We start from the raw sequence: 144,179 nt of genomic DNA, 5'->3' as shown, positions 1-144,179 counted from the left end.
TTCGGGAGGTAATTGTCAGAAGACTTTCTCCAGAAAGACTTGTTTGTATAATTAAGTGCGTGTTATGCAAGCTGATCTGCTGATCGACTCCTGCTAGTTATGTAGCTCCTCCAAGGCCTCAGGACACAGAAACAATTAAAAAAAAAAAAAAAAAAAAGAAAAGCTAAGTAGTGAGTACATTTGTGACGGATAAAAAAATAAAGACCCAACTGCTTTGATAAAATAGAATGTACTGGAGTGAGAAATGTGATCCTTCACGACACAATAAAGGAATAAAACAACAAAGATAAAGTAGAAAACTTTTTATCAGTGATGTAAGAACAGAAAAAAAACTTAGAATGGCTGGATGTGGGGATGAGCGGAAATTTCTCTTTTGTGTATAAAATATCATTCAGTGGAAGAGATGTCCCAGCCTAAAAACATATGTGATGAGAAAGAGACAAATGGAAAATAGCAGCAAATGGCTACATAGACCATGGTTTTATTGTGGATTTATGACATAATTTCCAGAGGTGCCTACTTTAAAAGTTAGAGTCCAAAAGTTTGATAACATCATCCCTAATTTACACAGCCACGCATGCTTTTCCAGCCAAATAAACAACAAAGGCAAATTTACAGTTGTTGCCCTGAGCAATTTTTTTTAGGTAAGAACACCTGAAACATATATTTTAAAAAAAATTTCCATCTTATTTTTAATGACGAACTGACTATATTGTGACTGGACTAGAGAGGAAAAAATAAACTTTTCAAGCTATAAACTATTTTTGTGCCATAAAGAATCATTCAACTCTAAAAGGGAAAAACCCTAATTTAAAAAATATCATTATTATATTGAAAGGTGTTGGACTGGATTTAATTCTTTCCATTCCCAAATATTGGCCTCGGTTCAGTTTCCATTTCATTCAAAGCAATTAAAAATGTGGCAAATCCTTGATCAATTTTTTGCCCTTAAACAGGGTCAGTTCTGAAGTTGTTGTCACATTTTAATGGGTTCAGAGTCAGTTTATGCAAGAGACAATCACATGTTTGCTTTTAAAAGCCCTATAAAAAGTAAGAGCTTTTAACCTTTTGAATGCATTAATAAAATACTAATGACATCATGGCCAAGACCACATTTGGAGGTTCCCAAAAACTCCAAATGACCGTTGTGAAAAGAAAACAGAATTTTAATCAAATGATCTGTTATTTTAATGGCCACTTACAAAACAGGAGATTTATTGAGAAGCATAAAGTTTGTTTGCATGAGTGAAGGCAGAGCTTTTAAGAATTACCTTCTGCTGGGTTTTTTCACCCAGTTGCCTGCAACATAATACTACCAAATATTTGTGAATTGTGACTCAAGTCTGCAGTCTTATTTCTAGCAGAAAATAAAAGGAAAGCTGGAGAGGGGGAAAAAAAAAAAAAGCGGTGCCAATTTGTCTGCCCAGGCTCTGATTATTGAATGCAGAATTTTTTTTCTTTCAGGGGAGAAGGATTTGGTGGGAATGTTTCTCCCTTCAGGGTGAGATATCTGATATCCATCCCGAGACCAATCATAAGGCCAAACTTTCAAGCAAAACTACACAAGGGAAAAAAAATTAAGTCTTTGGGTAAAACTCTCATTTAAATTTGCAGCAGATCTCTAGTTTCCGCTGGGCAATTATAGGTCTTTTTACATTTCTGATTGCAAAACACATTGATTTTTTGAAAAGTTATTTCTGATAACTTGAGAACCTTCGATCCCTGGTCCCCTCCCCCACCTCTTCCTCCCCTTTGAATCTCTGTTCCTCATTTCTGGCTCTCCTGTCTAGAAGTGCTATCCAGTGACCCCTGGTGCTGATTAAAGTTTCTGGGGTGACCCCTGAATGCATTTTATTACACTGACTGGTCATAAAACCTGCTTAAACTGCTGGCTTATCCAAACTCCTGCCTCTTCTGTGGAAAACCCCACGGTTAGCCCAACTCAAGCTGGGAAAATACAAATAAGCAAAACCAAGGAAAGGCAAAGAGGTCTTGAACCCAGCTTTTGTCAATACCAGGGAGCTGCCTGGCAGAGGGGAAGGGACAGGTAAGAATGAAGACAGACACTGGCAGGGTTCTGGAGCAAGTAGCTTAATACTAATGTAAGTAGAACATGGAGTAGAAACATACGGAAAGAGAGGAAACATTAAAAGGCGTGAGTATTTTGCTCTTTTCCTAAAATGCAGTCACAGAACTGAAATAGCTTGCAAGGTGAAGCAAGATATAACAAACACAAGTGAGCTGAAAGCATCTTTGGAAAACAGCATAGTCCTAAAATCAATCCCGGGAAAGCATTTATTTGGCTTTGAAACACCCCCAGGTGGCTAGATGCTTTGTATATTTATGTATTTACTACAGCAGGGTGAAAATGTGTATTATTATGGCTATATGGCTCACGAGGAAGCAACTTACATCTAGGCTCAGTTTTTCTGGGCTGCCAGGTGCTGAAAGGAGACAAAATCTGTAACATTCACAGTCCCCTGTAGATGGAATTTCTAGTAGGGACAAGGTGAGGCAATGCTTGTAGGAGAGGCCAGAGTAGCCAGCATTTGAAAGGAGAATGGTACTGCCAAGTCCTGGGCTTTCCCTGGTACTAACAAATCAAATTTAGCTTTCAAAATAAAGTGTTTTAAGGTTCCTTCCCACTTGTGAAGTGTGAAAATAAATCAACAAGGTCAGTTCTGAGCTTTGTGCGAGTGCAGAAATCAGCCTGGAAGTTTGCTGAGAGATGCGCTGTCAGTGAAGGGCACTCTGTTGCCTTGGAGGCAACAGGATGAAGATCTGATGCTCTGTATTAGCCCCAGCAGCTGTCCCTCCAAGCAGTGGCAATCCACAGAGGCTGGAGAAGGACACACCTCTCCCATCTCCCCCTGGTCAGGTCCCCATTTCAGTGGCACTAGAGCTGGATCTGGCTCAGAGACTTTGCATGGAGCCTTGGACATTCCCAATCTCTAAAGGACAGGTTGCAAAAAAAGTTATACAGTTTTTTAAAGACTATGGTCCACAGCTTCTGTCACTCTCGCACTAGCTTGAATCCTTAGTAAAATAAAATCAGGGCCCAAAAGTGAATCACTAATGACTAATTGACATCTGATGATTAAAAAGTGATTTGTAAATAGTTACTCTTGGACTCATTGCCTTTGTTTCTGTTTTTTTAAAACCTTAGAAAATTTGCTGCATTATTTTCCTTTTGTTTGAAGAAATATGAAATAGCCATGAATTCAACTCCACTATAGACTAGGAATGACCCCCTTTATGTGTTTATCCTTCTCATGTAGTCACTAAGTGAAAGTTAGGCATTCTCTGAATGATGCTGTGACTTTTCAGTATCTAGAATGAACTGGTGGGTTGTTTCATTTATTTTAGTCGACCTAATTTCATTCATTCTGAGATGCTTCAGAGTGGATAATGAATCAGATAATCAATGATATTCCACAGCGTTTTAAAAAATTGCACAGGTAGCTATTTATTATGTTTAGAGCAGAGTTTTCAGATCGGGATGTTTAGAAGAGAACATGAAAAACACAAAACCTGAAGAAGCTCGCATTACTCTCAGAGAATTCTCTGCTGTCCTTGCAGTAGCTTTCACTAGGAAGAATTTACTAGAACTGGGTGATGCACTTATAGTTACTCCTAGTTTAAAGATAAGGAAACCAAGGCTTAGAAAAGAAAGACAATTGCCTAATATCCCACAACTAATAAGTGATAGAGCCAGGACAATCCAACCAGCTGCACTGCCTTTGGGTTCCAATTCATGCTTAACCACCAGCTCTTAAACAGCTTTGCCAAGTCCCAAACAGAGCACTCAGAAAGGAAACATCTCAGCAATAGACAAATACACACCTGATTGTTTACTTATGTTTCTGCATGAAGGGCAGAAAGTATAGTGTCACAACTCAAGATTATTTCCTCTATGAAGATTTCCTGGCAAATTAGCTTGCTCTGCACTTGATAAACCTTTTCTCACCCCTCCACTTTTTTTTTTTTTAGTGGAATCTACATTTATTTTAAATTCTATGTATTTTTGTTGGTTACATAATGTGACTTATTAAAGGAAGCCATTTGCTTTTAAATGGTAGAGAGTTTAGTAGTTGTTAGTAATAGTAACACTAATAATAAAGACACGCTTGTTCCATGTCTTTAGGCAGAAGGCCTAAGATAGGAAAGTGAAGACCAGATGTGCCAAAACACTCAGCAGGTCAGGGTTCAAGTTGAAGCAGGAAGACAGAGAGGGTGGATAGGTCAAAAGCAGTAGTCAGCCTTCATGCATTTGGTCAAGAAAAAAATGATGAGTAGATAAAGTGACAGAGTCAGGGAAGTTAAGATATAAAATAACCCAATGAACACATTTCTTATAATGTAACCTACAAAATAATATTTTATAAGGGAAAAGTCATATGAGGCAAGATATTCACAATATTAAAATTTCAAAAACATTGAAATTATCCATAATTGGGAAAATGAATAATTAAATGCTGACATACAGCTGAGAAAAATTATTACAACTATAAAAAGTGGCAATATAATATGAACTGGAATAACTTTGAAGTGTCTTTACACTATTAGTACTGTAAGTGAAATGTACATGCAGGGGAAAAGAAAACAGAAACTTGCAAAATTACTTCAAGAAGAGTGTTGGTTTAGGAATTCTTTTCTCAAGTATCCAAAGTTTCTATAGCATTACTATAGAGTAGTCATTATACAATGCACTATATACAATATATTTGCTAACATACACAGTGACAAATTACATGATGTAAAAAAGTTTGGGATTTTTATTTCTATGGCCCATTATTTTTTAAATTATATTTAGTTTATGCAAATATATATTTTTAACAACTAGAAATTAAGTATATTTAGAAAATTTTTAAGAGGTCTTAATTATTTTCTCCATTTTCTTGACTTACCCTGCCATTCCTCTGACCTCTCTCCTTTGCCCCAATTATTTAACTAGTGCTCCATCATTGAAATCCTAGTGACTTAACACAATAAAAATTCTTCAATTATTTCATTATATGGTGATGCTAAGGTAGTCATCCTCTAACTCACAGCTATACCATCTGGAACAAATGACTTTCAACAGCACTATACCAGAAGAGAATTTTAAACTATTTCGGCATGAAAGTGACGCTCAAATTCTACTCACAGACTATTAGCAGAACTAGTCACACAGCCCCAACCAAATTTGTAAAAGAAGCTGGGAAATTAAAGGCAACTCTTGAAATATGTGGTGAGTACTAACTGTCCTTGTGACAATAGTCCTCTCCCTTCCCACACATTTGACGTGTTCTAGAAAGAGACAACCCAAAGTCCATCCAGGTGCTGCTTCTAACTCAGAGCCAGGAAGCAGTATAGAGTTTCCATCAAGTCTGGAGATTTTGAACTAAATAGACAAGTCTTTTTCACACTTCCACCTCCCCTGACCAAGACATCAATCAATAATAGTGGCAATTTTTGGCAACATGGATGGAGCTTGGACAGATCATGCTAAATAACTAAGTTAGAAGGAGAAAGATAAATATTGGATCGTGTCACTTTTTTAAAAGAGATTTATTTATTTATGCATACACAAACTGCGGTATAGGCCAGAGGGGCAGGGGGTGAGAGGATTCACCAGAGACAGAGTGAGGAACAGAACAGGCAGATTGACTGAAGTACACTGCTGAGGGTAGCAGCGGGAGAGACAGGAGAGGCCTGCCACGCCATGTGGATCGAATCCATGCTGCAGAGGCTGCAGACAGCTTCACAATGCTGCGCTCAACCGCCTGTGCCATCAGAGGAGACCCAGATCATGTCACCTTTATGTGGAAAACAGAGAAACCAAACAAAATGTCAGATAAAGACAAATTTAAAAACTATTCCTTAAAAGCTGACTACAGAACTGAAGCACACAGAGGGGTGCTTCTCTCAGAAAACTTCCAGGGTGGGAGGGAAAATAAAAACAAACTGGAGAGAACATCTTCAAATGCGATGGTGGACCCTTAGGTGGTGGACCATGAGTGGGAGTGATATGGTAACTATACCTGAAGGGAGAGCCTATACTTCCAAAATACCAATAACATTGTAAACCAACGTTACCTCAAAAAAAAAAAAAATAGTGGCACAATGAACACCCACGTTCTGAAAGGGAAGAATGGAAGAGACAATGCTGTCACTGGTTTTTAGCAATGTTGAAGTCCTCTGGGCAGGAATAGTGAAGGTCTCCTAGCTGGTAGGGATGTATATGTGTGAAAGCTGCTTGATGAGTCCCTGTTTCCTCTCCTTGAAAGAAACTTCACTTTTTGCTGTCATCAATAATCTTTGGGTTTGCAACTAGAAGTTCTTTTTTGATCATCCTCCTTGTCCACATCTGAAAAAGACATGTAGGAGAATATACTGTCCATGTAACTACACAAACCTCTTACTTCCCTTTCTGCTTGCAGATGTTTGAGGACTCAAGTTCCTCAAACAGATTTATTGATACATAATAGACATGTTGTCTTTTTCTCTTCAATGTATAATATGTCATTAATCCAAAATCCAGTGGATTTTCATGTTTAACACTGCAGTTTCCATTTTTAGAATTTCAAATTGGTTCTCTTTTATAACTTCACTTTATCTTAACTTGGTCAATGTCTCCGCCAGCTTCTTGAACATATAGAATGCAATTATAACTGTTTTCATGTTCTTACTTATTAAGTCTATCTGTGTCATTTAATATTTGCTTTGAATTGATTTTTCCATAGTGTCAAATGTCTAACTTGTGTGCTTGATTATTTCTGATTGGATGCCAGACTGAGACATTGTAAATTTTACTTTGTTGGTGGCTGGGGAGTCTTTTGTTTGTTTGTAATTCTTTAAATATTCTTGATCTTTATTCTGGGATATTGGTAAATTATCTGGGAACAGTTTGATCTTGATCTTAAACTTTGTCAGGCTGGAACATAGCAGTGTGGGGTCAGGGACAAATTTCCTTTTCTTGAGACAAAATCCTTATCAAAGTCCCATGCATTAGGAGGTTTTCTACACTGGCTAGTGGTGTTGTTTCTTCCAGTCCTTTCTAGTGTTTTTCCTCTGTCTTGGATATTTCATTTTATGCATGTGATGATAAGTATTCAGCTGTACATGAGTATTCAGAGTACATATCTAGAATTTTCTCTATGTGCAACTCTCTCTGCTCTGGTTCTTTACCTGCAAAATCTAGTCCTGCTGTATTCTGCAAGCTCACAGTTCCACCTGAATTCCCCCTTCTGTACCCTGGTAGGAAACTTTTTCTGAGTTGTTACCAGGAACAATTGTTGGGTTCACTCTGTTCATCTTTCATCTTTCAATGATCATCTTCCTTCATTGCTTCATGCCTGATGTCTTCAAAAGCAAATTTTCATTCTTTTGTTCTGGTTTCTTAATTGGTTTCTATGGGGTGATAAACCATTTTGATGGGAAGCAGGAGTCTCTATATCTTGAACAAAGTCGCAGTAGTTCAAGCTACTAATCTCTTTGCAATATAGTTCCTTAAAATTTGGGTAGGTTTAACACTTTAAAAAATGTACTAGGCCTGGGCCTCCCCGGTGGCACAGTGGTTGAATGCTGGGCTTCGAAGCTGAGCACTGGGCTGCAAAGCTGCCCGCAGCCTCTGCAGCGCTGGTTCAATCCCCAGCCACTGGTGAGGGTCCCATATGCTGCTCCCCTCAGCAATGTACTTTGTCAGTCTGCCTGTTCTGCTCCCTGCTTTGGCTCTGGTGAATTCTCTCACCTTCCCACGCTCTGTCTGTACCCAGTGCTTGTATATAAATAAATAAATCTTTAAAAAAAAATGTACTAGGCTTCTCATCTATACTTGCTGGGTCTATCTGCTGATAACTGCACCCTATATCTTTTTGAAGCATAGTTCTCAGATTTACTTGATGTCAGATTTACTTATGTGTTCTTATCTGTAACTTGTCTTTCTAAATTTTATAGTAGCCACCTGGAAGTTTCAGACTTGAAGATGAGAAATCTGAATGTGACTGCTTTTGTCTCCAAAGAAATTTTTATGAGACATTTTTCTTTTTTAGCTATTATTTTATACCCTTTGAGTTTGATAATCAGCATTTCCAGCCCAGAATGATGCCAAATTTCTCTTCTATGTGTAATCCTTTCAATTTCTGCTCACAAACCAGCTACTTATTTTTCTTATTTCATCACTTTCTTACACTATTTTGACAAAGGCAATCAACAAAACATCTAATTGTTATCTTTTGTTAATCTCCTCTACTATGTGTGTGGTCTGGCTTGTGCCTAAATCACCACAAATGATGGTTTTACTGTTCCTTCTTTTGAGAATTGAAAAATATTAATATTTATCTTTCCTCTGATGTAAATGTTCTTACTGCCTATTTCACTCTAATGCAAGACATATTTTACATTTTTTAATTTGAAAAATACTTCATTTCAAAATATTAATCTCTGGATTAGAATAATTCATATAGCTGGCATAACAAAAAAATGCAAGAATCTCAGATTTAACAAAATGCATTCAATTTTCCTCATGCAAAGTTTATTTTTTGATTTATTTATTTTTAAAGATTTATTTATTTATTTTATTCAAGAACCGGGGTACAGGCCCAATGTGCAGGAGGTGAGAGGCTTCACCAGAGACAGAGCGGGGAACAGAACAGGCAGACCAATGAAACACACTGCTGAGGGGAGCAGCGTTCGAGACAGGAGAGGTCTGTCATGCCATGTGGGACCCTCACTGGTGGGCGGGGATTGAACCGGCGCTGCAGAGGCTGCGGGCAAAGTTTAATGAAGATTGGCAGTCTTCCTCAAATTTGTAGCTATGCCATATGGAACATGTGGCCTCCAAAATTTCTAAGGAAAAAGCAGGAGACATATCATTTCTTAACTGCCTCATTTTTACTCAGAGTTCATTGGCCAGAACTTGTCACCTGTTCTCAATCTAACTGCAAAGAGAATTTGGGAAACGTGGGAAGACATATGTAATATGTCTTCATAATATTCTACAGTTTACTTGTACCATAATTTACATTTCTATACTAGGATATGCTGTATTTACTTCATTATTTTATTTTTGTCAGGATCTACTATACCACAATAGATAGCCAATCACATAAAATCCATGTTTTCAAATGAATGACATTTTGTCTATATGAGATATGTGTCCAGGAATGGGATATACTCGGTTAAAGTGTATATGTTTTGTTAAATTTAATATTTTTCCAGATTGGTATCCATAGTGACTGAAACTATTCAAATTTTGACAACTATGTATAAAAGAACTCATATCTCCATGAACCTGACTACCATATGTTTCAACACTTTTCAATTTTGTCAATTTAATGGGGAAATGAAAATTAGCATAAGATAACTCCATATATTGCTAAGAATACCTTCATATATATCAAATTAAAGTACAGATATCTTCATATATTGGTTGGCTGTTAGGTTGCCTCTTCTATCTTTTGTTACCGGGTTTCACATCTCATTTTCATCAGTTAGTAAAAACTTTTTATTATCATAGTTTGCAAACATCTAATAATCTTCAAAATTGCAAATGTTTTTACCAAGTCAATTTTATAATTGTATTGGATACATTTATACATAATATAATATAGTTAATGCTCTCATATATGAGATTTTATTTTTTAAATAGTTAATTTTGGTATCATCAAGATGTCGTTTTTCAGAAAAATACCAGATGGTCTCACTCATAGCAGGAATCTAGAAAACTTAAATAAGGGACCAGGAAAAAGAATAACTATAAGAAAGTAAAAATCAAAATCAATAAACAACTATGAACCAGAGACACTCTATGGGGGGTGGGGGGTGGGGAGGGGAGGCATTGGGGTCAAAATAAGGGGGTCGCAATTGTATGGGGAATATAAAAATAAAATTTATAATAAAAAAAGATAGATAGCTATTAAATGGTGTTTAAAAACCTTAAAAAAAAAATGTCTTTTTTTCTGATGAGTCTTTTTTTGCCCATGAGTTGTATGTATGGTGTACTAGATTTTATGGCCATATTGATTAATTTTTATTGAAGGCTATGATCGTATGGAATTAATTAATTTTTTATAAAGTTGGGCTCAATTTCTTTTTTCTCAGATGGATAGTGCTTTGTGCCAGTACTATGTATTAAATGATCAATTATTTTTCCCTCTTTTTGTATATCAAATAATGATATTTGCTGGGATTCTCTATTCAGTTCTACTGATCTATTTGTTTCTTCCTATGCCTATAAATATATTTATCTGAACTGTTTAATAGTATAGTCTGAGTAGTAAAGAACGTCTGTAGGTAAAGAAAAATAATGAAATCACTGTCCTAAATTTTACAAACATGGAGGCTGAATATTATAATGCTGAAGAAATGCTTGTCTGAGATGAGAACTCAAACATAATTTCAAAATTTGAGGGAGAACGGCCCAAAATTCAAGTTTTGAATTGCAAACCTACTTAATCCTTGATTGGGCTCTGATGGTCTGTTCACCATAATGCTGCCTTTCTTAACCTGAGTTCTTTTTGTAATTACAATCTATTTTTGTTGTTCCTAGATGACATCAAGATGTGTGGGATTAATATATGGTACCAGCACAATCCATAACAATTGTGGCAAAACGTCATGTTCCCTCAAGAGCATGGAGTGAGAGTGATATCTTGGGTCAAAACACTAATGTCTAGACTTTCAAGACTGCAGTTATTATTCTGGAGGGGAAAAAAAAAACAACCACATCCTTCTGTTGAATCAATAGACTGCCCTGGGCTTATCATTGAAGCTGTCTCATTTTACTCTTTAATTTTAAATTTCTTTATTAAATTTCTCTCTCAGAGAGTTTGAAATATGAATCTCAAAACAGGCTATTATTAACCTCAAAGAGTGTTGGGTCCCCTATACATGATAGGATACAGAGTTTATGATGATACTACACTTTATTTATAATTAGTCTATTTTGAAAGACAGGATTTGAAATGAGCTCTTCAGAATAAGAAGAGATTCAATCATCTCTTTCTGTACAGGAATTCGAGAATGTGAGTGCACTCCAGATATGCCAAACATGGCAATTTTCTCCAAAATGGTCACATTGCTCTACTTCCAAAGGATATGACACCCAAAGAGTTCACAGCTGTGCTGTCATCACAAGTTTAAATTTGACACTGGTGATATCATAACCACAGAATTTTTTTTTTAAATATCACAGCTGAGCTTTTAGAATACACAAGTTGCCAAGAGGTGAGCTCCATGGACTCTGATAGAGACTACTGATATGAAAGGATACAAAATAAAAGGAATTTACTTTATTAAAGAATCAACTGTGTCAAATATTGTGCTATTTCATATCCATTATATCACTTATCCTCTTGATAACCCCATTAACTAAGTATTATTGGTCTTACTCAATACATGTGTAACTTGAGCTTGAAGAGGTAAAATGCCTTGTACAAGATCACACAGCTGGTAAGTGACAGAGGAAAAATATTGTCTATGTTTACTTCATTCCAAAGCCTGTGCACTTTCCCTTACAACTAGCATGGTAGGAATTCAGATTCATTTCCACTCAGGCCTGGATTAAAACCCTGCTCCATGGCAGCATTCAGGATTGCTAATGAAAAAGAGGCTAATGAAAATAGCTGATTCACTCCTAACAAAACATAACACATCACAGCAGCAAGAGAGAGGGTCGCATCATTGGAAGAAAAGTCATTTTAAGACTCAAAGTCCTCTTCTAAACCGTGATATCTAAAAGCCTGCTACAGGCATCCCTTCTTTCTGCCCTCTTTTTACAAAAAAGTATTTCCTAGAAGACAGGAAAGGGTTATGCAGATGGGATTTATTATTATTAGCTAATCTAATATGCCTATGTATTCTAGACACAGTACTTGAGGGGAAAAAATGATGAAATAAGACTTTGATGTATATTTCTTTGGATAATCTAGAAGATTGCTATTGGTCTGAAATTTTTAGCCATGTTTTGGATTTGAAGGCAGTCTACTGATACTAATCACAATTTTTCATTCTCTTCTTATGGTCAAAGATGATACAAATCATTGTCTGAAATTTTTAGCCATGTTTTGGATTTGAAGGCAGTCTACTGATACTAATCACAATTTTTCATTCTCTTCTTATGGTCAACAATGATTTGTATCATCTTAAAGATCAAGCAGAAATATTAAGGTTTTTTTTGAATTTTTTGCTTTTATAATTTTCATAATACTATACATGAAAGGTACATTTAATATCTTAGGAGATATCTTTCTCTCATTCTTGTGAATTTGATCTTTGAGCTATCATTAAGTTCAAAGTATAAATTTATGGATTTGACCAAACCATGATTAGACAGCAAATTGTGCAAATCCATGGAGGGGGAAATGCCTAGTGAAACATTCTGTCTCACCAACTTTCCTGGTCAACTGAATATGGGAAAGTATAATGTAACTAAATATAGACCTTAAGGGTTAAAACACAAGAGCCAAATTCCAAGCACTGTCCATATACTTGGAAAAATACAAAGTTCCATTTTTAAAGAACGTTTTTCAAAGCTTCTAAAATATTACCCTGCTCTTCAGGAAGCACTGCTGAGCCCTGTCACAATGAGACAAGCCTATGGACTTGGCAGCCATCTTGTGCAATGAAAGACAAAATGTCTGGCTCTGCGCCAAGGAAAGCCAAAGTGATCAATATTACATTCTGAAAGCACCAATGGACCCTTTGTCCTAAGACTAACGCTTCTGGGAGATGTGCCAGAAGATTCACGTGTGCACATATGTGCATACACACACACACACACAGTAACATGATGATTCAGGAAATCTAGTCATATGGGAAGATCAAAAGCACAGCAGGATATTCCTGTGACTCTGGCATTGGTCAGCAATACTTCAATGTCCACATCCAAATATGAAGGCAGCATAAAGAGTCTACAGATGGAACATAAACAGAAACGGGAAGAAATGTACTAAGGCAGCTTATTTTTCTCTTGTCCTTCCACCTACCATGAGCAACCCCGGTGTATTGTCAATCACTCCTTCGCACGCCTTTGAAGTAGGACTCTGTCCCTGAATCCTGCAGTGTGAGTGCCAGGCTGGCCTGATCTCACCTCTTTGAGCCTTCTGCCCTCCGATGTTAATATCACTTGCTCACAAGTGTTTGGAACATATATTGGCGATGGAAGAGAATATGATACCAGACCCAAGTCCAGACAGCTACTAGAACATGTCATGTGTCTGGCACTGAACAAAAGTGCATTACCAATTTAAAATCAGCTAAATGACCTCAGTTTTCTTGGGAAAGAAAAAAGAAGGACCATGTGGCTAATGAGAGAACAATGAAAACATATCACACACACACACACACACACGATTTATCTGAACATTTAGGCCATATTTGGCGTCAGAAAAATATATATTTAGTGGATAGCATTAAACAGAAAGGACTAATGAGACATTTTTGCCACCGCTGTCCTTACAAATAAATTTTAAGGGTACATCAAGCCAAGGAGGAAATGGATATTTGAGTTAGACTTTTTTTTATACATTTAATATCTGCCTCTCTCATCATGTTTGCAATTTTTACAGTCTTTGTTATGATAGCTTCTCATCACATTTCTAGGAGGGAGATCATCATAATCAAAACCTTATGCTATGGGAGAGCAGAAAGAAGTGACTTGGCAAAGGTCATGTGGCAATGCAATGTCCTAGACAGGAAGGGAACTGATATATCTGGAAACCATTGTGAGCTGTGCATTCCAGTGTGCCTGGCAGAAAGCAAGGCTCAGGTTGCCCCGGCCAAAGCTTAGCATTTATTCAGAAACATGAAAGTGCTTGATATAGGTGTGATGTCACCATGAAGAGAAACCAAATTTTAGTAGTATTAACTTAAGCAAAATCTTATTGGAAGGAGTTTCCAAAATTAGAATTAGGCATAAGACAGGGAAAGGATGAACTGCCCTCTAATATTGGAGCATTTGATTAGGCACTTAAATAGCTAAGAAATCTACTCTTAGCAAACAACTTACCCTTTGCAAGTGTCATAGTGGCTCAAGTAAGGTTGATACCCCCTTCGTGAGACTCTCCAAAAGACTACATTCCTGTGTTCTTGTACAGCCCATATGGCTATAGGGTTAACCAATGCCTAGCAGTAGATACTAGAGGTTAAATAGTTAAAGACAAAAAAAATCCATCCCCATCACAATATACATGAGAGTAAGATTGAAAACTCGAAGAGGGAAACATAAAGAGCTTTATGTTTAATATTTTTCAGAAAGGACCTGTCACTAGGCAAATAAATCTCCTTAGAGAGTTGATTTTTAAAAAATCTGCATTCACTGTATGAGCTTTAAGATATTTAAAGGTGAGAAGCTAAGAATTTTTGTAATTAGTATTAAAATTCTGATGTATGGAAGTAAACATTGAAATTATTAGGTCTCGAAGGAAAAAAAATCCATTGGATACAGAAAAAAGTCTACAGCAGGAGAACATGTCCCAAACTGGACAAGGACAGACACATCTCCCTCACCTAGATCTGAACAACTGGCTTTCTGCAATTGTCCCACCAAAAGCAATTAAATATTAATATTACTTATTGTTTGCTTTCTTGTATTTAAAAAATGGATTATTAAATATTTCAAACAGTATATAGAAAATATTGTAAATATCACCAGCGACATTTTACAGACCTTAGCATCTCACCGCATTTACTTCTAATTTTTTATAAAGAAAATACAACAAATACATTTGAAGCCTACACTAGAACACCCCTCCCCCATCCTCACTTCTATTTCTTCTTAGCAATCACCTGAAATTGGTGTGCATTTTTTGTTGTTGTTTTCATACTTCGTTATAAATGAATATATCAAAAATCATTATATTGTACTGCTTGCACACTTTTAATACCACGTAGTATGTTTTTTACATTCTTATTTGTTTTTACCCCTTATAGGGGCAGAATGGGCCACTGAGCAGGTTTCTAGGATCCGAGCAGACCGGTGGGGTAAAGGAAGAGTCCTGGAGCCCTCGGTGGCTTTAACAGGCTTTTACTGAGGTCTTACATGTAGTGTGGCAAACAGGTACAAGGCAGGCAGGGGTGCCCAGGGGCCAGGAGGCCAGGAGGCTAATAGGCCTCCAAGCCCCCAGAAAGTCCTGGCTCTGGGCTTCTCTGGCCTCTTTCTCCCCTTCTCTCTCCTGCTTCTGCTTCTCCCAGTGACTTATCTCAATACTCCTCCCATGACCCACAGAAGTAAACAAGACAACTTACAACAATGTATTAACCGCAGGTGCCCCATCAGGCAGGGCAATCCTAATGGTGGGAGGGTAGAAAAGCCTGAAAAACATTTTACCCTACACCCCTCCACATTGTTTTCAACATTTGTGAGTTGGTATGTGATCTAGATTAATCATTACTGACACTAAAACTGATCCTCATGTGGGCAGAAATAGCATTTCATCTTTGACAAGGCTGTCAGAGAGATAGTTCCAAACAACTTTTCACATCCTTATTCCAATCTGCCACTGAACTACATGATGTTGGGCAAGTTAACCATGCTGTCCCTTCCAGAGGGTTCTTATGAGACTTAAAGGAAGCAAAATATGTAAAACATTTTAAAAAGAACTTAAGACATGGTAACTGTCATTATATTTAAAGTTACCTATATTTTTGTTGACTCAGGATTCTTTAGTGACCTTTCATTGCCTATAGAAAAACAAAAACATCAACACAAAACACCCTTTTGCCAGTCAGGCAAGGTCATTCCTCTTTGGCAACGTAATTTCTCTTTGACTCTGCCCATGAGTCTACTGTCATTTTCTACTCTTCTCCTCACTCTAAATTCTAGTACTACCAAATCACCTTGCTTCTTTATAACTTTACACACACTGCTGTCATCCCTTTGAAAACTCTTAGCACCTATGTCTCAGTCTTAACGCTGTGTCCTCTGATGAACCTTGCCTGATCAAGTCAGGTGTTTCCCTGAGAGTGTCATTTAACTTGGTGTGTATGCCCTTCTAGCTATTATTTCACCATAGTGTTAAATTTTCTCTATTTTCATTTAATTTTATACTTCTTTGGGGGGGCAGAAATGGTTTCTTTTATCTTCTTCTTCCTTTTCCCTACTCGTAGGGTCTGGCATTTAGTATATATTCAATAATTATTTGTTGAGAATATATATAAGCCACCATGAATGACCTATAATATTGATAGGGGCATAATATCTTAAAAAGAGAAAAATCCCACCACTATTATATATGGCATCCTGCTGAGAAAAACTCCAATTTGGCACATTTAGTAATTTAAGTCAAATAATCTCATGCTTTGAAGATTTTCATGTTTTGTAATATATTTTTACCTTCACTTTTTCCTTTTCTGAAATTATTTTTTTATAAGATCCAACTCTACAACCTATGTCATTTTCCTTCTTTCTAAAGAGTTTCTTCTAATATGTCTTGCAAGGAGGACTCCAGGCAACAAATTTTCCCTCAATTCTGGTTTGTCTGAGGAAATTTTTATTTATCTTTCACTTTTGAAGGATAATTCAACAGGACAAAGAATTACAACTTTTTGGGTTTTCTTCAAGCATATTAGATATTTCACTTCACTCTATTCTTGTTTGCATGACTTCTGAAGAGAAGTCTGATGTAATTTTTATCCTTGATTTTCTGTAGGTACCATATTATTTGCTTCTAATTTATTTCAAGATTTATTTTTGTCTTTGATTTTCTGCAGTTAGATTTTATTCACTTCTGCCCTAGTAAGTTTTGATTCTCTATATTCACCTGTGTTTCTATAGATCTAAAAATAGTTGCTATTATTTCAGTATATTCAGCTTTCTTCTTGGAAGTGATGATTTCCACGCTCCTTACACAATGGACCAGAACTGGATATCTAATTTGTGATAGATAACATTATAAATATGTTCTTTTTGCAGTTGACTAATTGCTTGGCCCCTAAGAAAATAGTGAGCCCTTATTTGTCCATCTGTGCCAAAATGACATTGTTGCTGATAGGCGAATAAATTACATTTCAATGTTATCTATAATTGCATGTTTATTTTCAGTTTCACCAACATAGATGTTAGAAATAGTACTATATTGGGCCTCACAGGGAGTGCAGGGGTTAAGATGCAGCCTATGAAGCTGTCCACAGCCACTGTAGCATGAGTTCAATCCCCGGGAGGCCAGGGAGCTACCCACATGGCATAGCAGACCTCTCCTGATTAGCCTGCTGCTCCCTTCAGCAGTGTATTTCAGTCAATCTGCCTGTTCTGTTCCTCACTTTGTCTCTGGTGAATCCTCTCACCCCCCCCCCACCTCTGGCCTGTACCCCAGTTCTTGTATGCGTAAATAAATAAATTTTAAAAAAAGAAAGAGTACTATATTCATTGGAATATCAGGACAAAGATTATAAGGCCAGTAGTGCTTAACAATCATAAAAGTGTTCTCATTCTGGTCAAAAGGGATGGTATTACTTTTACCTGATAGATAATGAAGCAGTTCCGGGATGTCTGCATTTTGTGAAAGAGTGGAAGGCTGACATACTTTCTTAAAAGTTTTCTTTTGGGGGTCCGTCTGGTGGCCTAGGGGTTAAGTCTCAGCACATCACCAAAAGGCCTTTGTTCAATCCCCACCCAGGGAGCTAACCCACATGGCCCAGCAGACCTCTCCTGTCTCCCCTGTTGCTCCTCTTAGCAGTGTATTTCAGTAGATCCTCCTGTTCTGCTTCCCACTCTGTCTCTGGTGGATCCTCTCGCCCCTGCACCTCTGGCCTATACCCCAATTCTATGCAAAAATAAATAAAATTTTAGAAAAAGCTTTCTTTTTGAAGGCAGCTCTCCTGCCCACCTGTGACTATGCCGGTGCCTCTCTTTTTCTTCTTTTCCTAATTAACCTATCCTTTTTAAAATGTAAAAAAAAAAAAAGTTTTCTTTTTGAACAAACACATCTTTTAAAGAAGTCCTATAGCACAGCTAGGGACTATGCAGACTTAGATGTGCAGGTACCTGAAAGCAAGTGCAATTTCCAGTTTTCTTTTCCTCTTTTTATCAGTAAACCTGATGTTTTGACATAATGCAGAATCTTCCATTGGTTCATCCTTTGCTAATGCTATGACCAGGCTCTCAGGGATATACAAGTCATATACAGATTTTAGAAAGCAGGATCTCAGTGAAGTACTGGGAAACTGGAGGCACCAGATTCTAAACTGAAAGAGTTTGGTTCACACTAGTCTCAGCAGATAAAACTAGCTGCTTATCAGTTTTAATTAGGTCAGATTTCACCAAGTTTTGCCACCAGCAAGATGATGACGAAGTTATTTGCTAAAGCAGGAAGTCGTCTCTCTGTAGCTGTGGTGCTAGTCCTGGTTATCACTCCATGTATATGACAATGTAATTTGTTTGTGTGCCTGCAGTAATATTTGTCATATTAACTAACACTTTTCTTTTTCTATATTCTGTCTTCCCTTTTCCACCTTCGGGTGGAGAACAGGTTGCTAGTCCTATTCTTATTATCTCAGGATAGACAAGGGAAAGAAGGAAACAAAAATGTACCAAAAATCATTTTGCTTGTTGTTTTCTAAAGGTGAAATTAGGAGAATTGTTGGCTGTGGATTTTTCTGAGACAAAAAGGAGAAAGTACTATAGTAAGGAAAATTATATCTATCAGATTGAAAATCATCTTTCCCTCTCTCTACCAAGTTAAGTGGTAGAAAGGGAAGATAGAAATTTGTGAGTCCTTGGAGAAGAGTGATTCCCTGTGTCTCAGTAGTGTCCCAGGGAATATGTGGAGACCTACAAGAGAAAATGACTGAACAGTGCTCAGACAGATGAAAACAGGCAGTCTCACCAAGAAGGAGTCCTATGCCCCGAATTTGTATGGAAGCAGAAGAAACTCAGAAACTGTTGGTACTGAGAGGGTCTTGGGGCAGCACTTTTCAAGAGCCATCAATGTCACAGAAAGACTAAAAAGCAGACACCTCTCCCCAATTTCTTGACCCTCTATAAAATCTAAGATTTGTAATATAACCCAGGAAGAAATCTAGGAAGCACAAATGTAAGTTTACATTTTCTGCAGCATGGTGTGAAGGCTTAAAATATGAATTGATTTACAATGGGGCAAAAGGAAGTTGCAACATTTCTTTCTGACCTGAATTTGTAAACGTATTTAAAGTTTTATTGGATCTCTATGCTCTTCTTTAAAACAAAGGGCACGTCATTGACCACTCATGTTATTTCAGAGAGTTGTTTCTCCAACTTTTTTAATAGGATTCACCATCTTTGGGAAATGAATAAATATGAAATGAGTCTTCAGCAAAATAGACTATATTGCTGCAAAAGCAAGTTTGGATTAAACCCAAACTCAATTAATTCAGGATAAAACTAAAGGAGTTCAAAAGGAACAAGAAAAAAAGTTGCAACTAATATGGAACTCAGAAGGGTCAAACATGCTAATATTCAACAGTATTATCAGATCCTGGTTATTAATGGTGTCACAACTTGACCTTGTTTTACATTATTACTATTGCCCTTCTGCCTCCTGTCTCATGTTTCTGTTTCTTCCAGGGGTCTTCACCCAAACTTTACAAATGTTGTGGATATCATATAAAGCGTTGTTGCGATCATTGACATTTCAGCTCAAGGATTATTCTGCTTTTTTTTTAATCATTCTGGACCCTCAACTCCCTCACATATTAGTTCTCTTAAAGTTAGTTTCTCTTGCCTTTGGATCTTGCATTTCCCCAGTGTTGTTGACCCAACCTCAGACCACCCTAATGGTTATGGGTTGGATTGTGATTTCTAGCGTCTCTATCGCCCACCTTCAAAAAGTTACCTCTTTATAGAGGTAATCAGGTCAAATTGAATTGTATTAAATATGACTGGTGTCCCTATAAATTGTGGAAAATTTGGACATAGAATCAGAAACATACAGAGGGAAGGTGATGTGGAGAGACAGGGTAAAATATTCTTATCTATAAGGATAAATACCTAGAACAGATCCTTACTGGGCAAATCCCAGAAGAAATCAATCCTGACAACATCTTGATTTCAGACTGCTAGCCTCCAGAACTTGAAGATGATTAATTTCTACTAAGTGCCTCCTCCCAATCATATCCATACCAAGTTGGTATTCTGATACTGATCTGGCATCACAATAGAATGCTACTTCTGATCATTGTTTCTTGGCTCCAGGCACAGAAACCATATACAGGATGTTCCCACCTCATGAAACATAATAGCAAAATAATATTCCTTCTGCTCCCACTTACCATGAGAGGTAAACTGGATAACCACACTTTGGGCTTCAAAATCATTTTTGCTTTATGGCCGTTTACTAGTGATAATTGTGATTCATCTCTTTCAAGACACATAATTCCATACCGCATTTACTAGCAAATGTTAAGGATATGGATCTCTACATCACTCATTTCTCTACATAAACATCCCTGTGAGAAACTTCTGAAATCCAGTGTTTCACAATTTGACAATATCTATACAAATTTAAACTGTGGCAGTTACCTATTACCAAGCAAGTCACATAGTTCTGAGGTAAATACAAGCTTTGGGTTTTTGAAGATCAGAAAAAAGAGCACTCTTAGTTTTCAGGTACTTCCAGGTATAGATCTTTCTGAAACAGTGTGCTCTTCCCCTTTGTGAACAATCAAAAGTAGGTTAGAGTGGACTATAGTTTCTGCTTGACTACTTTTGGATTCTTGAAATTTAGAAAGTTTAGAAAAGGTTTCAATTCAACATAGACCTTACCTATACCATGCAGCTGTGAATCTTCACTTCGTAGATCCTCTAACAGGGGAGTGAGGATGATGGTGGTGATATGGAGCAGCTGTCCAGAGGAGAGGGACCAATTAAGTGCATCTTTTAAAGAAGTCCTATAGCACAGCTAGGATACCACTCAAATTATAACAGTAATGTCTGTCTGCTTCTAAGTTATTAACAAGAAAACTCAGAAGTCTTATCAGGCACCCAGAAGAAACAAACACTGTCCACCTGCTTCTATAATTCTTATGTAAGTAAAGAGCTGTGAGTTTGACTGTTTCATGGTTTCTTTGGCCTCTATCTGTCCCCCCCCCCAAAAAAAAAAACCAATCACATACACAGCTGTTATAGCACTTCTTCCTCCTTCAGAAAAGGGTAAGTATGGAATAGAAATCTTAGGTGCCTGCAGACATTGCCTAATAGCTAAAAAGTGACAAACACAGCAGGTCTCTCCTGGTTCCCAGTAAGGAGGCAGCAATTTAATATAAAAGGATCTCTGCACCTGCATCAAAGTCCATTTTATGCTCATCTGTGCACCAGAGGCTGTCCTTGCATAACTGTGTGAGTGTGAAGCTGAAGAAGTAACATTATTACTATGGACCTTGATGTAAAAAATGCAATAATGATTCCAAAATCAAAAAAAATGTAATTGTTCAGTCCCCTCGGGATAGAGTCAATTTCCCAATGCTTGGTTCTGTCAAGACCAAAAGTTACTCCAGTTCAGAGGTGATAAGCAGAGAGATTGAACTAGTGCAGGTTTTTTTTTTTTTTTTTGAATGGTAAAGCAAAGATTTGAGAATTCCAGATCATGCCCCATTAAAATCCTTTAACCAAAGAAGGCATACAGATGGCCTACAGACACATGAAGAAAATGGTTTACATTGTTTATTATAGCGAAAAGCAAATCAAAAACCACAATGAGATTTCACCTCACACAGATTAGAATGGCTATTGTCAAAATGTCAGAAACCAAAGAATATTGGTAAGGACCTAGAGAAAAAGGAGCCCTTTGTACTATTGTGGGACTAAAACTGAAGCAACCAGGTGAGGAAAGGGGGAGATGAAATTGGGGAAATAGCAAAGGACTATGGTGGAAGACTATGGGTAGAGGACTATGTGGCATGGTGACATACATCTGAAAGGTGTGGTCTTACACCTCTAAATTACATACAGTGTCATAAACAAATGTTACCTCAATTAAAAAAAAATTAAAATAGAACTACCATGTGATCCAATAATCTCACTTCTTGGTATTTACCCCAAAATATGAAAACACAAATTAAAAAAAACACTTATATTGATATGTTCATTGCAGCACTATTTAACAATAGTTATGACAATAACCCATCCCTCAAAATAATAGATGAATAAAGATGTAGTATACATGCACAATACTTCTCATCCCTAAAAATAATGAAATCTTGCTACTTACAATAACATGGATGTACTTTGAGGAAATTATGCTAAGTGAAATAAGTCATGAAGAAAAAGACAAATACCCTATGATTCCACTCATTGTAGACTATAAAGAAACAAAACAAATAGACAAACAAAACAAAAATAAATCTTTAGACCATGACACAGAAGTTGTCTATCAGAGGGGAGGGAGTAGGAATAGACAGAGGGGTTCTCATTTCTATGGAGACAAATACATACTTTATAAATAGCTTGCCTATTTTTTTTGCCTAACAGCTACATTAAATATCTTTCCAAATTAGTGTACTCCAATGGCTTCATTATTTTGATTCCTGCATAGTTTTTAATGATATTTATAATTTATTTCATTAGTATCCTGTTACTTGGTTATTTCCATACTTTTGCACTATAAAATGTTGTAAAAATTTATTTCAAAAGCAATACATGTAACAGGGTCTGGCACAAAATATATAGTCAATAAATACTCTTAAACTGAAAGAATGTTATTACATTCTTGTATAAAGATTATTGTGCCACCACTGCTTGTGTTATGTTTTAGGACATATTCCTAAATGCTGAATTATTAGGCCAGAGTATTCAAATTGTTTTAGTGTTTTTGATACAATTTACCAGACTATTCAGAAAATTGGACTTCATTTCTTCTAGCTGCACTCAAACAATTTTGGCAAGTTATAAAAAAAAGAGGTAACTTTTGTTGAAACTGTATTACATTTACTGATTAATTTGGAGCTAATTGATAATTTTAATATGAGATTATGTTCCTCTGGGGTTGTGCTATGTCTGTCTACTTCAAAGCAAGTCTTCAATATCCTTCATAGTGCTTTGTAGTTTGTCTTTTTAAAAACCTAACACATTTCTTTTTCATTTTATTCTCAGCTATTTGACATTTTATTATCACTATGACTGGCATATTTTAGTAAACATATACTTTCACTGACAATATTTATAATATAGGAAAACTGTGGAACTTTTAATATTGAATATGTAGCTGACTACATTATTGAACTCATTAATTGTAAGGTCTTTTTTCTCCTGATTTTCATAGACTATTAAACTGGGCAATCATAGAATTTTATAACATTTGATAAATTTGTTTCCTCTTTCCAATATTATTAAATCATCACAGTTATGCCATGGTTTATTTTTTCTTATGGAATTGTGTTAGCTGGCATTTCCTGAATTTATACAATCTTTGCAATCACAGCTTCCTTTCAATGTCCTTGACTAAAAAGGGAACTTCTGTAGGGTTACATCATGAGACATATTGTTCAATTATTTTAAGCTATACATCTTATCACGTTAAAAAGTTACTCTCTAATCCTATTTTTAGATTTTTTTGGCAATAGATGTTAATCCCTCATCAGTATCTCTTCTGATCCTTTTCCTTTGATGAATAATGGTAATACATATCCTAACATCAAACCACTTATTTCTAGAGTAAGTCCTACTTTGTCATTGTAAATTAGTCCTATAATAAATATTTTAGGGTGTTTAGTTACCACTTTGAGTAACTGGTAAGTCCTTTGGTTTTCATGCTATCTCTATAAGATCTTGATATCAGCATTGTTACATACATACATATAGGTATATATACAAATAAAATTGACCATATACATGTATATATAACATATACTTATGTAAAAAGTTGGAAATTTTCTCTATGTTCTAGGAAAATTTAAGTAGCCCAGAATTATCTGTTCCCTAAATGTTTGAGTAAATGCATCTGTAAAATTACTTGACTCCAGTGTCTTTTGAAGGGATATTATTTAATAAATTCTTTCATTGCTTCCATAAATTTTGATGTAGCAAATATTTTTGTCTCTTCTAAGGTCAATATATTTTATTTTTTCTGAAACATTCAATGTTTATTTTCTAGTTATTAAAATCAAATTGTAGGATATATTCTTTTATAATTTCTTTCATAGCAATGATTATAACTCCTTTCTATTCTCTTTTTTCTTAAATAAAGCTAGTTTGTATTTTATCTCTTTTTTATTCTTCAAAGACACTGACTCTTGGATTTATTAATTCTCTCTTCCAATTTATTAGATTCTGTTTTGATTTTTATAGTTATTTCTTTTTTTAAATTCAGGTAACATTGGTTTACCACATTATATATTCTTTAGGGGAAAAGGTTCACCTTCCCTCTGATGTATGTCATTACCCCATCCACCACCAATGAAGCCTTTTTCCTGTACATAGACCACTGGGTACCTTCCCCTTTTGTTCTTCTGTATCCCCCTTAACTATGTTTGGTTTTGCTTTATAAATATATGCTTGCTAACAAATGCATTTAAAGTTATAGATTTGGGGACCTCCCTGGTGGCACAAGGGGTTAAATCACATCACTGTGTGGTTATCCGCAACCACTGCAGAACGAGTCTGAACCTCGTGCTGGCCAGAGAGATACCCACATGGCACAGCAGACCTCTCCTGACTCACCTGCCTCTCCCCTCAGCAGTGTATTTCAGTCAATCTGCCTGTTCTGCTCCTCACTCTGTCTCTGGTGAATCCTCTCACCGCCCCCCTCCCCACACTTCTGGCCTGTACCTCAGTTCTTGTATGCATGAATAAATAAATAAATATTTAAAAAAATAAAGTTATAGATTTGTTCTGAATACAATTTGGTTGCATCACCAGGTTGAGATAAATACGTGACATGTGGCATGTGATGATTAAGTGTACTTACCATTATTGCTTTTTAAAATACTGTGGTTATCATTTTATTAGGTTTCCTTCTTTTTGGCAAAAAAAAAATTCATAAATTTGAAATTAATCTTTCTCCTTCCTTCCATAGAAACAACCACTATCATGAATTTGGTGTGAATCTGTTAATTCTATGTTTTTAAATTTTATAAATCCACAAATTCATAAATAATATGCACTACTGCTTTTTATTTTAAAGCACATAAATATAACCATGCTGACATAGATTAATACTTCTACATCTTTTGTATTTCGAAAATTATGCTGTTAATGGAGAAATAGATTCATCTATATAGATATGTATAATTATTGCTAGGGAGAGATTGTTTCCAGTTGTACAGTATTTTGTCATGTGTCTAAGCCAATTTCTTCAATCATTTTAAATAGTTTAACTCAATCCTATTTTATTCGAGTTTATTTGATTATTTATTAATATTTTCATCCTATTCTTTATCAGTATTTAATATAATTTACTTTTTAAATTGTGATATAATTAATATATAATACTATAGTAGTTGTAGGTATACAACATAATGACTTGGTATATATCTATATATTGTAAATGATTACTACAGTAAGTTTAGTTAATATCCATCACCACATTTAGCCACACATTTTGTTTTTGTGATAAAAACTTTTAAGATCTATTCTCTTAGAAACTTTCAAATGTACAATATAGTATTGTTAACTATAGTCCCCATACTATACATTACAACTCCAGGATTTATTTATCTTGTTTATATAATTTACTTTGTGTATATATTTGTTGTTATCATATCACAGAATATTTTCTTAAACATTGCCTGACCAACCATGACATTTAATGAAATATCACTAATACTTGGTTTGTGTTTTATACTTACCATGGTTTTCTATATGCTCTTGTTTTGCTTTCTATTGACTTTATTGAATTTTCTTAATTCTTTATTTTCCCTTAGTGATTTTCAAATTATGCATCGTATTTCTATTCTTTTAGTGGTTAACCTCAAATTTGTAACATGCAAACTTAATTTAACTTAATTTAGCAAAGTCTAAAATTAATCATTATCTACATTTTCCTCCAGAACAATGCAAAACACTTAGATTTACCTCCACACTCTTACTTTCTATGCAATTTTTATCTAGATGTTTGATAAAAATTTGTTTTTAAATACACATAATTTTATATTATACTTACAAAAATCACAAATGTCACAAATGAATAAGCCAAGTTGAGGGGAAAATCAGTGGATGCATAAATAAGAAAATTTTTTCTTTAAAAAATATAATAAGGCAATCTGAAAGAAACTACATAAGTAGGTTCAAAATATTTTTCAAGAAGTTATAGAAATCATCAGGCAAGAGCAGGAGAGGAAAAAGAATCAATTAAGGTATATAACCATTGAAATAAAATAACTCAATGGATGGTTGAACAATAGAGTTCAGGTCCTACTGAAGAGAGAACTAATCAATTGGAAGATAGATTTGAGGAAGTCATTCAAAACACATGCAGTTTGCAGCAACATGGATGGAGCTGAAAGGGATCATGCTCAGGGAAATAAGCCAGAAAGAAAAAGAAAAATACCTGATGGTCTCGCTCATAGAAGGAATTTAGAAAACCTAAATAAGGGACCAGGAAAAAGACTAATTGTAATAAAGTAAAAATCAAAATCAACAAGCAACTATAAACCAGAGACACACTTGGGGCGGGGGGAGGGAAGGAGGGATTAGGGTCAAAATAAGGGGGGGGGGCGGGAATTGTATGGGGACTATAACCAAGATGGAAATGGAAAAATAACCAAATGGAAAAATAAAAAATGATGTAAAAATATATAAAATAAAATAAAAAAGAATACATTTAAAAAAGAAAAAAATATATAAGTAGAAGAGTGTTTAAATCTTTACAATCTAAATAATAAACTTTCCTTCCATACCAAATTTACAAAAAAAAAAACAAAAACACAACATGGAGAGACAAAGACAAAATATGTGATAGTGAAGTCAGTAAACATGAAGGGTACAGTTACCAATTTCAAGGTAAGTTTAAGAGAAATTTCAGACTGAGAAGACAGAGAGAATAAGAGAAAGGCAATTATAGTAATAAATTAGCGTTGGAGACCCCTAAGGCATGCAGGGCTGAGACAAGGAAGACATCAAGGTCGTGGCTGTACAGCTAGGCATGTTCTTTCTTTTTCTTTTCTTTTTTTTTTTAAGATTTATTTATTTATTTATACAAGCATTGGGTATAGCCGGAAGCGCGGGAGGGTGAGAGAATTCACCAGAGCCAGAGGGGAGAGCAGAGCAGGCAGAAGGACCGAAGTACACTGCTGAGGGGAGCAGCGGGCGGCAGGAGAGGTCTGCGCGCCATGTGGGACCATCGCTCGGTGGCCGGGAATCGAACCGGCGCTGCAGAGGTTGCGGGCAGCTTCGCAACCCAGCGCTCAACCGCTGCGCCACGCCACCGGGGAGGCCCAGGATGTTCTTCCTTTTGTCTGCGAAACTATGTCTGGGGGACAAACTAGATTAGAAAAAGAAACAGAATAACCTGATGGTGCAGACCCTTGTCCCTGAATGTGTGCCTGGACAGGGCCAAATGCTAAGAGAATGCTTCTTTGTCTAGTAACTAATCTGAGGGAGGGGGGCTGCTTGTATCGGTTTGAGTTGCAGGGCCTCCCCTGGTGGCGCAGGCGGTTGAGCGCAGCACAGTGAAGCTGCCTGCAGCCTCTGCAGCCGGGATTTGATCCCTGCCAACCCTTGAGAATCACACAGGGCGTGGCAGACCTCTCCTGTGGTGCTGGCTGCTCCCCTCAGCGTTGTGTTTCATCAGTCTGCCTTTTGTGCTCCCCACTCTATCTCTGGTGGATCCTGACCCTCCTGCGAGTCTGGCCTGTACCCCGTTCTTGTATAAATAAATAAATAAATCTTTAAAAAAAAGAACAATTTGTACCGGGCACTCAGGACGCTTGAGCACTAGTGAGAGGCCAAACGTCCCCTGGGTCCTGCTTCTCTTAAACTCTATTTTGTGTCTGTCCTTTCTTGATAATTTCCTCGGTTCAATCGGATTCGCCTCTCAACCCTGTTCACGGGAGCGGACTCCAGCAACTAAGAATTTCCCAGAACTGGAAAAAACACATATCAAGTCCTTAATAGGTACATTTAATAAGCCCACATTTATTTGACTATCAGTAAAATTAACAAAAATTTAAGGTAAAGAGAATATTAAAAAACAGTGGAAAACTTGTTGGAAATTATTTCTATGGGACTCCTTTAGGGCCTTCTTTTTGACTCAATATTCCTTCTATTTGATTGTGGGTTTGTCTGGGCAGGCCTGCTATGTTTATCAGAAGTCTATCGTAATTTTCTAAATATTTTTAATTCTAGTCTTAATTATATTGATGTTTGCATATTTTTAGAATTTTAAATTTTCTGTTAGATGTAGATTATTGTTCATGCTTTTTTTTTTAAAAAAAAAGGTAATTTCTGACTTTATTGTCTTATCAGAAAAGAATTGTTTTATTTCTGCTTTTGGTTGCTACTCAGTTGCTTTCCTTTTGTCATAAGCTAGTAATAAATGGCACCTGCTTGTGAATTCTTCTTTGTTCAACCAATCACTGAAGGCAGTATGAGATTCTTTAATTGTACCAAGACTTATCTGTCTTCTCTTAACAGAATACTGCACACTCATTAACAAGTTACTTCACTCCTGCCAATGTTATAGAAGAAATAAACTCAAAAGTTACAACATCTGGCAAAATCATGTCTTCCTACATAGTGTTTACATTGTCTATATTTTGGATACTCAAAATTTTATCACCAGCATCAAGAAATTGAGAATTGTAACCTGATTCTACTCATTCAACCATCCACTCTTCTTTCAGTCTAGTATAGTTGAGTTGCTACTCAGATGAGAAAAAGGAGAAACTGTCAGCTAGACATATGTGAGATATATAGGATATCTATGATTTAGTGGATCACTAAATCCTACCTGGATTACCAACTGTTTTTCTTCTTTCCTAATGTGTGTGTGTGTGTGTTAATTTATATCATATACCTTCAAATATATTCTAGACTATCCAATAATAGTAATACCATTAGATACATATTGGCTTTAAAGATGACACAACTTTGTCTTATAGCCACAGTAAAGAGTTTTTATTAATTAATAAATTGCATTATATTTCTCTAGCAGATGGCTTATTGGAATAAACTCTACACTTTAGACATTGTCCTTGGAAAATCTGTGCTTTATCAGTGAAAATCCTGCTCCCTATAAATGTTTGTAACTGATATACATTTTTGTTATATTGAATTTCTATTAATATACTGTGTTTTTCTCCAACTTTTGAAGTCTATTTTCATTTAAAGTTTATTTTTTCTGAAATTAGTATAACTACCCTTGCTCTCTTTGGTTACTATTAGCATGGAATGTCATTTTTTATCTTTTCACTTTCAATTTATTTAGGTCTTTGCATCAAAAATGGGTCTCTCTTAGAAAACATATAGTTGGATGATTTTGAATTTTTTTAGCTACTTCCTTCCTGGCCTCCAACATTTCTGATAGTATCTACTGATCACTTTATTGAAGATTCTGCCTACATGAGGAGTTACTTCTCTTTAGCTGCTTTCGATTGACTCCCTTTACCTTTGGCTTTTGAAAGCTTGATTAAAATATGTATTGATGTAGGGCTTTGTGAGTTCATCATGCTTGGATTTGTTGAGCCTCTCGAATGTTTATATTCATGTCTTCCATGAAATTTTGGAATATTATGCCACTGTTTCTTCAAGTATTCTCTTTGCCCCTTTATCTTTCTCTTATCCTAAGACTCTCAAATTGCATATAAGGTCACTTGATAGTGTCCCATACGCTACTTACTTTCTGTCTACTTTAATCATTGCGTGTGTGTGTGTGTATTCCTCATACTTAAAAATTTATATTCTCTCATTTTCAAATTCACTAATTCTTTTTTCTGCCTGCTGTATTCTACCTTTGAATCCCTCTAGTGGATTTTTTCATTTCTGTTATTGTACTCTTCAGTTCCAGAATTTCTTTTTGGTTTCATACTTTCTATCTTTTTATTAATGTTTCCATTTTGTTCATACATCATTTTGTTGTTTTTCCCCATTTCTTCCCTTAACTATTTGAGCATCTTTCAGAAAGTTGTTTTAATGCTTTGTCTAATATATCTTCCATCAAGGATTTTACAGGAACATTTTCTGTTTACTTAATTTTTTTTACTTTTTAATAGACTATACTTTCTTTTTTTATGACTTGTGATTTCTTGTTGAAAACTGGACATTTGAATCTAATAATGTGCTAATTCTGGAAAACAGATGCTTCCCGATCCCCAGGGTCTGCTGGATTGTGTTGCTATTTTAGCATATCGTTTTGGTTTTGTGATTGTTGTGGGCTGTCTCTGTACCAAGGATCAGCCTGAGGTATAAACTCAAGATACTGTCAGGTCTTTTCTGATCCTGCACCTTTCTCTGGGCATACATAACTTTCTAATTTCCCCCACATATACAGCTGTTTTTGAATACCAATCTTTAATGTCTCCCAAAAGAGAAAAAAGAGAAAAATGAAGGGAGGAGATAGGACACAGATCACTTAAATCCTTTTTAAATCACTTCAGCCTGAGGGGAGGGTCTTGCAACAATGGGAGAAGTGTAATAGTAACCACCACCCTTAACTTTTTCTGTACCTCTGTTATCAGTAGCAGCAATCAGCCATTAGAGAACAGATTTCTGATATTTGGAGGATAGGTTTCTTTTGCTCACCCTGGATCCTGCAAACTGTGTGTAGCTGTTCCAGCTGACTGCCATGGGGCTGAGGGTGGAATATGGGTAGTTGCTACTGTGCAAAGATCTAAAATTGACTGAAATTAATCTCAATTTATCATGCAAGTCTTCTCCTGGAAGTTGAAAGCCTTTAATCCACTCCAGAGTTGTAAGTTACCTATACTAGAATGATCCTGCTATTGTTTAGGTAGGGGGAAAGTTTTCTGGAGTTTCCTACTCCTCCATCTTTTCAGAAACCCACTTACATTATTTTCCCATTATTTTTTTTAAAGATTTATTTATTTACACATATAAGAGCTGTGGTATAGGCCAGAGGTGCAGGGCTGAGAGGATTCACCAGAGACAGAATGGGGAACAGAACAGGCAGACTGACCAAAGTACACTGCTGAGGGGAGCAGCGGGTGAGTCAGGGAGAGTCTGCTGCGCCATGTGAGTTGCTCCCTGGCTGGCCGGGGATTCGAACTCATGCTGCAGAGGCTGCGGACAGCTTCATAGGTTGCATCTTAATCCCTTGTGCCACCAGAGAGGCCCCATTATTTTCCCATTATGGTTCCATCCGTATATTTTATTTCCCTTCTACTTATAGCCCTCTCTCTCTCTCTCTCTCTCTCTCTCTCTCTCTCTCTCTCTCTCTCTCTCTCTCTCTCTCAATTTAACACTGGTTTGCAACAAGGAATGTTTCAGAGACATCATATCACACCTCTTCAGATGCATGTACCATCCATCTATTTTCCATTTCACTAACTCTCTTTTGAGCTGTTTCACACATCCAGTTAAACCCAATCTAATGGGTTCTTAAGTTTAGTTGTAATTTTTAGTTCCAGGAATTCTGATTCTTCTATTTTGATCAGTGAATGTTTCAGCATTTATTACTTTGATTATATTAGACATCTTATTTTAAAGCCCAGGTCTGCTACCTATAATATCTGGGCCACTCGTTTCTGTTGTGTACTATTTATCTTGATTTTGTTTCTTAAACTGTCTGTTTTTTAAATGAAATGCTGGATATTTTGTATGAAAATTATAGTGACTCTGGTTAATATATTTCTTCAGCAAGGATTCAACCTATCTTAAAAGACAATAGAGGTCAATTCAATTCAATCAAAAACTGAACTCAATCTTGGTTAGGTTCAACTATATCTAATCCACTCACCTTCTTAGGATATAACTTTCAAGATCATCAAAAGAGAACTGGAAGTGCTTCTTGTGGACTCTCCTCATTGGACTCTCTTCAATTTTGACCTTCCTGGCCTTGCCAGGTTGTCTACATCTTTAACCTAATTTCTATTCACATTATATTATGCTTATTAGTCTTTTGCCTGGTGCAACTCCATTGGCAAGTGCTTTGATGAAGAAAACTTGTGTGAATGTTGATCTGAGTTGTCTCAGTCTTCCTTCAATATGAAATCTCGCAATCCCAGATTCTAATTTGTCTTCCTCCAATACAATTGCATAAAGCTTTGCTGATTCTCTGTTTGTTAGCAGGCACTTTCTTCTTTTTCAGTTTCCTGCTTCAGCCTAAAGGGAGGGGCTGCAAATGTGGTAGTTAATCCAAGGATAAGTAGGGAATGAAGAAAGTTTGGTTTACTTCAAAGAGCATCCTTCTCTGAAACATGGTTGTTCAAGTCTTGGTTGATTTAGAAGCTCACCATGAGAAGGATATAAAGGATTTTCTAGTTGCTCTTAGAGGGAGCACTGCTGGTCTGCTACAAGGTTCTATAGCATAGTCAAAAGTAGAAATTTGGAACTATCTTTTATGAAGTATTTACTATTGCCCAGATGCTTTGAGATTCCTGTATATGTTTTCTTACATTTTTCAACAGTACTTTGAGATAGGGTGACTCAGATAGTGAGGTTCAGAGGAATTAAGGAAATTGCTCAAGGATTTTAAGAGGCAGAATCAAGGAATATATCTTCATGATCTCTAAAATATTTATTCTTTGTACTAGGCTTAAAGTGGTACATAATAGACTATCTAGTAATTGTTACAGATTAATGGTGAACTCCTACTCTATGAAGTTTGACCTAAAATAACATAAAATTTAAAATCTGAAATAGTGTATGGTAATTTTCATGAAGAAATTGAGACACACTCAGTAATAAAAAGTAGATCACTAAATTTCATCCTAAAAATTTTAAAGAAAATAATTTAGACTTCTGGCTAGAAGGAGTAGAAGATGCTCAAAAGAAAAAAAAATCAAGAAAAGAGTAAAAAGGTGAACAACAAAAGGAAGTTTTCTTTTACAGTAAGTATTTTGGGAAGAGTTAGTTTTAGTGCTTTAAATGCATAGCTGGATACCAGGTCTGTGAACGACAAAGGTATATATTGTACAAAAGTGGTGAATAGAGACTTAAAGTGTTGAAATAATAACTTCATGATCTCAATGTGTTGAAACAATACATTATTTCCGGCTTTAAAAAAAATCAGGTTCCTAAATTCTAGTATGTAAATTTTTCCCTTATCTGTAGTGATGAAAAGCAAGAAAAGAATGGCAGGAAAATGTGACAACTGAAGGTAATGGTAACTGCAACTGGTCTTATATACAGTTGTGCTTTTTATACTAACTTCATCACATACATGCTATCTCGCAGGATCTTGCTGAGGCAGGAAACAAAAAATCTATTACTGAAATATATTTATTGTGAAAAAACTTGAAATAAGACAGATTGAGTTGTACTTAACATGACAAAAGCAAAATAAAATAGGGTAGTGTGTGTGTGTGTATAAAGTAGGGTAATACACATACACACACACATATACCCCAATACAAGTGTAAACACACAGTAGAAGATACAACCAACTTTGTGGTTTTCCTATGAGCTAGTATTAGAGGAAAGGTGGAGCACTGAGAGAAGAGTAGAGACAGGTCTGTTTAGCAATTAGATTTTTATGGAAGGACTCAGGAAAGCAGGTGGAGAATAGATTGTGCTTGGCTCCAGATTTATGAAAGCAGCAAGCAAAGGAAGGTCATGCAAAGTGGCACACCCACTGTATATGCTATAAATAAGCACTAAAGTCAGCTGAAGGACCTGATGGGTTTCAAATTGGCCAAACCCACCCAGGCCCAAAGCACTTGTACCTATCCTATATGATTCCACTATACTTTGGCTTGGCCTAGAAACAATGCTCTGGGGCTACAAGGTTGGGGATCTTGAAGCAGCAGCCCCCTAGGTGTACCCCTGCCAGGGACCTCAGCTCTGATGACTTATGCAGGGCCTAGAATCTAGTGAGTATGCAGGTTTTCTGATTCTCAGAGTGTGGTACAAAATCTACCAACCCTTCCAGCAGGTTGAATGGTCAGCAGTGGTTTCCCTGGCAGCTCTGTGTGCTGCTGCTTGAATAGAACCTATTTCCAGTGTTAAGCATCTTAATCACCTGTACGTCCCCATCCTTGAGGGATTTTTCTTTTTGTTTCTTTTTTTATATATCTCGATTTTCATTTTTTTATTATTAAATATTTTTATTTTCTTATATCATTGTTCTTTTTGATTCCCCCCCTCAGGTGTGGTCCCCATAAATCTCCTACCACCACAGCAGCCGTGATCCATCACCAAAGTCCCTTGTGCTCTTCCCTCCCTTGTTTTGACCCCCTCCCTCCTCCTTCCCTGCTGTATAGGCCTCAGATCTATATTGCCTGCAAGTTTTGTCTTTTTTTCCTTGACCCTTTGTTCCATTTCCCTATATTCCTCCTATAAGTGAAACCATGCAATATTTGTCTTTTTCCTTCTGACTTATTTCACTGATCATAATCCCTGAAGGGATTTTTCTAAAATAGGAAGATAGCAAGAATTTAGCCTTATTCTTCTGTGGATCCCAGAGGAAGCTGTAACCTGGGCTGAGTATATATGGAAAAGAGCAGGAGCATATATGAAACAGAGCAGAAGAGGGGAATTAACATGTGTTGAATAACAGCTATGGTAAGGCATTTCTTCTTTTTTCTTGTTTTCTTAATCCTCCCAACAGACATTTGTGCTACACCTGAATCTGCCTGGTGAGTGAGGCTGGAGTGCCTCAGGACAGAGAAAATATGGCACCTATACATTCTTGTTTCCTCTGAGAACATTTGGCAAGGCTTCCTGACCACTAATTGTTATTATATTTATATAGTGTCAACACATTATAATATCATAGATATACACTCACATGTAACACATATGCCTCCTCATTTGCGCCAGTATTACTTAAACCTCAGTTCCAGTTGAAAAGTACTTTTCAGCTATTTAGCAGCAGAATTGATGATACCTAGATAAAAGAGGCAGCTCTTTGTGATTACCAGGATGAGCTGGAGGTGGTATCAAAGAAAGGGTAATTTGGGGTGATGCTCAGGTGTCCTACTAGAGAGAGAGACAGGGAGGAGTAATGGGGAGATTAAGTGAGTTCAATTTTGAACATATTTAGTTGAGGTTTCCTTAATAAATGTGTATGTCCAGAAAGAAGATAGTTCCCCCTCCCACCCCGAGGGATGATTGTATGCTAGCATGGGCTTAAATGGCTGGCTTGCATTCTCATTGAATTCTCACAAACATATGCAGTAGGTGCAGGATTAGCCTTATGAAGTAGAAACTGAGGCTTAGAGGAGTATGTAACTAACACATTTTGCCCAAGGTGACAGTGAGTAGGTGATAAAACTTACAGTTCAGATTTTAGACTTACTGACAAACAGATGGTCATTAACCCACCCAAATATCTAAGATCTAATAACCTATTTGTTGGAAAGGACAGTGAAGATGAAGGATAGAACTGGAGAGAATGTCAACATCTAAGGAGTGAGACGGGGAAAAGGAATACTCTGTGAAGACCAAGAAGTAATAGCCAGAGTAATAGAGGCCCATTGGCAGAAATTTCAAAAAGAGAATGCTCAGTACAGCCAATTACAGCAGAAACATTTAGCAAAGTAAGGTCTGAGTATTCAGCACATATGCCACTATGCAGGTCATTGGTGTCTTTTGCTCAAGCTGGTTCAGTGATGTATGCAAAGTCAGTTTCCGGTGGTTTGAGGAGCAGCTAGTTCCAGTAAAACTGTGCTAACCCCAACTGAATGTGTTCTGTAGCAGAATGGACCTGTTACCAGCTCACTAGTTGGAAATGTGTTTTTAGTCCTACTTCCTCTGATTATTGTAAAATTTCAAAATAATTCAATGGGGCTATTGGATGGAAGCAGGGGTGGGTGAAAAGCATTCACCCATGCATAGGAGGAATGTTCCTGAAATGCCACTTATGATTACAAGAATCAGAAGGGCAAAGGAGTATTTCTTTCAAGTCTGGCATAAAATCTCCTTCAGAAATATTAAAATATGGGAACCCTGCAGAATCCATCTTGCATTTCACTCTTTTCCTGTTTGCTTGTTAATGAATATATATACTAGATTGTCAACCATGAGCAGAAAAATATTTCCACTCGTAGCATGCTATTTGCATGAGGGTGGTATTGTTTGTGTCATGGAACCTGTGACCTGTCACATGTGATTAGCATGTCAGCTTATTAACATGTCAGGGAGTACAACTCCTGGCTTCCACCTCACAGGGGAAACTTCTTAGGATGGGGGACATTCTGCTAGCCAGATGAGGCAGAGTTCTGCCAGCTTCTAGTGCCAGGGAAACTCTGGACAGTAATCAATACCAAACCTAACTATGAATAGGACCACCCAAGGGCACCTGGCTGGGAACCAAACCTCCTTCCTACCTTGGTCTGATATCTTGGCAGGTTTTCTTGCCAGTCCCAACTGTATTCTTACTTACTTGGGGAAGAATCCAAAGACAGGCATTATTTTAAAGGGGATGGGGCAGAAAGAAGGGTTGGGAAAGAATTCTTGGCTGCTGGAAGGTCATGAGGAAAAGATTCTGGTTTGTCACATCATCCAGGGCTTCAAATTTTTAATAAATATTGATTGATGGATTGGAGTCAAAGCAAAATTTTGCCATGAAAAGACAGACCTACGCATATGCAGAGATTTTGAATTAGAAATGCTCTCCTTCCAACTCTTCACAAAAGGAAATCACATGGGGAAAGCAAAGTAGTGATTAAGGAACTAAACAGGCCACCACAGGGCTTTCTCTGAGGCCTTCTAAGTCCCCAGGCCAGGCCTGCTGCCTACTTGGGAGATGAGCTGATGAGCACGTGCTCTTCGCCACAGTTTCTCCTCTCCTGACATCTTTCTGCCAGATGGTCTTTTGCAAATTCTGGAGGTCCTTGCCCTCCTGTTTCCCGTGACCTGAGCCAAGAGAAGTTTGGCCCACCAATTTTCCCTTTACTGCACCCCTCTAGTGAGCAGGGCCTGGCGCCTGGCTGGTAAAAAGAAACCAGGTTTGAAGACCTCTGGTGCACTGAGAAGGAGCTCCCTGGAAGGGCTTGGAGCTGCCAGAGATGAGCATCACACTGACTCCCAAGGTCCAGAGAAGGCCTTCTCAGGCCCTGCCAGCTGGTCTCAGGAACTGCCTTTGGCCCTTTACCACCCTTTACCCGAGAAATGTGCTCTGTGCCAGTCTTGAATTTCCCTGTAGGATTAGCCCAATGGTTTTTAATTACAATCCAAAATCTTAACAAATTACAAATGTTGTGTGTAAACATAATCAGTGTGAATCCAACCCACTAGTAATTGTTAATAGGAAAAAAAAGGAAGAAAAAAACACAAAGACCTAAACACGCACACACACACAAATTTTGCAGGGTCTATGCCTGAATTTTTGCTTCCTTGGGGTCTCTCCCAGAGTGTCTCTTCAGCCCACCACTTGCCCTGACTCCCTGAGGTGATATACAGAGCAGGGAGTGGGGTGGGTAGGAGTCAGGCTGAAGGGCTTTGGGGCTTGGATGCTGCAGCTAAGGTCTTCCTAACATCCTAGGAAGGAGTCAGGCTGAAGGGCTTTGGGGCTTGGATGCTGCAGCTGTCTTCCTAACACCCTAGGAAGGAGCCACCTTTCTAAAGAAAGAGCCCCGGTGGCCTCCATAGATTTGGGGAGGAGGGGGGAATCACCCCTGAATGTCAAGAAGCTACCCTGCACCTGCTTTGAAACCCTGTCCTTACACCAGCCAACATCCCCTGGGCTCCTTGGGAGTCTCTGAGTTCCAGCTTCTTGCTAAGGAAGACATTTCTACCACTCCTCACCCCACCCCTGAAGTCCTCCAAGGCTACCCTGTATCCTGGGTCCTGGAGCTGGCCCCTGGACCTCAAGCTCCTAGAGCCACAGAAGGAGATTTGCTGCCTGCAGGGACCAGCTGGGCACCAGCACCTGGTATTTGGGCTCTCAACCTGGAATACATTTTAGAAAATATCGTGCACAGAAATTCACTTAACATTATATGAATGCATACATACACACATCCATACCTACAAACACACACACATATTTGATCGACAAGTGCCAGGAGAGTGTGTCTGATGTTTTTGTTTAACCGTTAGAGTTAGAATCCTACTTGGTCTTGGTATGACTGGTTGCTGTTATATGAATGACAAATGGATGATAAAAGCGCGCCCGGGTCTCTGGAGAACATGGAGGACTATAAGTGGAGATTTCCAATTATATTTCCCACTACCCTCTCTGACCTGTCTTCCCAGTGGTTACCCCTCGATCTCCAACAAGGCTGGCTGCACAACCTTACAAGGCAGTTACCTCCGAAGTGAGATGGCTGAGTCTCCAGGAAAAGCCACTTGTCCCTGCTGTCAGAAGCCCCTGATTGCTTACTCAGACCTTAGCCACGAAGGGCAGTTTGGCCCGGGTCAGAGAAGAAAAGAAAGGTTAAATTGTGACTGTGTAAATGAAGTAGGAGAAAGGGGAGCGCTTGGGCCTGCTCTCTTGGAGAGATTGGGGAGGCTGATCCTGCTTGGGAACAAACCCAGCAGAGCCTGGCGCTGCGCTGAGCGAGGGGAACAACAGCCCCTGGGTCCTTTCACCTTAGCGCATCCAGCAGGACGCGGGGAGAAAACCTCTTTGCGCGATTAAGTCGTGTCGGTGGAGACGGTGGGGCCGACACGTGAGGCGCTCAGCTTTGCCTCCCCGAAGCAGCGGTGTTGGAAACCCCCGCGGAAGGCACCCCAGTTATCAGTGCTCCCCCTGGGAGCGGGGCCCACCGGTTGCGCGCCGGCCTCCCACCAGCATCCTGCTCGCGTGCACGCCGCTCGCACCCACCCAGACGCCGTCAAGATGTTTACTGCTCCGAGCCGGGCCCGCTGGGGAGACGCTGCGAGGGTGCGGCGCACCGCTCGGCGCTGGCGGGGCTCTGGGCTCCCGGCCGGGGGTGCGAGCGAGCGGGGAGGGGGGCGCAAGGGCGAGGGGATGGAAGAGGAGGGGGGAGTGGGTGGACTAATGATGAAAAAGTCTCCTCCAACCCGGCTCCTTAATTAAATGCATGGAAAGAACCGAGGCGAGCACATCTGGTTTCAATCTGCAGCCCTTTGATGGCATCAAATGTTCTTTTCCCAGATCAGGGCTGGAAGTGCTGGGCTAACTATGGCCGTTTGGAGCCCAGAAACCATTCACACACACTCGGACCCTTCTTCCTCTCCTGTCGAGTCACTCCGTTGTAGGAGAGAGGAAAAAAGAAAAGGGAAAAAAGTCTAGTAATCAAGGGCGTGTGTGTGTGTGTGTGTGTGTGTGTGTGTGAAGAACATAAAACGCCACAAATAAGCACTTAATATATTACTTACTCGTCATATAGTAACTCATTTCTAATGAGACTATTAAAGTTGTTACTAAATTCCAACAGGTCATGAAAAAAATCGCTCAGCACCTCTCTGTCCTCTGTCAAATTAGGGCTCAGCAGACAGACGACAGAGCATTATCCATAGACATGGGAGTGAGTGTGTGTGTGTGTGTTGGTGGGGTGTTCCTCCACCCCCCCTCCTTAGTCACCCAGTCTGGACCCTGAACTTCGGAGAAATGTCACCCCGCCGCTCACTCTGGGAGTGCCCCAGCTTCCTGGGCATCTGGTTAGCATGACCCTTTTGGCTTAGCGCGGTCACCTGGGAAGCGACCTTGGCTGCACCAAAGAGGCTAAGAAATTGGCCAGGGTGAAGGGAGAGGGGAGCAATTACGACAGACTCCTTGAGTTCTTTCCTGCAGCTAAATAGATATGTAAATGTCTACCTGCCCTGGCCAGGGGCACCTTAGCAGTGCCCTAACCCTGGAATCCACTCGGTGCCTTCTAGATCTCCCCCAATCTGCCTTCAGTCCGCCGAAGAGGCGTGGGAGAGCCTCCCATTATTATCGCTCCTGTTATTTTATTACATTATTTAATAGGCTGTCTCTACGGAGCCAAATATAACCTTAATACGTTCGCTTTCTCCCTGGTTCTCTCTCAGACGCTCCTCCACCCCCAGCCCCCAAAACCGTTAGAACAGCAGGAAACATTGAAAAAAAAAAAAAAGAAAGAAAGAAAGAAAAGGGAGAAGAAAATTTTTGATTGAGATAGTTGTGGATTTTTTCCAACAAGTTTCCCTGCAGCTGTTATCAAAACATGCAAATGAGATTTTCCAACAGGATCTTAAACAAATCTGGAGGAGTTAATGCCGAAGCAAAATAATCAGCCCCGTTTGAAGTGACTGCGGGTTTCAGTTTGTCTTTTCTCAGCGAGATACTATAGCAGGGAAATGATAATTAGACCTTTACTTTAAAAATCCGAAGGGGCTCTCTGGCTTTCCCTTCCCTCCCGTTGCTCTCCCTCCTCCCTCCCTCCCTCCCTCCCTCTCTCTCTCTCCCTCTCTCTCTCTCTGGCTCAGATGTTGGCAAAGGGGGTTTTCTTAATCAGACTGTTTTTTGGTCCGAGGGAAAGGAGGAAGAAGGAGATTGTGTTGGAGAAAGGGGTCTGTAAAACGTCAGGCACGGCACAAAGGCTTTGCCACGTAATTACAGGCTCCTATTAAGTCGAGATCTGCCCTCCCAGGGGTCTCCAATTTTCTTGTATTCCCTACAAAGCCTCCTCTGCATGCCAGTTTGTGCCTTTTGAAGTGCCAGAGAGCTTCTTGATCCAACTGAGAAGGAAAAAGGAGCTCAGCAAGAAGAGGGGGAGAGAGAGAAGGAAAAGGGGGGAGACCCACCACCACCCTCCTTCGGACTCTTGAAGCCCTTTTTTTTTTTTTTTTTTTAACTCCTTAGGAAAAGTAAAGTGAGAATCCTGCTCTCCAATACATCTGCAAGACATCACCCTCTCCTCCTGAAACTTTAGTCACTCCTGAGAATCCACAGGAGTGCAGAGAGGGGGAACACTTTTCTTGAAGATGTTTTAAAGCTGGAACAAGCCTTCTTCTGTTGGTGCTTGAACTCTTGCCTGGGAATAACTTTTTTAACCTTAAAAAACCACTTTGATTCTTCTCTCCCACCCCTTCTGCTCTCTTCTTCTGTTTGCCTAACTCCCCCGCCCTGCTGGCCTCCCCTCTCCTCCTCTCCCCCTTATTATTATTTTTAGCGTGTGCGTGTGGACGCTTTTGGAGAGCTGGAGGGGATTTTTTTCCCTCCTGATTTGAACATAGGGTGATTTTTTTAATTTTATTTTTTTGGTGTGGATTATCTCTTTGGACGGAGCCGGGCTTGGCCTCGGGAAAGCAACCTAGGCTGAGGAAGGCTGCTGGTACAGGACTCTGTGCTCTGCAGAAGGGGGTCCCCCCCCTTTCCACTTTTTTTTTTTTGTCCATCCCCTTCTCTCTCTCTCTCTCTCTCTCCACTCCCCCCTCTCTCTTCCCCACTCGGCTCCTCTCCCCCCCTCGCGCCCACAGCGTTTGGTGTTGATTCGAGCGGGAAGAGGGGGGTGGGTGGGATCGGAGGGGGAGACCATGACCTCCAGCTACGGGCACGTTCTGGAGCGGCAACCGGCGCTGGGCGGCCGCTTGGACAGCCCGGGCAACCTCGACACCCTGCAGGCGAAAAAGAACTTCTCCGTCAGTCACCTGCTAGACCTGGAGGAGGCCGGGGACATGGTGGCGGCGCAGGCGGACGAGAGTGTGGGCGAGGCGGGCCGGAGTCTACTGGAGTCGCCGGGACTCACCAGCGGCAGCGACACCCCGCAGCAGGACAGTGAGTTAGGGGCGTCAGCCCGCGGGGGTGTGTGTCGCAGACCCAGGGCGGAGGTCCGAGCTGGGCGGCTGGAGGCCGTCCGTGGCCGGGGAGAGAAAGTCGGGACGTGGAGAGGCGGCAGCAGTGGCAGGCGCCAGGGCCGGTCCCGGACTGGGGGTGAGGGCGAGAAAAGAGCGCTCGGCAGAGCTCGTACCCCGGGGCAGATTCGGGAGGGGAGCGCCAGGGTCCCGCCGGCAGAGTGAGGGACTCGTCCCGCCGTGGACCTTCGCTGAAGTCCGCGGGGCTGCCCCTTCTTCCCGGGCGAGCAAGGCAGAAGGAGCTTCCCGAAAGCGAGACTACGGGGCTGGGAAAAGGGTGCAAACTCGGGGAGCCCTGACCAATTTGTTAAAGAAAGCGGGTTAAAGATGCTGAATCGGGTCGGGAGGAGTTCTCCTGAATCGCAGTTTGGGAGCAGACCAGACCGAGGTGCAGAGGGCACCGCTCACGGGGAGCCAGATCCGCGCCTCTTTGGCCGGGCGCTGCGCCTGGCATCCGAAGCCTGGAGCGTAGGGTCCGCGCGCTGGGGCTCCTGGCGTGAGCGGCCAGGGTAGCTCTAGGCTCCCCGCTGTTGCCTCCACCTGCAAGTGGTAGGAGACCCCCGACAGAATCAAAGGTCTGAATAACTCAGGAAGACTCCGCCAGAGCTAAGGGAGTGCCATTAAGGGTGAAATCCGAGCTTCCATAGGGCAAGATCCCACACAAGAGAGAGGTGTGGGCCTCTTGGTCTCCCAACGCTGAACCCGGTGTCACTCACTACTGGCCCCGAGACCTCCAGAAAAGTCCATGCACCATCTCCCTTCCCCAACGGATTTGCCCTGCAAGGAAATCTCGCCTTGCTTGTCAACCTAGGCAGCCGTAAAGCATGACACAGAAACCTCCCAAATCTGTAACAGACCTGTCACCTGACTCATCCCAGGTAACATGGGTTGGATACTTCCTCCTTGAGGCTGCAAGAATCTGAACTCGGCTGGAAGTTCTAGAATATGGCAGCTCTCTTCCCTTGGCATTATTTGCTGACTGTTATTTTGTACAAGTTTGAAATCTGTAGCACCCTCCGGCACTCTGTTTTTTAAAAAAAGTTTGCCAATCTCAGACACTCAGAAAATAGATAGAAAAAGCAAACTAAACCTAGAACAATTGGAAGCAAGACCTGGGCAAAGGGGTGGGAGATCAGCCAGCTTGGCTGAAGCGGGCCACAGGGAGAGCTCCTCTCTGGGATAGGGCTACAGTCCTACTCCCTGCTTCTTTGGTTGAGACCTGGGCCCCCCCTCAGTGTTTTTTAGCCATCAGTAAACTGGGGCTGATCGGCCTTAGCTCTAGGGTGGTGATGAGGGCTCTGACTTGAGGAATCTGGCCTTGCCTGTCACTAGGGAAAGACCCCGGCTGGAAGGAATAAAGACCCAGCTTCCCCAAGTCTAAGTAATGGCTCGGCACAGTGAAGAGACAACCCGGGCTGTGGAGGGTATTGGTGTTTGCATAGACACTCTTACCTCCAAGAAAATACACAAGTTAATATGACCAATTTATTGCAATACTAGGGAAAACTAAAATATACAAAGACTAGGGAGAAGAGTACAATGAATCTCCATGCCCCTATCATCTATCTTCATTAATTCTGCACATTTGCCATTCCTGTTTTTACTAGTAATTATTAGCCACAGGATATCAATATTCAGAGAGCTGAAGGTTGGACTCACAAAGAGCATTTGCTATTTAGGGTTATCAAGAAACTGCTGCATAGAAGACCAGGGTGGGGCCAGAGAGTCTAGACAGTGCCACTTTGCCCCAAAAGGAGCAGAAGGATGTGAAAACAGGCCCAAGGTCAGAAGCTACGGCAATCCCAGGCCCAGGCTGGCAGGGGCAGATACCAATTCAGGCAGGACTGGAGGGATGCTGATTGTTCCTGTTGTTTGGTGAATGGATGCCAGGAGAAGGAAGCTCAGGTTAGTGGTCCCTGAGCCTGGTAGGGGATGAGAGTGGGGCTGGAAATTGCCCCAAGTTGAGGCTGAGGTGACATGCCATGGCAGAGAAGTGGCCTAGGATGGCTCCCATGTGACCTGGGCCTGCCATAGCCCAGGGAGCATGGAGCATGTGGAATCCACCAGGCAAAGGGCAGCAGCAGCAGGTGAAGTTGGAAACTGTGTCCCAGGAAAAAGGAAAAGATCTCCAGCAACTGCTGGCTTGATCTAGGGCACTTCTCTGAGTTATACGGAGTAGCAAGGCCTAGTGGGAAGTGGACCGCCCAGAGGAAACTGAAGTTTGGAGCCCAGTCAGGGAGAGAATGTTTGAGGAATGATAGTTGCATGACACAGTGAAGTGACAGCGACAAAGTGACCTCCATCTGGGACTGGGGAAGGAGAGCGTGTGTAGACACACACACACACACATACACAACCAGGTCTCACTTTCCTTAGAAGGCCCTGGTCTATTCTTCTAAGAGACAGTTGCTACTTTTAAAAGTGATATTTCTTCATCCTCCTACCCCATTTCTGGGATGAGAATAAGAGAGTTTGGTAAGTTGGGCAGTAGTAGTGTCCAGGAAAACCATTTTCCCTTAGTTCTTGGGCCTGTGTAAGGGACTGCTGGGGAGGCTGTTATGAACTACTTGGAAGTCAAGACCAGAGGAGCCTCTTTGAAACTCCAAGCCCATGAGGGACAGAGTCTATTCCAGTACAGGAACTGATCACCTCTGTTGGAGCATTGGGAAACGTTTAAAAGATGTTTATTTTTCCAGCTATAGGGAAACAGATCCTTCCGAAAATTTCCTTTTGGCTGAAATTAGTAAAATAGAATCCATTTGCACCTGCAGTGTTAGTTCATTAATATTGCACATTTTCAAATTACAGCCTGGCAGGAACTGAGCAAAGAGGAGTTAAGTATTGTGCAAAGGGAGGACTCCTGGCTTGCTGGTCTCCTGTAGTCCCCACTGAAATTTTGCTTCTCCTTGTTTGATATTCAACCCACTTTCTTCTCTGTGGAATGATTTCTTTCCTCTCTTACTCTTTCTCTTAGCCTAGGAAATCTCTCAAGCCTCTGGGTTCGAATACCTAGGTAGTATTTAAAGAAATGGTTTTTAGGCACTGTTAGGAATCCAGTGGCTAATGGAGGACTGTGGAGTGTGAAGGGGGATGGTAGAAGGGGGTATCAGGGAAAGGAAAGAGGAACAGGTTATAAAAATAGGTAGACCTATTCCTAGGAGGACGGCGCATCCCGCTGTCATTTCTTAATCTGTACTTCTGCAAACTCTTAAAAAAAAAAAAAAAAAGCGCCTGCTTTCCACGTTCCCAACCTCGAAATTAGTGAAACCAGATTGTCCTAATAAGACCTTTTGTTGGAAACACATGTAGTCATAAAAAGGTAGACGGAAAGTCAATTAGACACGCGCGCACACACGCACACACTCACTAGCCGGTGCTAAGTGTGCACCGGGCGCAGCTGGGCCCCGGGGCTGCGCTGGCCGCAGATGCAGAAGAGCGGCGCGGGAAATCCATTGGCCACAAAGAGAGAAGTGTCAATGCGGCGCCTTGGAATCGGCCTTTACACTCCTCCCCGCCCAGCTCCGCTGATTCCGCGTTCCCAGAGAAACGCCCGGAGCAGTGGGAACATTCTCGAGGGCTCTCCCCAGTTGAAATTCTCATCGGAATACCATTCCCTCGAAGTCCCAGAGTGCAATAGCTGGAAGTCAGTTGCCAGTCATTTTCTTAAGCGGCACCATGCTGGGACCCCAAAGCCGGAGCTTGGGCAAGCTCTCTGAATTCGAATTTCAGTTATCTTTATTTAAGGGGAATCGGTGCAATATATCGTTTTAAGACTAGACTGGAACTATTTTCCGTTTAGAGAAGGCAGTGAAAACCAGGATCTAGGGGGTGGGTGGTGGTGTTGGGGGGGGGTCACTCAATTCCCAAGGGCGAGTACTAAGACCAGAGAAAAGGTGGCAAATCCTGTTTATCTTACTTGGAGAGGGCAGGGGCCTGTATGACCTCTTAGTATTCTGAAGAAATTGTCAGTCTTGTGATCCCCATACGCTTTGAATTGAAAGCTTGGAGATGGCAGTGTCGGGAAGGTGGATTTGTAAAGTCCAAAGCCCCTGTCGATCAGTACTCCCTGGGGCTCCAGATCCCCCAACTCTAGAAAACAGTGAGTCAGTGCCTCCACCCTTCGGTTCTTGGAGGAGCCGCTTTGCAGACTCCGGGGCACCGCACTTTAGGCGTCAGGCAGCTCTGCATATGGGCTAGGCGACCTCTACCTTCAGGTCAGAGCTCCGGGCATTAGGCGGCAGCGGTGGGTCATAGGGGCCTCTGTAGTTCCTTCCTCTTGCCAGAGGCTTCATTTTAGATTTTACAATTCCAGTAAATAAATCATTTCCAAGCCGCACGATGTCACTCCCCTCCAGCCCCTTGCAAAACCCCACCTAGCAGGTTCAGAACCGAAGACATCTTCCAAATCTACTGATCCAGATCCACTTAGGTCCAAGCTTTGAATGTTTCTTTGGCCCGCGGCTACCTCCGGCTCCCCTTTTCACTTTTAAATAGTATCTGCAGATTTTCAACCTGGAGGACCTTCCAGATCAATTTGATTTTTTATCTTAAAAGATTTGTTTCTTTTATAACTCCTTTCCTATACCTTGTACCTGCTCCCTCCTTCAGCAGGCCGACCACCAAAACAGCTAGTAAAATACCCATTTCTTTCACGAAGGCGCCAGGGCTTGGCGCAGGTTTGTTTCAAATCCGTGCGCACTAGTCCTTGCGCAGAGACCCCGCGAGTCTCTGCTGTTGGCTGTGCCCTCTTTCAACGACTCTGGGGCTATGTATTTATTTTTGCCCTTTAGTAGAGTTGGTGTCAGCAGAAACCCGTAGGAGGCACAACTTCTAGAAATTGGGAGTGTTCGCAAAAGGAGATTAAGGCTTGCCTCTTACTTATTTAATTGCAGGGGGTGGAAGACTTTTGGGGGAACACCTCCCCCAAAAAATAAAAGTAAAGCGTTGGGACTCAGCATCCCTTATCCAAGCCATTTGTAAATTCAATCAATGGAATCCTTCTGGGAGTATTTCTCCGAACTAGAGATTAGACATTTACAGGAAATGTTTGAAATAAGGACCCAAATCCCTATGGCCACTTTTACAGATCTACCTGTGAGCACAATCCATTGTAAACTGATTGGGTGCTTTTTGTCAAATTCTATTTTAATTTGAGGCTGGTCCAGTCCCATTTCAACGGTTTTGGTGTCCTTTAACTTCCTTTTCAACTACATAAGAGGATGCATTCTGCATACGTCAACATCTCACTATTGGAGCACAAAAATTTGTAATCTTGAAAAATCAAATACCTTTGTAAGCAGTCTAACAACACTCAAACAAAAACCACTGCCTAGAGTAATAGTAACATCAACAAGTAGCAGGACCGCCTGTTCTCTAAATGCTGTTTCCTATTAAATCAGTAAATGGGGAGATACATTGCAGAGATAGCCGAGGAGGGACAGCTACAGGTTTTTCAGGGCCAGGGGGCTTGTTGTTCACTTGTGGAAGTTTGCGAATCCTCCTCTCCCTGTGTTCTGCATAGTACTAGATTTTTGGCATTGTCATTTGTTGAGGCAGCCTGGAGGAAGCAGTATTACAGAGAATTGTGCACTACGGCTTTTAGATTTAGGTCTAAAAATGAAAACCCCTGTTGATGGAAAAAAACCTGGGAAGCCCATGAAAGGGGCCATAGTTACACTAGAAAACAGGAGGAAACAAAGGCACAAGTGGTGGTTGGGGAAGGAAATTTTGTGAAAGAAAAACATGTCAGAAACAATCAATCACGAACACAAGTGACTTAGATGAATCTGAAGTCAGAATCTAAAGGCTCTTACTCTTCCTGCAGTTCTCACATCTAGCAAGGATGTCTAGTGGCCAGGATGCCGTCCTGAGGCCCTAGCCCTTTGCTGCACCATATAATCAGAGCATGCTAGTTTCCAAAACTTGGGGGCTTATTTATCTTGCTTTTTTTTTTTTTTTAACCATTGTTGATAACCGCAGGCTCAGCTCCAAATGAAGAGTAAGTTTGGAAAATGTGTTTGATTTGATATCCCAAGGTCCAAGTTAGAAGAAAAGAACAAGACCGCTAGTTCATATTTTGTTTACTCTCAAGAGTCGTTTGCAGGCAGCTGTATACAAAGGAGATCTTACCAGGGCCTGCTGACTGTCTGAATCTTGTCTTTTGGGGGAAAGGGAAGTGAATAGGGCAAAAATTCAGTGAAGATTTTGAACTTTTAAAACAGAGCCCCCAGTATCTTAGATTGCAGTGTTCTCCATCTAGGCAGGAACAGAGATGAAAATACCCCCACTCCACCACCCTATCCTTGTCGTCTCAGTTCCAAAAGTGCTGCCCTGACACCCCCCAATCCTCCCAACCCATGCTTTGAGGGGTGGAATTTGCCCAGGAGCCTTCCTTTTATTTAAAGCCTTCTCCCTCTCAAAGTGGACAAATTCCTCCTAGGCTAGACTGGGATCTACCTTCCCTTCCAAAACCCTTGATCTCCAGCAGGGGAGACAACATGTAGAAAGAAACCCTCTATACCAGTAGAGGGTATATAAAAGATGGGGAAATAATAATGTTGTGAAGACAACCCAAGGACTAAGCGTACACATGTGTTTTAATGAAGACATGGACGTAGCTGGTAGCTTGCTGTGTTGTCTCTCTTGAAATGAGGGAGATCAGAATCCCCAGGTGATCAGGAAGGAACAGAAGGAGAATGGGACTAGGTGACTCTGGGTTGGAAGGCACTAAGGCTGGTGCCTATGTTCCATGGAGTAAGAGAGTGTTCTTGTGAAGGTGGATGAGGCATTTCAGCATATGAGCTCTTGGTGTTTGAAGAAAAAGGGGCCAATCTGGGGGGAAGGGGGGAGGAACTGAAGGAGCTGCTGTAATACTGCCAGAGAAATCCTGATGTTACCTGATAGGCCAGACCATTGGCCTCCTTAGAACTAGGCCCTAGGGTTTGGGCAACCCCTTTTCCTCAAAGGAAGAGCAATAATAGCTCTCTCACGTGGTATGTGCCTGCAACTTGGGCACCCAAGGCCATTTCCAATCCACAAATCTGACTCCTGGTCCCCACTGGTCCTCTCATTGGGCACAAGAATTTTAGGGGACTTTATAGGACAAATGAGGATAATTTCTTAACCCTCCTCTGTAATCTTGGGATTTTTATTGCTCTCCTTACAGTAGCCTGACATTGGAAGCCAACAAGTCAAGGTAAAAATGGGACCAAAAACAAATTCACAGGATGAATATTTTGTCTTCTTAGCATAGACAGTGGTTAATGCATACTTTCCAGGATTCTCTAAGCTTGGGTGTTTACTAGAAATCAGAAGGCCAGAACTGTAAGGGAAATTGCTTTCCCACATTCGTCTGAAGGTAGAACTTTTACCCCTTTCATTTAATTTCTTATCATCAGTCATGTCATTATATTTCAAAGAATTTCACAGTGATTGAAGATGGTGTGTAGTTATAAATAAGCATAAAAATAGATGAATGTTCCTTCCAGTACTCTAAATATATATGAGGGAGGCCATATCTTTTCAAAAAGGATTCAGATATAAACTTAAAGGCCAAGAGGATCAACTCAATCGTTTGAGCCAGAATATGCTAAATTCAATCAGCTTGTCTATAGGCAAAGTGTAAGGCCTAGACAGTTCCAGGTATATACTGAGAACTACATTTTCTCAAGTTTCTGTTTTATTTATCTACACAAATCCAGTAGTTGTCTGCAGAGGACTTGATAGAATGGACTTAGGCCTGGTAAGTGATAGGGGAATCAGTATCCTCGCCTCCTGTCATTGTCTACCATCTTTTTCTTCTGTGTGCTCCGTTTGCACTGTTTGTCTATCCAAGATCTGTTTGCTGCAGAGAAAACTGGTGCCCAAAACCCATAGGACATCTTCTAAGTACTGTTTTCTAGAATTCTCAGCAAAGGAAGGATTGTTGAGTTCTTATTTTCAGGTATTTTTCCTCTCTAATAATTCATTTTACAGTGGCCCACTTAGTGACTTCTTGGGGATTAAGGTTTGGAGAACTGGTTACCATTCTGTTTATTTTTCAGGTATATGAAAAACTTATACTATGTTTTTCTTAAGTATATGAAATTGAAAGTTCCCAGTGAAAACGAGTATTGAATCTAAACCTTTAGACACAGGCTTTGACATATATCACCTTTAAGCCCAACTGGGAGGTGATATTAAATAATTATGTATGGTATGAATTTCCTTTCTATTTTCCACCAGTATCATTTCTCTACATAGAAAGGTCATTTAGGACTGGGACAGCTGCCATATTGTTGCGGGTGCTCAGCAAATGCTTATTCAGTGATATAATGCTCCCCCATCTGTTAGCTCCCTCCTCTGCTCTCCCCCTACCCCCATTCTATATCCCTTGCCCAGAAGATTTCCTCCAGTCCTATCATTTCAGTACCATCCATACATCAGGGAAGATGCCCAGGTCAGAGCTTCAAGGCCTCCCTGAGAGGAGCTACCTATTTATTTAGGCACCTACCTCTTCATTTGACATTTCCATGTGAATATCACAGCAGTTCTTGGGTATTAAAAACAACAAAACATGAGTTCCCTTTCCCCAATCCAATTCTCTTAAAACTTTTTCTATTTTCCTGTATCACAGCATGTGATGTCTAGCTCAGAAATCTCAGGCTCATTCTGGACTCCTTCCTTTATGCCTTTGGCTGGTCCATCTGCAGATCTTAACAAACTTACCTTCTAAAACCACTAGAATCTATCTCCTTTTAAGGTCTCAATAATGTCTCATCTCCACTCATGTACCAGTCTCCTGACTAATCAGCTCTCCCTAGACAGAGTGGACATAAAAGATGCTGAAAGAATATTTGCTGAATGAATGAATGATGAATGCTAGTACTTTCTTCTAGAAGCACATTTTAAAAAATCACGACCTCTCTACTTTAGAATTCACAATTGCTTTTCATTCCTTTCTATAACAAGACCATATTGTTTATCATATATCATTTTAAAATACACTTTATAGTCTCTATTTCCACACATGCAGTACAAAACTGCTTCCCAAATTTTTCCTAGTTTGCTAGTTAGGTTTTGGACATTTCCTCATATGCTCTAGTCTCCCTTCTGCTTTTCTGACTTTTGATCCTCAATGTCCTTTCTCTGCACCTCTTTTTGCAACTCCCCCCCACATGCTTTTCAAGGTTCTTTTTCCTTCCTTTTGACACCTTCCTTGATTGTTTCATTTCAGACCATGCAAATCCCTTGTCTCAATGCTTCAAAACAATGAGAACTTCTACAAGTACTGCTTATTTATTTTCTAAATATTTTAGGAATGTTAATTTACCCTGAGAATTTCTTAAGACTAGAGACTTTGTACAGTGAGGCATATTCCCAGTGTTTATAGCACAGTTGCAATAAACAAATAAGCAAATAATTTGGGTGTATAATGTGGTTCTACTAATTTTTTTAAAATCTGCAAATATTTTTTTAAATTATCAGAGCAATACCAAATTACAATACATGCCCACTTTAGAAAATGTATTATTTTCTAAGTGGGAAAGTAAAGTCATCTATATTTTACTACCACAGTTGATGTTTTGGTGTTAAAATATTTCCTTTTAAATTTTAAATCAATATTGTATTAACACTAATGATTAGTGATTTTTCTTTAATCAATGGAGGAGTCTTTAATCCCTCTTTCAAAAACTGTGCTTCCCCCAAATTAAGAAAGCACATGAACATTCACCTCTTGGTCTTGTCAGAAACACACACAACGAAGCTCCTGAAGAACTGTGAAAATTGTGAAATCACCGCTGTCCCCAACATCCTGAAGTTCCTGAAATGTCCAGTGGGGACATTTTCAAAAGACATGTCCTTTATAGTAAACAATTTCTTTTTTCTTATTGCTTGCTCTAGCTGGGAAACTTCCGTAGACATGAACACATGTCTCTTTCTGAAATTGGAAAAGCCTGTATGATACCTAGAGGACATTCTGAGACCGCAGTGAGAGAGTTGTCACTCAAAAATTAGATTCTGTGTGGTTTAGTAAGGAGGAATGTGACAGAGTGAGTGGGGGAGAAAATATCTTAGGGGACTGAAAAGTTTCTTCTTTTCTTTTTTCTGCAGCCCTGGGCTCCTGGGAGGTTGACTTCATAACCCTTGTTTTATAGACAAGATAATAGAGAACCCCTGCCCCAGGGTTTCGGTCAGTGATAGGAAAATTTTCTATTATTAGAGATTCCTGGGTCTTGAGTTTTCTTTTATTAAATATTTTAAAACTCATACATGCTTTTTGTAGAAAAAAAGGAGGAAATGATTTTTTTTCTCTGTGCCTTGTATAATAATGATCAGGTAGGTAAGTAACCTGTTCCAGGACATGGCAGTGTATTCTAACAGAGGAAGAAGCACTTAAAAAAAAAAGTGTTAACCCAGATATGAAAGTCTAACGTATTCCAGCCCTTATTTAAAGTGATAATTACAGAGAAAATATAAATTGTTATTGTGAAGTCTATTTTAAAAATTGTTCCCAGGCAAGCTGACATTAAATCATTTGCCTGATGAACAAAAATATTTTCTTTAGGGAAAGTATTAACAAATGATACAAAAATCACACAGAGCAAAATTTTATAGTGATGAATTATATCTACCTTAATAATTAATCCTCCTCCTTCTCATGAGAGAGGGGGTGTAACTGAGAGAGTCATCATCATTTTTGAGAATTAAAAACCACACTTGCCCAATAAAAGCTTCTGCAATTCCCCACAATGCCTATTTCGAAGAGAGGAAGGAAAGAGAACCACCCAGAGAGCTCTTTGCCTATAACCAGATGTCTGTTCAGCAGCTATAATCCTCAAGTTGGAGGGAAGACCACAGGATGAATCCTCAACACATTTAAGAAATAAAATGCAATTTAGTTCATTAATCACGAGACTGAAATCTGCAGTTTTGCTACACATATTTCAAAGACTGAATCCCTTCTGACAGGAGAAACAGAAAATAATATCTCTGCACATTTGACTGTTATGAGTCTGTTCTTAGCTTCCCTCAGGGAAGAGTAGATTTTTCTGGGTGTGATCATTTTTACTAAGAATATATGGGGTGCTATTTAAATTTATATTTCCCCCCCTTTGAACTAACATTCGTCTTTTCCTGGACTATGAGATTATCGGTTTTCTGCACTGTTTTGGAATTTTTGGTTTGGGGATTCAGGGTTACCTTGAACAGGCATGGAATTCTAGTTGTTTTTGTGTAGGACTTATAATATAAACATTTAAACTGAATTATACACTCAGATTGCTGGCTTATTTCATTCTTCCCCCTGGTTATTTGTATAAATTAATGAATTACTTTGTCTTAAAGGATTAATAACATGAGCAACAAAGTGAGATAAAATGTGAAACTGCTTCACAAACTCTAATATATACCAGTGCTATTGTGTTTTATAAAGCCAATTTTAAGTAGATAAGAGTAACATAATTACTTTCATTTCATTTACAGTTAAGAAAGCTACTATGAAGCGACTTGCATCTTTCTCTCCTATTCCATTTAATTATCTCCCTTGTATTCCACCATGTAGATGTCAACCAAATTCTTTTAAATGCCTCACTGTCTAGTGAAGGATCAGGGAGAGCAGTATCCTGCTTTATAACACATCCCCCTGCTACACAAATCGCTTTTAATTCCTCTGGCTCATAGTCTTTGTTGTGAAGTGGGCATGAACTGCAGACTAAAAATAAATAAATAAATACGACTGCTTTTGTGAAAATACTTGAGAAATAAAGGACTAGATTTATGTGCATTATTATTCCATAAGGAATAAAATGGATACTTTTCTAAATGATCAAGGAAAATCAAAATATAAGAATGCATTTCAATAAATTTGCACCCATCCTTCAAAAAGAAAGAAAGTTTAGTTTAAACTTAAGGACATTAGGAATTTCAGAGTAGTCAAAGAATTCAGTGTTAAATGATAATTCTATAATTTATTTATTGGCTGGAGAAAAAATTGGGGGCCTTGATTTCTTCTATAAAATAACACATGAATATCTGTATGCAGTTTTGTTGTTTGGAATAATGAGATCATGGACAAAGACCCCGGTACCCTACTTTCCATCCATGGAGACACTCAAGTAAATGCTTACCCTCTTCCTGCTCTCCTTTTCCGCAACAACTCTGACAAGTATCACTTATTCCAGGCTCGGATATATATTTCGTGTGGTTTCTCAGTGCATGTTGGAGGTCATTTAATGTCACTGAAGCTAGGACTATTCTCATCCTCCAAAAATCACAGTCTTAGGATATGTCCCTACTGAATGACTAAGTACACACCCGTTTTTGATCTACATTTAGCAGCTGATGCCTTATGATTTTTAGTGACACTATGAGACCACACCATAAGTGCTGGCAGATTGAAGAATCTGGCTCATGAATCCCTGACCATGGTTTTCTCCTTCAGGACACCCTTCCCACTGTGCATGAAACAGCAATGCAAGTCCTTTGAAACTCTGAGATGCATCAACCCTTCGCATTCGCACTTGGCTATATCTGTCACTACAGACTTCACAGCGACTAAAGAGGAAAAACACTCTTGACCTTCCAATGTAGCCCCTGAATTTTATGCAGAATACAGGACATATGCTTAGAAAACCAGAGAATTATCACAAACCAGACATAGCACTCTGTTTCCAGGAGTGTGAATGGATCATGTTCTATTTTCTATATAGTATACTATCTCTAACATAGCACTGTCTTACTCCTCTGAGATTTCTGTGAGGTTTACTTAATTTTATATATGAATAATACTCACCATGATTATACGTGAAGTTGCCACTATACGTTAGCCATGATTATACTTGCCAACTTATTATATTTGCCAACTTATATTTTCTAACCAGCTGAGTAAGATAAACATCTGTCCTCAGCTGGATAGCTGACCAGCTTTCCTATCTATTGCTTAGAGATCTGATAAACCTGGAAGACGTATAGACCTCATTTTAGTATCATGAATCCCCCAGGGTTATTTATTTATTATTAGTGAATTAGTTAATTGCAAAACAATGAAAAATTAAATTTCTGACATTCTTTTGTAATAGATCAGCGTTCCTCACTTTGGGGTACATTCAGAGAAAATGTATATCCATGATTGAGGCATACTGACAACAGTTCATTGTAAGCTGGTGTGCTTGTGGTCTAGGAAGCTGAAACCATTTACCTGATGCCTTATGCAAAAGAAGAGCATATGACCTCTGTGGGAATGAATCAGAGATTATAAGCCCTGTCAGGATCAATTTTGACATATGGAAAAGTATTTTGTTGTTTGCTAAAGATGTGTGTGTTTTACCATAGAACATAGTCTCTAACAAGGGTATAGATAACTAATTAGTATTCTTCCTTAGAGAGCATACAATCCCTCCTTATTTAGGAAAACTCCTTTGTTTCTTTTTTCTTCATTACTTTCTTTGGTCTATGTCTCTTCATATACAGTTCACTGCAATAATTAAAAGAAGAGGGATAAATAGAAATAACAGATGATCTGATTCTTTTCCTGGTTGCTTATAATCTAATCCTAAATATTTTAAAGTATGATGCCTGGTTCACCTGCATCAGAATGAACGGTCTTAAAAACAACTCCAGAACACCTATCAGGCAGGTGTTCTTACAATCACTGGGTTAAAAAAGTTATTGAATAATGTGATTGAACCAACAAGTGGGAGATTAAAAAAAAGAGACTTGTGATCAAGTGCTTTCGAGGTGCCTGGCACTGTGTTAAGTGCTCCGCATAAAACAAACAAAAAATACTTTGAGGCAATTATTGGTGGTTGTAAAAATCCTAACTATGACTAACTCTTGGTGATTCTTATCTCAACTCTTCTAATAAAAAAATGTGTCAAAGAAGAGCAATCTAGCACACCGATATTAATATTTCCAATTTAAAATTAGTATTAAATAAGTTTTCAGATCAAAGTACATTATGTTTAAGAAGTTACAGTATTTTTTCTTTTTTTCTTGCAAAATCCTTTCTTTCAGGTGGTTGATAAAAGATACTTTTCTAATAGCTGTGCAATCTTGTATGTCTTCCACACATCTGAGAAAACTAGGTTTTAATTTACTCTTTTTGTTCGACACTGACTTCAGGAAGGTTGTATTTGAAATTGCAATGTAGCTTTTTCAAGTTTTACATATTTAAAGATAAATTTATTCCATTGGTGTGGTACTAGATTTGGCATATCCTGAAGTTATTTCAAATACTGCCTTTTAAGGTGTGCCCAAGAACTTTTGTCCTAAATGGATTTTCTATTAAATATCAGGCTTTGTTTTCCAATGAAGGATCTATAATGTATAGATTGCTGTGGAGTTTGTGGAGGGACAGGGAAGCCTCTAAATAATAGTCCATTTAACCAATATAAAAGGAGCTACACTTAGAAAAGCAGGATTAGTGTAATTTTAGAAAGTTTGGAGGAAGAGAACAAGAAAGGAGGGCCCTTGCAGAGATAAGAAGGACAAAAATTGAGGGAAGATTTTTCTGGAACCATATCTGCCACAGGGACCTTTGCTGAGGTACCAACCCCTGAGCCCATCTGGGATCCTTTGGTGACATGTACTTTAGTGGTTTATGACATCACTGGACCCCCCTTGGTGGAATTACAACTTCATAATTCACAGTTAGCTGTTGTTTATTTTATATTTAATCATTTGTGGAGCACACTGGCAGCACACCCAGGGGAACTATGTGGTTATGCTCCTGCAGATCTTGTTGTTGCATAATTAAGTACGTCAGGAGTAATTCACCAAGTGTCATAACAACCCATATTTCAGACCTTGCAGATGCTGGTCTTGGTTGTGATTGTTCTGAAAGTTATTCTGACTGATTCACCTTCTCAATGAGTTTCTCTTTTGGAGGAACACTCACCATCAACGGCTGGGCATCCTGATTTAAATAGTTTCCTGAGTAGCAAGCATAATGCCTCCATAGAATGAGTATCCCCCTGTGAGACTGACTTCTGTAAATAACTGCAAACTGTAGTTCTATTTCTATTGACCCACAGGATATAAAATATATTGATAACAAAAATGTCTCTGGATTAACAAAAGAAATATTTTTTATTAATCTATTTGTATTTGGCTGTGAGGCTCAGAAATGACCCATTTACCTAGAAGTCTTGGGTCTTTCAATAGGAAAAGGAAACTAAAGGAATGAAGTAAAGATTGATTGAGTACCCATTGAAAGTAGATATTCTTCAGGGTTATTTATATCCCTTTTAATAATGCTAAGTTCTGGGGCCCCCTTGGTGGTGCAAGGAGTTAAACACCACACTATGAAGAAATCCGCAGCCTCTGTAGCACGAGTTCGATCCCCGGCCAGCCAGCGAGCAACCCACATGGCGAGGCAGACCTCTCCTGTGTTGCCTGCTCCTCCCCTCAGCAGTGTATTTCAGTCAATCTGCCTATTCTGTTCCCCACTCTGTCTCTGGTGAATCCTCTCACCTCCCCCCCCCCCGCACCTCTGGCCTGTACCTCAGCTCTTGTATGCATAAATAAATAAATCTTTTAAAAAAATAATGCTAAGTTCTGGATATTGTCACCTTTCCCCCCCTGTTTACAAATAGGGCTTTGAGACTCAGAAAAAACTTAGCAACTTGTCTGAAATCTCAGAATTAGTTGGTCACAAATTCAGAACATGTATGGATCTTCTTGGTGCCCTAAGTTCCATTATCCTATTACTTATTCTTCAAGGGATGGCAAATGGGAAGGAGATAGTTGAATTGAATGTCTGTGACATTTATTCACAGAAACACAGAAATGTAATTGTGGTACTAGAAGGTGTATTGGGGTCACACAAGTGAAAAATGCAAATAAGTCTTCAGAAAATTTAATCAAAGAAAATGCCCTGACAACACTGAATACCTCAATGACAATTAAGCAACAAAACTGAGGTAAATGTGAACTTGAATGAAATAGTGAGTTAGAAGATAATATTACAGGGCCTCCCCCAGTGGTGCAGGCGCTTGAGCGCAGTGCTGTGAAGCTGTGTGCAGCCTCTGCAGTGCCTGTTTGATCCAGGCCGGCCGGTGAGGGTCCCACATGGTGTGGCAGACCTCTCCTGTCCCACCCGCTGCTCCCCTCAGCAGTTTATTTTGTCAGTCTGCCTGTTCTGTTCCCTGATCTGTCTCTGGTGAATCCTCTCACCCTCCTGCAATTCTGGCCTATACCCCGGTTCTTGTATAAATAAGTAAATAATTAAAAAAAAAAAACCTGGTATCAAATAAATCTGTATGCTTAAAAAAATATATAGTATTACAGAAGAAATTGGGTAAGCCAGAGAGCCTTCCTGTGCATTAGGAGTTAATTTTGATCTTAGCTCTGACTTTGAACATACCACCCAGCCCCTCTGAGCTACAATCTTATAGTAGGAAGAATAGCAATATTTTGGGACAAATCTATTGATAATTGAGTCAGAAATATGTGGATATTCCTTACTTTTTTCCACAGGAGGCACAAAGCTTCTAACTTTTGTCAGCTTCTAACAATGGATCAAATACAGAATTAAACTATTGAAACAAAATGATAGTTTTTTGATGATAGTCTCTCTTGCTATAATAGTGCTTTTTTATCTAAAAATAGTATTTTATTCAAAAGATACAGGTATTCTGGTTATTTGGAACAAGACATTCAAAAGTGGTGATTAGCCTCTTGGAGGTCTCCAAAAGACTAGGACATGTATGATATAGATAAACTGAAGTGAAGATGGAAACAGCTAGAATGTGACATCCTGGAAGAAGTGGCTTTGAGACTCAGTAGTGAGGGGGAAATAATGTTTTTCCCTCTTTTCTGGAATAGGACCAGTGTTGGGAAAAATTTAGAAATAGAGAAATTTACTCATGGGGCAGCCTTCTTTAAACCCACCCCCTGACCACTGGTGTCTGAATGATACTGTGTACTCACCCTTCATAATCCGGCTACATTGCAAGTCTTCTTTAAAAATGCCAGTGAGGTGCTGGTGCTGCGGTCATCCTACTTACCCCTCTTCTCCAGACTTCCCTGTGAAGAAAATAAATACATAGAGCAGTAGCTGACTAGGAAATAATGTACTGAATTGTCATCTGGGCAAACACCCAATAAACTCTGGACCCCATCTTCTGGCTCCATCTTTCCAAAAGAAAATTGAAGGCCTATTGTTAAGTCAGTTATAATGGCAGAACAGATACCTATCCCACTTTTTCTCTCACTCATTTTCTCATATGTGTGTGTATTGCACATTTGCTTACCAGTCTTTATCCTAGGGCCAGGGGATAAATAAAGCTTTGAAGAAATCAAATTGTCCTTTCTGATAAACCTTAAATTCTTCTTCAAAAGAGAGGCAATAAATAAGTCAATAAACAAACAACTCAATAAGTAGTTCAATTACAAACACTGATAAGTTTTGTAAAGAAAATGAAACTGGCTTATTTTACCAGGGATATGACTGCAAAGGAGGAACTAGCCATGTGAGCAACAGTCAGCAGACATGAACAGCAAGTGCAAAGGCCCTGAGGCAGGAACAAACTTAATATGTCCAAGGAGCAGAACGATCAAGGTGATTAAAAGATAGCAAGAGATGGGAGATTGCTAGGTAAGGTAAGGTCACAGGGGTATACATGGGTCAGGCGATAGAGACCTAGTTGGTAACTGTGAAAAGTTTGGTTTATGTTCAAATTCTGATGGCTTTGGGGAGCTATTGAAGAGATTTAAGTTGTTGAGTTTTATAATCTGATTTATGTATTTTTAAAAAACAGCATGACTGCTATATGAGAAATCGATCTTAGGGGAGGAAGGAAAAGCAATGAAGAGGTTATTGCAACAGGCCAGGTGAGAGATGATGGTGTTTTGAACTATACAGATGAGCAGCTGAGCAGCGGGCCAGGAGGCTCACAGGAGCCAGCTGAGCTCAGTAAGCAGAAGAAGTCTTGCCAGGAGAACTAACCCAGGGTGCTTGCTTTCTTAGCCTCACCTTTCCTCTGGTTCAATACACAGGATCCCTCTGAATCTTCCAAGGTTTTCCATGGCAGGGTCCCTGGGAGCAGCTGACAAAGGAGAGGGAGTGGCTGGATGCAGTGGGGTGTGAAATGGGAACAATTTTTTTTTGAGTTTGTTATTTGAACAGTTAGAGCCTGTAATTCAGGTACTGCCTGTAATTTTCCCAGAAAGGAAGGGTTCTGTTTTAGGTTCTGTAAAAGCAGCCTCTTTGTAATTTAGCAAAATATCCAAAGGCAGCATGGCTAACAGCTACAATTCAGATACGTGAGGATTTGTGAAACCGAAATATCCTATGAAGTTATTTGGATTTCCTAGGCCAGACTTCCTTCCCTGCAGTGTGTGTGTGCATCAAGGTAGCCAAAGGTCAGCAATCATCCTGTAAACAACAGAATAGTAATCATGGTCCACATGATCTGAAGTCAGACCATTTTACATACCGCTAGTCATTCAGCTGTAGTCATTTATTGTATTCAGAACCACGTACGGTGCTCTGCAAAATACTAAAGTAGCATCTGACATGGCCTCTTGCTCAAAGAGCCCATTATCTGATTGGTAGGATGAATCTAAATCTGGGTTTTCCATAGCTGACCTTCAGGTTAACCGAACATGTCCACCTCCCAGGCCATCTGGCTTGCAAACCTGTGCCTCTATTCCCTGTCACACAAAGGTACCTCAAGTTAAGAACTAGCTCAACATTTCAGCAGCAGCTCCAACCCAGTTCTGTCCCTAATTCTATAAACCTGTTTCTCAGGACAGATATATTGTCTCACAGGAACCTGATCATGTCTCTCCCTCTGGTTCCTCATAGATGGAATTTTCTAAGACCAAGAAGTGACTCTAGACAGTAGGTAGAATTTCCAACCTGTAAAACACCATGAGCTAGAAAACTCTCAGAAGAAAGTTTGAATAGTACATCTTGCTTTTAAAGATGGCTTGATTGAACCCCTATGCTGTTAGCATTCTTGACCAAATAAGTCAAGAAATATCTCACTGCTTGATCTTCCTCAGCATATTTTTTGCTTCAATATATAGCAAGTTTAATACATTAGTATTAATGTATAGTAAGTTTAATACAAAATAAACTATCCTACTGAAATTTTTCTTCTTTCCCATCACTAAGTTTGAAAGACCAGAAAAGTATGATACCTAAGGAAGTTTACTTATGGATTAAAAGATGGAGTTTTGGGACCCATGAAAGATGGATAAATATTAGTTGGAAGATTACCACATCTTTAAACACTGTTGCTTCGTAAACTTTACAAACTTGAACTGTAAGATAGGATTAAAAAAAAATCCACAAAATTTCTCAAAAGAGATTGGAATACAAGAAATGTTTCATAGAACTACTGATAGATTAACTGGCTCCATCACTGTCACTGATATGCTTGTTTTTCCATTTTGATTTATAGACTAGCTTTACACTAGAAATATCATTAGTCAATTTCTATACTATTAAAAGACTTTTCTCCCTTCCGAAATTGCTCTCATTGTATCGTAGTATTTTGCCCACTGGAATTTCAAGATGCAAGATGGCATTCACTGCTTTTTATGGAGCTTGCAATATTGTTGCTCGTATGAAGTTATTTATTGTGATTGTTTTGCTCATTGTGTATAGAAATAGTATGCATAAGATTTAAATAGATTGCTCAGTTTTTCCTCAGGATTCCAAACCTCCCAGCACTTTTCATATTTCAAGTTACTTGACAAATGGTGTTATTGTCAGCATAATTATAATTATACAATTATATCTTTATTATTATACAATTGATGAAGCAACCCATGCAGAAAATTCTTTGGAAAGTATTTTATTTTATTTTTTATGTATATATTATTTTATTTTTGTAAAGATTTATTTATTTATACATACAAGAACTGGGGTATATGCCAGAGTTTTGGGGGGTGAGAGGATTCACCAGAGACAGAGTGGGGAGCAGAACCGGCAGATTAACTGAAATACACTGCTGAGGGGAGCAGAGGGCCAGTCAGGAGAGGTCTGCTGCACCTAGAAAGTATTTTTAAAGAAAGATTGGACTCCAAGAAAACTGAACCTTGAAACAATTTGATAGTCTTTTGACTCCCATATTACAATTTTGTGACAATCATAGAAACAAAATAAATTTCTTAGCATAGGGGATCTAGTCAATATTTTTCCTGAGGCTGAAGTATTGGCTTTAAACACAGCTTATTTGAGGTCTTGTTAGACTTAGTCCTTCATTTGCACTTCCTCTAAAGTCTTAATTGATGATGGTGAAAAAAAGGAGCAGAGGAAATTGGGTCAGGATAAGCTAGTTTATACATTGTGGCTGGAGCCAGTAGCCCTGCACTGCTAATGAAAGTGGACACAGAGAACAGTTTGAGGTGGACCTGGCCAGTGGTCTCAAAGGCCAGTCATATTCAGCTCAGGTTTGGGAGTGCTTATGAAAGGGTGACTCAGGTCTAGACGAGCAGCTGACTAGGGAACAGCTCAGCAAACCTCAAAGGCTGACTCCAAGCCAGGGGAGTTTTTATGGCACTCTGCAAGACACATTTATAGGGAAGATGATTTGGGAATATAAGTGCTTTCACACAGACAGGAAGTTTAAAAAGAATTCATCTTGATCAAGAGAGAATAAAAGAATTTGGAATTTGGAATCACAAAATCTAGATTTCAGTTCTGCCTCCATTTCTGTCTAGTGTACCACTCCTAGCCTCTATTACCTATCTGTAAAATGGAATGATAATGCCTGCTTGATTCTTTTTATCATGGAGTCTTGAGGGGGCATGAGGGGGATGAAAGGATGTATATACTTTGAGGTAATCAACGTGACTATAAAATTCTAGTGTAAAAGAGGATAATAAACTGCTAGGTATTCAGAGGATAGATAGTATTATTATTATTGTTATTATTATTACTATTACTATTGAGGTAACATTGGCTTACATCATGGTACATGATTTAGAGGTATACGATCACACTCTTCAGGTGCGTCACCACACCACACCTACCACCAAGGCACCCATTGTCCTCCACCATAGTCCATTGTGCTCCTTCCTCACCTTTCTCATCTCCCTCTCCTTCCCCCTCAATTCTACAGTCAGATTTCCAGTGCTTGTTATTGCTTTGGTTTTATCTGACCTCTGTTTTGTTTTTCTGTAGTCTACATATAAGTAAAACCACCCAGTTTTTGTCTTTCTCCTTCCTTCAGACTGATTTCTGCTTCGCACAATCCTCTCCAGTTCCCTCTAGGTCAAAAATTTATTCTCATCCTTAGCAAAAATACATGAGGAAAGGCTTTGTGAACAAGGTAGCATTTGAGCAGGTGTTTGAGCATCATAATTTTTATTTTACAAGTCAGAATATTGTGAGTTAAGAACAATATAAGCACTAAGTGGGAACATTTCAAATGGATTGTACCTGTTCAAATCCACAAGAATCTTTCCAAGCTGAAGGGTGAGGCCTGTGAATACCCTTGGCAGTAGTTGACATTGCTTCATTCTGTTACAGTTAAAAATATAGACCCCCCTCCCCGCCGCCTCCAGGCTGTCAATCTGGCATCTTTCACCAGCATTAAATTCACTTAAAAATGATTTGAAACAACATTGCATTAGAAAAAAAAAGTCTGGTAGGTTTTCAGTCAAAGGTACAAAAAACAAGTTGCTGTTTGTGTTCCAGATATTTTTAAAAATATGGTCTGGTGAGTGGAGAATGGCAGCTTGGAAAAAAAACACTGGCCTAGAGAACCCTAAGAGGGCAAAAGGGAGCAGTTCTGTATTTTATAACCCAGCTTTTCTTCAAAGGGAGCTATGGAGGCAGAAGGGAGAAAAGAGAAGTGGGGAAGATGTTTCGCCTTCAAATAATCCAATGGTTTTCAGCAAGGTCAAAAGTCTGAGAGTTGGGTGGTACCTTGGGGAGGGGGACTCAGGAAAATGTGACCTGCCAAGGTCAGCAGTTTCTGACACTCAAATTCTAGCCTTAAGGGGGGTGCGATTTGATGAGAACAGAGGAAGGGGCGGCATGAACAGATGACATTTAGCACTGGGGTTTCAGCCTTGTGTTCAGTCAATTCCATGAGAGACATTTCCAGAACAAATAGTCACCTCTTAATTACCTGCACATGGATTTCCCGCTTGGTGGAAACATCAGTTGACATCTCTCACTTGTATCCTGCAGGGTTATTTCATTTCATTATCAGAGTCCACACTTGGAGGATCCAAAATCTGGAAATTATGCCTGGGCAAGGCTCATTGGAAGCACATACCTCCTAGTAAATAAAAACAAAGAAACTATATAATATTTTCTAAGCATACATGCAGAAGGTTTTTAAACTACCTTTGGTTTTGGGGAATGGAACCAATATTCATTGAACATCTTCTAGATGGTTATGCCTGACTTCTCACTGTTAGAAAAATCAACAATTTATGGGACACTTCTCCAACCCCTCTCCAAGTGCTCGCCATGTAAGCTTTCCTATTAAATGGTAGTCCCTGTTATGAATAATATAATGTTAAACCAAAAGCATGATGCCTATGATATTAAGTGCTTTAAAAAAAAAACAACAACTCACCTTGACCATTTACGATTTTTGCTTTATAAGTCAGGATTTTGTGCAGGAAGAACAACATAAACACTAACCAGGCAAATTTCAAACCCATATGTAAAAGCTGGTATTTAAATAATGAAGAAATGTTGGCATCATGCATTTATGGTCTGTTGGAGTCATATTTGGTGAACAAGTCCCTTGAGACTAAACAATGATTTGGGTCTACACATCTCCCTTTCTAACTCATCAAAGGACGGTTTTTTGGAACCTCAGGGATGCCCCATACCTTTGTGAATGCTTTCCTGTTTTAAGTCAACAGCGGAAGAGCTGTACTTGAGACAGCAGCAGAACCCAGGGACTGAAAACATTGTTCATTTTCATACAGTGTTTGCTTTCTCCTCTCACCTACTTATTTTGAGTCACTCCCTAAGCTTCATCTTCTTTTCTCTAAATTCAGATTACAGTATCATCCATGTAGGCTTGTTGTTCAATGAGATAATGTACTGATGCCTAATGACGTGCTTAGCATGTAACAAATGCTTGCCTTGCCCAATGGAAGTTCTTTTTTAATAATAAGTATTTGATCCTTATTTTACAATTGAGCAGACATTGTGGAGTCCTTTATCACTCAGCCATAAAAACCGAATGGATATTTCCTTGAAATATTTGTAAACATCTGGAAACAATTTAGTCTGAGGACACTTTAGGTAACTAAAGGGACTCATTCTTAAAATGAATATATAGTCTCTGGAGACTCTTGGGTCAAAGAGCAAGTGACCAAAGGAAAGCAGGAGAAAGAAATGGTAAGAGAGAAATGGATTCCACATAAAACTAAGCACTGAGAATATTTTTACTGAGAAATAACATGTTAGTGAATTAGAATCTATCAATATAATTTAGAAGTCAAAGCATTCAGCTTATTTCCTGAATAACCTCTAATTCCATTATCATACCTCTCTAAAATTTATTGTTATTTTAGGTGTTTTTATTATTATATCTACTAAACCAAAGATATTGGGACATAAAATAAAGCTGATAACCTCCTCCTGACATGGGCCTGGGGAGTAGTGTAAAATATGGATGGAAAGAAACACTAAAACTAGGGGGGGGGTGAGGGGGTAGGGAGAGGGGGGATTGGGGTCAAAATAAGGGGGGTGGGAATTGTATGGGGAATATAACCAAGATGAAAATGCATACATTGTGCAAAAATGAAAAATGATGTAAGAAATATAAAAAAATGACTTTAAATTATACCTCATTTTCAGGACTTTGTGTCCTACGGTATCAATCAATAAAAACTTCATGTTCATTAAAAAAAAAAGGGGGGAAAGCTTATTTTGATCTAGGGAATCTTGAAAATATGATGTCAAGTGAAAGAAGCCCAATTGCAAGAGGCCTCCATGGAATGGTTGCATTTCTATGAAATGCCCATGATGGACAAATTTATAAGAGACAGAAGATGAGAGGGGAAGGAGGAAATGAGGAATACAGAATTGTTTTTTGGAATGATAAAATGTTCCTCAGCTAGATAGTGCTGATAATTGCACAACTCTGTGATTCTACTTGATTGTAGACTTTAAAAATAATTTTAAATAAAATGGTAAAGGGCGAAAAAAAAAAAAAAGAAACACTAACACTCAAGGTGCGATTTGGGTCAGAAAAATATAATGTTGCATTGTGTTAATAAAAATGTCTCTGGAATTGAGCTATACTTGAGGCAAAAATTAAGACTTCTAATTTTTCCTGTTTTTTTCTTAAGAATTGTTTTTATTTAACCAATCCATTTAGAAATCAAATGAATTTTTAAAAGTTGCTTTTAGAGATAACAAGTCAGATATGTTTCAAGCATTTCCAAATTTGAGAATTTCAAAATTAGTTTCCAATTCATGCTCAGGGGTTTCCATGCTTCAGAAATTTATTTACAAGTAAACTTTTATTTTAACAAAAATTTATCAGTAAAATTTTATTAAACACAAATCTATGTACCCTTACTACCCTTACTTGTTTAGCCAAATAAGAACAGTAACTCAGTCTGTTGCTATTTTATGAGTATATTGTTTCAGAAAAGAAAGGACATTATGTATCAAAATAATAAAATGACTCTAATTTCAAAATAAAGCAATTAGGTGAATTTGTCCTCACTTCTCCACTTTATTTTGGAACTTTGAAAACTTTCTCCTAAGAATTGTTGACTAGAAATCTCCGATTGAGGTAAATTTCACTGTGTAAATACTGATTTCACTACTAAAACGTAACTGATGACTTCGTGGTGACCCAAGTTCAACTAGTATTCATATTATCCTTTAAGGATGCATCTTTTGGGTCACAGCTCTGTGACAATAAAGTTATTGGTAAAGATTAGCAACTAGCTGGATATTTAAAACCAAATAAAGACAATCTGAGATAAAATTAGACTTTTAACCCTTTTTCCAGAAATTATTGATATGAGGTTGTATTTAATCCATGAGGATATACTCTTTTCTAATTCTCTGGGGCCCAATCTCAGATTTTCCAAATTCTTATCATCAGCAATAGGGAACCTTTTAGCAACTTTCTGTTATTTCAAAACACACACTAAAAGTGTATGTTTACTCTCTGCAGACCAAAAAACTTTGAGATTTTTTTTTTGGTTGGATTTATTTGAATTTAATGTGACTCTGTGTAACTCTACCAGTTCTTAGAACAGAGTAGGGACTCATTAAAGCCGAATGAATGATGATATTTCCGAATATCACAAGCTAGATGGTATTATAGAGAACCAATTTTGATTACTTAATACATATGACTATATATATAATTTATTTGGTAGAAAAGTTTTTAAAGCACAAAATCAATGGATAAAAGTGGTCCATAGAGCTGAAAAGACACAACATTCTTTTGTGTATGTGAAAATGTGAGAATGAAAACAAGGCTGTGCTTTGAGGGAAGTTTGTGCATTTAATTTTTATGCTTGTGACTAGAAGTCTACACCAAGAAGCACGTGATTAAAAAAAGAACCTTTCAGTGTATGGGTCCAGATTTCTGATACTTGTCAACTTAAAAAAATTATTCTTTTCTTTTTTTGCTTTGGACAGCAGGTGGCGATATGGGGTGAGGTGTGGGAAATTTGAGTCATTGAGGTTGTACAATGCCCCAGGGGAAGGAGAAGAAGTATGCAGAGATCTCAAAAACCAACAGATCAAAAACAGATAAACTCATGCAATTTGCACCAGCATGGATGGAACTGGAAGGGTTGATGCTAAGCGAAATAAGTCAGAAGGAAAAAGATAAATTTCAGATGGTTTCACTTACATGTGGAATATAGAGAAGACAAACAAAAGGTCAGACAAAGGCAAACCTTGAAAGCTGACCATAGATATAACATCCATGAGGGGAGGGAGTGTGCAGGGGTAACAACACGGTGGAGGAAGAGCACAAGGGAATTTTGGTGATGGATTCTGGGTGATTTGGTAGTGGGAGAATTACAGTGACCACACCTGAGGGGAGAAATCAAATATTGACCAAAAATTAAAAAAAAAAAAAAATGAACCAACAGATTAGATTTAAAACTCTGTTTGGGTGTGGGTGTGTGGTTTGAGAGACACACAAATCAAAAATGACAAAACTTTTTAAAGATTTTGTTGTTTTGGGCCTCCCCTGGTGGCGCAGTTGTTGAGCACTGGGTTGTGAAGCTGCCTGCAGCCTCTGCAGCTCGGGTTGCATCCCCTGCCACCTGGGAGGGTCCCACATGATGTATAGACCTCTCCTGCCACACCCACTGCTCTCCTCAGCAGTGTATTTCGTCAGTCTGCCTGTTCTGTTCCCCGCTCTGGCTCTGGTGAATTCTCTCACCCTCCTGCGCTTCTGACTGTACCCAGTGCTTATATAAATAAATGGATAAATTAAAAAAAAAAGATTTTGTTGTTTTCACTGAAAAAGACTAGGTTGGCATCTAGTCTTTTTCATACCAGATTTCAGACAAGATTTTACTTGGAAAATTCAAGAGCTTCTGTTTGCCATTTTTGGTTAGTATTTCATTATCGTAAGATCCTCCCTCTCCTCTCAACAAACATGTGCAGAGCACCTACCATATCCCATGTACTGTAGTGAGCACTGGAAATATCATATCATCTCAGGCCTGTTCCCTAGTCCCTAAGAGCTTATAGTTTAGAAGATACAGATTGTGAAGGCTAAGCCCCCCAAAGTGTTATGGGTTTTATAACGCTTAGGACCAGGCAGATAATGAAGGCTCACAAACTTCATGGAAGATATGAACTTTAAGTTAAACAGTGAAAGATGGGTAGAAGCTCATTACTTAGAATTAACTGGGGAGATGTTATGGTAGTAGTCAATTTTACCATTGTAAACAGTTCAGGTGTGTGCAGTATGTATGAGAAAGTCGCTCAAGTCTTAGCATGTATTCACAGCTATACTCAAATGTAAAAATGGTAGTTATCCCTCGGAGCCTAGTTTTTGAATCTGAAAATGTGAGCAAATACACTTTGGCAAAACTCTCCTTCCCCCCACCCGCTCCAGATATGTGAATCTGTGTAACTGTAATATAAACTGGACTTTAAACATTTTTACTGCATTAGGATGGATTAAATCTGGGTCTCCTGGATTACGTGCCAGAAAGGTCCTGGAAGTATGATTTTGGGAAGAGTACAAAGAAAATAAAATTTAGCAACTAATCAGAGAAATGGAAATTTCAGAAAATGGAAAAGCTTACCAAGAGAATAGTCAGTGAACCTGATGCAGGCAATGCCCTTAGAGTCAGAGAAAGGGATGTCTGAAATTGATCACAGGTGGCCCATTGGAAAAGGCTTGATTGCATGGAGAAGATCCTAATGATTTTGTCCAGGCAGAAAAAGAGTCTAGAGAGTATAATATGATAAAGGTGTGCTTGCTTGACAAAAATTGGGGAATAAAACTAACTTGGGTTTCAGGTGGTTGTGGAGAGAGTAGGATAAACCTTTTAAGTGAGGGATATGGTTTGTTCATTGATTTTTTTTTCCAGTGCCAATCACAGACCTGGGAGATTATTCCTCAAAAAGTATTTGTTGAATGAATAAATGAAATAAAACAGATAGGTACTAGAAAGTAAAGATTGCTTTAAAAATGTGCATTAGTGAATGAAATATATAGTAATATCTTTTAGAGACCACTGATGGTGGCCCCTAAATTTGCATAAGTAATGAGAACCAATAGTTTTTTTAGAGTTGCCACTCAAATGATGCTGACATCGACCAGGAGAAATTCTCCCCTTTCATTCTTCTCTCTTCCCTTTGCCATAATTTTTCTTTTTCATGTTTTTGTTTTTGTTTCAGGCACATTGTATCATGTCCCCTTCTTTCCTCCTCTTATCCCTTCGTATCCCTTTACTCATCCTGCCTTCTCTTTTCCCTCTTTTCCTTCCTCCTCTACTTCCCTATTCTTGTGTGGCAAATATAGTATTGAAATAAATAAAAGGCACAAAGTCCCAAGGGTTTCATGTATAAGACAGAGAATGTTAACCCTTGTGGTCTGAGTGAGTTCCAGCAGCAGGTTTCTGGGGACTTCGGGAACTTCATTTGGGGTGGGGGAGCTGTGCCTTATTACTTAAATGTGCCTTATTTCAAGCTTTATTCAAGAAATTTTTAGTGCACACCTGTGTGCACAAGGCTCTGTGTTAAGCACTTTGAGGGATACAAATTCCTTGTCCCTCAAGAAAGTTGAGTTGAAGGATAAATCTAAAATCTACACACTAGACTAGATATGCACAAATAAATATAAAGTGGAAAGTGATTCTATGAGAAAGGAACAAATTGTATGATAATTATGTTAGGAGTTATTTTTATCTTGACAGCCAAAAATTTGTATAGAATCTATTCAGTTTCCCATTTCCAGATGAGTATATGCATTTCTATCAGCAACAGTTCAGGATCGAGAACTCCTTCCTAATAACTGGCATGAATCCTATGGGTTAACATTATAGTTTCTGATTTTTCTATATTTTAACATTGTTAATTAAATTCTAGATTTGAATGGTTTAACTCGAGGAAAAAAAACATTAAAAATCTCAGTGATTTGATTTAGTAAACCTGTTGGGATAGCCTTCCTTGTTTCCTTATTGAATTATAGCTTAGAATGCAACTAAATTTCTAGAATGTAGTTGAAGGATAACATTACATTATTATTAAGTATAACCTTACATTCTAATAAGTATTAGAAATTACTACATCATTATAAGTTGCTATATTACATGTATTTGGTGAAAAATCACAGCTGTTTTTTATTTCAGACCACTAGTGTTCTTTTATTGTTTAAGAATCAAATTTATGCTAGTTGTAGAATCAGTTTTTCAAGGTAAGAAATGATAATCTACAGCAAGTATTGAGGATAGGTCCAATAGAAAAGGTCTATGAAAATAAGTAATAGAAATCCTTCTCTCTCTCTCTCTCTCTCTCTCTCTCTCTCTCTCTCTCTCTCTCACACACACACACACACACACACACACACACCCTCTACCTCTCTTACATTTTTCTGCATCAGGGACTTTTGGAATTTTTATATCATCAAAAAGGCTTACTTTCTGCAGAAAGCCCTTGACCCTGAGGTACCCTGGGAAATTTTAGGAGCTGGCCTAATCCTACATATATTCCAGGCAAATTTTGACAGCCTTATTGCTTTTCATCATTAAGTGATCCTGGAACTTTTCCTAAATAGTCAGGCATATTAGCACGGGCATTTTGATTCCGTTCCAACCCAACCTTCAATTTATTCCACTTAGGCTAGTCATAGCATTCTTCTCCACTCCTCTGTGACCTAAGCCACTCTGGGAGACCGCTGTGTGTGCTGTTAATATTTGTAGAGATCTCAGGAGACAGAAGCTATGGAAAAGCCAAATACCATGATTTTGTTATTATTACTAATCACAGAGCTCTACTGCAAAGGAATGAGGGTGAGAAGAGATGAATTAGCATTGATAAATGACTTGCAAAATAAAATATGCTGCAGAAAGGTTCTAAATATTACTATAAAGAGTGGAGACAGCATGCAAATGTGATTAAGGAGGTGGGGTCAGAGGGCAAATGCTGGAATATGGGTGCACTTAGGGTCAGCATGACCGAATTCTGCTATGATGTAATTTCCTGCACATACCAATCTCAGAGGCAGGCTTTCAGGAAACAGGATATTTGATATGGCAGTGCTGCCTTACTTATGAAGAACAACAGTTGACTTTCATGCTGGGTTGTGATCCCCCTGTTCCATGTCCCCCATCCCCACTAAACTCAACAATCACTGTGGTTAAATCATGTGGAAATTTGGGTTCCTGGATGAAACTTACTCAGCCAAACTCTTTAAAGGACAACTTTTTGGAATAAGAAGTTTGATCCTGGGCCTCCCCGGTGGCGCAGCGGTTGAGCGCTGGGTTGTGAAGCTGCCCGCAGCCTCTGCAGCGCCGGTTCAATCCCCGGCTGCTCCCCGGCCACCAGAGGAGGGTCCCACATGGCGCGCAGACCTCTCCTGCCGCCCGCTGCTCCCCTCAGCAGTGTACTTTGGTCCTTCTGCCTGCTCTGCTCCCCACTCTGGCTCTGGTGAATTCTCTCACCCTCCCGTGCTTCTGACTGTACCCAGTGCTTGTATAAATAAATAAATAAATCTTAAAAAAAAAAAAAAAAAAAAAAAAAAAATTTTTTTAAAAAAAAAAAAAAAAAAAGAAGTTTGATCCTATGAAGAGTATGACAGTGGATTTGGTCGAGCAACTTATTACTTGCTATTTCTTGGAAAGTGTATAAAAAAGCTGAGAAGTTCAGATCTTGAAGGGGACTAAATTTCAACAACAGACCAGGGGTCAAGGAAACATTATTCTCTCAGAAATTTGATCAATGTTGGTAGATGAGACAGAGTGGGAAAGCACTGTTTCTGCAGAGTTAAAACTCAGGTGAGTTTTTATCGAGAAGTAAAATGGTTGGGAACAATAATTCCATCTTATTTATAAGTATTTGAACCCTAATTTTCATGTTTTCTGCCAGTAAGAACTGAAAATAGTATTGTTCACAGAGATCCCATGAAGTAAATATAATTTTGGTTTTCCAAAACCCTTTGCAGTTTTCGTGAAGGATAGCTGTTGCCATGAAGGACTTTTATTACCACATATTTTGGTTTCCAGGTGCAAGTGTGTCCAAAATCCCAGGTGCAAATGTATCCAAATTTCATCACCATAAGGTTTCAGTTTCTCACTTATGTTTGTTATAGTACCTGCCAACACATGAAACACAGTGGGAAGGTTGGACCCATTTTAAAAATGAAGCTAGAAGAAAAAGTCGTAACTTAAACCATCTTTGAATTCGGAGTTGAAGAGCACTTGGGAGTGGTTGAGTCCAACCTATTCCGTGATCCTGAATTCCTTCTCTGGTATTCCTGGCACACAGAATCCAGGTTTTTCTATGATTTTCATAGCTAGGGAGTGCTGTGAACAGCTGTTTCCTTTGAGGGATGGAAATTATCTTGATAAAATTTATATAAATATTTTGTACATGTGTATGCTTGTGTGCATGTATAGTATATGTGCCTATTTAAAACAGGGGTGTTCTCTCTATAATTGAATTTTCTTATTTAAGTTAGTCACATGAGCTAAGAAGTGTGAGTACACCGAGGCGGAAAATTAGACAGAGTAGACTTCAAATTTGGGAAATATACCCGCAGTATTTACCACTCTTTTAAAAATTACATTTATGCCTTTAGTGCCAAGCACATCTTTATGTTGATTCAGGGACTCTCCTACTCTTTTACAATGAAAGCAGATTGTAAATAAAACTTTACTGATTTTCTCTTTTCCTTTTCCTGTAGTAACCAAATGCTTTCAGCCACCGCAGTTTAATGAGGAACAGCTGTGTTTGAAATGTTCCTTTAGATAAAAATTAGAAGTAGGATAACATCTAAGGATTTTCACTGCTAGAATAACAGTAGATGTAGGAACTAAGAGGAAGCTAAAGGCATCAGTTCTTCTCATTTGTCATTGGGTCAATGAATTAAGAAATGGTAGAGAGTAACAACCCCACGTGCTTGGGGTGATGCTGCCAAGATCTGACTGGTTGTAGCTATAAGAACTCAAAAGGGAGAGGTGTGGGGAGAAGGTCCATGTGGATGTCTTTGGAGGCTTTCCTTACAAGATATATGATATTAGAATGATTAAATGCAATGCTGTAACGATAGACAGTTGGGGCAAGAAGGGGGGGCTACAGAGTATCCTTCTAAACCCCTTATTTGCAAAGAGAGGAAACTGAGTCACAGGCACAATTCAGCTAGCTAGTGGCAGAACTGTGACTGCTGTTTGACCACTCTCCCCCTGTTCATGCTTGTTTCACTCCACCAATGCCTCTCCCACAGCTGCATTTTGTTTGTAACCCCTCAAACGAGATGCTATATAATACTATATAAATATGCATACCTAAACATTCAACCAATTGATCTCTCACCTCCCTTCCCAGGCCTTTTAGCAAAATCTTTATGAAACATATTTGATGCCAGTGTCATCTGTTTGTTCATATATGCTTGTCCTTAGGTGGATAGGCAATTCTTTCATGCTGGGAGTAAGTATGTGTGTGAGATTCTTAACCACATATATAAGTCCAGGTGTATATTTTTCTTCTTTGGAGTCAGAACCAAAAGCCGTTACACTGCCAGCTTTGAGATCTTTTCACTTGGATCAAAACCCCCTGTGATTTAAATTTTCTAATAATTTAAATTAGTTTCTATTCATTCAAATTCACGTCCCCCAACAATAAGAAATCTGTAAAGGGAATGAACTTGCATCTTTCCCTCAGCTATCCTGACCCATCCTCTCTTCTCACTTCTCCTGGATATACTGTTTTTGTTCTTTTATTAGAAACTGTTTTGGAACCTCAGTTGACATAGTAGCACAGGCACAGAGCAACATAGATGACTTTTCTGGCACCTTCTAGATGTGGTGCCACATCTAGAAGGTGGAGAAATAAAATATAAACATGTTTTCCTCTTGACTTCAACATAAAAGGCTTTGCTCTTGAGTTTCCTCTCTCTGTAGTGGTGTGCATGCCCAAACTCTGGTACAGAGAGAGAAACAGAGAAAATGAACATGTGTCTCACACCTGCACTGGTCACTCATTCGAGGTGTAAGGTAGGCAGGAGCAAAGGAGAGAGTGACACATGAAAAGTCCCAGGACCATCTGGCTGTAAGGCGAGCTCAGCTCATTTGTCTCTGTCTATTTGAACACTCAGTGGGTATCACTCCCACACTTCAGGAATCGTGGTAAATTCACCATTAGCCATGACCAGCAGTGACACGTCTGTATTAGAGAAGGAGAAATCTTGTATCCCAATATCATATTTTATGCTTTATATTGCCTGTTCCCTAGTGCGTAGTCCTCAGAGAGGAATGTACCACAGTATTCCAATAGTTATGAAAAAATAACACAAGGTACGGCTGGTATTCCAGAAAGGATGTGGTTAAGATTTGTTAATTCATTTGAAGTCCTTTATGAGTAAAAATACCTCACCCAATGACTCGTAGGAATCCAATTTTCCAGTTTCAAAAAGGGCAAAGAACACATATTGCCATTTGTGCTAGAGATTAGTATCTCTTTATTTACATGCAAATTACTTTAAAAGCTAAGAAAACCTATAAACTTTTAAATCTTCCACACCAGGGGCTTAAACTAAGAGTCTTTGTCAAATAAAATGAATTCTCCAGGATCTGCTTTGAACAACTTTCTTTGCATCTAAGCACAGCCTCTCTTAGAGAGAGGAAACAGTAAAGTTCTCACAAGGAGAAAACCTTTACCACTCAGTAAAAGTCCCGGGCCTCACTGCATGAAAGCCTTAATTTAGCTCAACTCACTCTTCTGTGAGTAAATTTAGAGCACCAATAAAAGGAGATTATTTTTGGACAGAGAATCTGCCTGGCACAGTCTTTGAACCTAATAGAGCAAATAAAGCCATCCAAAATCCCGTGATTTTTGGAAGAGGTCACCCACAAGTGATAGCCCGGTGACAGTTTTTATGGACACAGCAGACCAAATGTGAAGAACATGTTCCAATATGGAGAGATTAGGAGCCACATATGAGAGTTGAACCACTTCTTAAACAGCCATTAACTGGAAAAGACACAGAATGTGAACATGTAAGTAACCCCAATCCATGAGGCAGCAAGGCGAATTCTAGAAAAGCACAGTATCCTACTACTAGCAAAGTACCTCTAAATTTGGGCCATGGTGGTCTCTAACTTGTTTCCATTGGGCAAGTCACTTCATCTTTATGACTTGTTACTTTACTGTGAAATGGGAACAATTATCTCCCTTAAAGTGTTACCATATTAGAAGTGAAAAAGTTTATATGATCATGATAAATGTAAGACAAGCTCATCATAGAAGATTAGAGAAGAATCTAGAAAAGAAGATAAGGAAAAAATACCCACACTTGTTTCACTCAGAGGTGAACACTCAACATTCTGATTTGTTCCATCCAGATTTTTTTCCTGAACACTGTTTTATGCTGCTGAGAAGATACTGTATGTGTAGCTCACATTCATATACATATATGTGTGAATCATAAGTGTCCTTTCATGTCATTAAAAAGACTTTATAAATAGAATTTAATGCTACATATTCCTCTCCTCTTCATCAACATGATCACCAACATCATCATCACTATGGACCAAACCATATGTAAATGATTTCACATTTTATGTTATCTTACTTTATTTTCATGAAATGTTGATGTTTATCTACTCAGATAAATAGAGCCAATAAAAACAATAATATTGAAGAGAATAATAATATTAATCATTAAACCTTGTGCCTCTGGGAGAAACTCCAAGGCCGTTTAAACTAATTTAACTGGCAACAAGGTGACAATTACACTGGTAATGACCTCATACTCCTTTGGAAAGTTAAAGCTAAATAAGGATATACACATGCATTTCTTAAGAAAGATGTCTTACCATTTGTATAAGCATTTGAGAATAAAATTTATAAAACAATCTAAAGTCTGGAAAACAAAGCATCTCTTTATTTTTCTGTTCTTAAGGAATGAAATCATTTAAAGATGGGTTAATGCCTCAGTGAAATGCCAAAAAGTCTTCTTCCAAGAAGACATAGGCACCATTCAGGGCTTGGAAGGGTGTTTTGGAGTCTGAGTTAGCTTCTAAATGAAGCAGCTGAGAGGAATAACACCATATTATTTCTTCTGCTTTCTGAAATCAATCTTGCAATTTCCATTTTTATCAACAGAACACATTCAGTGCAGAAATGGAGCAGAGTTACTGCTGACTTGATGTGGCTGATGATTCCATCTTAAACAGACATTACAAGATTCACATATGAAAGCTTGCTGGTCTACCAGCCTCTGGTAGATGAGGTGAAGGGCTAGAGCTTGCTGGAGATGGGAGAGTCAGGCTGTGGCTGGGGAAAGAGGAGGCTAGGAAGGGTCAAGGAGGCCTCTGGAGAAGAGGCTCCTGGATAACTTTCTAACCCTTCCTCCATCAGGCCAGCCGGCCGCCAAGATTTGTTATCCTGTGTGCAGGGCTCATGGTCTATAATCCTTTGTCAGGGTAATTGACGGTGAAGTCTGCACTTTTGCAGCTAATGATAAATAGGACTTTTAAAGGTTGTAATTTCTTGTTTAACCGATGCCAGTTGCAAATACTTTGTGCTGAGGAATAATTCCTCTCTGCCAAATAAAATACAGTGGAAGTCTGTGGCGTGTTTTTTAGCTTATTGTTAGTCACAGCTTGCCTGACAGAGCACTTTCTATGCCGGAGATAAATGCTCAGGCCGTCTGGCTGCCAACTTCAGTACAGAAAGGACTTTTCTTGTGGAAAAAGCTTTTCTGTTTCTCTAGTAAACATGCATAAGGTTTTTGTTTTATTTACTTCTTTACTTTTACCATTTATTTTTTAACAAAACGCTTTAAGAGATACAAATATTTGGTTCCTTGAAATGTGAGGGATTCTCTGAGTTCTGATATGTGGCTCACTTCTTTGTTTCCTTCTGGAGCTCTTGTTTGCACAAAGCTCCCACAGATAGCTGGAAACAAGGTGATTTTCTTGTCAGTGCACAGAAATCTAGGCCACAGGATTGGGAGGGAGTATTTTGAGGGGTCTTTGCACTTCAAGACTGATGGAAAAGTTTAAGGGGCTGGAAAATGGCAAAGAGGACAGAAGTAATGGTGCATGTATGTGCAAAAGGAGGATCAGAATTGTGGTCACTTCCTTTAAAAATGAGACAGTGAGGGCCTCTCTGGTGATGCAAGGGGTTAAGCATTAGCACTATGAAGCAGTCCGCAGCTACTGCAGCACGAGTTCTATCCCTAGCCAGGGAGGTGACCCACATTGTGCAGCAGACTTCCCCTTTCTCACCTGCTGCTCCCCTCAGCAGTATATTTCAGTCAATCCGACTGTTCTGCTTCCCACTCTGTCTCTGGTGAATCCTCTCACTCCCGCACCTCTGGCCTAAACCCCAGCTCTTGTATGCATAAATAAATAAATCTTAAAAAAAAATGAGACAAAAATATGCTGAGAAGTACCAGCATGCTGCAAAATACAAATGAGTGGCTTTCTAGGGTTTTTGCATAGCACACACATAATTATATTTTAAATGTACCAGTGGAGTTAGCAATCTTAAAATACTCTATGATTAATTTTTGGTCATATCTGATGTGATGTTTTCTGGAAATTTCCATTTTTTTTAATGAATCACATTATCTAAAGGCAGCATAGTTTGGGCGGGGTATGAAACAAGCATGCATGCTTTGTAGATTGGGCAGGTCACTATTAATAATAGGCCCTTTATAATAGTCAGGATCTCGAAGCTTCTTAGCTTCTTAAACATCCTATCAACCCTGTCTGGGCCTGTTTTGACTCTCCATCTTGTCTTTCTTTTAATCTTTGAAGTCTATGTGTATCCAAGTCTCAGAACCGTCTGGGAAGATGAGGTGGTCTCAGGTGGAATGTTGAAGGCACTTCCCCTAACATAGGACCTTTTACAGGGTATCACCACATGTTCCTAACAGAGAGGTACATAACATTTTCTGCTGGGAAAGTCCTTCAGAGCTGTCCCATAATTACTTTTGCACTTTTAGAACTTGGATGCACATAGACTTCAAAGATTAAAAGAAAGACAAGATGGAGAGTCAAAACAGGCCCAGACAGGGTAGATAATGGACATTTAAGAAGCTAAGAAGCTTTGAGATCCTGACAACTATTATAAAGGGCCATATTATTAGTAGTGACCTTTCCCAATTTACAAAGCGTCCAATTTGTTTCATGCTCTGCCCAAACTAAGCTCCATGCAATGGCCAGGAAGCCATCTGAAAGGCAGAACTACTCCTGTCACCCACTCATTTGCTGAAAAGTCTGTTGTTGACTCCCCTGCACTAGAGGATGATGTCTGAATGCTCCATACAAGTAAGAGGCTCTCTACCAGTTGGCCTGCTATCCCTGCAGCTTCATTTTTCTCTGCGTCTCAAAACTCCCAAAGGCTCAGTTGCTGCAACATAGGGCAATCTGGGTCACTAAGCAGCCCTATGTTCTTGAGACATCTAGGTTTCTGAGACTCTAAAATTAGGACAAGGACACACGCCTTCATGGTCTGTTGTGAGGGATAAATGAGGTGAAAATCCACCATTATAAATGAGCAACACTATTTTTATCACACTTTAGTCTTTTTTCCACTGGTTAAAGTATATTTTTTTCCTGTAAAAATCCTGTGAATTCGTTTCTCTCTCTCTCTTTTTTAAAGCTTTTATCTATTTAGCGTAGAAAAACTGGGGTGCTGGCCAGAGGTGCGAGGGAGGGTGTGTGTGTGTGTGTGTGTGTGTGTGTGTGAGAGAGGGGGGGGGATTCACCAGAAACACAGTGGGGAACAGAATAAGCAGATCTACTGAAATACACTGTTGAGGGGAGTAGTAGGTAAGACAGGAGAGGTCTGCTGCGCCATATGGGTCAGCTCCATGGTGGGGATTAAACTCAGGCCATAGCAGTGGAAGCTCTGAGACTTAACATTAGGCCACCAGGGAGGTTCTCTTTTTCTTTTTCTGTGTCTTTTCTCATGTATGGAGGTACAGTTGATCTCTTTTTTGTCCTATACTTGACACTTTACAACCTATGATCTCCATCATTTTAATTAACTTTTTTGAATTTGCACGTTTGTTTCTTACTCAGCTGTGAGCTTGTGGGGGTGGAGGCCATACCAACCACTAGCTGTTCACTGAACATATATTACTTTGAGCGGAAAGAAAGCACACGATATAGAATCTGAATTAATTCATCATTGCAGCTTAATTTGAATACCCAGGTTTAAGGACTTGGGCATGAACTCAGTCTAGTCTGTAGGCTCCGATCAACTCAATCTCTGCTCAGGCCAAGTGTTTCATTTGTTTTCTTCAAGAAGTACACATTCGTCAGGCTCCCTGCTGTGGATTTGGCATATGTGTGAGGTGTGTGTGAGTGAAAAGCAGACCCACATTTCTGTAAACAAATGTAATTTCCATCACAAAAGGACTAAAATTAGAACTACACAACTTAGTCTTTCAAGGGGGTACATCAGTTCCTTAGACTGAGGAACTTGCCCATGTTCACATTAGCCATATCACATTTTGATTCCCTGCCTCTTATTTAGCATCTTTCTATCACATGAGTACCCTCTGAAGTGTAAGCACTTGAATTTTAAATTTTCTGTTGACAGCACTTAAGGCAAAGACAGCATAATATGGCTCTTCCATAAATGGCTATGGCAGAGCAATTCAAACAACTTGGGGATTCCAGAAAGCTGAGACTGTGGCAGTTCCATGATTTATGATGCTTGGAGTAATAGATGGGTACTGGAACCACGCAATTATCTTGTTCCCATTGGCCTCATGCATAATTGGATTTATGCTCACACGAATCTTGGAGAGATTTATAAATAGTTGATCGGGAGAATAGAAATATCTTGCAAGCTATAACTTCAATTCTCAATATTTTTTCCAAATCAAATGCTGAGCAGCATTTCTCTGGATTAAACACCTCTAATAAAAATCATGATTGCAATCTAATCATACCAAGCAGTTAGTCTATTTATCTAGTTCATTTTCTGGATTAAAATAAACTCATTAATTCCTGTCTGCTTTTTAACACTTACTCTACTTTTTAATAGCTTTTCAGGAGGAAATTGCATAACTTCTGTATTCTTTTAGGATCACTGGCTCTATGAAAGGCAAGTAAAGTATTTGAGAACTTGGACTCTGTAATCAAGCTCTTGACAGTCAGGAGTCAACCATGTGCCCTGGGTGCTCAACCTCTCTTAGCCTCAGTTTCTTCATCTGCACTATGGGGAAGATAATAATATTGTCTCTTGTGGTAGTGAAATATGAAATAGTCCAGGTAAAGCACTTAACAGTGGTCCCTGGCAAATAGTAAGAACTCTGTAATTGTTATTATAAGTTATTTATTAGTACTTGGGAAATAATGCTGACCCAGCATCATATTAGATCCTAGGATGTAAGAAAGCTACAAAATATTGTTCCTGCCTTCACAGTTATAATAATAATGTCTTACTTACATGGATTGTGTTTTTAGAAAATCATCTTATTCAAATCTCTCAACAATCCTTTAGAACTTTTTTTCCTCATTTGTCAATAAAGAAACTGGAGCTTTGGATGGTTTCACTTATAGGAGGAATATAAGGGAACCAAATAAATGATCAGGAAATAATAATATTAAAAATAATAAATAAATAAAACAAAACTAACAGGCAACTATAAATCAGAGACATTCTGCAGGGGCGGGGGAAGGAGAGAGGTTAAAACAGGGAAGGAAAGAGCATAAGGGACTATGGTGATGGTGCACAGGTGAATGTGTGGTGAGAATTTTACAAGTACTACGCCTGAGAGGAGAAAGCAAACATTGTACAAAATTGAACAATGATGTAAAATATATATTAATTAATTAATTAAAAAAAGAAACTGGAGCATGGGAAGACTGAGTGAATTTGCAGGACTGTCACTCAAGAACTGTCTTCTAGTTAGTGTCACTTCTAATTCACATCAGTCTCCCTTTGAGCAGCTATTGAAACTGAAATAGATAGAAAACAAAGAAGACAATATGACAGTACATAAATCTGAATCAAGCTCTTAGTACAGTAAGCATTAAGAAAAGAGAATAATTGATGTGATCTAGAGAAGGTGGGAAAATGCAATCAAAAATTTTTAATTAAAGGTGAAAATGTGAATTCACCCACTGATGATCTTTTTATTCTTTGCATTATTAAATATTGGTTTTCCTATATTTTAAATTAAGTAAGTGATACCTTGCTAAGTTTTGCTAACATTTCATTAAATTATTAATACAGCTCTTGTTCGAATTATATTATATGTTCTTTTCCTATACCATAAAGACATTTGGAATATAAATGAAATAGCATATGTGAAGTGTTTTATGATCTTTGGAAGAAAGACACCATAGAAATGCAATCTCTCAACCCATAAAAATTATTAACACAATTACACTGTCTTTCTCTAAAGAATTCTGTTCTCTATGACTGCACTGAGAATAAAATGGGTAACATAGATTTCTGGTTCTTTTCCTGGGGTTCAGGAATCCCGAGACAAAGGATAACTTTTGACTTGAGATTTAAAAAAAAATGCTGCAAATATTCATCACATTCAAAGGTTAAGTAGGACACGTATGATGTAGCTGATTTATTGGCCACTGGTTGCAACAGTCAATGTCTAGGACATGCGATCTTGCCTTTTCTGCTGTCCTCTGTTCCTGATGGAACTTTGAGAAGCAAAATTGACTTCAGAAAACCATCTTCTGACTGATTTCTGACTTCAGGAAACCACACACATCTTTCTGTCTCCTGTTCTGAGCCTCCCACCAGGGATGATCTTGGAGAAACTCAACTTCATGATAGTCTTTGTTAAAACAAATGTAATAGTGGACAGATTTGCCCCAACAGATCTGCACCCTGCATATATGGAACTTTTTTCTTAATCCTAAATATTGTACATCCTCTCCTAGTCTGGGAAATAAATTGTTTTTCTGGATGCTCTCTTTTTGGACGAGGAATCAGCTTGGAATCTAACTAACAGGCTTAGATTCTATTGTTACAGGATCTTTTGTAACATTATTTTTCCAGCCCTGACAAGAAGCTGCTTTTCTAGAGGGAAACATAAAACTTACCTACTGGCTTTGGTCTGGACTTTGAAACATATACTGCAAATGGTTCCAAAGGCTCACTTATTACTTGGATCCTAGTCGGATGGTGTCAATGTACACTCAGATTTTAATGGAAAAATATCCCTAGTGATTCATTCTTTAATGCATCCCACCCTTTTATTTGCCCCTATTCTTCCTCCATGTCTGCATTATGCAGCAATTTAAGACCTTATTGATATAGTACTTGGCTGTACCAATCAGCACAACTTGGCAACTGACTTCTTTTGGAATCTCACATGCTGTGTCTTGGTTTATTTAGATTTTAAACATCTGAAATATCTATTTAAAATATTTTTTGTTGTTTACAGCTAAATCCAGCTGGCACTGATATCACATTAGCCATTGTCTGCGAGCTCGTACCTAGGAACTAGTATGTCAAAGTGAGTTACCAGATAGAGTTGGCATGAGACTGGGTAATGATGATAGGTCTTAGCAGTTGTAGAGGGCTATACAGAAAGCCCAAACAAGTAAAATCTTTCACAATGCCACAGGTTAGTCCTTTCCACTGTGGGCAATCAGATCTGCTTCTATTGCTCATGTTTATAACACTGTTAGTGCTCAATCCAGGATTCTCTGAGCTGAGTCAGACATGCACCCATTCAGATACACACCCACACACACCCAGGCAATAGTCTAATAGCCTGTCCTCCCACCTTTAAATGTTAAATTATTTTAAAATTCCTGGACTTTATAAAACAGTTTTTCATCTATTCTCTCTTCTCAATCATTTGAATACCTACTAAATCTGTACATTTTCTTTAAAAATTATCTAAAAAAAATAGATATCCATGCAATGATGAAATAGCACTGACCTCCACAAAAAGTATCAGTAATGTTATTGAAAACATCAAAAACTCTGCAGATTTGACTACAGAAATGTGGAGACATAGAACAACATAATTTCTAGTTCGATTCATAGATATATTATTAATTTGTAGATTCTAAAATTGGAGATAAGTAGTAAATAAATATATTCCTTTTTAACTATATACCTATTTGAGAGCACTAATTTATCCATTGGGCAAGTCTTTGAAGAGGAATTTTATGTTAAGATCAGGAAGAAATATTAGAAACAGTCTAGTGCTATGCCCTATTTGCCAGCAATAGAAATGAAAACCCAGATTGGCAAAGCTACATTCTTAAGCTCACATGTCTGGAAAAATAAATCCTAAGACCTTTTAGGACCAGACAGGGCAAGAATCCAGGTTGTCAGATTTCTAATCCACTGGAGTCCTCCCTCTCATCATTCTGTAAAGTTGCCTTTCTGATAAAATTCTATGAAAAAACTTTTATAAATAGTGGATTGCTGAAAATGTGGAAAAGCTTCTAACATCACTCTCCATAAATCTGATCTGGGTTATGACTAATTAGAGATAAATTTTGGCATAAAAAACAGAGACTCTCAAGTCAAGGAGTTAACTATAAGAATATCACTTGATGACTACCTAGACTTAGTGGCCAGCAAAGCTAGTATCTCCTTGGCCCTGGGAAAAGCTGGGACTAACACTGAAACTGAAAGTCTCCATGAAAGCAAATCACAATCCTCTAGTCAAGGAGATTTATACCCAAACTAACTTCTGTAGTAAAGAAAGAAGTTTAAGGATCCTCTCAAGGTAGGTGGGACCGCTACCCTTAAAAAACCATAGTGTAAGAAAGAAACAAATAGAACAAAGTAAGGGAGCACAGGAGGGATCCCAAAAACACATCTGAAAAGGAAGAAAGAAGCATATTTCCTTGTAGATAACACCAGCTTTGGCTACATAAAACATCTTAAGACTGAAGTTTAGAATATCCTTACTATCACCCAAAGTCCCTTCTCCCACCTACTCAACTAATCAGTATATGTAAATTGTGAGTCTCCTGAGATCATAAAATCTTCCTAAGATACTTTATTTTAAAGATTCTGACTACCAAGTAAGTTAACCACAATATTAAGTTCTGTTATTTTTATTGGAATTGTAGAGGAACCGAGAAAAAGTAAGAAAGATGCCAAACGAAGTTTTATCAATGACTGGGAAGCAGATTTGTAGTGGAATTAAGTACTACCTTGTCTCAGTTTTTCCTTCCTCTTGTTTTAACATATTGCTTTCAAAACCCTTGCATCTGGCCTGTACCCGGGTTCTTGTATAAATAAATAAATAAATCTTTTTTTTTTAAAAAACCCTTTTATGAAAGTAATTTAGAAGTTGGAAAACATCTCAAAGTAGGGTAAATATGAAAAAAGATTCAAGGATGTGGAAGGAAGAATGCCTCTGTTGGCACTGGAGTCACCTTGGAAACAAATAGCAAGAAGGATTGAAATGGTTACTAAAAAGTCTTTGTTCTTTTCCTGAGTTAGCCTCCATTTTTAGTTATCATCTCCTTTTTAATCAATAAAAGTTGTTATTAGGTCTTTCCTCCATTCTGGCTTCTTTCCATTACAAGTTGAGCTGTATGAATTCTTCTTGCCAACTTTGAGATGATGGGGAGTTTCAAGTGGTGTCCATGACGTGAGTCACAGTGACACATAGATTACTCATAGGTTTCCACTCCAGGCAGACAGAATCACCTATTAACAAGGAGTTCTTTAGGGCTGGCCAACAACAGGGGGCATGATTCAGTGGAATAAGATGGATTTAGGGTGTTTTGTCCAAAAGCTTTTTTTTTTCATATGACCTTAGTGCATCAGCTTCCATATTAGTTAAAACATTCACTTATCCCAGGAGAGGAAATCACCATGTAATTAAGGCTTAGGTGTGGTTGACAGGCAGTAATGTTCCTGTATACAGGCAGATGAATTAGCCAGACTTTTGCCCAAGCTCCTTTGCCAGTGAAAGTGAACAAAAAACACAGTGATTAGAAATGACTAACTAGAGAGAATACAATCTAAAGCAAAGCATGTATTTTTTGGAACATAGAAATAACTATGCTAGGTCACATCTGAAATGGTCAATAATCCCCTATGTGTCATCATTATTAAAATCAAACATTTATTGAGTGCTACCAAGATGTATAGGGCTCTGCTCAACACACATTTTTGACCTGCTTTCGAGACATACCTTCTAATTGGGTAGATAATTATATATGCAAAGTCATGGACAGAGGAAGCACATGAAAAACCTGGATAACACATGTTTCTGGAGTTTACCTTCCTTAGAGAGAATGTAATAAGCCTCATAATGTGAAGATCTGTGTGGCAAGGACTTACAAATGGGCTGTCAGCTTTTGTAGCTGAGTGTGAATTGGCCAGGATGTTTAGAATAGTCATTTCCATTATGCACAGTTGATGGATTCATTCAATCACTCTAAGAAAATTGCCTAAAGTATACCAGTCTTTAATTCTAGATGCCAGGATAATACAGTTACCAAGTCAGACAAGATTCCTGCCCATATGAAGCTCATATCTGAGTATAGGAGACAATCCACAGCAATCATTACAGGTTGTGATAAGCATTATAACATAGGTGGTTCAGATACTAGAAGGAAAATAATAACAAGAAGGCTTCTTCTGGTTAGTAATCAGAGAAGGGTCTTGTGAAGAGCTGACAGGTAAACAGACGCTTGGAGCAGAAGCTATCAATAGAAAGAGTTGGTGGATGAGGGGTAGGTGGATGTGTTGTTAGGCAAAGAGAGACAAGGTCAAAGAAGAATATCAATGAACGTCAGGTTAACCATGTTTTTGTCACCAAAGCAACACAATAGGAGTGGAGTCAATGAAGGGATGTGTCACCATGCAGTGAAAGAGGGGTACTGAACTTCAAATATGATAGCCTCACTTTGGATCTCTGTCTTCCTCCCTCACCCTTTGCTGGTCCTACTGGGATATCTTTTCACTATTGTTACTTCACTTTTCAGATGCTTGAGACTTGATTCCCCATATCATATCAGTTATAAAGCTGACTATGTGTAATATGTCTCTGTTTTTCTCAGAACATCTTCTTGCCTGACATGTTATAAAGCCTCAATATATATTTGTTCAAATGAATGAATAAGGTGATAGTGAAAGGATATGATAGTCAAGACTGAGTATGATCATTGTTGGTGGCTCCAATTTTGAGATTATCCTGAGGTGATTGGCCATGTTTTGAGCAATACTAATCTCACCCAACTTGTGGTTAGGAGATCAAGGCCAACAGGGCAAAGAAAGAAATAGCAGTTCTTCTCATTTCTGTTTAGTAAATTTAAGGGATAGAAAAACCGTCTCTTAGAAATATTTCAGGTTTCTTATTTTTCCAGACTGTGGTTATAGGTGAATTCATTTCTTTTAAAATATAAACTCACATTATTTTCCACTTGGAGACGTATCTCTGAAGTGTGCCCTAGGCATGGAGGATCATGTTAGTCCTCTAAACTTCTTCCAGGCATGGATAATTGCAGCACAGTCCTCATCCAATGTATCACTGAGCCAAAGGTTTTCTAAAACAAAAAAACAAACTAAAACAATGGAAAACCACAAGAAGATATGATTCAGTCATTGCCTTAAACAAATAATTATTGAAAGCTTTCTACTGAGCTAGGTACTGAAAATACAAAAACCACCCTAAAACCCACAATGGATTTTGAAAGCTCTTAGTCTCCTAGTCCAACCTATAAATTTGCCAGCAAGGCCACTGTGGTCTACCACCACAGATTTGGTCAGCAATCCAGCTGAATTAAAATCTGGATCTCCTGATGGGCAGTCTAAAGCCCTTTCCACAATTGCTCCATAATGCAATATAAAACAAAATGTAAAGAAATGCATAGGGCCTCCCTGGTAATGCAAGGGGTTGAGCACAGCACTGTGAAGCTGTTGCAGCTTCTGTAGCCTCTGAAGCATTAATTCGATCCCTGGCTGGCCAGGGAGCTACCCACATGGCTCAGCAGACCTCTCCTGTCTTCACCGCTGTTCCCCTCAGCAGTGTGTTTCAGTCAGTCTGTCTATTCTGCTCCCTACTCTGTCTCTGGTGAATCCTCTCACCCCTCTGCATCTCTGGCCTGTACCCCAGTTCTTGTATGCATAAATAGATAAATCTTTAAAAAAAAGGAAATACATATACCTAGTTGTTAAGTTTTTAAAGCAGACATCATTCATATCTTAAAGCAACCCATTTTACAGATAGGAAAGCTGAAACACAGAGATGTAATAATGTGAGGACTACTTTTAACATTCCTCAAAAGAAAATTGACAAGTCTTAAGCCATTGTCTGCACCTTGGATCTTCTAATTCCTAAAAGAATTCTCATTACCTTTCACCTAAACATTATTTAACATTATCAGGCTCCTTGTTGTTGGCCATTTCAGACTGGTCAGTCTTCATTTTAGTTTGGTGTCAAAGATCAGGGTAATACCTGAGAGAGTTGTTAATTTCATTTACTCTGGATAGTGTTATAGAATTACCCTTGCTTCCATCTATCATTGGAAAAAAAGTTAATTCTCTGATCTCTGTCTTCCTCTGCTCTAGGTATTTTGTCCTTTCAACCTGAAATGAAAGTATAAAGAAGCACTGCCATTCTATTCTCAAGTGTTCAAATGCCTCATAATTGTTTTTTTATCCAAGTGAGAGAGCCTTCCTCCATCATTACTATCCTTTCAAGACTTGAGCTCACTAATTAATCACATACAGCTCCTTCCTGGCTATTTGCATTCAGTTGTGTTTTTAAAACTCAATTTTATGAGATTTTTCTTTAGGACATTAAAATTTATTGCCAAAAAATCATTAAAAAATGACTTATCACAGTTGCCTCCTATGAAGACACCAAATTTCAACTGCTTGTGTCAAGATTGATGTTGTGTCTTTTACAAAATGACAACAGTCTCACTACAAAGGAAATAAGCCTACCAGAAGAAGGCGGGAGGGTATGGCTCATCAAGAGCTCTGTTTGTAATCCTAGTCAAATACCAGGCACTTCCAAGGAGACCACACACCTGGAATATTGCAAGTTTAGAAAGCTTTTACAATCTTAGTTAGAACTTGCTCTTTTCCCAGAACTTTGCTTTCCTTCATTTCTTTTTTCCCTTTAGACTTTACCAAAGTGCTCAAACATTTAGAAAAAAGTCACTGAATAAATATTGAGTAATATGACCTAACTTTTGTGTTTTTAGACATGTGGCAACCAAATTAGTCAACCCAAGGCAAATAGACTGGGAAATAATTGAATTTTCATAGCCTGGCTTCAGCCCCTGGCCTTCCTTTTCCTTTTTCCTGCCCTTTTTATATAAAAAAAAAACTTCATTGCTAGTGAAGTTACTTGTTAAATGTACCAATTGCTTATCTGTCTTTTTAAAATATATATTTTTTTATTGTAGTGACATGGCATTATAACATTTCATATGTTTCAGTAGATATGCATTTATAATGATGCTGATCTGTTTTGAGTGCTACGATCTGCTGACTTTCCTAATAATTTCTTTTCAAAATTTGAATTTAGAAAGGACTATCATCTTGTTAAGAAGACAGGAATGACTAGCAGGAGAAAACTAACCCAAATGGTGGTTTTCAGACAAATTTCTATGAATCATTTCCTTCTACAGTTTTGAGACTACCACCAGGTCTCAGTTTTTGTGAATTTTATAACTTTTGTTCATTTCTCATGCTTCCTAGGTCTCAATCATGTTCTCCCTCGAACCTAACTGACATATGAACACATTAGAATGGTATTCTTAATTTCTCTGAATGCCATACACCAACAACAAACAGAAGGTGAAAAGGAGCAACAGCAAGCTTTTTGACTTGTCTATTTCAAGAAGAAATTGCCGGAGCAGTGGTAGCTAGAAAATCTGCCACTTACCTACCAGATGCCTACTGCTCCAGACTGTATGCCTGCGGGGTTAAACTTTGAACCTTGTAACAAGGGAGTCTTCCTCCCATTGCATTGTTTTGGAAACGAGACTCAGAGTCATCTTGCCCAAAGCCACACAACTAGTAAGTGGCAGATTCTACAGTCTTTTTTTTAAAAAAAGGTTTATTTATTTATGCATATCATAGTTGGGGTATAGGTCAGAGATGCAGGGAAGTCAGAGGACTCACCAGAGACAGTGGGGAACAGAATAGGCAGACTGACTGAAATACACTGCTGAAGGGAGCAGCGGGTGAAACAGGAGAGGTCTGTCACCATGTGGGTTGCTCCCTGGCCAGCCGGGGATCGAACTCGTGCTGCAGAGGCTGCGGATTGCTTAAGCCCTTGCGCCACCAGGGAGGCCCTACAGTCTTTTTGATGTACAAGCCAGTTAACTTCCCCATCACTGCAGCGCAATCCCTCCCACATTATTGTTTTTTTTTTTTTTTTAAAGATTTATTTATTTATTAATACAAGCACTGGGGTACAGTCAAACGCGCGGGAGGGTGAGAGAATTCACCAGAGCCAAAAAGGGAGCAGAACAGGCAGACTGACGATACACTGCTGAGGGGAGCAGCGGGCGGCAGGAGAGGTCTGCAGGCCATGTGGGACCCTCGCCCAGTGTCCCGGGATCTAACTGGCCCTGCAGAGGCTGCGGGCAGCTTCGCAACCCAGTTCTCAACCGCTGTGCCACAGGGGAGGCCCCCTCCCACATTATTGTTTAGCTGGGTCTGATTAAAAGATTATTATCTACTTTTTTTGACAGCCTGAAATGAATTGAAAAATAACAAGTGATTCTTCCGTGGAGACACTGGGAGTGACTGAACATCCACGATAAGAATTTGAATTGATGAATATGATTACTAATTTGTATTCACTGGGCATTGATAGGAACTCAAAACCAATAAAAATGTAAACTCTGTACTCTGAAATTATAACCTAAGGAACAAGTCAGCAAGGTGGGGGAGGGGGTATCAATAGGCCTCCAGAAGGAAGCCAGAGCTCCAATGTAGGAGTACACGGGCTGGCTTGCCTTCTGTTGGATGTCTTTGGGTTCTGATTCAGAATGCTTAAGAAAAATGCCTTAGGAGAGAGTTAAATCAGAGAAGGTCATATGGGTTGTGAATGTTTCTGGTTCTATGGCAACATATTAGTCCTAGAGATGTACAAGGAATACATGAGGTGAAGTCAAAAGCAGTGGAAACCCCTCTCTGATACCTCATATTTCTCAGTGTTTTCTATCTCATTGGAGGCTTAGCAATGCCAAAAGAGCTTAATTTTCAGCACCCGCCAGTTAAACCTGCTGTAGTTTTAGCCCGAGCCACTATCTCATCTTTTTGTCAAAATAACGTAATTTCACATTTTTTGGAGTATTTATTCTCAAAGGAACATGTCTCCAAATTACAATTAAAGTGTTTCTAATGCTGTCTTCTAAGGTTTAGATTGATACTAACTAAATCAACAATGTCGATGTTGATTTGCCAGTAATGGAAAATAATACACACATCAACGACCATTCTGCAAAGTTCAGGATCTGGTAGCTGTAATGTGACAAATGAACACAACATCGAGCAATAGCTATGCAGTTGAGTGTCCGTATTGGTGGAGAGTGGTCGCTCTGGATGAGTGCTGGGATTGGGTGGCAGAAGATTGCAGATATGCTAGTGAGAAGGGGAGGATGTGCTGCTAAAGTTGGCTTTGGTCATCGTGATGGGCTAAGCTTAGTCTACACTGCAACAGGCATCCAGTTAAGTGACCCATGTACCATTTATCAGGGCTCATATTAGAAGGAGGCTGCCCTAATTACAGTTGGAGTTTCGTGTAACCAAAGACACTCAAATGAATGCCATAGGGGCATCTCACTGCTTTTCATAGGTCTCGCAATAAAAGCTAAACAGTTTTTAGTGGCTTTTGCAATTATACTTCCCTTCAATTTTCCAAAGGTTATAGGGCCTGAACCACACAAATCCCATTAAAGTAAGTAGCTGTTGTGCAATTTAAGTTCCTTTGAAAACATTCTTCAATGCCCATAAAATGATCAGCGGGCTACACTTTAGATCCGATTGCCTGCCATGTTTTCAACCAAAAGGCAGATGACAAACTTTGATGTGGTGGTTGGTTTCTGCTACTGAAGCTGGCATTTTATCTTCTTGCATCAGATTTCTTCCCAAATTGATGTGACTCAGACATATGAAACATATTTTTCTTCAGATTTTATTCCTAAAATATGTTTTTGCTGTACCTTTAAATTACATTTGGCTGACCATCTATTTGGAATCTCCAAACTTCTTCCCACAGGTGTAGTAAAGAAGATTGGGGTCAGGGACTTTGGGAGTTAGCAGAAGTCTTTGTGGTGTGGGCGAGGCCTTAGCAAGCAGGGATCTAAGGCGTGTTGCCTGGTCCTCACACATGACGATGGCTCCTCACAGCATCCTTGCCCATCCTTCATTGCAGCTTTGGCAGACACATATGGAGTCCAGTATGAATTTCAAGATAGAGCCACTGATAGGCTATTATTCTCTTTCTCTTTAACTGGCATTTGAATGCACAGGGGGTGTCGCACTTACGGTTTAGGGTTTTCTTTCCCAGAGAAGTGTTTGGATATATTGTAACATCAAACCACACTAGAAAGACTGTTCTCTTCAGCATCTAGTTCTTATGTGTGTTCTGTCCCATTTGTTTAAGTCATCAATTTTTTTTGTCTTGGAGCTGTTTCATTAGTAAGGAATAAACATAAAGGACTAGTTCCTACATTTGCAAAGGAATCAGAACCACACAACTTCCCTCATCTCTAAATCTGAGGGCTAGCCTATTTGAAAAAGAAACATCATTAAGAATTTCCTGGAGTCCACAGGTAAAATCCAAAAACTAAAGTCTATATTAAACTAATTATTTGCTACACACTATTAGAAATCATAGTTGGAATTTGGAAATACTCAGCCTATTCAAGCTACAGATTTCTGAGATTGCTTCTAGATTACTATACTACTTACCTCTTTGAAACATTATTGGACAATTGGTAACAGTGTTACATATAACATGTATATACATACAAAACCAAGAGACCCTGTGTCTTTCTGTAGGAAAACATTTACATAGAAATAACTGATTCATATTTATTAAAAAGTATTTTATTATGTACTTAAAAACATACAAGATTTAGAAAATAGAGACATTGTTATGGAATAGTGCTTTGGACCTCCATGGAAGCAAAGTGTTACAGAGGAGGTAAATTTTGAGATATCATGGGAAACGATTTTGGATTGTGTCCTGAAATAAAAGAAAAATGCCAATATAGATAAGGGGAGGGGATGGACAGTGGGGGTAAAGTGCTATGCTAAAATAACCCAGCACAAATTTAACTGATGAAGCGAGGTCTCACATGGAAAAGCAAAAATCAAGAACATCTGGGTTGAACTAGTTACTCTCTAGATGAGAATGGTGCATTTTAATCGCTAGTCAGGCAGGAATGACAGCATGGGGTACACATTGACCCTCTTTCTTCGATTCTCTTTAAATAGTTAGTATGAAAAAACCTGTCTTTCCCATGCATATTTTCCTGAGTACATAGTTTTTATTTATGTCTCTGATGCCTCATCTCTCCTCTTGAACAGCACATACGTTGCACTTGAATGTGGAGTAGAATAGAGTCCTGACTTCTAGCTCTGGCTTAGGCACAGCTTGTATTGTGACTTGGGGCAATTACTAACTTCTAGGCCTCATTTTTTTTGTCATCTCTAAAATAAGAGGTTGAATTAGACAGTTTCTGTCTTTTCATTTGGTGCCAGTATTTTGTGACTCATGATTCCAAGTGAAAAGGCACCTGCTGGTGAGGTCATTTGGCTTATTTTTATTGGAAAGCATGGCAATACTGCGTACTTGAAATTTGTTCAATCATTTCTAACATACACAAAATACACAAAACCACCCCAAAAGCCCATGAACACCTTGGGGAGAAACATAATTTTGATCAAAATGCATCCATGTTGCCCATGGTCATTCTGCAGTTTGGTGAATCCTACCCATGTGAGGACTCCCAAGGGCAAGATGATCTCTCATGTCTGATTGGATATGAGTTTCTTTGGCAGCATTTATCAAAATCAATCTTCACTAAAAGTGTATTTTTTACAAGAAAGAAAATCATCCTGCTATGATAAGAATGTACTGTTTGCTCTCCCCTGTATTCAACCGCAATTCAGAATCTGATAAAAGTGATTATCACAAGTCCTTCAAATGCCCCATGTTTGTAAACCTCTATCGTTTTTACATTTTCTCACATGCTGCTGAAGAAACTGTGAGGGGTCTTGCTTTTCTGTGTCTTAGGAGGGGAGCAGGGAGCTCCTGGATTGTGACTAGTGAGCAAAGACAGACAGGCTAAGGGCTGCCGCTCCTGCTGTCTCTGTTGCCCACTCATGGTCTCTTTCTATTAGACTCGCACTTGGAAGGACATTTGCCAGACCCAGACTCCTTGAACCCCTGTTATTTGTGTGTCTTTTCTCACCTTCAACATGATCTGGACGGGTGTTTTCATTTGTTAAAAACAACAAGACATTCACCGGGAAACTTCTGCTGAAATTGTTTCAGGTCCTCATAGCTATTTATTCTCTGACATAAACTATAATTCTCCATTTCCCTTTCTCCCTCGTCGGGGGAGTTGGTAGTTTATGGTGGACTGTCAGTGGAATTTGAATGAAGAATACAAGATTTCAAAGAACTACCAAGAGATTATATAGCAGGTTGTATTGTAGTATTAAGGAAAAAAGTATTCTTGATCACAGTTTAGCAGCACAAGAAAAGAAGAACTTATGAAACAGTGTAAAGGTTTTAGAATTGGTGGTTATACCTGTGAAAGAATTTTCTTTGAGGAAAGAATATAAATCATGGATTGGCTAAATAAGGGATTTCCTTCATATGATTTAAAAAAAAAAAGCCTAGGGCCCATCTAAGTGATCTCAGTGTGGGGTAGGAATGGGAGCTAAGGACTTTTTGCAGATTTCTGCTTAACAGCAGATTTAAATTAAAATTAGGGTGCTGTTGGACAGGTCTGGAAGATCTAGAGAGCCCTGAAATGCAAGAGAAATGTAGACAAAAAAATTTGGGAAAGAGAGTGGGACCAACAGGAATGCCTCCATTTGTAGTTTAAGAAAGGATTCTAAAATTGCAAGGCAACTTCTGAAATGTATTTGTTCTTAGGTGCTTGAATTCTGGTCATGGTATTATTGTAAACTCATTTTGCTAATAGATAAACCTGGGTATACCCATGGATATTGGTTGAAATATTTCAGGCCTCGATAGATAACAGAAATCATGATGATTCAATTGATTCTTTACTCAAATGCCATTGACCTGACAATTTTATCAAGACTGTCACATAAGAGCCTTCAAAGCAGAGATCCCAGTTAAGGTCCCACAAGTGCAAAAAAACAGAGACCAGGTCCAGCTGAGCCCAAGCATGAAGCAGAGAGAATGAGTATCAACAGCTTCTTGGCTGGAGGTGGTTGAGGTCATATGATTTTTTTTTTCCGACAGAAGCAGTGTTCTAAAGATAAGAAAACAAATTTTTCTTGTCTGAACACAAATTTCACTAGCACTTGTACTATCTTGGTGCTCTAAATACCAAGAGGAATATACAGTCTCTATCCTAAACTCCAAGGGATGCCTGGTGAGGCAGTACTCAGGAAGAACAGGTCTCTGATCAAAAAGACTCAGAGACCTCTGTTGGAGAGTTACGAGAAATCTGGGTTAGGAGCTCCTGGGTTGAAGCTACTCGGTAGTCTATACCCAAACCTAGAATATGCCCTCAGGACATAGTCCTACTTGTGATAGGAATACTAGCAATGCTCAGATAGGTGAGCATTAGTCTTAGGACATCATAATTCATATGAGAATTTCAGTTGAGTGTATCGTGTGTTTATAATGAGACAGGATGAAATTTCACATGTTGGAGAAAATGTCTAAGAGCTTCTTTCTGATGAATGTAAAATAAGTGGCCAAGGTCCCCTTTCTCTCCATCCTTACTCTCACTCTTCATAACCTTCTCCAGATTGGGCCTTTTTGGAGAGAAGTCACTGGACATTTAAGTCTAGTTTATTAGGCTGAGCAAGTCACTTGGGCCTCAGCAATGTGGTGCTGTAAATCTCTGAATACTGCACAGGCTCTGCAGGGGCTCAGGCCTCAAGGTGATGGCTTGTTGGTGGTGTTAGCACAGCTGGTATTGCTCTCAGTTTCACACATCCATCATTCCTGCCTGAGTTGAATAGGGGGAGCAAGGTTATACTATTCTGACTGCCAGCAGCAGTTTGGATGATCAGATTGCCAAGGTGCTTTGAGGGGACCCAGAAAAAACTAAGTAACTGACAGGTGAAGACTTGGAGTCATGATTCTCCAAAGGTCCTAGGATCTCATGGTCCTAGATCACACTTGTGTGTGAAACAGTTTCAAAGGTATTTTAATATCATTCCCTGTTCTTGAGTTCTTATAGGTTGAGTCCCTGTAATGATAGAGCTATCACTATGAACCCTCATCTAGACTGAGACCCCTGAAGCCTGTGTTGGCAACAGCATGCAGTCTTGAGCAAATACAGGAGGATGCATGGTAAAACAGAATTCCCTCTAATTCTGTTTGAACACACTTTGTCCTCTAAAACTCTGCATCTGTGTTCATGTGAGTATGTTGAAGAGAAGGAACCAGGGACGTAATTGGTCTCCTTGGTTATGAAACTATACAAATGAACATATTATCATCTAAGACAAAGAAGGTCCAAACCAATCTAATCTTCTTCCCACATTTCTAGAGAACATGGGTAGGAGTGGGATTTTCCTCTGGCCCTCTGACAAAACGTCTTCAACACAAGAAATATTCCTCTAAAATGGTAGGTCTGCTCCCAGATTTAGAAGCAACAACCAAGCTTCAGAATTGCTGGGAGTGCTTGTGCGTACCCATGTGCCCACGTTCACACACTGAAGGTGACACTGGCCCCACTACTTGCTAAAGAAATGTGCAAATGAAACAATAATTTACTGTAGCTATCAATAAAGAGCTATACATTGGGATCCCCTCCCCCAAAGTGACTTTGACTCCTTATCAATTACTTCTCTGCCAGATGATCAGTTGAACTCAGAGGAAAAGAAGAAGAGAAAGCAGCGGAGGAACAGGACAACCTTCAACAGCAGCCAGCTACAGGCTTTGGAGCGTGTCTTTGAGAGGACACACTACCCGGATGCTTTTGTGCGAGAAGACCTCGCCCGCCGGGTGAACCTCACAGAAGCCAGAGTGCAGGTAACTGAAGTATTCCTCCCTTCATCTCTGAACACTAAAAACAAATTGTTGATCTCAAGCTGGAGGTGAGACTACTAAAAGTTACAAATGGACAGCATGAGGGCAAAATTCGTATCTGTGTTTCTTCAGGCAGCATAGTATTTTTAAAAATTAAATTGGATGTCAACAGGTAGGATAGACTTTCCCCACTACAGGTCTTACTCCTCTTCACTGTTTTCTGCCCTTCTACATTCATGTTAAACATTGTCCAGCTGAACATTCGAATGGCCAACTTAAGGTCAACATTGAATTTGAACCTATTCAAGTCAATAAGTGGATACCATTCTTCATCTTGCAGATGAGCAAAGTGATCCAAAGGGAGGTTAAAGTAATTTGCTCCACATCACGCAGTCAGGAAGTGGCTGAACTAGGATTTGAACACTGATATGGAGATTCAAGATGAAGTAATTTGAATAAATAAGTCCCCTGACTAAATGCTCTTTCAAATACTGCTTTGCTGTCTTTGCTCCAAGTCAATCTCTTATGGTTTTCCATATGGCCAGTGATAGACTGCTACTTTCATGGTAGTGTCTTGCCTTGCGGAAGAAATCATCATTTGTATATCTGTGTTTAACTCCCTTCAGGACTTCTTTCTGCAAATGATAACCCTTTTGACTGACAGGGACTTGAGCCAGAACCAAAGGACGTTGAGGGTAGAACTTACAATGCCAAGAAACACAGAACACTGTAAGAGACTCTTGCTGAATTGAGGGAGAAAATCTGGAGGCTTCTTCAGCCTGAAAAGAAACTGCTTCCATGAGGAGACAGGGAAGTTATTAGAATTGCTCCCCAGGAGAAAAGGAAAATAATTTCAGTGACAAAAGGGGAAAGTTGTCTGGGTCTTTTGCTGGCCCTGAGGATAGGTTAGGAGAAACTAAGTGTGAGCTTGACATTTCCTCCAGACTCATGTGACAGTGATTCATGGGGACAAACCTAGTTTTGTTCTCTCCATCCTGCCACCAAAGCAGACTACTCAGGTTTGCCTCCCCACATCCTCTCCCTGTGCCATCACCATAGCACAGTGCTGCAAGCACACTCCCTATTTCTACCCTCAGATCTCTTCCTCATTCCTTCAAAATCTCTTATCTTTTATGCCCCAGGATTGGTCCACAGTGGTCTGATGAATAAGCAATTTTAGACCAATAACTCCCAGTACCTGAAAGTGTCACCTTTGCCTTGGTGATCTGACCTATAATTAAGTAAATTTGGACAGGCAATGATGGAAATTATATAAAAAAAAAACAGATATAGAAGAGTCATTTGGTGTTTGGGAGTTATTGTGACCCATCACAGCAATAAGCAAATGCTTTTCTCCTATGCTCAACTGTTTTATCTTCTTCCATTCTCACCCTGATGTGTTCTCATGGCTTTCAGAGGTGGGACCATTTTCTCCATGAGCAGAACAAAGCAGACCTCTTCTATCGTAACTTTTTTCTTTCTCCAAGAAGTCTTCCCTACCCTAGTGTGAACCACTCCAATCTAGACCCTGCCTTTTTTATATATTGCATTTGTAATGGCATGACATGTGCTATATTGACCAATAGAGGAGCCAACTTTCCCAACTAGACTGTGATAACCTCTTAACTGGAAATCATTAACTCATCTTTGCAAAAATTAATCCCCCCCTCATGTATCAGGTGCTCGCTATACTCTTAGGCCTGTTTTGGACTGAATAAGTCCGAAAGAGTTTGATGATTCCTATGAGAATTCATGATCGACTAGAGGAAGGAATGATCAAGTCTGCCTGAGGAAAAAGAGAGAGAAGTAACATTTATTAAGCACCTTTTCAGTAACAATTCTCATAAAAATCCTGTGAGTAGGTATTATCTCCATCTGGTTGGGAGACAAAGAATCAGAGAAATTAAATCACTATGCAAGGACAAATCTTTAAAGTAGTGGAGTCAGTGGAGTCAGTATTTTTAATTCAACTCCGTGAGACACTAAAGTGATATTCTTTCCACTACACTATTATACAAAGGAGGTGATGTTAATGTTGAATCTTGAAAAACACATCTGTTGACACATGACCAGAGAGGAAAACAGCCACAGGCAGAGGGAACTCTTGGTGGGAATGCTCATAGGTGGGAAAAAGCTGAATATACTTGTAGTCTGGGAAGAGTGAAGTAACGGACCAGTGCATGAGGTACAAGTGATCCAGCAACCCATTGCTTGCTCTCCGAGGGGTCAGTCATGGGTCCTACCTCTGGCGGCATGCTGACTGGAAGTGCTTCATCATCTTTTGTGAGAGTTGTCAGCCTTCACAGCCTTTATCATAGCCTACCGGGAAAGGGTAGAGCATACTTCTCTTTTTCTGGAAGCAATTCAATACATCTCTACTGTCTTCCTTGGGATGGCATTATAATTCCACCAGACCTTCACTCATATAACCTGCTCTTCTTTGTTTTCCTTTCCCTCCTCATGCCCTTCTGGCCTCCCTACCACCTTCTAGGTGTGGTTCCAGAACCGAAGAGCCAAGTTCCGCAGGAATGAGCGAGCCATGCTGGCCAATAAAAATGCTTCCCTCCTCAAATCCTACTCAGGAGATGTGACTGCTGTGGAGCAGCCCATCGTACCTCGTCCGGCTCCAAGACCCACTGATTATCTCTCCTGGGGGACAGCGTCTCCGTACAGGTGAATGACTGACCCACTCTCCCTTGCTCCACTTCCACATGTTTCTCAGCAGTTGGTCACACTCACAGCTGCGTGTGCAGCTGGCTGACGTTTCTTACTGAGTAAACCTCTTCAGAGACATTCAACTCGCTGACATGCCCAGATTTTCACAGGAGATTACTAGTTGCCCCAGGAGCAGGGTTTGGGGCTGAAGAGAGAGGGGCAGGCCTGCAGCAACCTCCTCTTGGACTCAGGAACTCTTGCAAAGGCTTCAAAGATGGGGAGGAATCTAAAAGGAAAGATCATTAAGCTATGCCCAGAGTCCCTCTTGCACCATTCTGGAATGAAACTGTCTTCCATTTCCAAATTTGAGGAAGATTTGTTTTATTATGTTCAAGTAGGAATTTAATTTGTAGGGCTCTTAGTGTAGGACCCAAGGCAAACTGCACAGTAAATCTGATTTTGACCTAAAGGAAGGAATGAGGGAGAAAAGAAGGAAGGAACAAAGAAAGGAATGGAGGGAGGGAGGGAGGGTGAGAGGGAGGGAGGGAGGGAGGGAAAGAGAAAAGGAAGGAAAATCAAAGATTATGTGATCACTTTCATGGCTACAGTTCTTTGTCTGTAGGTAGGGAAGTCTTATGATTCAAAATACCTTCCTATTCTATTGCTAATTCTTATCTAGTACTCTGAAGGTTTCTTTGGAGGTCAGTTTGTTTATATGGGCTCTTTTTTTTTAAATAGAAAAAGAATATATAATTTACATTTAATTTTATATTGGAAAGATGAACATTTTTAAAGACGCACGTAACAGAGTATTATTTCAACCTCTTGAACAAGTTTTTAACCTCAATTTACTATGCTGTTCAGAAAATGTAGGTTAATGCTGGAGGGAAGCTGAGACACAAGTGCCTACCACATTGTTTCCAGTCCAAAGACCCTTTCTTTGAACTTAAATCTAAGTCCTCTGAGAAACCAGATCAAGGCTCTGTGTTCTCTTTGGCTCATTTCAGTAGTGGAAGAAGCATTCACCAATTCATCTGCTATGTTTTTATTTACTTTTTTTTATTGTGAAGGCTAATTGATGGTTTAAGGAGGTTTAAAATGAATGAGAGATTACCTCTCAGCTGAAGCTGAGCTCTTGATGTGAAATCAAATTATTTTCCAAAGCTGATCACTCTAATCAAAGCCAAAGTGCTCACCCAAATGTTTTTATTTTTCTGCTTGTTACATACCAGTTCCTTGAAAGAAATACCATAAACGCATTTGGAAATGTCTTGTAAATCCCCCCATTGTGAAAATAACCTGCATTGCTTTGTTTTAGTTCATAGAGACTCCATACACAGGAAATTGGAAATTTCTATTGCCCTCAGACATGGAATACCTTATTTGAGGTTTTTTTTTTAAGATTTATTTATTTATGCATGCAAGAACTGGGGTACAGGCCAGAGGTTGAGGGGGGGTGAGAGAACTCATCAAAGACAGAGCAGGAAACAGAACAGGCAGATCGACTGAAATACACTGCTGAGGGGAGCAGCGGGCGAATCAGGAGAGGTCTGCTGCACCATGGGGGTAGCTCCCTGGCCGGGGATCAAACTTGTGCTCCCGTGACTGTGGTCAGCTTCATCTTCATAGATTGCATCTTAACCCCTTGCACCAGCAGGGAGGCCCCTAGAATACCTTATTTGAAAAGATGACCCTGTGTATGCTATTTAAAACTGAGACTCCTCTCCCATAGAACTTACTAAAAACACATTTTGAAGACCTTTTTGAAATCACGTATTCTTTCAAATTTTGAACAAATTGAAGACTGCTTTGTTTCTCTGAGAAATATTAAGTTCACAGACCCATTAAATGCTTTGGAAATAGATACTGTTCAAAGTTCAATGTTTATAGGTCTCTGGTTTGCATTTGGACAAAAGCAGGAAGCCTAACTTCTTTTTCTGCCTGGGTCCTAGTTAGGAATTTTTCACACCAGCTCTAAACAATCCAGATGACTATCACATGGTCCTAAACAGTGACAGACTGATGGCAGGAGACTGTATGAGTGGGGATTAAATCCTTCCTGAATTAATTTTGGGTTAGAATATTTGGACCTCGGCAAAGTTCAAGCCCCAGTGACTGCATTATATGTATTTTGTCTGTGGGCATCTCAATGAAATTATGAACATGCAATTTGTGTGTGCCTTTTGGGGAAATGTTTTATTTTAATCTGAAAGATTATGTAGAAATACTAGATACATTTCTTAAAATATTGATATTTCCATCATATAGATACAACTAGTTTGTTAACTTTTACAACTGCAGTTCACTATTTTATATAGTATAGATGTAGTGTACATATTATTTTGTATTTTGCTCTCTTCACTTAAAAACCTATAACCTAGTACTTTTTACTCATTTCATGGTATACTTTTATATCATTTCTCTCTTAAGTACAGATTTGTAAAAATAAAACAATTTCATAGCCTCTGATTGTTCATATTCTGTTTGAAGAATAAATTAATCTGCAGATATAAATAGAAAGATGATGGTTTTAAGCAGTTATTTAATCAATAATGTTTTTGACCCAATGTTAACAGAAGTGTTTATATATTTTGATTAACTTCTAAAATTGGCAAAAAGTTATTCTGCTCCGTGGAGATTATTTGCTGTCTTTTGAACCAAAATACATTATGATGTCACATTTTGAAAGTTGATAGGAAATATAAGTCTTGTTAAAGAAATATAATAGAAGCACAAGTGATAAAAAGCAAAGGAAATGATAGCCCTTTTGTGTTATGGAAAATTTACTCTCTCTTTCTGTTGGTACTATCCTGTCAAGTTAGTAATCGCACATGTGACATTCATTAAAAGGCATTTGTCTTGGTTAATCCTTGGAACATTCCTGCGTTGTAGCTCTGCCCTTGCTCTGATTCCAAAGAAGAGACTAATTCAGCAAGCAGAATTAGACCCAGGGCTCGTGACCCCCTGCTTCAGTCCAACATATTAAGCCACATAACCATATTTCCATTCAAATTAAACCTTACATTATATTGAAAGTGGTGAAAAGGATAAGACTGGGAAATTGCATAAGTATAGTTTTGATTAGGGTCTGTCTCAGATCAGAAGAGCTTGCCTGCAGTTGAGGTCCAAATTCTGAGCTATGTGGGTACCCTATCCCCTTAGGATGACTGATGTGGCTTGGTCATGCAGACAGTTTTGCCAATGAAGACAGTTCACTGACTTTATAGCTCTGCGCTAGAAGAAGCTATAAAGAGGAGGAAGCCAAGACCTAAGCAATTGTGTGCATGTGATCAGAAATATGGGATAGGAAATAGCCAACATACTTATTCCTGGGGGTCTTTTATATCCAGAGTGGTGGTGGTTTAATTTATATTAAAACTGGGACACTTTTGAGAGTGAAAGGGTGCGCTATTAAAATTACATTAGGACAACAGGCATAAACTGGGATTGTCCCTGGCAAAGTGGCACACACGGCTCAATCTATTTATAGCATTCCATGACCTCGTTCATTCCCAGGAGTATGTTAGACGTGATGATGTCAGGCAGACAGGGAGTCACCAGAAGGAACAAAGCATTCCCTGACAGGACACTTCTCTCTGGCAGGTATCTTCTCGAAGCCACCTACACAATGCTTGCTATTGGCACACATACCTACTGCTTAGCCTCTTAGGCAAATGAAAGCACACCCAAGCACCAGCGTTATTAAGACTCACTTATCATGTAGTGTTTTGCCTCTTGGGTTAGTGGTGTTGAACCAAGTCCTGCACTTTTGACTATTCTTTTAGATGAAGTAGTCAAGAAAACTTTCCCCAGAGACATCCTTGTCTAGGAGAGAGAGAGCTAGAGAATGGTCTCACTCTTTCCACATTTCCAGAGGGAGGGCTGGGCTCCCAAGAAAACTAATGACAAATGAAAGAGAGGCCAGCCAGCCCTGTCCACAGTTTTCCTCCCCCCGTCTCCTCCTCCCCTCATTTGGTCGTGGTCACGGTGCTGCCTGACATCTGCTGAACGCATTTGGCTCATTTCTCCCTTTCACACTTTCAAAAATAGATCCTCGTCCCTCCCAAGATGTTGTTTACACGAGGGGCTTCATAACGGATTCTAACGGAAGACACTGAAAAGGTAACTTGTCAGAGGGGGACGAGGGTGGCTGCTGGGGGTAGGGTATAAGTGGGATTAAGTGTGTTTAAGAAAGAGGGGCTTGCAGTCCTAGAAGTGTAAGCAGTGAGGCACTCGAGGGGGACATGCTATTGGAAACCAGAGCTGCCAGAAAATGAGTCCATAAAGTTGAGGGTAGTCTGATATGAGAGCAGGACTCCTCCAAGATTACTGTGGATATGAATCACCTGGGATCTTGTTACATTGCAGGCTGGGACTCCATAAGCCTGGCAGGGGCTGGCGTCTGCGTCTCTAATGCTCCCAGGTGATGCTGATGCTGCTGACACTGGCTACATACTTGGAATAGTGAAGCTTTAGATGGTCGTAGGGTATCGGGCAAAGGTCTGAAGAACTGTGTTCTTAACCTGCCTCCTGTTGCTCATCAGTCCAGTTGGATCATCAGTTTCTTCTGTAGCCTTGGATCTAAGATTGCGTTAGCAATAGTGTCCCTATTGCATATTTCAGGGGGACATTTGCAACCTATAGGCTATCAATGTGCATTTTAATAAGAAACACAAAACCCCTTGAGACAACAGCAAGATGCAAGTCTTCAGTTTAAAAAATATTTCTTGACAGAAAGTTTTCAAACAACGGGAGATCAGACTAGTTTGCAGTACGAACTAAGGCTTACCAATGCAACGAGGTTCCAAATGTGTCCACTTTCAGGGCTCACATGCATTTAAAAAGTCACCTTGTGAATTTTAAAAACAGATATTAGAAATAATGATTTCAATCATAAGTGTTCATTTCCAAAAGGATTTATGGGCTATCTCTATATTTCTTAAACAGTAAATTTCCAGAGAAAAACCCTTATAGAATTTTCTTAGATGAAGCTGGCATACTTCTGTTCTTGCATGGACAAAAGAACAATCCAGAGTGACAGTTTCCCAATCTCCACACATTGCAAAGTCGTGAGCGTTCAAGCTGTATAGCCTTTGGAAAAATCCTTGTCTGGTGAAATCCTAGAATCTCAAAAAGACACACAGACCTCTGGGGCTGACAGATTTGTCTTTGGGGTGATATTTTTGACAGTTTGTCATCATTTGTCCAAAAGGACCAAATAGTAGACAGAGTTAGAGTTGAAAACCTAGTCAGGCATTGCTCCTCCCACCCACTCCTACCCCAGGCTCTGCTCAAATGTATGGTGATTTGTGGGACTTACACTGTGGATGATTAGAAAGCAGGCAAGGGGGGATGGGGGATGCCTGTAGATTTCCTGACTTTAAAATCATACCATGTATAGTATTAGCTGTACTTCCTCGGTGCTTGGCCTTGGGCATTGTTTTAACACATTCTTCTTCACAATCTTTCAGGGTAGGTTAAAGTGATCAAAAATATTTTGTCCCCAATGAAAACAGAACTCTAACCCTGCTGGTGGCTAGCATTCTGCTGTCTATGGCTGAGCTCCATCTGTTAGGAATCTCCAAATAAGGAGATGAAAAAATCTCAAGCTCACTTAAATGTGTCAGTTCTATGCAAGTCCCAGTGCAGATAAGCTGAGTCAACAGATGGGACACAAACATGTCTTTTTCATCTCTAACTGCTCAATGGACTTTATTCAGCAGTGTGTTTCTTACTCACAGATCCAAAGAAACTTACATTCCTAAAAAGTAGCTTAAAGTGGTGCTTTCACCAAACCCTATAAATCCAGTGACTGTTCTCAGCTCATGCCTACTTCATATTGGAGGAATAGGTGGTCCTTACTCAGAAGTCAAGACAGATGGACAGGATCTCTGGGTGTTGGTAAGCAAGTGTTTGGTGTTATGTGCTTAATCTGCACAAATCGCTTCATTTCAATTTCACCTTTTTATCCCAGGAAGCTACCCTATTTAGGATAGAGAAATTCTTATACATGGTTTGAATGACCCTATAAAATTGATTGAGAACAGCTAAATACCCTTATTGGCTTCTGACTTGTGAGAAAAAATTTCAGTATTCTCTTTCTTTTCTCAACACAGGGCTTTAGACATTTTGATGACATGGAAAACAGGTGGTCATGGACAATCTTTCAGATTGGCAGCCACTCAAGGCTGTCTTGCATCTGTTGTCAGTTTTGGAAGTGGGTCCTCTCCAAGTTACTCATTAATACCATTTTTAAAGCATGACTAAGCTACTCTTAGAGCACCACTCATTAATTCTGTCTTTTTCTGACCTGTAACAAGTCTTCCTCACCACTGGTATGTCAAAGGACTGTTTACTGTTTGCCTATATGGCATTCTTAGTTCAGATTTAGAGACCGGACTCACATAAAACTATTAGAGGGAAAACAGACTGGTAATTCCTCAGTAAGTGCACAATCACTGTAGGAATTACTTGTGGGGTTATATATCCTAAATGTGTGTTAAGAGGAAGGAATGAAGACTGTTTCTGTTCTTTTATCCTTTTTATCCTATTTCTTATGGATATGTAATGCTGGAATAAGTGAGATCAATTTTTTAAGTTTTTAACTTTCTTAAGCATTTATCATGTGATATCATATCCTGTGTGAAACTCCTATAGAATTGCAAAACTCATTTATTAATATCAACCACATTTTTATCTTCATATTCCATTAACCTTAGGACATTATACCAATCTACAAGGCATTATACCAACCTCATGAATACAGTGGTGTATTTACAATAGCATCACAGTACGGCTGGACAAGAGTGCTGTCCTCAACTCTGGAAACACATGTTGTCATTTAAAGGAAAATGTCCTAGTGAAAAATTCAACCTCCTGTGTAAAATATCATTCTATCTTCCATTAATTTGGCTTTGAGCTGGAAAGTGGATCAACATTCATCTTATGTAGGATGTTAATATCTGGCCTGCATCAGAGAAAGAAATTCACTATTTCCAAGAAATGTGTTATCATAGGCTGAGTCTTCAGACTAGAGTATCAGATGATAGAATTAGCAAAATATAAAGTAGCTACAAAAAAAATGGTTACATAATCGATAAAATAGAAGTTGCTGACATGGTAGACCTTTCTTGAAAAAAGTAATAAACTCTTCAGTAAACAAAAAGAATCCCCCAAGATTGTGGTCTCCTTGTCTGCTAAAAAGAATGGATCACGCCCACCTTTGATTTTCAGAAAAGGATCCCTTGCTTTTCCAGAATCTGAAAGACTGGAAACCATATCCCTCAGAAAATTAGATCAAGTACTTAAAAGTGCAGCATTTCATGACAATCTACAATTTACCATCAGATAATCTTTTTCTCCATATTCTCAAGGAAGTTTTAGTCTTCTGTTTTCAGAAGCCATTTAATTTTATTCTTTATTGGGGCACTAGTGTTGGGCATGGTGTGAAAATACACGTTTGTAGAGGTTTAAACCTGTAACCCCCAAAGATACAATGATGTAATCTAGTGTTACCTTAATAAACATAATGCAAAAAATAAACAGAAGTTAAAAGGTACAAGTAACTTACAATTCCAACTTCTCCATCTTTAGAACCTGATGATCATATGTATGTAGTTTTAAAAATAAATGAAATTTCTAGGTATATTGAAATAATTTGTCCCATTTTTATGAATTATTCTGTTCATTTATCTCACTCCTAATTGAAACCTGTAACTGGGGCTCTTTTTCTGCTTGTGTCTCTTGGTCAACAGTAGTAAAAGTGTTAACTTATTCTTTAGTGTAAACTGTACTATTATTTGTTCATTTTTTTTACTGTTAAGACATATTTTTTGATAGATCTAAGAACATGCAATCATCAACCTCTGCTTTTGTTATGTTCTTTCAGATTTTGTTTGATCCATTAAGCAAAATTAATAGAAAGGACTAGTTCCTAAGAATGAAAGAGTATTTAGAAATCATTACAGCAGGATGACAGAAAACAATATATTAAGCAGGAGTCAGTTTAATCACATTAGATCTAGATATTTCTCAGTTATTTATCTTTTCATTAAATTCTCTCTCGAATGCCAAATGTGCACTAGGTATGGTGGTGGTAGCGTTACGTGGGAATACAGTGGTGAACAAGGCAAAGGCAGATGTGATCTCTGGTCTATAGAACTTATAGTTAAGGAATTGAAATAAGTACTAAGAAGAAAAGTATGGAGTGCTATATGTAGGAGAATCCAACTACATGGAGAAAGTTAAGATGGTCTACCCAAGGAGGAGTAGGAGTGAAGCAGGCAAAAATGAAATATAAAGAACTTTGAATTCTTTTGGAACCATTTTGAGTCTTTCTCCTGCCATAACACATACACACACACACACACACACACACACACACACACACACACATGCTTATACTTACACACACATATACCAGTGCTATAAAGATTTAATATTAAGGATAAGTATTTCTGGGAAGACAACAATAAGACTGATTATATTTCTTTAACATAATTTCCCCAAGTTAATTGTTAGTAATTAAGGCAAAATAGATTATTGTGCATTTTGACTATGTGGTGTCCCAAATAAGTATTAATAATATAGTCTCCCTATTTGTAAAGTACCTTCAATTTTCTCTATTTCTGGTCTTTTCACTTGATTCCCAGAACCACAAACTCCTGTGTGGCTGACAAAATTCTGCTGGAATGCAGGCAACAGAACAGCACATGTCATTCCACTTATAACTATCTCATGCCTGCCTTCAGTTGAAAGGGATTTTGCTAATCTTAGAAACAACTAGAAGCATTTTCATTTAATTAAAATTAGTTCCCCTTTAACTGTTTAGTATTAAGTAATGGATGAATAGCCTCCAAATCTAAGCAACCATTTCCTTTTCCTTTAAAAGAAATTTAGCAATTTGATGAACAGAAAACCACCATTTACAGTGGTGATTTGCCTCGTGGCATCCTAGGTCTTAATTACATACAATCTCTGACAAGGCAAAGCAAATTCATGTTTTTCTCAGCAATGAGGACAGTAAGAAACAGTTATCTCTGAGGCTAGAAATTCTGAAACTGGAGCCTTTCATAGTTTATCCAGGAAATTTAAACATTTCCAAAACAACTGACGAAAAGACAGTGTGAACTTCTCAAGTGCTTTTTGAAGAGAAGTTATATAATCAAGGCCCACTGGAATGAGATCCTTTTGATTCGACAATGTTCTGTCTTATCACCCAGTGAATCAAGAATGGCAGAGAAATTATTTTGGGTTGTTTTACTGATTCTCCAGATATCTTCATTAAAATGGTATTTATTGATTACCTAAAATGTATTAGAATTAAAGACAGCTACCTAGAATGGAGATGGCAAATGCCTTTTAGTTTCTTTTTAAATGCCTGCTTCTGTTCTTCACTGCCTCCACAGCATAGTGATGTAGACAGGAAGAGAGATTAAATACTATTTTAATTGGTCAGCACATAAAAATACCTGCTATTCAACACAAGCAACATTTTCTTCTCTCATCCCAGAGATAAATCATTACTCGTTGTATCCAACCCAGCGAATATCTCTCCCCATGCCTTGTTCCACTCTCCATTGCTCTCCCCTGCCCTTCAAAATACTGACCCCCATTTATAAGTGCCTTAGACCAAGGACAATCTGGGGCCGTAAGGGACCTCAGAGGCCATCTAGTCCGATCACTCACCCTTGCTGCCCCCATCCTGAGAGTTACATCCATTTGGGGCACAAACTTGCAGCTTTGTGAAACTAATGCCTGTTATTCTCCCTGCTCTCTCCTTTGTCCCTACAGCGCCATGGCTACTTATTCTGCCACATGTGCCAACAATAGCCCTGCACAGGGCATCAACATGGCCAACAGCATTGCCAACCTGAGACTGAAGGCCAAGGAATATAGTTTACAGAGGAACCAGGTGCCAACAGTCAACTGAGGAAAAAAATAATTAAACAGGCCTAAGAAGAAATCAAAAACCATAAGACACCTATCCTGCTCTGTCATTTCTTCATCTGCTGGAAAAAAAAATAAAACCAAACAAAAACAGAACTAAAATATTGGGACCATGGCAGAGAAAAGCAGGAGAGGAAGCAAAAATGAAAATTAGTTAACAAATGTTCCTCCTCCCTCTGGGATATCACCACCACTTGTTTCTGTGTGTGTTAATTTTGTTTTTCCTTTCTATTCATGCGCTTTGCTTAATATACTCCGAGCTTCTTTCAGTTAGGTTCAGCCCACTCACCCTCATGATTGTATGGGTTTTTAAAAACATCTACAGCTGCCAAAGAAACTGTATATATATATATATATATATATATATATATATATATTCAGAATAATTGCCTTTGGTCTCCTCATTGACCTGTTGGAACCTCCGTGCCTTACCCTACCCTTTCCAGTTCTCTGTACAGAAGCTCTAGGAGTGTTTGAAAAGCCAAAGTCTTTCTGAAGAGTCTGCCAGACCCGATTCCCATCCTCACTATCTCCATCTCTGTTGGTTATGGTCAGCTATTGGGGGAAAACAAACCAAAAACATTGTGTCCAACACCTGGTTGCCGGTGTGTCTGACTCAATGTGTGATTGGCTGTGTTTGGCTAATTCTAAGCTCTAAGTTATAGATGTTAAGTTCTAAGCTGTTGGTGATAATATCACCATTACCATCACCCCTTGCCTACTTCCAAATAATCAGTCATCTTAAGTTAAAGATATTTGTTATTTTTGAATGAGTTGCTTCACAGGCTATTTAGTAGAAGGAAAAATTTTCACTTGTGAGAGGGAGAGAGAAATTTCTCTAGGAAAACAGACTGGGTTGTGAAAAGGATGGCCTATGTCTCTTTGGTGCCTTAAGGGTAGTCAGATGCACACTTATATATATACTGTATATATTTATATATTTTATATATATATATATATATAATATTCTTGCAAGCTTGAGTTTGCAGTTTCTCAAACATGTCGAAGAGAAATGTTGCACCATCACCACCATCCTTATCTCTCCAGTGATGAGACTTTTAATGAGGGATCTTGATCCTTTCTTTCTCTACACAATTCTCATTAAGGCCATAGAGAAGTTGTCAGGGCAGCTGTTTGAGAACAGATCTTATTTTCCCATTAGGGCTTTAAATAAAGAATAAATGGTTAGAGGCTATAAAAATGTCCTTGGATTTGGAGCCTGGGCCCTGGTGAAATGCTGATATGTCCTCCCTGTCCTGGGAATGACACCAAGAGAGAGGAGGAAAAGCCATTTAGTTGCCTGCTTTTCTCCACTCAACAGGACTATGAAAGATGTACATTTTAAGTGGAATACTTAAATGTTTGTCTAAATTCCAAAACCTTGAAAAGCAATTGTGGGCTCTTTTTATTTTCTAATATTTTGCAGTAAAGCTTAATGTCTGGGGCTGGGAGCTAGGACTGACCTTTCTTTGCTTCTTTCTCTGTGTCTCCAGTCATGCTTTTGTAACTCACCAGGTGGACTTGACCAAACCACATTACTATGCAGTGCCTCAGTTTACCTTTTTGTAAATGGGTTTAACAATACTTACCTACCTCACAGGGGTGTTGTGAGGCTCTATTCATTTGCTCCTTCATTCTTTCCTGTATCCTCTGCATGTCCAGCACTTTGTAGCCATTGGAGGAAAGAGACTATAAAAACAGACAATGCTAATGGAAGGATATAGTACCTGGAAGTCTTGTTTCCTAGCAGGGTAATGCTACTACTTGTACTTGGAAAATCGTCTTTTGTTATATAAATTTGAGTCTGTTGATTCTTTTCTCTTTTAACCTCCAAAACAGATCTGCTAGCATCTAAGGTTTCTCTTTACAGACCTCCCTAAAACCCATCATTTGACCAAAGAATAAGACACACAGAACGTGTAATTTTGACTTATATTTTCATCCTGATCAGCTTGATTCTAGTAATTTTAGTTATCAGTGATTAAAAGCTATAGAAAGATTTTGGCCATATGTGCCAACTTTGAGTGACAGGCAAGGAATTTTGGGTTTACGATGCACTTTCAGTACACATTTGTGTTTTCCCTTGACATATCAGATTGAGCTAATGGTGATCTTTTTTTCAGTCCGTAACCAACCTGAAAATGTATGTCAAATATCAGTTCTGTATTTCTTTCAGAAATAAGAAGGAAGCCCATCTTGTATCTTTTGCTTTCTTTGACTTATTTCTTTCTCTTTAAGTTTATTTCTTACTGAATGGTTTGTGTGGGCTGGCTGAACACACATTATTTGCTTCCTAACGAATCCCTTGACTTATTTTTTTTGTCCAACTAGCTGCCGCCAATGATTTTAAGTTTCCAAGGAACAGTTTATCCTAACAGATTAAAACATTGTTTGATTTGTGAAATAAGTGCAATCCAAGAAGTTGATAACTTTGGAAAAGTGGAGTTTAGGGAGTTAAAAGAGGATTGGGGTTATGGTGCAGGGAACAGAAATCATTCATGAGAAGATTTTGTGAAGAAGGGAGGAATCTTAGAAGAAAGAGAGAGAACATACATGCGAGAGACCAAAAGAAAGACAGAGAGAGAGAGTGAGAGAGAGAGAGAGAGAGAGAGAGAGAGCACCACGTGAGACAAAGTCATTTGAAGTTCTCATCCTGACATTCATTTTCAATTATGCACAGAAAAATCTGAACCTATAATCTGAATTCTAGGAGAAGCTAGGTGGTTCCACTCCATGCCTGGGCAGATGATGACTGAAGTACAATAGAGTAGCCTGTGCTGGTCAGTACCAGGAATGGTCCCTGCTGGTGAATCAACACCCCAAGTATCCATTATGAAACACTTGACCAAGAACTATGCACATGCTACAAGCACCCGGTTTTGCTTTTTTTATTAATGATGTTGAGAAAATACCAGTTTCATACGTGCTTTGGAGGAAGTCTTCTGGCTCTTCAGCCAGATGTCAACAGATGGCCTGGGGACCACAGAATTCAAAGGTATATGTCTGTTCCACATCAGTATTACCCCCAGATACAAATGAACACATATAAACTATCTGTCAATGCCCAAATCATCCCCAAACAAAATACTGATTTGTAGGGTACTTGGCAGTTTAAGTCAAACCCAAAGAGGTGACTTAATAAAAAAGGGAATGACATTAGGGTATAAAGTTCTCATAAAAATGTAATATGTAAATTATATCTTGCTTTATGATGTAAAATATACATTGTTTGCGCTAGAATAGAAATGATTCCTTTTCAATAAAAAGAAAGAAGGATACTACAAAATCGTCTTTTGTTACATAAATTTGAGTCTGTTGATTCTTTTCTCTTTCAACCTCCAAAACAGATCTGCTAGCATCTAAGGTTATATTCAGGAAAGAGTAAAAGTGAGAGGGGTTTATGAATAAGAGAACTTTTATCAGGGTGTAATATTATTTCCTAAAAAGGAAAATGGTGTATAGTTTCTCAAGAGTAAAGACAATGGTAGGAAGGAGAGGGGGCATTTCTACTAGAATAACAGATAAGTGCAGAGTGGAAATTTTACAAGAGTTTGATTTTATTTTACCAGCATCTTTAGCATCTATAATACCAGATATCATATGACAAAATAGACTTCATATAAAGCTCAACCTTTTATTTTAGAATAAAGTAACAAAGTCAAATTTCCTAAGTACCTATTGTGTATAGCATTGGGTGTGTGGTAATGGGAGGAACAGAAAGACCAAACTCTGACACTGGTTCTGTTTTCATACAAATTAAAATCTCACTTAAAAGGCAACTCTGGCATGAACATATTTATACAACAATTCAAGATGATAAATTAATGTCAAACAAATAGAGTGGATAGGAGTCCAGAAGAGGAGGGCTTTGAGCTGAAGAGGGAGAGGGTGCCACAGAGGAACTAGGTTTTGAATTTCATCAGCAGGATTCTGACAAGAGGAAAAGGCTTTCAAAAGGAGGAGTAGAGAGGAAAGATGAAGGTTGGGACACTGGAATGAGGAATTTGTGTTCAGAAGCCATGACAAAATAAACCCAGATGGAATGGAGTGGTTTTTTGGTTTTTGGGCTTTTTTGAAGCAGAAGTAAAATAAAATACTGGAAGGTGACATCCAGCCTTTATCTTAAAGGGTATGGAATGTCAGAGAAAGGAGTTGGACTTTTCCTCAGCTCAGAGAGATCTAGTGGAGGCTATGAACAGAAATAATATGTCATGCAGAAAAATACTACTTTAACAGGATTATTCTTGTAAAATAATGAAGAGAAATTAGAGCAAAACAGGAATTGGCTGATAAAAGATAGAAGGGAAAAAAAAAACAAAGAATGAAAAGGAAACAATTGACAAGGATAGAATCAATAGAACTTCATGGCAGAGAAAAAAGAATGGAGTCAAAGGCAACAAAGATTCAAACCTGAAACTAGGAGAATGAATCAATGGCAAAAAACAAAAGTTGACGAGACCCAGGAACAGGACACAATAATTGCAGTTCCTGCAAATCACGGACTCTGAAAACCCCAATTTAAGTGACCAGTAAGTGAAGACATAAAAGGAGGACTTGGCTCCAAGGTTTAGAATGTAGATAGCTGGTTGGATGGGATTCATGTTTAAGGACGGGCCTTATACCTCTATGTACAGAGTGAGTGAGTTCTTCCAGAGGAGAGACAGTCATCGTGATTCAAATAATTATTTTGATAGTTTTTGGAAGTAGTTTCAGCTCAGGCAGGAAGATTGGACTTTGAAGAACATCTGCACATGAGGACAGGGCTACTGAACATAATTTATAGGAGCTGTTTGGGAACTCAGAGGAGGATCAACTTATTAGCCCAGAGGTAACAAAAGAGAAGTTTTGAAATAAAAGGGAATGTTTAATATAATCAAGTGCTGCAGAGCAGACCAGCTAATTGGAGGTGGAGAGAGGGCCACCGTATTAGTGATTTTCTAGAATATAGTTTACTATATTCTAGTGCTGGAGAAGGAAGATAAATTGTGACAAATTATATATGAATTAGTGCTTTAAAAAATAGAATAAAGACTATAAATTATTTGCTTGAGATTTGGGGCATGAAGCCTTATTAATAAGGATTTTTTCCATTGCAGATAACAGAAAATTACCCGTTTAGTTCAAATTACAAGGGGTTTTTATTTGAAGGATACCTGGTGGAAACAGAGCAGCTCTGGGGAACCCTGTTCCAGGAGTGAGGCCCATCCTTTTAGACCTAGAAAGGTTCTTTATACACCTGCATCTCACCTGCACGTCTCTACCATGCCCCTCCCCTGGCTAGAGAGTCTGTGGAATCAGCCACATGTGCCCACCTGGAACCTGCAACCCGCCTTGTACAACCCCATCCTCCAGGTCCTTGGGAACTGGAACTCCCTCTCCAGATGAACTGGAGCCCACTTCTAGTGCCTACACAGGCTTTTTCTCCCGGGGTCACCGTTCTTAGGGTTTAGGGTATATAGATGGATCTTGGATACACATGCTGCCTGTGCAGTACAGGATGGGGTTAGGGTCAGAAAAGAAGTGGGTAGGCCACGAGGTTGGGGGGCAGAGAGTGCTAGAGTCTGACCCTTCTTTTAATACCATGTTCTGTAAAGAAACTATGAAAAGTTTGAGAATTCTAACTGCAAACTTGGGTTTTTCAATCCATTATGAAGATATATTCATGGAAATAGGTAGGTAGAGCATAATTTGTTGAAGCTTGTTAGCTGGATTTATAACACAAGTGCATGGATATAAATGCAGACCTATACCTCCTTTAAGACCTGGATTGGCTTCCTTTTGCCTCAGTTTCTGGATATTCCATTACCTAGAAACCAATGCCAGCAATTGTTGAGTCATGATTCTTGAATCTGTGTCTTAGAAACAGGACTCAGACTTCTGCTCCCTAGAACCTAAGGCTTCAGTCTAGTCTTTGCCTAGGGGCAGGGTGATAAAGGAGATTTGAAGAGTTAATATGCCCACATTAGGTGATTTATAGTGGGTGTGTGGTTCGTGACCTGATCTCAGGTCTGTGGGGAGAGGAGACAATGTTTGGGAAGAAGACAGTGTTTGAGATGTTTGGGAGGGGGCTGAGAAAGGATCTCTCTACAACCTTTTAAACCCCTATGTTACCATTGTTTCAAATTTCCTAACATTGCTTGAAGGGGACAATTCTTTTCATTTTGGAGTTTGCTATTGGCTGACCCTCGGGAGTCTTGGATATCTTGGTATTGGGTTGAGAGTCTACCTATCTCACAAAATACCTGAGGTCTTCTAGTTCTAGGTTTGAAGGTCAATAATAAATAACACCCTACTTCTTCCTATCAATTTCTATATTATCAGTTGCATTTCAGTTACAAGTAGCAGAAACCTAACTGGAATTAGGTTGAGATTAGGTTGATACTTCCATTTTTTTCATAACAATAAATTTATTTAATTTTATTTTATATATTTTTCACATTATTTTTCATTTTTGCACAATGTATACATTTTCATCTTTGTTATATTTCCCATACAATTCCCACCCCCCTTATTTTGACCCTAGATGGTTTAATTAGGGCATTTATTAGAAAGTTGGGGGCTAAGTCATGGAATGAAAAGATGAGCTATAAGAACCAGGGTAGTTCTGAGATGCTCAGATACTGGAACTAAGAGTTGAGATCATTAGAACTCTGTCTGTCTCTCATTTCTGGGGCAAGTTTTCTCATCTAGTAGGGAAAGTGGCTACCAGTAGCTGCTCATATACCATTTTGACTTTGGAGGAAAGATCTAAGAAACACAGTCTTACTATAAAAATCCTGGAACACTATTTTTTTGTCTCATTGTGTGCACGCCTGCCACCCATCTCTGTGCCTGCTGGTGCACTGAGCATCCAGATCTATTTGTATCAGGCGCCCCCTAGAACATCAGTGCAACTCTGCTGCTCTCTACTTCCCACTGTATTCACAAGTGCAGTGCTCAAGCCCCAGGGTATTTCTGCCAGCCTTACAGACAGACCATCAATTGAACCCATGGATAAGGCTCCCCATGGAGATCTATAGGCACACAATTATTGAGCATCAGTCCATAATGGGGGAGGCCACTTTGATCATGCATCATAGTGTTGGTTTTCCCTTATTTCCCTTGCCCCCGGGATCATTTTCCAAATAAATTACTTGCATGGCAGCCATTACCTTCAACGATGATATTTGGAAGGCCCAGAGTAAGAAAAAGCTCTATTCTTTTTGGATCTCTATGTGAATTGAGTAGTGACAACCTTTGGTTACCAGAAGAAAAGGAAAATGAAATGCAGGCAGACCAAAAAAAATAAATAAATAAACAACAAGGATCCTTTCAAATCAAGAAAGAAGAGAGAACACACTTTTGTTGTAAAAGATTTTCCAGTTCAATTGGTATTAAATATTTTCTTCTCTCCAGGTATTTACTGCAAATGAAAGCCATACAAACTCCTTTTCTCTTCCTGTAATGAGAAAACTAACATTTCAACAAGCCTGTTTGCTCTTCTTTCGAGCACACAGGTAGATTTTATTTCCCAGCGCCCCTTATGGTCAGATATGCTAATTTCTAGTCAGAGAATGTGAACAGAAGTTGTACATTTCCTGGCTCTTTTTTCCATCTGACTAATATGACAACCTTTGAGTAATCACGTTTTAAAGATGGTAAGCCAACAGTCAACCTGGGACTCTGAAAAGTGACTGCAAATAGCAAAGCTGCAACCCTTTCTGACCTGGTTCCACCTTGGAGTGTTACATGGTGGACAAATAAAGTTCCGTTCTGCTGAATCATTATATGCAAAGTTCTATCTGCTACTGCAACTCCTCCTAACCCAATTAGTAATATATCTCCTCCCCTTCTGTTCTCTCTCTCCATCCTACCTACATTTCAAGGTATTTTTTTTGTAACTCATAGACTTATAGCTCCCAATAACCATACATTCTAGTCTCCCACTTTGGATACTAGACTATACCGATATTTGAATACTATACTCTACAGATATGAGACATCTTGTGCCCTTTGGATGATGCACAATAAAGTAATTGGATGTTATAGTAAATGAACACACTAAGTAACATTCAATAAATTAATGCCTAACACTCTGGAGTTCCTGGAAAAAATCTCAAAATACTATTCTAGTTATTAAAAAGCAGCACCCCTAAAAGGAATGATAGCCCAGGCATCTACAAATTGAAAACATCTGAAAACTATTTTGTGGAGTCACATATTTATTTGCTTAGTGTCACCAGACAGAGGCAAAACAAGGCAGAAAGAGAAACTCACACATATGCACAAGAAGAGTAGACTGAAATGTTCCCTGCAACATAATTTGCAAAACATTGGAAACAAACGAAATGTCCATCACTAGGAGAAAAAATGAACCATGATATATACAGACAATGGAATAGTATTCAGAAATATAAAATGAATGAATGAAACATGACTGTATCTATCCACTTAGATATCTCTCAGAAACATTACTTTGGGCAGGGGGATAAACAAGCTGCAGAAGGACATATGACACTGTTGCTGTAAAGTTTTAAAAAGCATGCTAAAATCCTGGATTGTTTACAAATCCTACCTGTGTGTGGGAAAAATAGAAAAAGATGAATAAGAAAGAAAACCAATTTCAGTACAATTTCAGAGAAAGCAAGAGACAGGATGTGGGGGTACACTTGGTGCTTCCAATGCATATGAAACCTTTTATTTCTTTAAAGAACTATTTCTTAAAATATGAGAAGCAAATATGACAAATATTAACATTTAACAAAAGCTGACAGGTAGGCAACATGTTCATCATATTTGTCTCTCTCCTTTTCTGTGCTTATTATATGTCAGATTTACTAAATAAGCAAACAATGAGTATTTACATCTAGCGGCTTCAGCAGGGCAAGATGTAAGGTGAAGGTAGGTGTTTTTGTGTAATCCCAGTCTTTGCTCTAGCCAAGGAGGGAGGAAGATTTTATAAGACATTAAAAATAAAAAGCTAAAAAACTGACTGCATGTACCTTAACTCACCCAATCAAGACTCCAGGCACAGAAGAGGCAATGCTTCTAAAAGATCCTACCAAAAATATTCCCCTTGGTTTATTACTGTACTGAAATTGCTGCTTTAACAGGGGTTTCCAGGAATCTGTCATAATCTAGGCATTATGAGGTAACCTACACTTCAAGTTGTTATTAGTAGCCATTATCACTCCTGAATGGTCTGGAAAGGAAGAGGATCTAATTTTGATGCAATATGTGGGGGCAAAAGAGAAGTATAAATGGGGGGTATAGGATGGTGCCGTTGCAGAAAAGCTAACATACAGGAACCCTACAGAGGGGAATTTCAGGGGATACCATAATATAATGGGACAAACATGGCCCTTATTTCCAAGTTGCTGCCAAGTTACTTATTTTCAGTGTACTCTTGGGAAGTTGTTTATCCTCTACATGTCTTCCATAGTAAAATGATGTCTACATCATGGATTGGTGGGGGCTTAAATGAGACAGCCCACATGAGGCATTCAAGCTCCACCCAATCACATTATAGATTTCTTTCCATACCATCAGGGATGACTCAATACAGAAGAAAGAGTCCTGGAATGTAGGCTAGGAATCCCAGGCTCTCTGCATGGCATCACGAAAGAAAGATTTCAAAGATGAGGAAGTGTGGCAGAAAGAGGAGGGGGGGAAATGCAGAATAGAATAAAGGGTGTATATAGAATGCATGTGACTGCCCTACTCTTGCCAGAAAAGTAAACACAAGATGTTTTTAAGAGTAGCCTGGCTACTCTTAAAGTTGGGAGGTTTCTGGGTTTTGTTTGGCTTGGATACAAAAATGGCACTCAGAAGTTTAGAAGCCCCTTTCTCTACCCCAGTGGAAATACTACAGAATGGTCTGATGAATTTAGGGAAATTTTGATGTATTTCTTCTTTTCCCTGGTATCACAAAATAGCCCAGCCCTAAAGAAGTTGAAAACAGAGTTGATTTTTTTGAATGAAGACAAAGCCCTGTAAGAAATTTTGCTTTAATCCCATGGGCCTATTGTTCCTTGTCTGTGCAATGTCCCTTCTAATCAGGGAGGGAGTGTTCCATGCCGGTCAACTGTAGACAGCTTCACTCATCCTGGACAGAACTCCCATTCTCCTGACCTTAGTCTCTCCCTTCTTGGTTTTATATAAGCTTCCAGGAGTTTTCTTGAAGTCAACTGTTTTCACATTCATGAGGGATCGACCACTCACCATGGAAGCCTATGAACCATTATGCAATTGTCACTCTAAGCCTGACAAGTTGATGTCTGAGGCTGATTGCCTCATGCTTCTGCTTCTCTATCTTGGGTCTCTAACCAGGCACTGTCCTCCCAGGGCAAAAATGGACCTCCTGTCCCACCTCACACCAACACCAGATAAACAGTTGATGGTCAGATGGGATTCAAACTGTCCTGCAAATATGCTGTTGATACAAGATGGCTTAAACACAATGACAACATTTTAAGGAAAGGGGTATAGGAAAATATAAATCAGATTACTGATTCCAAAAGAAATCTTGTCCAACCACATTAATGAAAGATTATATACACTTGAAGGCAAAGGACTTTGTTGGAATAGAAAGGATCATTGCATAATGGTAAAAAGAACAATTCAGCATGAAGCTAAGTTACACTTAACATTGAATAAGTCTTAAATGTTATAAAACATAAATTGACTGAATTAAAAAAAAGATATTTAGAAATCCACAATTACAAGTAGAAATTGAAACACACTACTGTCAGTACATGATAAAGATTTTTTTAACTAGAAAGTTTATGAAAGAGTTGAATAAGACAATTAAGAAGATTGATCTTTATAAATATTGCTAACACAAAATAATTTTAAATATCAAAGAACTCATATTATGCAGATCACCTTTTTACTATAAATTAATTATATAACATATCACTAACCAAAGAAATATGATGGGGGACATCACAGGCCATGTCTGAGAGTCTGAGACAAAAGAGTTCAACTAGAGTAAATTCAGGAAGCTATTTCAGTGTTTTAAGGGAGGGAGACAACAGAAATGACACCTATGTATATATAGGGATTAAGCCTTACAGCCAACCTAAGGTCCTGTTGGTCTAACTCCTGGAGACATTAGAGCAACTGACCCTTGTCCTTTTCCCACTGTGTTGAGTTCAGAAATGTACCTGGACTAAACTCATGTTGACCAATGGAGACTGAGGGAGATCTGATTTACTGTACTGAACTGCACCCAGTAATAATAATGTATATCATATGGCAATAAGTTTTGTGTTCTCAAACTAGCCTATCCTCAGGCCTGCTCTGATGTAAAACTTATCTAAGAATGAGCATGTATAACAAGGTGGCTGTGCTTCCTGAAGGCTGCTCATTCGCTTAGACATTGCAGACATTGCAACCCATACTGTGTAGGAGGTGGAAATTTACCCTTCCATCTGTCCTGGAAAGTGTGCTGTATATTCTGACAGTTTCAACTTCCTGGAGGATTCTTTTGAAACATGAATCCAGTTTGACTCCCTGAAGCAAAATCTATGATTAGTCTTTTGGTCAATTCAAATATTCTATTGACATTTATGAAGTCTTGTTTGAGTTTGCTTCCCAGAACAGTATTGAACAAATGCTTTTGGAGAAAAAGAAAAATGAGCAGATATGGCCACAAGAGGGTAGGATGTGTTCATGTTCATTACATGCCTTTAAATTGGTATAGTTAGTAAGCTGGTAGAATAGAACATTCTTTTTTTTTTAAATATCCATTTATTTATGGATACAAGAGCTGGGGTATGGGCCAGAGGTGCAGGGTGAGAGGATTCACCAGGCAGATCCACTGAAATACACAGCTGAGGGGTGCAGTGGGCGAGACAGGAGAGGTCTGCTGCACCATGTGGGTGGTTCCCTGGGCGGCTGGAAATCCAACTCGTGCTGCAGTGGCTGTGAATAACTTGATAGTGCTGCCTTTAACCCCTGTGCCACCAAGGAGACCTGAATAGGATATTCTTTTTTATTTTATTTTATTTTATTTATTTATTTTTAAGATTTATTTATTTATACAAGCATGGGGTATAGTCAGAAGCATGGGATGGTGAGAGAATTCACCAGAGCCAGAGGGGGGAGCAGAGCAGGCAGACTGACAAAGTACACTGCTGAGGGAAGCAGCAGGCTGCAGGAGAGGTCTGCGCACCATGTGGGACCCTTGCTGGCGGCCGGGGATCGAACCGGCGCTGTAGAGGCTGCAGGGCAGATTTGCAGCCCAGCGCTCAACCGCTGCACCACCGGGGAGGCCTGAATAGGATATTCTTAAATACTTCTTCATCTTTACTTTTGTAGACCTTTTAAAAATTAGGAAATTTATTATGGCAAAGCTTCTGTACTTTTACTTCACATCTTTATCCTCAGACTGCTTGCTAGAAAGATGAAAATGTCCAAGATGATTTTTAATAATTTTCTCATTTCTCAACAGAAAAAAAAAAAGGTAGAAAAATCTAGAGATAGGCCATCATACAGTACAGTTGGATATAAATTTTGATTGACTGAAAAACCGTGTCCAAAATTATTTTCTTCATTAGCACACCTTAGGACTTTGATATATATATACTGTTGCCTGATATTTTAATCAAACACTTGTACAGAGGGGAAAAAATTTAGGTTTTTCAAAATTTCAAATGACCCAAACCTTGAGTGAATACCCAATGCATTTGAATGTCAGGATTCTTGGTGAACACACACACACACACACACACACACACACACACACACATATACCTGCAAGTATTATCTGTGCATGTAGGTAGGTAGTAGGTAAGTATATATGGTAATGGGTTTGTGATCTCATAATTCCAAGAGTAACAAAGCCTACCTAAACTAATCTCTTTCACTGACATAATTTCCACTACCCAGTTAACATACCTACCAGAAAGGCTAGAATAAAAATGATTATCAATACCAACTAATGGTGAGGATGTGGAAAAACTCAAAATCTTACACACTGCTAGTATAAATGAAAAACAGTAAAATCACTTTGGATAACAGCTTGTAAGTTTCTTATCAAGCTAAAAAAAAATAGTTACCAACGCCAAGAGATTTCATTTCTACATATTTATCCAAGAAAAATGAAAGTTTTTAATCTATATTAAAACATATATATAGCTGATTGATTCTATTGCATGACAATCTAGAAAAGACAAACCTAATTTATGAGAACAGAAGTTCAGTGGGTTACCTGGGACTAGAATTAGGAGGACTGATAGCAAAGATTACAAGGACCATTCTGAGGTAATGGAACTGTTTTCTATCATGACTAGGGTGGTAGTTATATGACTGTATGGATTTGTCAAAACTCATTAAACCATACTCATAAAATATGTACTTTTTACATATAAATTATGCCATAAAAAGTTGATTATAAGTAGTATGCAAAACTCTTTTAAGAAAAAAGGTAGATACCCATAAAGTATGTAGTAGAAACAGAAGCGTCTTGATTGACCCTGTGATGAACTTGAGTTGTACGAAGAGGGATCTGGAAACAGAAGTTGTTTATTCATGACTTGAGCTACACAACAATGAACAACTTTTTGGTATGTATTAATTAGTTCAACTAATTGGGCATCTACATCAAAAACATAAATACCAAGATAACTTTAGACAATATTATATATTCAGAATTGCCCTCAAGACCAAGGCCTATATAGTGGAGTCAGCAAAATAGCAAAGGTAATCATTAATATGATCCTAACTATTATTATAGAAGTATTTATATTTTTGTTGGTGAAAAATATATCTATATATTCACATTGAAATTTCCTGAAATTTAAGCACAATCTTCCTTTGGAAGACGATATCAGTGCCAAATGCAAATTGGCTTAATATCTCAATATGAGAGAATGTGCTCACATTTCAAATGAATGTGAATCATTTTGTCAAGCAGGCCTCATTTTGTATCATAGGAGGACAGCTATAAGCAATATTTAGAGTCTTTTTAAAAAAATAAAATTGAGAAAGATATATATCATTTCATGGAATATGAAAGTCAAAAGATAATTTAGAAAAAACACAGACTGACCCCTAATGATTCTGTTAACATTGTGTTGCTGAGAGACATGCCACATTGGATCTAGAGGCAAGCCTAAAATAAGAAGAATTATATGTCTAACCCTCTTCAGATAGAAGCTCACCCATTTGGCAATGTGAAATGTACTTCTACATTTTATCCTAAATTTGAATTGGATATCTACGTGAGGATAATTTTTTTTTTACACTGTTCTGATGTATTCTCAATGCTTGAGTGGCATGGCACCACTAGAAGAACAATGCCAGCAAGATGTCAATTTCCAGTTAGCTCTTTCTCTGGGTGTACTGTGCAGTGTTCTAGCTCCAATAGGGTATGAAAGGGGGTTGCGGGGAGGCAGATGAGGTATGGGCATGGGTGATTTGGCAGAGGAAAAAAAAGTTTTATGGATTTGCAAACATTTAATGGCAAAATCCAACTCAAAAGAGAACATGTCTAACATATTTTGCTTTGCTGGATAGCCCTATCACACATTTCAAAATAAACCATTAGAGTTAAGGAACTTTACTAATTACACTTGAAAACCTGACCCATAGTTTTGAGAAAGGCTTCATGTTTTGCTGCTCAGCTTGAACTCTAAAAACTGTCCAATTGCTAAACCAAACATACCCCAGATTTGCCAAAAAATATAATTTATTTTCTTATTTCCTGTACTCCATCAGGGCACAAAACATAAAATAAGCCAAAAATTCCTCCGCAGTGGGCTTGCAGTCTTAAGGAGACCACATTTTCTATGCAGAAAGTCCAATAATTTTTCCAGAACCAATTTTGTCGCTGACCACATTGAGCATTGAGAAATCAGTGAGTGCTTTCTTGGGAAAAATTGAATTGGTGGAGGAATTAGGCTTTAGAAAACAGGAAATGGGTTTCTATTGCTATATATGGCCAGGAAAGAAAGGCACTGCTAGACCACATTGTCAAAGGTGTTTGAGTAATCTCTAGAGACAGTTACTACTCCTTTTGATGCAAATCTAAGCCAAACCAAGGTTTATCTATTACTCCTCATTTAGGGACAAAGCTAGGATAATACCCATGGACTTTTTTTTTACATTTTCTCTCTTTTCAAGGAAGTAGAGCTCAAGCTGGGCAAGACCAATTCAACAATTTTAAGAAGTCTTTAGTACAAACATATTTCATCCATTAGGGTAATGTTTTCCTCAGGCTTGTCCAGGAATAAATCCCAATCTTCTCCCCTTAAGATCCCAAAGACACAGCTGATTTGTTTTCAGTTGGGGCAATGAAATTTTTAAATGGGAAACACATGTCCATTTGGTCTGGAGAAGACATGCTAGGAAGCGTCTTGTTTATGAGGGCCCCACTCAGCAATAATCTGACAGCCGCAGAAAGACTAAACAAGAAACAAGCCATTAACTTCTAAATAATAGCTCTTCCTGGGAAGATAGTGGATTTCAAATCCATGTAGAATACTCATTACCTTATATAAGGTTTAAAAGACTCACTATTTCAAAAAGGAGGAAATGCTGTTAAAAACCTTAGGTAGTTGTCGCCCTTCTTCTCGGAACAGAAATTATTTGAATTTACTACTCCACCTACAGCTCACAATTCCACATTGCACTTGACCCTAAGTAGGACAGAGAAGTGTATTTCTTCCCAGCATTTCTTTTATCATTATATTCTTTTCTAAATCCAGGATCCCAAGCAAAATCAAGTCAGGAAAATAAGAAAAAGTATTATCTCCAGTGAGAATTAAACACAACACAGAGAAGTTGATGAGTCAAGGGAGCCTCATGAAATGGTGATGGGGCATGGAAGTGTAAGGTTGCCTCTTTTTGGTAGTGTAAGAGAAGTCAGACTAATCAGTCTTTCTTGTAGCTGCTCCCCTGGAATAAGCATGTACTCATGGCCCCATGGACTGCTACAATATGAGTTATTCTTGCTAATAAAATAAATATTAGCAAGTTTAATCACATACAATATTCTACACAAATTCTGAGCAGTTTCTAGAAATAACAGATTTTAGAAGAAATATAAGTCCTTAAATTGATCATACTGATGTGTGACTCCATGTATTGTGGTTAACCCTGTTAAGAGGTCTAAATGTTACATAAATTAAATTCTATCCAATAATGTTCCCTGCTGTTTTTCAGTGTTTGAATATTTGTTATACACTGTAGTTCTTGTTAGTACCTCCGAACTTAATGTCTACTATTTGTTAAACATTAATAAATTAATAATATATTTATTAAAATATTCAGACATTGATAATATAGATGGATAATGAGTGAAACTATAAAGAATGTTAGAGGTATTTTAAGCATCATTTATGAATTTGGGTATTCCTAGGAATTCCCAGGAATTCTGATTTCTTATTTGCAAATCCTTAAGAACAATACTTGCTGAAAATTTGGAAAACTAGTTCAAAGTGCACTTAGGAAGAAACATCGTTTTAGAATAGAATACTGGGGTCCTGGTATCCAGTGCTCTAGTACTGGTGAAAATGTTTTTGATACACACATTGGAACAACGAGAAATAAGCCTTCCTTCAGAGACAAGACCTGGGTGGCTTGGATAAGGTGGCTTGGGTAAAGCACTTGGCAATATGGAGACACTAATACTTTATTGGATTATTGATGAGATAATATTAAGAATTTTAATTTCACATTATACCCTTTTATTTACCTTAGAGAATTAAGGGGTATTAAATTCAGACGATTATCTCAAATAATCTTCCAGGAGGCTCCAGATTCAATGAACTTTCTTTTTCAATACTGGAAAATCTTTTACCCGCCTGATGGAAAAACACAAAAAAGGGATCAGCCAGGAGAGAAAATCAAAGGTCAGTTGTGGCCCAAAAATTCTACCCACATATTTTAGTTCATTAGGATACCTTAACCATTCAGCTTTCTAATGTTTCCAAACCTCAGTAACTTAAGTACCATTTTCTACTTTCAACATCTGCATACCATCCGTACTCTTATTTACTTAATATTTTTCTTTAGTTTGGTTCATTTTTAACTTAGTCTTGTCCCAAACAATAATAAACATGAAATGATTGATCGATGTGCAAACTATATGTCCCTAAAGCACATTTACATAGCTATGACATACATCATAACACATTTGTGCATAACTATTACCATTACTAAACAAGTGTCCATCTGTGTACCATCTCAAATCATCTCCTCTACCACTGGACCACACTTTGGGGAAGATGTATAAAGATCACTTACACTGGGTTCACTAACAGAGTCTAAGGAAAGCATCTTGCTTTAAATTACTAAGCAGAAGAAGACTTATGCAGTCACATAGTGCCCAGGCTCAGAAGGACCCCTGCCTGGTTTAATATTCTGCTGTCATCTATTTAAAATTCTTAATAAATTTTGAACAAGAAGCCCCACATTTTCATTTTGCACAAGGTCTTGCACACTCTACAGCCAGTCCCTAAGGGATAAAGAAATATAAAAGGATTGGCAACAAAACGGATCAGTTGAAACTTTGAGATTTGTTTTTCATCACAATCTTCTGTCATTAAGTGGTTATTAGAAAAATTACCACCTAAAACTATGCAAGATATCCGTGGAAGATGAAAAAAGAAAGCTAGATGTGTGTTAACCCATTATAGCATATAGCAGCTTGGGGAGTTAAGATGAATTCATTTGTCAATTACATATTCTATAATTAGGAGTTAAATTGTATGTTGTGGATAATGATTAAAATAGTTCTTTAGAAAAGAAAGTTAGGATTCGTTGGTGAAAATGTAAAAGGGAAAGATTTGAGCTGCTTAAGATAGCACATATCTATTTTTAGAAATATCTATACTAAGCCTGTTAAACCCTTCACAATTTAGTAAAAGGGAAAGATTTGAGATGTTTAAGATCTTACATATCTATTTTTAGAAATATCTGTACTAAGCCTGTCAAACCCTTCACAATCTAGTTCCCACTTTGACCTCTCCCAGCTTCAGAACTAACCAGTTGCCTAAATACAAAGCTTCCCCTAAAATGCACATAACCTACGTTAAGAGTGCCAATAGAGGGCCTCCCTCGTGGCACAAGGGCTAAGACACATCCTATGAAGCTGTCCACAGCCACTGCAGCCAGGAAGCTATCCACATGGCACAGCAGATCTCTTCTGGCTCACCTGCTGCTCCCCTCAGCAGTGTATTTCAGTCGATCTGCCTGTTCTGTTCCCCACTCTGTCTCTGGTGAATCCTCTCACCCCCCACACCTCTGGCCTGTACCCCAGTTCTTGTATACATAAATAAATAAATCTTAAAAAAAAAAAAGGAGTGTCACTGGATACTACATACCAGGTGATAGATATTAAAAGGAATAAAGCAAGGTGAAAATGAACTATTCAATAATACTTGTGCTAGTCTACATAGATACCTTAAAAATCAGGAAAGTTAAATTCTAATTTAAATTTCCTGGATTCCTGGAAGTCCCACTCTTGGGCTTGGAGCAGTGGGGATAGCTGACTCCCCACCGAGGCTTTCAGCCTGCTCCCACTCTGTTACTACATCCAGGTCTACTCCACTGCATGAGGGGCCTCACACAACCAGGTAGACTGGCTCACACACCCAAGCTCACATACACACCCAGAAATAGCTGCCCTTCCACTTCATCTCAGTAAAGATTCATATCAGCAGCATAAAGTGCCTTCAGAAGGATGCATTTTGGGAAAAACCCTCTGCAGGCCCTCGAGTATGTTTAGGGGCATTTGAGCAGGAAATGGATCCTAGGGAGCCAGACTATTGTCTGCAAAGGGCAGGAAGAGGGGTGAGAATTAGGGGGCATGGACTCTTGTGAGCATGTTCTCTTGCATATGGAAGTCTTATCTTGTGTGCAGATGGAGGGGGGCACAGCCTGACTCTGTAATGCCAGGACCTAGGGCAATAAAACCTGTGTCCTACTGCCTCTTCATTTTTCCTTGTCTCAAAAACATATTTCACACCGTCTCTTTGTCTTTATGTATGTCACTATCTCTACCTTCCCTTTTCACCTAGAGCATCCATGCCTACTATGTCCAAGTATTCTAAATCTTATTCAAATGCCATCTCATCTTTGAAGCTTGCAAACTCTCTGGTAGAGATACTCCATTTCTGCTTTGTGTTCCCTTAGCACGTGGCTTATACTTTTAGAATAGCCTTTACTGCCTTATATTGTTATCATTCTCGTTCCCCTCCAGACTGTGAGTATTTGTGCATATTTGGTCTCTTTTGGTACTAAAAGAGTAATTGATCAGAGACACACAGTACTTCCTCTTACAAACACATCTGCTAACTGAGGGGATAAATGAGTGAAATATACTTTGTGGCCCCAAATGTGCCATGCAATGTACAAGTCTAATTATAGGGGGGTACACTGCTGGTCTCCAAGAATGCATATAAGTATCTACGTGGTACCATGTTTGTGAAAACTGGAAACAGTCATCCAGATGTTTGGTGTCATGCAAATACATCCTCAGATGATTGACTGAATTTTTCAGTATTCATTGAAATGACTGGCTGTGTGTGTGTATGGCTTTGTGTTATCACATTAGCAGGCTCGTAAGTTGCTATTACAGACTCAAATGCTCGGCAAGCTGTTAATGGGAGTCAGCATTCTTCATCATACCCTACTCTTGTGAAAACTGACAAGTTTAGTGCCAAGGGTGATTTCAGTTCATCAGTCCTCATCATCATTAGCATGTAGCATTTATTAGGCCCTCACATGTGCAAGGCACATTTTCAAATGAAAGACATCATGACAAACATTAGCTGATGAGAGGTTTTTTTTTTTTATTTTTCAAGCTATGGAAACAACTTTCCTGCCACCTACTAAGCTATTTCATAAGAATTCTGCCTAACAGGATGTACTACATTTTGATTATTAAAATCTCACCTCACAGAAGTCCCATTCTCCCAAGTTCTTACCTTTGTTATGCTGTCTTTGGCTTTTATCCCAAATTCCATTTGTTCATAATATTCTTCTACTTAGCTTGAGTAGCTGAGGAACAGTGGAAACATAACATTCTGAGAATCAGAGACCTAAGTTTTTTTTTTTTTTAAAGATTTATTTATTAATGCATACAAGAACTGGGGTACAGGCCAGAGGTGGGGGTGTGTGTATGAAAGGAGTCACCAGAGACAGAGTGGGGAACAGAACAGAGGCCCAAGTTTTAATTTGCCTCTGTTATTTGGTGATTTGAAGAAAATCATTTAACCTCTTGGAAACTCAGTTGCTAGATTCATAATTAGCAATACCTGCCTTACAGAGATGCCATGAGGACGAATGAGCTAATGTAGGCGAAAACACTTTGAAAACTCCTAAACAACTTAGACATACTAAGATCTACTATTATTTGTCTTAAGCACATCTTCCCATTTGATTTGAAGTGCTGCCTGTCTTCCAAAAAAATCAGACAGGGTGTCTGAGCAATTGTCTGTGAGAGTGTCCAGATGAAGCAGCAAAATAATTAAAAAAAAAAAAAAAGTTTTTTTAAATTTTTTTTTAGTGAACTATCATTATTTTACATTTTTCACAATAAATAATTTCTCTCAGGTGTGGTCACCATAGGTCTCCCACCACCAAATCACCCATAAAATCCTCCACCATAGAATAAATTTTAATGAAGAGTAACAACTGTGTTTGTGAAAATAATCTATCAAGCAGGGGTGGGAAATTTGAAGCTTGAAAATTTCCGGTTTTCCAAGGAGATTGTAGGACTTTGGAAATTCCAAATCTCAGTGTGCTCTCTCTACTGCACAGACTCCCAAACACACTTCCTAGATAGTTCTCCATTATGAAGTAATATAACAAGACCTAACTTTACACTGCTGTCATGGTGGAGGGGCTGGGGGAGCATCAAAGAATCAGCTCTAGGCTGTGTGTCCAAGGGGTGTTTGTGCTCCAAGGGGGGCGGCCCAATAGAGGCGTTCAGGCTGAACTCTGCCATCCCATGAGGTGCTATGACAAAAGGAGGCCAGCCAATAGAGTTGTCCCTTTTCCTTGAAGCAGTGACATGGGCAAATGTGCCCTCATGGCTTTTTAAATTTTTTTTTTAACAGACACATTTATCCAGTTGTTTCAGTTTCTGGAGAAATTTGAGAACACGGACATTTAAAAAGCTCTCCTCCTTAAGGGGGGTGGGGGAGAATAGAAACACCTATTTCAAAACTGACAAGGAACATTCAGAAAAAAAAAATGCTCCTTACATTACTACTAGTCACAGGAAAGGCCACAAGCTCACAGGAGCAGTCCTTTTAATTGCACAACAATACCACATGGTGGCTCCAGAAAGAACTGCACCCAGAGGGCCAAATGACTCCTAGCACTCATTTATCCCTTCTCCCCAGAGCAGCACTTTTCTCCAAGGCAAGGTGAGAATTTCACAAAAACAGGTGCAGTTAAAAATGGAAAGTCTGCTGGGCATTAGAAACACCTTCTTAAATATGTCAAAGGAATATTTCAGATCATTCTATTTTACAAAGCCTTCTCTTACTGTCCCCACATGGATAAAAATCTCACAGCGCCCTGAATAATTGCCCAGTTTAGTCTTTGTCACCCAGTAGGTGGTAAACACCCCCGAGAACCAAGCTGAAAGGGAAAGAGCTTCCTGCAGACACTGGCCTGTTCCAGGATTAACTGTGTGACCTTACGAACATTATGCAGTTATCAGACTTGGATTCCCAAGTAAGACTCAAAATAGCTACTTTAATAAGTCATTGTCAGGAAGGTAAGGTCATGGGCAAACTGTTCCTATATTTACCAGATACTTAATCAATGTTAGTTGAATGTATATAAGATGCATCTGCAAAACATCAACTTGTATTTTTCATTTTGAAACCTGTGACCACTATTATTTTTCAAAAATGCAATTTCAAAAGAAGCATAAAATAAAATTCTCTTTTTGTTCTCATTTTCACTCAGCACCTCTTCAGGAAGGTATTGCTTATATTGCACTTATGTAATTTTTCTTTTTTTAAAATTTTATTTGTGTTATCTTTTTTTTAAAAAAAGATTTATTTATTTTTATACAAGAGCTGGGGTACAGGCCAGAGGCGCGGGAGGGTGAGAGGATTCACCAGAGACAAAGCAGGGAGCAAAACAGGCGGACTGACAAAATACAATGCTGAGGGGAGCAGTGGGCGAGACAGGAGAGGTCTGCTGCACCATGTGGGATTCTCACCAGCCAGCTGGGATTGAACCCACGCTGCAGAGGCTGCGGACAGCTTCACAGTGCTGCACTCAACCCACTGCGCCACGGGGGAGGCCCCACTTATGTAATTTTTCAAGCCCATTTCTTTACTTTCTCCTCTTACTCTATGTATCTATTGATTTATGTGCATAGATTTGTGGCTTAAAAATATTCCCTTGACCCACACTTCCATTAATTATCTTTTTTTAAAGATATATTTATTTATTTATACAAGCACTGGGTACAGTCAGAAGTGCGGGAGGGTGAGAGAATTCACCAGAGCCAGAGCAGGGAGCAGAATAGGCAGAAGGACCGAAGTACACTGCTGAGGGGAGCAGGGGGCGTCAGGAGAGGTCTGCGTGCCATGTGGGACCCTTGCTGGTGGCCAGGGATTGAACCAGCGCTGCAGAGGCTGCGGGCAGCTTCGCAGCCCAGCGCTCAACCGCTGTGCCACCAGGGGAGGCCCCATTAATAATCTTTTATCTTTCTCCATTTTGCTATCAGAATCCTCAAGTTAACTTTCTCTTTCCATTTCTTCACTGTGAAGGTATACTACAAACTTTAAAAACTAATTTATGACCCCCTATGCTACAGAAACTAAATATATTCTCAAAAACCTTCAATGACTTTATCATCACTGAATTTCATAGGCATTAAAAACCTTATTATCATAATTTCATTTTAATGTTGGCAAGAAGAAAAGTTCTATGTCCTAGATCCAGAGCCACAGTTGATTAGTTTTATGATAGTAAGAGTCTCCTTAATGGTCTTGAATAGCCACTTCTAGTACATACACTTCACCAAGTTGTGACATAAAGTGCGAAAGCTATGTGAAAGTTCTTGAAAACTGTGAAGTGAATATTAAGAATAATTGCTCTTACTACTGCTATCAAGGACACAAGTGAATTGGAAACAGATCCTGCTCTGGAAGACTCAAATGTCTATCTATGAAAGACAATTTAGAAACAGAAAACTAAGTATCAAAAGAGCCGGCAGTTTTTTAATATATTTTTTTAAACTTAGGGTAGAGAGAATAAATGGGATGGATAAGGAGGATAACATGGATAAGAGAAAGGATAATCTGATTATTACCTGTGGAATTAATGAGGGAATGAGAAAGCAGATCTTTGAGTCGAATATGAAGAATCGGTAGAATCAACAGTAGGAAAATGACTCCAAGCAAACTAGTCCTTTCTGCAGGATATATGTGATGCATTGGAAGGAGAAGATTGAAGATTCTGGAAAAGTGGGCAAGAACCATGTTTCCCAGTGAATATAACTATTATTCCATTGTGTTCATATCTTATAAATAAAGTTCTAAAATGGCAATAGAGATAATAGTATGGAGGTATTTCTTAGCCTTTTCCATGTTACATCTTAATGATAATTTGCCATTTGTTCAACTCCCTTTAGGACAGCTGTTCTTAGCTTGGGGCAATCTTAGCTGGTCACATTTGCCAATGTCTGGAGACTGCTGGTTGTCACATTTGGGCGATGTTCATGGTATCTAACAGGTGGAGGTTAGGGCCATGGCTATGCACCTAACAATGACAAATTATACAGCTTCGAATGTCTATTTTAGGAGAATCTTCTCTCTTAACTCCTGCTTGGGTATTTTGGCCATCGTATGATTGAATTAACTTATCGCTTCACTTTTTTTTATCTCATCTCTCAATAGCTATTAAGTTTTCATGATATTATTTTATATTTCCTTTTCTCAGGTGTGTAGTGTTTCCTTCTAGATTCTCTTAAGTTTTTTTTTTTTTTTAAAGATTTATTTATTTATTTATACAAGCACTGGGTACAGTCAGAAGTACGGGAGGGTGAGAGAATTCACCAGAGCCAGAGCAGGGAGCAGAGCAGGCAGAAGGACCGAAGTACACTGCTGAGGGGAGCAGCGGGTGTGGCAGAAGAGGTCTGTGAGCCATATGGGACCCTCCTCCAGTGGCCAGGGAGCAGCCAGGAATCGAACCAGCACTGCAGAGGCCGCGGACAGCTTCGCAACCCAGCGGTCAACCGCTACACCACCAGGGAGGCCCGATTCTCTTAAGTTTTTGAGTAAAATGGATGCAACTAGAAGCAGGATAGTCACTATTACTTAGAATAACAGTTAGAATGTCATTAAGATAATGACAATCCAATATTCAAGCTGTCTATATTTTATACCACATTGAGCCAGATAAAAAAACACAGCTTATCTCCTCCCCTCTGGCTCTCCCTTCCCCCTGAGCATTCATGCAAAAAGTTTAGCATGCAGACTTGAGAATATGGGAATACCTGGGAGACTAATGAGGACTTTGCACTGCAGACATGGGAAAGTTTAATTATACATATGTTAGGTTTTCCCATTTTTGAAATATTTCCATCTCCAGGAAACCCCCTCTGGCTCTTTGATCCACAAAAACACCAGCTAAGGGGCTCCTTGTTCATGCTCCCCTTCTCTCTCCTTCCTTCTCCAGAGTTAAAACATCTCATGTGGAGGGATTTAGCCATCTAGTTATTTCTCAGACCTCGCTGTCCAGGCAACTCCACATGCCTGTGGGGTCTTACCTTCAACCCCAGGTTGCTCATGAGATGATTTTCCTAAACAAAATCTAGTGCCAGCTACCAGCATCATAAACTTTAATATGCTAAATTGAGACTCAGTTACAGGAGAAAGGCATTACACTCATAGCTCTGAAACCTTGAGCATGGCCAAATAGAAGGGTATCAGGCGCAGTCCCACAGATGGCACAAGTAGGAGCTATAAAGAACTGTCTCTTAGCTTTGTAAAAAGACACCCAATGATGGAGGAGGAGCTGGGGATGGAAAATAGAGAAAAAATTTTCAATAGATGTGTGATGGTAGTTGTAGCAAAACAATGATTTCTGAGCATATCTGTCCTTGTTTGGAGATCTTCAAGAATAATTGTGAGAGACTGCGTAAGAGTCTCCTGGGAGCAAGTAGGCATAAAATACAGGAAAGTTGTTTATCACTATATCGCTCTGTAATTCCAAGTGAGGGCTGAGGAATTTCATGTTATACATGCCATAAGAGGCTATATGTCCTGTTCCAGGGAAGCAATATTCTTTGGGTGTCAAGAAATAGTTTATGACTTTTTATGCTCCATTAGCAGATTTAATTTAAACAGAAAGCATTTCAAATTTATGATACAGAAAATTAATTGAAGAGAGACTATATGTCTTAGTAGTTCATTATAGTTTAAGCCAAGAGTATTGATCCCAGGGGAAGGATTTTGGTTCTAATTCTTAACCTCTTCTGCTTCCATTTCTGTAATTATCATGTCTGTTTGTTTCCCAGCCAGAATGGAATCCCTAATGCCAGAGATATGCTGGCCACTGAAAATAGAGAAGAATCTGGTACTCTGGAAAGCTGTTTCATGCTGGGGCTTGGAAAAGCCACCCATCCTCTACACAGCGCTGATGGCCATAAATATACAAGGGTGGAGCAGTGTGTTAGTCTGGGAAGTGAGTGCATATTCCTGGCACGCTTAGCAACAAGGGATATAAATACATATACATATATAATACATGTACATACATAAATAAATGCCCATCTGCTAGATTAGAGTTACATATCACAGCTATGAAAATGTTTTGGAACTTAGAGAGAAAACAGTTTTTAGTTACTTTGGAAAGAACAGTTAAATATTAAAAACACATGATTTATGTATTTATATATCAGCAATACACATTAACTAAAATAAACCACTGATTGGTTTTTGTTCTCACTTGAATTTGAAAATAATCTGTTAAACAGTTTATTATTCTGAGTAGTCGCTTCTTTCATTCTTGAATTCAATCAAATGATTCAAGGTTTTTACTACACCTTTTGATTTTGAAGAGTCCATTTTTGTTTGAAGAACTGTTTTATTTCTACACAAAGATAAGAGAGATATGATAAAGTAGGACAATAGATTGGATTAGAATGTCCAGGTTTTCATCTTGACTCTTCAATATAAGGCTTTTTTAAATTTTTTTTTCTTTATTATTTTTTATTTTTTTCTTTATTTTTCTTTATTTTTTTCTTTATTTTTTATTTTTTTATGATTTATTTATTTGTTTATTTGTTTGTTTGTTTATTTATTTATTTATTTATTTATTTATTTATTTATACAAGCACTGGGTACAGTCAGAAGCGCGGGAGGGTGAGAGAATTCACCAGAGCCAGAGCAGCGCCATGTGGTACCCTCGCCGGGGCTGGGGATTGAACTGGCACTGCAGAGGCTGCGGGCAGCTTCGCAGCCCAGCGCTCAACTGCTGCATCACCGGGGAGGCCCTATATAAGGCTATTTTTGAACTCAAATTGTCTCAGCCTCCTCCAATATTAGATGAGGACTGTTCAACTTCCAAGTTCCTGCCAGCACTGTGGTTCCCTGGGAATACTACACTTTTGTCCTCTTTTCTGCTACTCACACTATCGCAATGCTTTTAGATAAGAATTTTGCCAATCTTATTTATTTATCTGGTTTTTTATTTGTTCTGTTTGTTATTTTATTTTGCTCAGCTTATTGCATGGAAAATGTCATGAAAGATTTCCCTCTTCCAGCACAAGTTAATCTCACATTGATTACTGAGGTGCAATTTAACACTGTTTAAAGAACAGAGAGCTTGGAGTGAGGAAGATTTGGTTTGGATCCTGACTTCCTGATTTACTAGCTGTTGGGCAAATTCTTTATACTTCTTGCCCAGATGGAGAATTGAATTTAAAAAATGTCTTCCTTATAGATTTGTTGTGAGAATAGCTTGCTCTACATACTTCTGCCATCATAACAAGCTTTTTCCTGTTGGTCTTCTTGCCTTTAAGCAACCTCATTCAGTTAAAAAGTATTTAATCAGTCTGCAAAAGCATGCTTCTAGGATACATAGATGGAGCTTAGGTCAGACCTTAAACACTGTCCATAATAAAGGAAATTTTATAGTTTTAGAAGGTAGTGATTGCTATGGAAAATAGGAAACAGAAAAAGGAGAGTGAGAATAGCCAGGCAAGATGTAATACTAACATCCAGTGCTTTTGATTAAGGTGGAGGTAATAATTTGATTGAAATGAGAATAAAAAACAAGAGAAATCAGAAACACAATGTAGAGGCAACCTTTGCTGCAGAGGGAAACAAAAGAACAGGGCTGGAGTTCATGGGAGAAGCAATATTTTTAGTTTTGATTTTAAGGTGGAATAAATAGCAAGATATTCATGTGCTGGTTGGAATTTTTCAGTATAACGAAGAAACTTGGTGTTTCAAGAGTGAGGGGGTGGGGCCTCCCCTGGTGGCGCAGCTGTTGAGCGCTGGGTTGTGAGGTTGCCCGCAGCCTCTGCAGCGCCAGTTCAATCCCAGGCCACTGGCGAGGGTCCCACAAAAAAAAAAAAAAAAGAGTGAGGGGTGAACTCATGGAGTAATGACCTTGAGCAAATGGAACAGAGGGCATCTGCTCTATGCAAGTGGATAACTTGACTGTGGGTGCGAATGTTAGGGGGAAAATGATGTCCTAAAGCTAATTCCATGCAGGCTTTGTGGACTCCACCCCCACCCCAGACCAAAGCCATCAGGACATTGGGAAAGACAAATCCCATCATCACCAAAGGGAAGGTTGCTGGAAACTGAGGGTGCAGTTAAGCAGCCATGTTTGGTATAAAACCAGACACGTGGGCTTTGGGGGATGCCCTTTTGGCTCTCCACCAGCTCGTGGCTCTAGGCCAGCTATGAGAGTGCCATTGGGTTTCCAAGTCGGCAGATCGGGTAGGATGCATTAAAGACTTTATTTCCCTATTTTCTCCCTGAGTTGTACATTTCCTCATTTCCCTTTCCCTTGTAAATAAACCTTTTATTAACCTTTTGTGTATGCCTGTAGTGGAGTATTAATAAGTCCCTTTCAAGCGCGCAGGTGAGGACCCATAGCCAGACAACCTGTTTTATATTGGGGCTGCTCCATAACAAGAACAGAGAGAGTTTCTGTTTATTAATAGGAAGGAAGGCAGAATATGTGCCCGTACATGCTAATGGGCAATTTGATGTGATGATAGGAGTCTAAAAATTCTCTCTTTGCTTCAGTTTTCTCATTAAAGTGGGAAGTAAATTTCATCAGCTCAAGGTGGAGATAAGCAGGAAGAGGTTGAATAGTTGAGGAGAGAAGAAAAAGTGTTAAAGACTCATCTAGAGCTTCAGGAAAGCAAAATGCCTAAGTATGGGTATCTTGATTTCTTGAGAATATTAAGATCTATATAAGATTTGTGGTTTAAAGTTACAATTATAGCCGAAACCTGTTTGTGCTTTTATTTTTCCAGCACTGTTTAGCTGCTTGATTGCAAGCGTGGAATAGATGAAGGTATGGAACGGATGGGGTAGTTGGCTTTGACAACGTGACAGAGGGCATGATTGTCAAGAGCCTACACAATGGAGAAATTCTAATGATTAATGATAACTTTAAGCTGTGAAAGAAAAGAGAAAGAGGACTTTAAAGGTGTGAGATCCAATAAGAAAGTGGTGGGGCTGATTATTGGCATTGGATTGACAAAGGTAGTCAGTGGGAAAAATAGGATATGAATAAAAATAACTGAAGACATTGCATCTTCAGCATTGATGAAGTCCAGGTAAAGACCATGACAGGTGGTGGCTGGAATCAAGGAGGAAAAGATCACTGGAGCAAGGAAGTCAAGGACTTGAGAGGACACTGCCAGTCACTACACATGTGAGCTTAGAGAAGTTGAGGGCCAGATTACAAGCTTAATAGGCCCTTAATAAACTGATCTTAATCTTTCTTATACTTTTATTTAAACCATCAATAACGTGACCCTTTTCCTGCCTTTGTTCATGCTCTAGCCTCTCTACCATTACCCTTCACATCCAATTCTATAGGGAACATTGTTTCCATATGCCACCTGATAAAGCCTCTTGCAAAAGTTCATTTTTCTTTTTGCTGTGATTTATTGTGCCTTTATTAATAAATATGGGCATGCAATTATTAATTAACCAATTACTAATTGTATTTCAGTCCCACTGAATTGCAAGTTTCTTTAGAACAGGGACTATGTCTTATCTTAGTAGAAATGAACAATAAATTTCAGACTCACAAGCACCTATTATACTTTTATATACTCAATAAATATTTATTGACTAAATAATGAATGGAAGAATGATTAAAGGCTCCCCATGTACAGCACACCATGCTGAATGTTGTGTTAACTACTGAAAAGAGCAAACAATAGGTATAATAAAACTTGTTGATTTAGGAGTTCCTACCTCAATGAGCTTTCCTATGAAATTGGAAACTTCTTGCAGAATAAGAACAAATGGATTTTGACATGTCAAGTAAGTTCAGTGAGGCTGCCATGGAGTAATGGAAAGAAAACTAAACTGGAATCAGAAGCTCTGATTTCCAGGACCAACTCATATGCTGGCTTTATGACTTCAGCCACCTTGAAACATCTCTGAACATCAATGTCCTCATCTGTAAAATGAGGTATTTGGATTATGTGATCTCCAGGGTCCTTTCCAATGTTAACACTTCATGATTCTAAAATGCTATGAAATCACCAGAATTGCTGTCAAACTCAAGATCAAGTTTTGCCAAGGAGAGCCACTTGTGAATTTCTACATGGTGAATAAGCTTTACTGGACAATATAACTGTTCACAAGAGAGAATAACAAAGTATAATTCTTTTTTTCCATTGTCTAAGGCAAGAGGATTCATTCTGCAAATTGTGCGCTATTCTCTGTTCAAAGTCCCAGTGAGATTTATGCCCCAGCTTCAGTTTATAGGGAAGGGTAAGTGCATATCTTCTTCAGGCTAGATGGAAGCCCTATTTTTCAGGGCATGAGTAAATGAACATCTTCTTTAATCTAGATGGAAAATATGACATACTTTAGGTTAAGCTCCAGCCAATGTGCAGAGAATCACTTCTGGAAAAAAAAATCACTTCTAGAAAAAAAAAAAAAAAACAGCACAACTTCAACTAAATTGGAATTGATATTTGTTGCAGAGCCTGGAGACTTGCCTCTTGGCAGAAGTACATTTTTCCCAGTTGGTTTCAAAAGTCTAATGATATAAAGCAACAGCTGGCCTTGTAATTCCTAATAGGCTGCATCTGCCCCTGATATTTGAGAGTGACCTTGACAGCATTCCTAGTAGGGATCTCCCAAAGCCTCAGAAGATAGCCTTGTTCTTTTTAAAAAATCATACCTTGTTTTGTGCATATAAGCTAATGATTGAATAATCTGGCATCTACCAGGAAGACACATGGAGAAAAACAAGAGTAAGCGTTTGTTTGTTTATGCCTAAAATGAAATGTCTTACAATGTCTCCTGTAATTTCTTGTTCTAATGGGCTAATTTCTTAGTCCATGACTGATTGTAATTTTTTCCATTGCCACAAAAGAAGTAACATGGCATGATGCAAAATCTGTTGACTTCTGAGGCAGATGGTTCTGGGCTTGACTAGAAGCTCCTCAAATTTACTAGTTAAATGACCTTATGGAAGTTGCTTAATCTCTATTGGTCTGTTTTTTTTTTTTTTCATCTGTAAAATAGAAACACAAATTTCTATCACACAGAGTTGTGAAATGGGTGTTATGGTTGGTAAAAGACATAGTTACTTTATATGTGCTAGATTTCCAATTTGCTTAGAATGTTCTGTGCTGTGATAATGGAAGTGAGGATTGCCATCTTCAACAACTTAGAGTTATTTTAAAATTGAGCATTGAATTTTTGGTCTTACATCTAGAAAAGCAGAGCAGCGTGTTGTTAAGTGCACGTCAACTGTACACAGAGATTGGCTGTCCATTGCCGCTGAGGAAGGAGAACTGGTAGAGTTGGCTTCTTAGGTGTGCTTCCTGTGTGGTTGCAAAGGGGCCTGAGTTTAGAAGGGCCCTATGAACAGTTTAATGCTCTGCTGTCAACACTATGAAATTCGTAATAATTTTTGAACAAAGGGCCCTGCATTTTCATTTTCATACTGCTCCCTGAAAATCATATAGTCAGTTTTGAAATTTAGGAAGGAAATTCAGTCCTATATGCATGCTTGCTAAAATTTATGGAAAAGAATGCACACGTATGGAATATTACTCCACCTTATAATAAGACTAGATATTAGCATTGTGCTTTTTTCTTCAAAGGATAAAGTGAATTCTGAGTTGGCTTTGTGAGTGTAAATGGAATACATTCCATATTTACACATGTTAACATAGCAAAGATTGGGACATGAATCAAAAGAAGGAAAGAGCATTCATATACAAAGCCTCTCAAACCAAAGAAGGCATTTTTCAGGTATATTAATTTACTCAACCTAACATTGCCTCAAATTATCATCTATAAATTTTGATAGTAGGAATCTCATTGGGATGCTGTAAGTATTTTGTGATTTATTGCATGTAAAGTAAACACTGGTTTACACAGAGTAAGGATTCAATAAATATTAGGCATTGTCATCTACAATACATAAAAAAGATCCATGAGAAAGATAAGTACCATGTATAATGAAATCAAACAAAGTGCCCTGAATTCATTCTTGAGTCAGTTAGAGATCAGGAAGGAATTGAAAGAGGATGGAAGATCTAAGATGAACTCTAAAAGATCACGGGGAGTTTATATGTGAAAATAGAGAGGCAGCATGAATGGTTCATAAAACAATTGCACAAAGTTCAGTGTGTCTAGAATTTAGAGCATAAAGTGAAAGAGTGAGGGGAAAGGACATTATTGACTTTCTAAACCATGTTAAGGAGTTTACAATATGCAGTTGATAGACATGATTAAGTTACAGTTTAGAACATTTACTCTAGCTACATTGTTACTCGTGAGTTAAAAGGGGGAAATTATTGCAGACAGAAAGATAGAAGACTATAATACAATCTAGGTGAGACATGATTAAGAAATTGAGCTAAAATAATTATAATAGTAATTATAATAAGAGGACAGAGTCAACAGATACCAAAGAGATAAAACCATTGGAATATTGAGGAAGGTGGGGAAGCAGGAATGACTCCCAGACTTTGGGGTTGGATAATTACATAGATAGTGATAAATGTTTGCTATCAGTGCTTAAGAGGAAGAGTAGGATTGGGAAGAGTTATGATTTAGTAATGAATTTGATTTGGGACATGATGAGTTTGAGATTTGGGTAAGTGATCTTGGTTTTGGAAACTGAGAATCACTAGCATAGAGATAGAAAGTGAGGTTATGAAAGGAAGAAAACATGTTCAGAGTAAGAAGAAACTAGGATTTAAGAAAGAACCTTGAGTCAAACAAGGACAGATAAAAGAAAAACAGTTCATAATAGTAAGAAGAAGAGCGCCTCCCTGGTAGCTCAGGGGTTAAGGACAGTGCTATGACGCTATCACCTGCCACTGCAGCATGAGTGCACCAGAGAGCTAGCCCACATGGCACAGCAGAACTCTCTTGGCTTGCCCACTGTTCCCCTCAGCAGTGTATTTCAGTAGATCTGCCTGTTGTGCTCCCCACTCTCTCTGGTGAATCATCTAACCCCCCCCCACCTCTGGCTTACACCCCAGTTCTTGCATGCATAAAGAAATAAATCTTTTTTTTAAAAATAGTAAGAAGCAATATGATGTTATATGAAAAAAAATCTAAGGAGAGAAAGTATTTCTAGAAGTAACCAAAACATCTAAATATACAAACACCTGAAGTAAAGAGTAAGGATAGAGAGATGTCCATTAAAGTCTGCGACAAGGGCATGGTTGATCTTTAAAATAAAACTTGAGTGAAATCAGAAGTCACCTTATATATTCAAGAATGAGTGGAAAGTAAGGAGGAAGACAGTAAGGATTCCTGTAGGTAATAGTGATGGTTTTCAATGGTTCTATCCATACATTATACTAAGAACAATGGAAATAAAAAGTGAGGAAAAAATAAAATCATTAACAATACATGCCTACTACATAATAAGAAAAATAGAATATGCAATGCTAACTTAATAGGCAAGTGAAGAAATGCATACCTGGGCCTCCCCTGGTGGCACAAGCGGTTGAGCACTGGGCTGCAAAGCAGCCCGCAGCCTCTGCAGGGCCGGTTTGATCGCAGGCCACCGGGCGAGGGTCCCACATGGCGCTCAGACCTCTCCTGCCGCCACCCCTGCTCCCCTGAGCAGTGTGTTTCGTCAGACTGGCTGTTCTGCTCCCCACTGTGGCTCTGGTGAATTCTCTCGTCCTCCCGCGCTTCTGACTGTACCCAGTGCTTGTATAAATGAATAAATAAATCTTAAAAAAAATGCATACCTGATATTAGTAGAATTGGTTCTAAAACTTACAAAATACCTGAGATTCAGGTTCAGAGCAGAAAAAAATATATAGTGAGAGTCTTGCTAAGGTGGAACACAGCATAAACGAAGGTCCATCCCAGAAAGAGAAATACCCACCCTGATTGGGAAAAAAAATGAAGATAGATCAGAAGAGCTAGTGAGTAAAAGCAATGGATACTTGGGGTCAAAAGAGAAAGACTTCAAAGGCATGCAGTAACATGCTTTGGAAGGGAGGAGGACATTTTGGGAACTAGAGATTTCTTTGAAGATTGGGTACTGGAAGTAAAAATTCTGGAGCTAATGGTTGCCCATCTTACTAATTAATTTCTATTTGTCCATTGTGCTCTTTTTTCTCTTTATCCTCTTTCTCTAATTTCTTTTAGATTGTTTTTTTAATGATTCTATTTCATCTTTTGGCTAATTTGTTTTCTTATTTTAGTATTGCTTTAGGGTTTATACTATTTATCTTTAACTTATCGAAGTCAACCTTCACGTGATCATATCACTTCTGATAGCTAACTTAATATAGAATACTTCTCTTTCTCAGAACCCTATGACTTTGTGTTATTGTAGTAATACATTTTCCTTCCCAGACTTATAAGCCTCATACTACATTGATATTATTCTTAATTAAATTTTTGTTTAATATTAAAGTTATTTTAAAGACATTTAAATTATAAGAACAATACTTTTGAAGATTTATCTTACAATCACCTTTCCAGTGTTTTCATGCCTTTTCATGTCTTTTCATGCAGTAGGCCCATATTGTCATTTGTATCATTTCACTCTGTCCAGTGGAACTCTTTTAACATTTCTTGTGGTGTGGTTCTGCTGGTGATTAATTCTTTCAGTTTTTATATATCTGAGAATCTCTTACTTTTTGGAGGAAATGTCTTTTTTTGAAGGATTATTTCATGAGGTATAATACCATCCCACTTACATTGCTTTTGAAAGAAAGGTGCTACCTACACAAATAAAAAAACAACAACTGTGATACACCACATCAATAGATAAAAGATAAACCAGGATGGTGTGGCATAAAAACAGACACATGAGTCAATGCAACAGATAGAAAACCATACATACATGGTGGATTAAGTTTCAACAAAGGAGCCAACTTATCCAATTGGAAAAGATCATTCCCTTAGTAAACTGTGCTGGGAAAACTGGACTGTCACATGCAAAAGACTGCTATTGGGCCAATATCTTATATCAAACAAACAACTCAATTCCAAGTGGATTAAAAACTTGAACATTAAAAATGAAACTAAAAATCCTAGAAGACAATATGGAGAAAAATCTTAACATTTATCTTGGTTGTGAGTTTTTTAGATTTGACACCCAAAGCAAGTATAAGTGGGACTACATTAAAATGTAAACTTTCTGTACAGCAAAGGCAAGTATGAAAAAAATGCAAAGGTAACTGATAGAATTGAAGAAAATATATGCAAACCACATATCTGATAAGGGGTTAATATCCAAAATACATGAAACTCATACAACTCAATAGCAAAAAAAAAAAAAACCAGTTTTAAAAAAAGGCAAAAGACCTGAATAGATATTTTTCCAAAGGAGGCAAACAAATGACAACAAGTACATAAAAAGTTATTTAAGATCACTAGTCATAATGAAAATGCAAATCAAAACCACAATTAGATAGC

At 38.8% G+C, this 144,179-nt stretch overlaps 1 protein-coding gene and 1 long non-coding RNA gene across 4 annotated transcripts; one reads left to right on the top strand and one right to left on the bottom strand.

Annotated features, from left to right (window-relative positions):
* Positions 1–40,341: 40,341 nt before the first annotated feature.
* On the top strand, positions 40,342–112,882 carry PRRX1 (paired related homeobox 1). 3 transcript variants are annotated; one of them, XM_054693483.1, is made up of 5 exons: positions 40,342–41,654; positions 96,323–96,498; positions 98,987–99,168; positions 103,201–103,272; positions 108,943–108,979. In XM_054693483.1, the coding sequence occupies exons 1-4, from the start codon at positions 41,414–41,416 to the stop codon at positions 103,253–103,255; spliced, it is 654 nt and encodes a 217-aa protein (XP_054549458.1). In that variant the 5' UTR covers positions 40,342–41,413; the 3' UTR covers positions 103,256–103,272; positions 108,943–108,979. The 3 variants fall into 3 exon arrangements, with proteins under 3 accessions (XP_054549458.1, XP_054549457.1, XP_054549459.1); XM_054693482.1 differs by lacking the exon at positions 103,201–103,272 and having other exon boundaries at positions 40,345–41,654; positions 108,943–112,882; XM_054693484.1 differs by lacking the exons at positions 40,342–41,654; positions 103,201–103,272 and adding an exon at positions 88,825–89,306 and having other exon boundaries at positions 108,943–112,882.
* LOC129145503 (uncharacterized) lies at positions 104,009–110,798 on the bottom strand. Its single transcript, XR_008551169.1, has 3 exons — positions 110,688–110,798; positions 105,904–106,117; positions 104,009–104,270 (listed from the first exon to the last, which is right to left on the bottom strand). It is a non-coding gene; the product is annotated as an uncharacterized LOC129145503 (long non-coding RNA).
* Positions 112,883–144,179: the final 31,297 nt, after the last annotated feature.

Source organism: Talpa occidentalis, unplaced genomic scaffold (genome assembly GCF_014898055.3).
Source record: "Talpa occidentalis isolate TD23 unplaced genomic scaffold, MPIMG_talOcc4v2.1 talOcc4.12, whole genome shotgun sequence".
Classification (NCBI taxonomy): Eukaryota; Metazoa; Chordata; class Mammalia; order Eulipotyphla; family Talpidae; genus Talpa; species Talpa occidentalis.
This window is presented reverse-complemented; position numbering and strand designations above follow the sequence as displayed.

Bases quoted from the DNA above. Each gene is read 5' to 3' on its own strand.
- PRRX1 (XM_054693482.1), top strand. From the start codon at position 41,414: ATGACCTCCAGCTACGGGCACGTTCTGGAGCGGCAACCGGCGCTGGGC. The intron at 41,655-96,322 runs GTGAGTTAGGGG...CTTCTCTGCCAG, and splicing joins CGACACCCCGCAGCAGGACA to ATGATCAGTTGAACTCAGAG. The intron at 96,499-98,986 runs GTAACTGAAGTA...ACCACCTTCTAG, and splicing joins TCACAGAAGCCAGAGTGCAG to GTGTGGTTCCAGAACCGAAG.